At 66.2% G+C, this 132,428-nt stretch overlaps 11 protein-coding genes across 20 annotated transcripts in view; 5 read left to right on the forward strand and 6 right to left on the reverse strand.

Moving 5' to 3' along the window:
- The first annotated feature begins 14,410 nt into the window (after window positions 1-14,410).
- TMUB1 (transmembrane and ubiquitin like domain containing 1) lies at window positions 14,411-15,942 on the forward strand. Its single transcript, XM_039726451.1, has 2 exons — window positions 14,411-14,655; window positions 15,048-15,942. Exons 1-2 carry the CDS (start codon window positions 14,411-14,413, stop codon window positions 15,400-15,402), a joined length of 600 nt encoding a protein of 199 aa, XP_039582385.1. The 3' UTR covers window positions 15,403-15,942.
- Window positions 15,943-16,292: 350 nt separating this feature from the next.
- FASTK (Fas activated serine/threonine kinase) lies at window positions 16,293-25,806 on the forward strand. Its single transcript, XM_039726476.1, has 9 exons — window positions 16,293-16,885; window positions 19,148-19,618; window positions 20,384-20,532; window positions 20,731-20,947; window positions 21,039-21,198; window positions 22,129-22,220; window positions 22,464-23,085; window positions 23,369-23,483; window positions 25,163-25,806. The coding sequence occupies exons 1-9, from the start codon at window positions 16,327-16,329 to the stop codon at window positions 25,247-25,249; spliced, it is 2,472 nt and encodes an 823-aa protein (XP_039582410.1). The 5' UTR covers window positions 16,293-16,326; the 3' UTR covers window positions 25,250-25,806.
- On the reverse strand, window positions 25,513-41,757 carry SLC4A2 (solute carrier family 4 member 2). The gene is made up of 23 exons (XM_039726498.1): window positions 41,641-41,757; window positions 40,935-40,988; window positions 36,751-36,894; window positions 34,318-34,489; window positions 33,958-34,193; window positions 33,703-33,827; window positions 33,366-33,589; window positions 32,471-32,607; window positions 32,213-32,393; window positions 32,001-32,136; window positions 31,683-31,866; window positions 31,492-31,606; window positions 31,227-31,411; window positions 29,986-30,199; window positions 29,667-29,888; window positions 28,881-29,029; window positions 28,551-28,745; window positions 28,235-28,477; window positions 27,931-28,020; window positions 27,504-27,670; window positions 27,171-27,424; window positions 26,739-26,908; window positions 25,513-26,436 (listed from the first exon to the last, which is right to left on the reverse strand). Exons 3-23 carry the CDS (start codon window positions 36,808-36,810, stop codon window positions 25,546-25,548), a joined length of 4,350 nt encoding a protein of 1,449 aa, XP_039582432.1. The 5' UTR covers window positions 36,811-36,894; window positions 40,935-40,988; window positions 41,641-41,757; the 3' UTR covers window positions 25,513-25,545.
- CDK5 (cyclin dependent kinase 5) lies at window positions 41,731-46,774 on the forward strand. Its single transcript, XM_039726496.1, has 12 exons — window positions 41,731-41,841; window positions 41,951-42,039; window positions 42,357-42,424; window positions 42,515-42,575; window positions 42,938-42,994; window positions 43,082-43,177; window positions 43,771-43,845; window positions 44,069-44,165; window positions 44,240-44,309; window positions 45,712-45,772; window positions 45,848-45,928; window positions 46,223-46,774. The coding sequence occupies exons 1-12, from the start codon at window positions 41,805-41,807 to the stop codon at window positions 46,307-46,309; spliced, it is 879 nt and encodes a 292-aa protein (XP_039582430.1). The 5' UTR covers window positions 41,731-41,804; the 3' UTR covers window positions 46,310-46,774.
- A 119-nt stretch (window positions 46,775-46,893) lies between these two features.
- Window positions 46,894-54,270, reverse strand: ASIC3 (acid sensing ion channel subunit 3). Of its 5 annotated transcripts, XM_039726493.1 has the most exons (11): window positions 53,353-54,262; window positions 50,866-51,016; window positions 50,455-50,582; window positions 49,560-49,710; window positions 49,438-49,494; window positions 48,677-48,830; window positions 47,978-48,069; window positions 47,834-47,913; window positions 47,693-47,764; window positions 47,552-47,598; window positions 46,934-47,150 (listed from the first exon to the last, which is right to left on the reverse strand). In XM_039726493.1, exons 1-11 carry the CDS (start codon window positions 53,905-53,907, stop codon window positions 47,072-47,074), a joined length of 1,566 nt encoding a protein of 521 aa, XP_039582427.1. In that variant the 5' UTR covers window positions 53,908-54,262; the 3' UTR covers window positions 46,934-47,071. The 5 variants fall into 5 exon arrangements, 3 of the variants coding, with proteins under 3 accessions (XP_039582428.1, XP_039582426.1, XP_039582427.1); XM_039726494.1 differs by lacking the exon at window positions 47,552-47,598 and having other exon boundaries at window positions 46,894-47,150; window positions 47,994-48,069; window positions 49,560-49,636; window positions 53,353-54,270; XM_039726492.1 differs by lacking the exon at window positions 47,552-47,598 and having other exon boundaries at window positions 46,894-47,150; window positions 53,353-54,267.
- Window positions 54,271-55,369: 1,099 nt separating this feature from the next.
- ABCB8 (ATP binding cassette subfamily B member 8) lies at window positions 55,370-58,797 on the reverse strand (the record flags this gene model as incomplete). Its single annotated transcript, XM_039726452.1, has 7 exons — window positions 55,370-55,539; window positions 55,835-56,085; window positions 56,303-56,450; window positions 56,540-56,673; window positions 56,846-56,940; window positions 57,051-57,210; window positions 58,356-58,797. Coding segments are annotated over 7 exons (1,311 nt in total), but the record flags the coding sequence as incomplete, so codon positions are not given.
- On the forward strand, window positions 58,751-65,649 carry ATG9B (autophagy related 9B). 6 transcript variants are annotated; one of them, XM_039726472.1, is made up of 14 exons: window positions 59,710-60,189; window positions 60,336-60,379; window positions 60,491-60,555; window positions 60,628-60,786; window positions 61,319-61,460; window positions 61,721-62,469; window positions 62,575-62,728; window positions 63,256-63,435; window positions 63,513-63,722; window positions 63,786-63,952; window positions 64,233-64,305; window positions 64,755-64,836; window positions 64,948-65,054; window positions 65,394-65,649. In XM_039726472.1, exons 1-13 carry the CDS (start codon window positions 59,781-59,783, stop codon window positions 65,037-65,039), a joined length of 2,526 nt encoding a protein of 841 aa, XP_039582406.1. In that variant the 5' UTR covers window positions 59,710-59,780; the 3' UTR covers window positions 65,040-65,054; window positions 65,394-65,649. The 6 variants fall into 6 exon arrangements, with proteins under 6 accessions (XP_039582407.1, XP_039582403.1, XP_039582404.1 ...); XM_039726471.1 differs by having other exon boundaries at window positions 59,711-60,189; window positions 64,203-64,305; XM_039726473.1 differs by lacking the exons at window positions 64,755-64,836; window positions 64,948-65,054; window positions 65,394-65,649 and adding an exon at window positions 58,751-59,327 and having other exon boundaries at window positions 60,057-60,189; window positions 64,203-64,670.
- A 347-nt stretch (window positions 65,650-65,996) lies between these two features.
- NOS3 (nitric oxide synthase 3) lies at window positions 65,997-76,777 on the reverse strand. Its single transcript, XM_039726453.1, has 20 exons — window positions 75,675-76,777; window positions 74,763-75,137; window positions 74,081-74,243; window positions 73,573-73,664; window positions 73,359-73,500; window positions 72,986-73,125; window positions 72,408-72,582; window positions 71,806-71,907; window positions 71,277-71,642; window positions 70,931-71,061; window positions 70,730-70,846; window positions 69,633-69,807; window positions 69,177-69,512; window positions 68,566-68,808; window positions 68,072-68,282; window positions 67,733-67,820; window positions 67,557-67,596; window positions 67,100-67,444; window positions 66,307-66,501; window positions 65,997-66,222 (listed from the first exon to the last, which is right to left on the reverse strand). Exons 1-20 carry the CDS (start codon window positions 76,721-76,723, stop codon window positions 66,100-66,102), a joined length of 4,608 nt encoding a protein of 1,535 aa, XP_039582387.1. The 5' UTR covers window positions 76,724-76,777; the 3' UTR covers window positions 65,997-66,099.
- A 2,238-nt stretch (window positions 76,778-79,015) lies between these two features.
- On the forward strand, window positions 79,016-101,420 carry KCNH2 (potassium voltage-gated channel subfamily H member 2). The gene is made up of 14 exons (XM_039726543.1): window positions 79,016-79,047; window positions 80,335-80,565; window positions 83,673-83,837; window positions 84,379-84,834; window positions 85,421-85,635; window positions 91,506-91,931; window positions 93,940-94,318; window positions 96,018-96,217; window positions 97,595-97,847; window positions 98,545-98,738; window positions 99,085-99,184; window positions 99,253-99,498; window positions 100,164-100,341; window positions 100,595-101,420. The coding sequence occupies exons 2-14, from the start codon at window positions 80,436-80,438 to the stop codon at window positions 100,782-100,784; spliced, it is 3,132 nt and encodes a 1,043-aa protein (XP_039582477.1). The 5' UTR covers window positions 79,016-79,047; window positions 80,335-80,435; the 3' UTR covers window positions 100,785-101,420.
- Window positions 101,421-102,668: 1,248 nt separating this feature from the next.
- AOC1 (amine oxidase copper containing 1) lies at window positions 102,669-107,306 on the reverse strand. Its single transcript, XM_039726454.1, is given in 6 exon segments — window positions 102,669-103,203; window positions 103,339-103,471; window positions 104,697-104,904; window positions 105,324-106,012; window positions 106,014-106,793; window positions 107,241-107,306. Coding segments are annotated over 6 exon segments (2,112 nt in total). The 5' UTR covers window positions 107,264-107,306; the 3' UTR covers window positions 102,669-102,924.
- An 18,414-nt stretch (window positions 107,307-125,720) lies between these two features.
- The window catches only part of LOC120510542 (zinc finger protein 865-like), an 11,220-nt gene continuing 4,512 nt past the window's right edge, over window positions 125,721-132,428 (reverse strand). The window contains exons 7-11 of the mRNA XM_039726456.1: window positions 130,374-130,469; window positions 129,891-130,212; window positions 128,481-129,846; window positions 127,876-128,383; window positions 125,721-125,818 (exon numbers count right to left, since the gene is read on the reverse strand). Coding sequence (XP_039582390.1) covers window positions 125,721-125,818; window positions 127,876-128,383; window positions 128,481-129,846; window positions 129,891-130,212; window positions 130,374-130,469 — 2,390 coding nt within the window. The remainder of the gene's footprint in view (window positions 125,819-127,875; window positions 128,384-128,480; window positions 129,847-129,890; window positions 130,213-130,373; window positions 130,470-132,428) is intronic.

The raw sequence follows: 132,428 nt of genomic DNA on the forward strand, positions 1-132,428 counted from the left end.
ACACATGGACAGATGCAAACTGCCCTCTCCCTCTGCATGCCACCAGCTGGGGTGCTCTGGTCTGGAAAGCTATTTCCTTAGAATCTGTGGGAATTCAGAAGCAGCAAGGTTTGGTTGCAATTGGACAGCAGGTCTGAAAGTTGCTGAGGCAGGAGAGGTGAGCAGGCATGCAACAGGTCTTAATCACACAAACCTCCTTCCAGTCAGGAGGCAGCTAAAATTATCTTAATTCTTACCTTTCCTGCCCCAGATGATTTCTTGCACTCACTACATCATTCAGGAAATCCACCTGAACAGGCACCCACGGGACCTGTGCTGCCCAAGCTGCGGGAGGCAGCAGCAGTGAGAGGACAGGTGTCTCTTCCATGAAGGGCACTGCCAGCAGGAACACAACAGACACGGATTCCCAAACCCTGCAGCTGCTGCACGGCGAGATAACGACTTGCAGCAAGGCTTGGAGAACAATTTTAGAAAGAATCCAATGTCAAAGCAGGAAGATGGGATCACAAGGAGAAAAGGCCTCCTCCTGCCGGGAGGGATGCAATAACAGCATCATGGTACTGCTGAGATGCCCATCAAGTTGCCAAGCTCTGATCACAGGCTGGGGCAGCTCCTGCATCCCTCAATTCCCAGCAGCCAGGCTTCTGTGCCAGCCCTTCAGCCCACAGCTGCTCCTCCAGACCATGTGGCCACTGCCTACTGCCCCCACATCCACACCAGCTACAAGGGGATTTTAGCCCCAGGGCTGTACCCCACTGCCACAGCCACCAGAACACCCAGTATTCCTCAGCGTAGGACCATCCCATGTCAGCCAGCCCAGCTGGAAACACAGTTTGGGACGAGATCAGACATCACTGAGGTCTAATTTGGCCACCCAAATTAACCAAGCCCCATCACTAGCTCAGAACAACCAGCCTGGATGCAGCCATGCCTTACATTTCCATCTCAGTGGGACTCCAGAGGAGGTGAGAGCCCAGCAGCGCCCAGCACTGTAAGGTGTCTGTGCAGGAAGTGGTGGTGCTCTGTCAGCTTTGGGAAAGCTCCTGAAAGCGAATGGCAGATGAATGGTTCACAGCCAACTGCACAAAGCTGGCCCAGTCACACTGCTCCCCCAGGCACTCCCAGGCAGGGCCTGGCAGCTCCAGCCCAAGCAGTCAGGAACGCAGGAGGGCTCACCCCAGAGCCCACGGGCAAGGCAGAGGCAGCTCTGAGCACAGGGGCACTGCTGGCCTGCCCTGACAGGGGCCCGGACATCACTGCCTGGAGCAGCAGCCAGCACAGGGCATCCCTAAACTGCACAAGGCTCTGTGCAACCAGGCTGCGAAACTCCTGGGAAATCTGGGGTTTATGTCGAGAAAGAGTTACGTTAGGACTTCCCACAATAGCTGTGTTGGGAAGGCAGAGAGCCACTGAGCACTGACACCGACCCACAGCGAGCACAGGGACACAGAGCGCGTCCCTGGGACAGGCAGAGGCTGCTGGTGCTGCTGCCACGGTCACAGCTGGCACAGGGAGCTCTGCCACCCGCTGCCACAGCTCAGACCAGCGCCAGCCAGGCCCCCGCGGCTCCCCCAGACCTGCCCACCCTGCCCCTCCTCGCCACAAGCATTCACATGCTCACACCACACGCAGCTGAGGGCTGGCTGAACCAAGCCCAGCGCTTGCCTGGCTCCTGCCAGAGCAGCTCCTGATCACAGGCAGGGGGAGGTGGAGCTGCCAAGTGGGAAGAGCTGCACTGTCCCTGCCCGTAGCAACCACGCTTGTATTGGATCAAGGGAACTGAAACTGCAGCCACAGAGACTCCAATTCTCTCCTGATCCCACCTCCCAATCCTGTTCTTCCCCTTCACATCCCAGTTTTCCCCTTTAGCCACAGTACTGAGTTCCTGCCCCCAGAGGACCTGGAACCTTCGCCTTCCCCAGCACAGCACCTTCCATCCTGCTCAGCTCCCAGCCATCAGGACCATCCTCCATCCTTCCTGCTGCAGTTTCACCACCTCTCTCAACTTCATCTATCAGGCATCTATCAGGCATCAAGGAACGGCCTTTTCTCATTCTTCCCCAAGACCATTACAGATTCTCCATCCGTAAGCTCAGAAAGGTGTGAGCTGCACCTAGCAAAGATGCCTCCAGATGACTTGGGCCACAACACAAAACTCAGTAAAAACAGGGGATGTATTTGTTCAAGCGTGCTAAAGGCTCCTTCAGCTGTGCTTTGGCTCTTGCCCATCACTCCTGGGGGTCCAACGTCCCCTGTCACATCAGAATCTGCTGCAGGGCTCCTTCCAGGCAGATCCTCTGGCTTGTGCTGCTCATGCCAGGCACTGGCACCACGAGATGCTGAGCAGGGCCAGCCCTGCCAATGACCTCAGCCAGGCCAGGACACACGCAGTGGTGGAGGAGCCAGGGCTCTCCCTTGCCAGCAGGGAAGCCTTTCCCAGGGCCCCCAGGAGCCTCTCCTGGGAGGGGCCCTGAGACCACAGCACCCCTCACCCAAACAACCAGAGTACAGGGTCAGAACAGGAGCTGCTCCGAGAGCTGGAGCCCTTCTGCCCTGGAGCCAGGCTGGGATGTTCATCTGGAGATGTTCACCTGGAGAGGAGAAGGCTCCAGGGAGACCTCAGAGCTCTTTCCAGTGCCTAAAGAGGCTCCAGGAAAACTGCAGAGGGACTTGGGATAAGGGACTGGAGTGACAGGACAAGGGGGAATGGCTTCTCACAGAGAAGAAGGCAGGGTTAGATGGGATACTGGGAAGGCAATTTTCCTTGTGAGGAAGCCCTGGCACAAGCTGCCCAGAGAAGCTGTGGCTGCCCCATCCCTGGAAGTGTTCAAGGCCAGACTGGATGGCACTTGGAGCATCCTGGTCTAGTGGAAGGTGTGGAATGGCAGGGGGTGGAACAAGATGGTCTGTAACCCAAACCATTCTCTGGTTCTGTGATTTGCCCAACCTCTCATTTTGTGCTCTTTTAACTGCCTTTGCACTTAACTTCCAGCAGATCTGGAGACCACAGTGTCAGAGGAAGCTCGCCCTGAATGCAGGGGTAATGCAGCACGAGGCACACAGCTGCCCAGAACACCCAGCTCCGGCCCTGGAGCAGGGATGTGCCGATGGCTCTGGAGTGTGCAGCTCCCCTACGGCACCCCAGCACCACGGCCTGTGGTTTCCCAGCCCTCGGGAACTCACAGGCATACATAAACAGGGCAGTTTTCTGCAGAGGTCATGGAATTAGCAGGAAAAAGCTGGCTAAGCAGAACGCTCTCCTTCCCAAAGGGTGTAATTTACTCGAGGCTGATTCAGCAGAGCGAAGACATGGTGAGCCCTGAGTGCAGCCTGGCAGTGTGGGGCTCCCCCAGCGAGCAGGGCCCTCATCTTGCTCCAGAAGATCCTGCATCAATGGCAGCTCCTGCCTCAGTTTGCTTGGTGAAGCAGCACATCAGGAGCCAGTTTCAAAAGAGGATGGGAAAGGATGGAGCGTGGAGCTGGAAGACAAGCTGGAACTGAACAGAACGATGATGTTCAGCCAATCTAACTCACGAGAAACAGAGATGGCAAAGTGGCCTCAGTAACTGGTACAAGTGGCTTGAAACAGGAAAATACCCAGTATCAAAGCAGATGTCTAAGAGGGAAATGCAGAAAATACCCAGGATGTTGGAGATGCCAGCTGGGAAAGTCACAGCAATTACTGACAGCAAGACAGGTGACGATGGAGTAAACTCCTGAGGCAGAGGGCCAGGTCTATAGCTCCAACAGAGGCCTTGTTTTTTAAGGCCCAAATCCTGGGATGGGCTATTTACACCAAGTGAGCCAATGGTCCATGCTGGCCTCACCCCAGCCAACAGCCAGGCCTGGGGTGAGGCAGAGCCAGCAGTGGGGCAGCCCCTGCCCACAGAGCAAATGAGGAGCTCACGGACATCTGCTCCCAGCCACCACAGACATTCTGCAGGGCTTCTCGCACCCTGAGCTCCTGCCAGAGCAGCAACAGCTGGAAATTGTAGAGGAGGGCTTTCCCAAACTAACCCTGCTCCTTAAACTGCAGAGAGGAACCCACATGGGTTTAGAGGCAGTGGGAGAGGTGAGGAAGGACAATGAAGGGAAAAAACATGTGCTCCAGGTAAAGCTGACTACAAAGAGATTCCTGGTGCTGCTCCCTGGACACCAAGTCCTCACCATGGCTCAAAGCCTCTCCAAGCTTTTCCAGAGAGCTGAGCTTTAGGTGGGCTGCAAGGCATGTGCACAACCACAAACGTCAGAAGAAAATTCTCATCATCTGGCAAAAGCTCTGCTGAGGGAATCTCACCTACTTCTTATCTCCCTTCTACCTCTCCCTCCTGCCTTCACCACTTCACACGCCCAGAAAACCTGTGTGTAACCACCTCTCCAGTCCCTCATCATGATCTTCCTTGGCTATTCCACCTTGCTGGCACTGTCTGTCCCAGCTGTCCATGGAGCCGTGCTGGCTCCTGCAGCCCATGCTGCTCACAGCCTGTCCTGCATTCCCTCAGGTAACCCCCACACCAGAGACATCGCTCGTCCTCCTCAAACCCACGTTCTGCTCACTGCTCAAAGTTCACTTCTAGGAAAGAAATTGAGCACTGTGCAATTACTGCTCTAATTACAAACTCTATTAACACGGCTCTGTCTGCAGCCTGTCCCAGAGTCACGATGTTGGAGGCCACATTTACTGTCTGCACCAGCCCCAGGTTGGTATCGTTTTGCTTTATGCAGATATGAAATCTTTTATAGAACTCAGCAGCTTGCAGCAGTCTCCACAATTTGGCACAGAAAGCAGCCTGGGATGAGGGAATCGCTTTTTGCAAGCCCCCTGAAAATCTGTCCAAATTTGGTGGTTAGAAACCACCAAAAAACTCCAGGTCCTGCCTGTGATGCAGCTGGTGCTGGCGACCAGCCCAACCCGCTGTCTCCCCCACCCCAGTGCCCCTCAGCCCCCATCGCCTCTGAATAAAGCTCCAGCTCCAGGAGGAGACCAAAACAGAGCAGATTTCCCTTCCATCCCACAGTGGCACCACCGATGCCGACCCACGAGCAGGCGCAGCTGGCTCTCACCCCATCGTGGGCTGCAAACTTCTCAAGGAAGGCTTGTTCCCCAAGCCTGGGGGCTGGCAGGGCTGGGGCTGCAGCAGCCCCCCACACCCACTGCACCCCCTCCTCGGCAGAGCCACACTGCCACAGACCCCCACCCCCGTCCTGTGCAGCTCTGCCAATGCCCCTGGCTCCACTGCTGGCACCCCTGCAGTGACACCCCTGCAGGGACACTGGCAGCCCCGGCCCAGCAGAGGGTGGGCAGCTTGGACCCCCTGCCCCACTGCAGCCTTCAACTTTTCCCCTTCAAAAATGAAGGAATTACCTACAGGAAAGGAATCTGGCAGGAGGACATGAGCAAGTCGTGCAAGACCCAGTGCTCAGGTTTTAGGAAATTGAATTTGGGGTTTCACTGGCAACTTCCGCCATGGATTTTCAGACCACGAACCATTGTTCCAGTCACCAACTCTAATCTTCAGATCAGGAACATCAACAAACAAAACCCTCTTTCAGACATTTCTGTATCAAGCCCCAAACCTGCAGTTTAAAAGGAAATTCCCTTCCAGACCAAGGCACTGCATGGAATGATAACATCTCCAGCAAGGCTCTTCCAGCCGTTAATTAACCCCTGTTAATTCACTCACACACACCACGGGTCACAGGTGTAAACACAGCACATGTTTCACCAGATCAGGCTCCATCCCGGTGCCAGGCAGGTACTAAGGGAATGCAGCCCAGACAAGGAAATCTGTGGGATTCCTGCAGCAAATCCACAGGGAAGGTTCAGAAGAGACAGGATGGCACTGTGGCTCGAGCAGGCAAAGTCCCTGAGGACATGCAGCCCCTGGCACCATGCCACGGCTCTGGACACAGGTGAGCCCTGGGGACACAGTGAGCAGGACACCCTCAGCCCTCACTGTGGGTGACACAGGGTGCTTGGGAAGCCCCTCAGCAGCAGGCAGAGGCCGGTGTGTGTGTTCACACCTTCCCAGCACCAGCAGGAACCACGCAGCACAGGAGTTGCTAAGAGACGCACGCCTCCCACCAGCGTGCCCAGCACCCGCTGCCGGGCTGGGGGCGCGGGACGGGACACGCACCTGCACCCTCCTGGCTCCCTGTCCCTGCAGGGGGACAGGGGCAGGGACACGCACCTGCCTGGCTCTGTGTCCCTGCAGGGGGACAGGGGCAGGGACACGCACCTGCCTGGCTCTGTGTCCCTGCAGGGGGACAGGGGCAGGGACACGCACCTGCACCCTCCTGGCTCCATGTCCCTGCAGGGGGACAGGGGCAGGGACACGCACCTGCCTGGCTCTGTGTCCCTGCAGGGGGACAGGGGCAGGGACACGGTGCCCAGGACATCTCTGCCCCCAGAGGTGACCCTAGGAGCACCTCAGGCACAGCCCTGCCATGTCCCAGCTGGCAGCTCCTCTGTCCCACAGCGCAGGAACCTCACACATTATAAGACCATGTCACCGGTGACCCCGGGGCTCCCACCACAGCTGTCACCAGAGGCACAAACAAGGGAGAGCTGCAGGAGCCCCACGGGAATGGGCACAGCACAGTCCTCCCCCACCAGCCCACTGAGACTCCCCCAGTTGTGCTGGTGGGACCCCAATGGATCAGACTGAGCCACTGCCACGGCGTGTGCCAGCCTGCGCTCCCACCCATCTCCATCAGCCTCAGTCCCCTTCCTCTTCTCCTCCAATTCCATCAACCCAACAGCTTTCTGTGGCTGCAGACACTGAAAGGCCCCTCCAGCATCAGCGCAGGGTTTTACATCCTCCCTGTCTTTACCCCACTGTGTCCTTTGTCTGTACACCATGAGGCAAACAAAACAAATTCTGGGATTTACATTCCCTCTACCCATGCAACCTTTCTTCTTACAGGCCTGACTCTTCTTACAGGCCATCCTCCTTTCCCCAGAAACCCAAAAGGACCAAAGTGGGAAGCAGGCCTCTGGAGAAGCAGCCAGGCTGCTGCTCGCATGCAGCATCACCACAGTGGCCAGCATCCCTACAGCATGGCTACCACCCCCCAAAAGCACCTCGTGTGCCCCTGCAGTGACATTCCCGGCATGAGGCAGCAGGAACAGAGCTGAGCACACTGCCACCAAGCTGGGACAACAAAACCCAGGGCAGGGAAACGGCAGCACGGAGCTGGACCAGGGCTCCTCACACAGACCAGGGCGCCCCAGCCCTGCCTTCCCTGCCGTGGGGCTGCTGCAGAAACCTGGAGGCTTGGGCTCACCCAGGGCAGGGCACCCTGCGGCTGGGGGGCTGCACAGCCCGCCAGCCCTCAGTGGGCCCCAGCACAGCACGATCATCCCCTCCCGTCAGCTCCAGCGCAGCCACTCGCCCATCCTGGCCTGCAGCTGCATCCCAGCCCCCCTGCATGCCAGCCCCGCGGCCCCTCGCCCTCGGCAGCCCCCCAGCTCCAACCAGTCCCCAACCCCATCCCAGGCCCCCAATTCTATTGCAGGCTCCTGGCTCTATTCCAGTTCCCAGTTCCATCCCAGCCCCTCAGCTCCATCGCAGCCCCCCAATTCCATCACAGCCCCCGGCTCCATTACAGACCCACAATTCCATCAGCCCCTCGTATCCATCCCAGTCCCCAATTCCATCCCAGCCTCCCAATTCCATCGCAGCCCCCTGGCTCCATCCCAGCCCCTCAGCTCCATCGCAGCCCCCCAATTCCATCACAGCCCCCGGCTCCATTACAGACCCACAATTCCATCACAGCCCCTCGGATCCATCCCAGCCCCCAATTCCATCCCAGCCTCCCAATTCCATCGCAGCCCCCTGGCTCCATCCCAGCCCCTCAGCTCCATCGCAGCCCCCGGCTCCATTACAGCCCCAAAATTCCATCGCAGCCCCTCGCCTCCATCTCAGTCCCCCAATTCCATCCCAGTCTCCAATTCCATCGCAGCCCCTCGGCTCCATTGCGTTTCCTCAGCTCCTCTGCAGCTCCTCGGCTCCATCCCTCCCCTCGCCGCCGGCTCCCGGCACCCGGGCTGCAGCGTTCTGCATTTCTAATGTTAACGGGCTCCGGCGGCTCCCGCTCCCCGCCGAGCACCAGCCCCCCCGCGGTGCCGGACCGGCCGCGGGGACAAAGGCGGCGGCGCGGCCGGGCCGGCGCGGTGCCGCCGCCGGTGACCGCTCGGTGCCCGCTGCCGGTGCTCACCCTCGATGGAGATGACGTGCTCGCGGATCTGGCTCTGCAGCGCCAGGTCCTCCACGCGCTCGATGAGGTCGTAGATGGCGTAGATGTTGGGGTGCACGGACTCGAAGCGCCCGATTTCGGCGCGGATCGCGGCCGAGTTGGAGAGCCCGAACTGCGGCGGGGGCGGCCCGCCGGGCTGCGGCCCCGAGGGCCCGGGCACGGGCACGGGCACCGGCCCGCCCGGCGCCGCCAGGCTCTGCTGGGGGAGCAGGCACCGGGAGCGGGGGGAGCGGGCACTGGGAGCGGAGGAGCTGGCACCGGGAGCGGGGGGAGCCGGCACCGGGAGCGGAGGCTGTCGCTGCCCGCTCCGCCGCGGCCCCTGCCCGCCCGGCACGGCGGCGGTGGGCACCGGCCCGGCTGCGGGTCCCGGCTCCCGTCCCTCAGCGTCCCACCGCGGCCATCCCGGTCGCCGCTGTTGTGTTGCCCGTGCCCACGCTGCCCCCGGGCCTGGGAACCACCTGTGCCAGCCTGGAGACCCCTGGGCCTGCCTGGGAACCCCCTGTGCCAGCCTGAAAACCCCCTGTGCCAGCCTGGAGACCCCTGGCCCTGTCTGCGAACCCCCCGTGCCAGCCCTGCCCCCGGCTGCCTGCCAGCGGTAATTTATCATTACTCACCCCAGGTGAGGTGTGGAACATGACCTGTCGCACGGAGCCCCTGGTGCCCGCCAGGTGCTGCCTGCTGTGGGGTCCCTCCTGGCAGCCCCTGCCCGCAGAGCCAGCGCTGTCCCCCTGCTCGTTCGCTCAGTGCTGGCTGCTGCTGGCCTCTCTGGAGGCACGATGGTGGAGCTGCCCAGGGGACAGCCTGGTGGCAGTCCGGCCATCTCAGGGCGTGCCTGCTGGGCAGGGGCTGCTTGCACCCCTCCCGCTGTGCCCATCCCTAAATCAGCTTGCGTGGGGTGACCTGGGGCACAGCAAGGCTCTGGTGGGCACAGGGCTGGCAGCACCGTGGGAGCCAGTGCAGCTCGCTGGGGCATCACTGGGGACCAGCTGAAATCTTCCAAATGGCTGAGAAACATTAAAAAACAGGATCATGGGCCCTGGCAGATTAAATAAAAAAGTGGAATTTGGGAGAGGAGAAGGAGCAGAAAGGTGAGCAGCTGAGAGAACCAGGATTGCCATGGATTTCTCCCTCAGTCCCACTGGGACCAGAGTCATGGTGTGCAGCAATGCCCCGGTGCCAGGGGGCTCAGGGGGCAGCGGGGGGCTGGTTCCCACCCTCTGCCCTCTCTGGGTGATGGTGGGAAGCGTTGGAGGAGGAGGAAGAGGACAGCGAGGAGGGAAAGGAGGAGGAGAGATCCCTGGGAAGTTTCTAAATGCCTCCCGGCTCCGGAATCCTCTGTGAGTCGGCAGTGGGTGCTGGGTGTGTGGGTGGGAGCAGCACCTCCCTGCCCTCTCCCCCTCCCTCTTGTGCCCTTCCGGGATTCCTTGAGTGCATCCCAACTGCCTCTGCCACGAGAAGGGGTTATTAGAAAACAACGTTCATGAGGGTTTTTTGAAAGCATTTAGAAAATCTGTATCTGTTACAGCACCGGGCTCCCCTCACCCCCCGTGCTCCCCAAGGCTTCCAAAGGGTTTTGAAAGACCTGTCGGTCACAGCTCTGCTCAGCAGGAGCTTCCCTGACCTGTCTGAGGGGATTACATCCACATGGGCAGTGCAAGGCCGTGCCAGCACCCAACACAGCAGTGCCTGGCTGTGCAAGGGCCTTTCTCCAGCCTGCTTTTTGTTTGGGGCCCTTGGTCCTTGCTCATGGCCTTTCCCATCTTCTTCCATCATCATCAGCAGCAGCATCACCACGATCAGCATCATTATCATCATCCCAGGGTGGTTTGGGTAGGAAGAGACCTCAAAGCCCATCCAGTGCCACCCCCTGCTGCAGACAGGCGCTCCTTCTACCAGGCCAGCTTGCCCCAGCCTTGAATTCTTCCAGGAATAGGGCAGCCACAGCTTCTCTGGGCAGCCTGCACCAGGCCCTCACCACCCTGATAGGGAAGAATTTCTCCCCATTATCCCACTAAATGCTGCCCTCAGTTAGTTATCACATAAACATTTATGAATTGTCTCCATTTCAGCACCTTTGAATGTCCAGACACCCCAGGTGCAGCTGCCTCCACCAGGCCACCCTCTCAGTCAGGGATTCCAGGATGTATCCCTGGTGAGGGGTGGGACAGCATCCCTCATCCCTCATCCTTCCCTCACCCTCACCTGGCTGAAGCAGCAGCCCGGATCAGTCATGGTGGCTTTCCCCTGGCAGGTGGGCTCTGCCCCCTCCTCCTTTGCCTCCTCTTCCTCCTGCCCTGGCAGGGATGTGGCTGCTCGTGCCCCCGCGGTGTTCACAGCCACCCTGAGCTGACAGCTCTCATCTCCTTGTGCCACCAGTGCCCCCAGCCCAGACCCCGCGGGGCACAGGGCACGGCGGATGGGGACGGGGCATCGCCCAGCCCCAGCCTGCCCAGGGGCCCTGGCCCTGCCAGCCCCGGTGGGGCAGGACCCCGGGCAGCACGGGACCAGCGCTGGAGCTGGAGCTGGAGCGCTGCAGAGCAGCAGATGGAGCTGGGGCTCAGCAAAGGCATGGGAACACCCAGGAGAGAAGTTCAATATGCTGAAAAGGCAGGGGCGCGTGGGGACAAGCCGAGGCTTCCAGGAGCAAACATTCCCTCAGGGATGGCCACCACCTGCCTGCTGCAGACACAGGCCACTTGAAGATGTAAACTGCTTTTCAGGATGGATTTCACCCTCAGATCCTGAACTTTCCCTGCTCCATCTGCAGCCCTCCCATCTGACGCTGCAGTTCGTGAGTGCCTCAAACCGGTGCTGCTGCCAAGAGGAGCTGCCACCTCCTCCACTGCCTCCTCCTCCTCCTCCTCCTCTTCCTCCCCCACTTCTCCTGTGGCTGCTCCCACCCCCAGAGCAGCCACCCTGGTACCTGTGGTGCCCATGGCGTGGGATGGAACAGGATGGTGTGAAGGTCCCTTCCCACCCAGACCATTCCGTGACACCGGACAGTGCCGGGCCCACGGGGGCACCAGGAGGGTCCCCACGGCAGACTCACAACATCCCCCCAGGATGTGGGGCTGGGAGCAGCACCCCCAGAGCAGAGCTGAGGGGAGAGACCCAGGGCTGAGCTTCAGTCAAAGTGGGCAGAGAGGGGGGTCCCGGGGGCTCTGCAGGCCTTTCTGGCTTCTCAGGGCCCCGGGACACTGAGGTGCTTGATCACTTCTGCAATAAAAACTGGGCATTTCTTTCTGTGGGGACATCTCTGCTGGGAGAGCTGAGAGCACAGCTGGGGGGCTCTGCTGGGGACCCTGCTCCCCTTCCCAGAGCGAGGGGAGCAGCAAACTCCGTGTGTCTGTGGGAGGCTCGGGCTGCCTGTCCCCCTGTGCTCCCCGGAGCTGTGGCTGCTGTTCCAAAGGCAGCGGTGCATCACGGCATGGCAGCGCTGGTTCAGGCCAGAGAGGTGTTTAATGCCATCAGAGAGGTGTTTAATGCCGTGACAGGGCTGTTCTCGGGCTGGGCTCAGCCAGCAGCTCTCCCGGAATAGCTGCAGCTCTAATCTGGCTCTGCAGCACGGCTGCACCGTTAATCCCCCCGACCCGCAGCACGCGGCTCTCGGTGCCAGCCCAAAATCCGCTGCTGAGCGCTGGGAGCGTCCCGCCGTGCCCTGCCCCGAGGCCTGGCACAGCTCGGGGGGCAGAGAGCACCGGTGTCCCACCCAGAGCTCGCGTCCCCTCGCCGTGCCCAGGACACAGCACGGCTGCTGGCCCCGTGGGGTGACACTGTCTGTGTCCCTTGTGTGACCCCCGCGATGCCACTGCCACCTCAACCCCGGGGGTTTGGTGACACCTGGACCTGTGCCACGGCAGGTGTCTGCCTGCACACTGACGGGCCCGGGAGCCTCCTCTGGGACGGGCACTGGGTCCCATCAGCGCTGCTCCGCACGAGCCAGGGTCACCACGGTGACATCCCTGTCTGGGGAGTGTCCCAGTGTCCCCAGGGCCCCTGTGGGGCAGAGCCCCTCTGTGACCCCCCTCTGGTCACAGCCCCGGAGCAGCTGGACTGTCCCAGTGCGTGGGCTCTGGGAAAGGAGGCTGAAAGGGGAACGGGGTGGGTTAAACCCCCTGGGCTCTGTGGCACAACAATCCCAGCAGGGTCTGTGGGAGAGGAGGGGGCTCAGTGCAGTCACGGGGGAGAAACACTGAGGAAAGGTGAAATGGGGACTAAAGAGCAGCCAGGAGGAGGGGACCGTGAACCCTGGCAGAAACACAATGGGACAGCCCTCTCGTGAAAATATTCTCCCCAACATCCAACCTAAACCTCCTCTGGCACAACTTGGGGCTGTTTCCTCCTGTCCTGTCCCTGTGAGCACAGCCCGACCCCCCGGCTGTCCCCTCCTGGCAGGAGCTGTGCAGAGCCACAAGGTGACCCCTGAGCCCCTTTTTCTCCAGGCTGAGCCCCTTCCCAGCTCCCCCAGCCCCTCCTGGGGCTCCAGACCCTTCCCAGCTCCATTCCCTGGGCGCTCCAGCCCCTCAGGGTCTGCCTTGGCAGCCCAGGGACCAGGCACAGCCGGGTTCCCCCGTGCCCAGGAGGGCAGAGCTGCAGGAAGGGGCTGGGACACCTCTGGGTGTCACTGCCGGGGTCCCTGCCCTGCTGACCCCTGGGACCACCCCAGCGCTGCCTGCAGAGCCCGGGCAGGGCAGCTCCAGGACTGGCTGCAGTTCACATCACCCGTCCTTCAGGAGGGCACTGAGAGTGCAGGGCACCCAGAGCAGCCCCGGGCACGGCACGCCGGCACGCCTGGCTCCTCAGCAGCAGGATTAGGGAGCACAGGCTGCTCAGCTTTCCTGGAAACAGGGTGACTGGTGGCACTGGGGAAGTGCTGTCAGGGAATATTAAACAGCTCGAGGCTGGGAGGATGGAAACGCCTCACTCTCTGCGAGCTGCAGCCAGACAAATCCACAGTGACAGCCAGACACCGGATTTATCGGGGAGGGGATGAACCGCTGGATAAACCTCAAATCTGAGCAGACACAGCCCCTCCAGAGTGGATCCGGGCTCGTTCCAGCCTCGGGGAGGGATAAATCCCGGCGCCGTGCCCGCGGGATCAGTGTAAAGGTGCTGCTGTGTGCCGTCGCTGCTGTGACAGCCGGGCTGGGCTGGGCTGGGCTCCTCGGCAGCCCCGGCACGCACGGGCTCCACCCTGCCCCACCTGCAGCCCCCCATCCCCAGGGGCAGCACCCACCCAGAACCCCGGCACGGCAACCAGGAATTCCCTCCCGGGACGGACGGCACAGCCCCAGCACGCTGATGCCTCCTGCTTCTATCCTGATTTCATCCTGATTTTTTACCCAGGAAAAATAAAATGGAGGAGAAAATCCTCCTGATCTCACCCCAGGAAGTGTCAGTGAGGGACCCACGGAGGGGACACCCTGGGGACAGGGGACATTGCTGCCAGAATTTCCCCCCCACCCACAATTGTCCTTTATGGGAGAGTCAGTTTGTTCCCACCTCCCCCATCCCCGTTGCTGTATTTCCATGGTTGGACCTCTTCACCTAAAAGTAAGAATTTTTGACATAAAACTAATAACTTTTCACTTAAAATTAAGAATCTTTCAGTTAAATGGAACAATTTCTAGCCTAAAGTTAAGACATTTTCACCTAAAATTAACAATTTTTAATCTAAAATTAAGAATTTTTCACCTAATATAAAAGATTTTAATCAGAGCCTGCAGGTGGCTTTGGGCACTCCTGGGGATTCACAGAATCACTGAGGGCAGAAGACTCCCAGAGCTGCCCGAGCCCCCCCACCCTCAGCACTGCCCACGTCCCCAAGGGACACATCCGCAGGAATTTGAACCTGGCAGTATCCAGAGGATCTGGGGGTGACTGCAGCCATACTGGGGGGACTGCTAGCAACTGGACCTACACTGGGGACCAATGGCATCATACTGGGGTTAACTGGGTTCATGGGAATTACGCTAGGAGCAACTGAAACCATTCTGGGATCGTGCTTGGAGCAGCAGGGCCCACGCTGGGGTAAAACTGACCACACTGGCAGTGTCTGGGAGCATGCTGCAGGTTACTAGGATGACTCCGGGAGTGTCCAGGAGGGGCTGGGATCACGCCGGGAGCGCCCGTGCACCGGGAGTAACCGGGAATGCACGGGGCGTGCCCGGCCCGGCCCGGGACTACAACTCCCGGCGTGCTCCGCGCGGCGGCCACGCCCCGCTGTGGCTCCTGCAGCCAGGACTACGAGTCCCATCGCCCCCCGCGCCCGGCCGGAAGCGGCGCGATGGCGGCCCGAGCCCGGCCCGGTGCGGCCGCGGCCCCGGTTCCCCGCGGCCCCGACACCGAGCGCCTGGCGCGGGTGCGCCCCGGGGACACCGTCGGGGCGCTCAAGAGGTGAGGCTGCGGCCCGCAGCACCTGCCGGGGGACAGCGCTCTCCCGGACAAGTGGCCCGTGCCCCGGTGGCCGTGCCCCGGTGGCCGCGGCGGCAGGGGACCCCTGGGGAGGCCGGTGGGCACGCACACGCACACGCACAGTCGGGTGCGAGGGCAGGGCAGGGCGGCAGGGTCCCGGCGGGTGCGGTGGCAGGGCGCACAGAGGGGACTGTCCCTGCAGTGACAGCCGGGGCGGGCACAGGTGAGCGGGCAGGGTGGCACACTCATGGCAGGTGACGCGTGGGGTGGCTGATGGGGACACAGGCTCGGGTGGGTGAGAGGGCAGGGCGGGCGCAGGAGCTGGTCAGGGCCTGTCCCCTCAGCAGTGTCACCGCTGTCCCTGTCTCCTGCAGGACCTACTTCCCGGGCCAGGAGCAGCAGGTGCGCTTGATCTACCAGGGGCAGCTGCTGCGCGACGACAGCCAGAGCCTGGCGGGGCTGCACCTGGGCCACCTGAGCGTGCTGCACTGCCACCTGTCCCCGGCCAGCGCGGCGCCCGCGGCCCCGGGCAGCCCCGGCCCCCGCGGCCCCGCGCCCGCCGCGCTGGGCGTGGGCAGCCTGGCGCTGCCGCTCTTCGTGCTGCTGCTGGCCCTGCTCTGGTACCTGCAGCTGCAGCACCGGCACGTCTTCACCGCCACCGCCACCACCTGCCTGGCCGGCCTCACGCTGCTCGTCACCTTCGTGGCCTTCGCCATGTACCGCAGATAGCGCGGCCCGGAGCCGCCCGGGGACACCGGGACCCGGAGCCGCGCCCGGACACCGAGAGCCCGCCCGCCCGCCCGGGCCGTGCGGGGCTCTGCGTTCAGCCCGCTGGGCACACCGGGGCACTGCCCGGCGCCTGAAGGGGGGCTGGCCCCGGACTGTGCCCCCAGAGCCCCGAGCAGCGCCCGCCCGGCCCTGTCTGCACACAGCGGCTGTGGCGGCTCAGCTGCCTCGGGGGTGCCGGTGCCCCGTGCCTGCATGGAGCATCCCCCGGTGCGGGCCTGCCCGAGCTGCTCTCCGTGCCCCGGGAGCTTCTCCTCGCGGGAATGCGGCCTGGCTGCTCCCGCTGCCTGCCCAGGGACATGAGCCCCGGGGTGCCGAGGGTCCCGGTGCCGGCGGGACGCGCTCCTGAGGTCCGTGTGCCGGGGGCGGATTTCCGCCCCGAGGCGGTCCCGGTGCCGGCTGCGCTCCCCGGGGTTCCGATGCTGTGTTGGGGGTGCCGCCCCGCGCCGCCGTTCCGATTAAAGCGGACAGACTGTGACCGGCCGTGGCGTCCCGGCTGTGCTGCGCCGCGGGGCGGGGCGGGGCCGTGTGACCGGGAACCGGGAGGGGCGGGGCCCCGGGAGGGCGGGGCTCCGGGAGGGGCGGGGCCCCGGGAGGGGCGGGGCCCCGGGAGGGGCGGGGCCCGGCACCTCCCGCCACGCGCTCCGCAGCGCCGCAGCGCGCCTGCGCCGGTGGCACCGCCCCGCTCTCAGCGGAGCTCTCGCTCATTGGCGGAGGCGCGGCGCTGATTTGCATGCAGCGCGCGCCGGCCCCGCCCCGGAAGTGCCGCGCGCGGGGCGGGGCCGCAGGAAGATGGCGGCGGGGCTGCGCTCCCGGGCCGTGCCCGTGTCCCGGCGGCGCTGAGCGGCGGCGGGCGCCGCCCCCGCCATGCTGTGCCCGCTGCTGTGCCCATGGCTCCGCGCTCTGACCCGGGCGGGCCCGCGGGGCCCGGCTGCCCGTGAGCGCCGCGGTGCCGCGATGTTCCCCGCCTGCTGCTGCGCCGGCAAGGCCAGGCCGCGGCTGCTGCTGCCCCTGGACCCCTACGGCCATGGGCTGCTGCCCGCCGTGCCCCCCGACGGCGGCCGGGGCCGGGCCCACGGCAAGAGGAAGAGCTGGAACTTCATCCACGAGAAGATGAGCTACGACACCTTCTTCACCATGAAGCGGCTGATCGAGCGCTCGCGCAGCGTGGGCGAGGTGCTGCGCTGGGTCACGCAGAACCCGGGCAAGGTGTCGGCGAGTCACTACCCCATCGCGCTGCACAAGCTGGGCCAGCTCCTGCAGCAGCAGCCGGGGCCGCCCGCGGGCGCCGGGGACGGGCGCGGGCCCGCGGGGCAGGTGCTGGAGCAGCCCGAGTTCCACGTGCTCTGCCAGGCCATCGTCAGCGGCTGCGCCAAGTTCGACAACTTCAGCATCGTCAACTGCCTGTACGCCGCGGCCGCGCTGGGTGAGCCCCGGGTGACGCGGGGAGCGCGGCGCTGCCTCGGGCATTTCTGCAGCCGTGGCCTTGTGACAGACAGCTGTGACCAGGGGGCTCTGGGCAGGGGGGCTCAGCTCAGCAGGGACGCTCTGCCCTGCCAGGGCAGGAGGCCGAGTGTCCCTGGCTGACCTGGGGGTCGATGCTGGGCAGCCCTGCTTGGCAGGGTGTGTGTCACCCACTCCTGGGCCGTGTCTAGTTGCAGCTTGAGTTCCAAGCCCTGAAAACCAGGAAACATCTGAGCGCTGATGGGGGACACCCTGGGTGTGGCTGCACTCTTGGAGGGCACAAGCCCTGTGTCACCGGGCGTTGCTGTGTGCGAGAGAGGGTTTGGGGTGCTTGGGTTCCTGTGCAGCTGCCTTGGGGGGCTGCTGAGCTGGGAACGCTGCATCCCCAGGGGCTGCATCCCCAGGGGCTGTGTCCCAGGGAGGGCTGCATCCCAGAGCCTCCTCCTCCTGTGGGCTGGGGTTGTCCTGGGAATGCTGCATCCCCAGGGAATGCTGTGTCCCAGGGAGGGCTGCATCCCAGAGCCTCCTCCTCCTGTGGGCTGGGGTGATCCTGTAAGTTCTCCTGCTGCAAGCAGGGGGATGGGGTTGACATCCAAAGAGGAGTGCACAGCAGGGCAGCAGTGGACAGTGGGGCAGTAGGGGAATCTTCCCCTCTGTCCCACTCAGGTGAGGCCCTACCTGCAGTGCTGCTTCCAGCTCTGAAGCCCAACAGCAGAACGACATGGAGAGAGCCCAGAGGAGGCCACGGAGGTGCTCTGAGAGCTGGAGAGGGACTTTGGACAAGGGCCTGGAGGGACAGGACAAGGGGGAATGGTTTCCCACGGCCAGAGGGCAGGGTTAGATGGGATATTGGGAAGGAATTCTTCCCTGGGAGGGTCGGGAGGCCCTGGCACAAGTTGCTCAGAGAAGCTGTTGCTGTCCCATCCCTGGAAGTGTTCGAGGCCAGGCTGGAGCAGCCCGGTCTAGTGGAAGGTGTCCCTGGTCACGGCAGGGGGTTGTAACTGGATGATCCTTAAGGTCCCTTCCAACCCAAACAATTCCAGGATTCCACGCTCTGGCGGGTGCCTGCGCTCCTTCCCGTGGCTCCCCCATCCTGTGCCTGTTCCCGTTCCCCGCAGCCGTGCCGGGCCGGGCTCGGTGGAGCCGCCGGGCCGGGGCTGGCGCGGTAACCCGAGCCCCAGCCGGGGCAGGGGCGGCGCTGCCCGCAGCCCGGGCCGGCGGCGCCGGTGTTTGTTGACACGGAGCCGGAGCTGCCCTGGCCAGGCTCCCCGTGCTGGGCCCCCCACAGCTCTGCTGTGCCCCCCACTTCGTTCTGCCCCCTTGTCCCTCATTAACACAAACTCCAGCTTTCTTTTGAGGCCTTTTGACGGAACAAAGCGGCTGCTCAGACCAATTCTGCGCGTTCCCCCAGCTGAGTTCTGATTAACAGTAACCCGCAGTGACTCGGCCTGTGCCCGCCCAAATCCTGGGGTGATGGGGAGCTCCAGGCCCCCCCAGTGCTCTCTGCCTCTGCTGAGGAGATCCCTCCTGACAGCCAAGGCACTGAGCCTGTGCCCAGGCCTGGATAACACGTCCTGAGCTGCAGGGAAGTGTTTCCCTGGGAGCCAGGTCGCACAAGCTAAAGCTGAGCTGGGAAACAGGAGAAGGTCAGAAAAGCCAAAGGATTAGTCCCTGCTGGAACAAACAGGGTTTAGTTTGGTCACATGGGATGTCACAGTTGTTTTCCAACCACAACTTTTTTTAATGAACTTTTTGACGTGAGTTTTTTGAGTGCCCAGAGCCCCTGGAAGTGCTCCAGGCCAGGTTGGAGCAACCTGGTCTAGTGGAAGTGTTCCTGCCCATGGCAGGGGAGTGGAACTGGATGGGATTTAAGGTTCCTTCCAACCCAAAACAGTCTGAGATTTTGGGATTCTATGGATTACTTGTCTTTGAGACGTTTGAGACTTAGGAAATGACCCTTGCTAGTGCGGGTGAGCTGCAGGGCTCCCACCCCAGTGGGACGGGTGGGAATGGCCCCACAGCCCCACGCAGTGTTTCCCGTGGTGCGGATGCTCTGCTGCTCTCGGTGCTTTGCCTTCCCCTCCCTTCCCGTTCTCAGCTCGGTCACTGACCCAGCACATCCATCCCGTCACGGCAGTGGCCGCCTGCCCGAGCTCCGAGGTGGTTGTGCCGTGGAGCTGAGCCGTGCCCGGGGCTGAGCCGTGCCTGTGCCCGTCCCCCGCAGGGCTGCCCGGCGAGTCTCCGCTCGTGCGGGTGCTGGAGGACGAGTCCCGCAGCCGCCTGGGCCGCTTCAACCAGAAGGACGTGTCGATGGTGTTCAGCAGCGTGATGCGGCTGCACCCCTCCAGCCCCCACCCGCTGGTGGAGTCGTGCCTCAGCAGCCTGGAGCGGCACCTGGAGAAGGAGCGGCACCCGCAGACCCTCTTCCTGCTGCTCTCCTACTACCGGCTGCGGGCGCAGGCGCTGCAGGGCCACGCCACCTCCGACCAGCAGCTCATCAACAACCGCAAGATCCTGCGCCTGGTGCGGCACACGCTGGGCCAGGTCAGCGCCATGAGGGAGCACGAGCTGGCGCTGCTGGACGAGATGCTGGCCCTGTGTGCCCAGGAGGCCAACAACAAGGCCCTGGAGGCCATCTTCAGCTCCCAGCTCTTCTACGAGAACCGGCAGGAGCGCTTCATTCGCAGCATGGCAGGTGAGGGGTGCCCGGGGGGATCCAGCGTTGCCACCAGCACTGGGGGTGCAGGGCTCTGGTCAGGCAGAGGACATGGGGGCCTCTGGCCGGGTGGGGGGCAGCCTCGCAGATGCCTTCCCTGGCCCTGGACATGTTTGGGTGGTGCAGCCTCAGCTGGGACCATGCTGAGCCCCAGAAGTGGAGCAGAAGGACGAGGTGTCATGGCCACCCTTGTCACTGACAGCTGGGCCCTTTGACAGAATGGGAGCCCCCCATTCCTCTGGGCACTGGGAGGGATCAGGAGCCCCCCATTCTTTCTGGGACTGTTTTCCCACAGTGCCTTGGGGTTGGGCACAGTGGAGTTTTGGTGGGATTTTGCAGAAGGCCCCATCTGTGCACATTCCAGCTGTGCTCCATCTGTGCCTTCTGGCTGTGTATGACAGCAGTCTGCCTCAGCCTCTCACCTGACCCACACCTGAGGGTTTTTAGGAGCCGCCTGGCTTTTGAGGTTTTTGGGACTGGCCCTCCTGTCCGGTCCTGTCCTCCCACCCCACCTGGCCAGGCTGTGGTGGCTGCAGAGCAGCTGGGGTGTAGTCTGCCTCAGCCTCTCACCTGACCCATACCTGAGGATTTTTAGCTGCCTGACTTTTGAGGTTTTTGGGACTGGCCCTCCTGTCCGGTCCTGTCCTCCCACCCCACCTGGCCAGGCTGTGGTGGCTGCAGAGCAGCTGGGGTGGGGACAGAGCTGGCCCCTGTGACAGCCTCCCCGCTGTGTTGGCTCGGCAGAGTGGCTGCCCCGGAAGGCAGAGAACCTCACCCCCTACACCATGGCCCTCATCGCCAAGTACGTGGCACGGCACCGGCTGCGCGAGCCACGGCTGCTCGACACCATCGCCAACTTCCTGCTGAAGCGCGGCGAGCAGCTCGACAGCAAGGTGAGCGCTCCCTCCACCTGTGGGCACACCTGGGCATGGGAGCCGTGGCCCCTCTCCATCATGAGGGGCATTCCAGGGGACCAGGGGCTGTGCCCCACTCCCGGCAGGTTCTGAGCCTCCGTCTTTTCATGGCACTGGGCAGGTGGCCCTGACCTGTCCCTTGTCCCAGCCTGGCCCCACACGCCTCTCTTGCCACAGGTGATCCAGAAGTTGGTGTTTCCCTTCAGCCGGATGAACTACCGCCCCTCCAACCACGGCGAGCTCTTCCCCAAGCTGGAGGCCATCTTGGAGCAGAAGGCCGGCAGCTCCCCACTGGCCACCGTCAACATCCTCATGTCCATGTTCCAGCTCAGCCACTTCCCGCAGACCGTCCTGCACCAGGTCTTCTCCCCGGGCTTCATCACCAACGTTATGAGTACGTGGGGCGGCTCCGGGGCGCTCGCGGCCGGCAGAGCCGCGGCGGGGCGGGGTGCCCGCGGCGGCGGCTCCACGTGCGCTCCCCGCAGGCAGCCCCTACGCGCTGATCGTGCGCCGGTACCTGTCGCTGCTGGACGCGGCCGTGGAGCTGGAGTTCCGCGAGTACAGCGGCCCCCGCCTCGACCCGCGCTACCGCGTGCTCATGTTCGAGCACGCCCTGACCGCCGACGAGGCCAACAGAAAGTACAGGTGAGGGGGCCAGGGCGGGCACCCGCTGCTGTCCCTCGCGGGGACGGGGCCTGTCACCTGCTCTGGCGGGATCCCACAGGCTGCCGGGATGAGGGGCCCTATGGCTGCTCCAGGTCTGTGGGGTAGCACTCTAGAATCGCGGAGTCATTTAGAATTGCAGAGTTGTTTGGGTTGGGAAAGCCTCGGAGACCTCACTGGAGAAGAGGTGATATCCCTACAGGGAGCACTGGTTTGGAAAGGCCTCCAAGTCCAGCCAGAGTTACCAACAGTGCGGGGCAGAAGCTGGGTGCAGAGGCTCCTTTCCCAAGGCATTCTCACAGTCAGTGCCCTCTCTCTGCCACTCCAGCCTCACCACAGCCCAAGCATTCTGGGGGATACCACCTGCTGGAAGCCGGATGTACAGGAGGTCAGGAGACCATTGTACAGGTGAAGGCTTTCAGATTGACAGTGAGGAGAGCAAAACATCAGATTATGCAAATGCATTCTGCACATCATATTTCCCCAACAGGACCTGGGCAGAGGAGGAGGAAGGGTGCTTGCATGAAGGGATTGCACATCTGGATGAAGATGTCATAACAATCTGGGTCACCTAGCCCCTGAGCCCACCTGTCCCCAGCACTGCTAAGGCCACCACTGACCATGTCCCCAAGTGCCACATCCATGTGGCTGAGAGATGGGGACTCCCCCCTGCCCTGGGCAGTGGTGCCAGGGCTAGCCAGCCCTATTGGTGTCCCAATGTTGTGAGGAGCTTTTGTGCAAAAGGAACTGGAGCCCATCCCCTCTTGACTCCCAACAGCAGAGCCCAAAACTCCAGGCCTGTGCATCCCACTCCTGGGGGTTCCCGTCTCCACGTTGATGTACTCAGCACCAACAGTGCCGGGGGGACATGCCAGCCCCTGCAGTGCCCCCCTGATTGTCCCCTCCTTGCAGCTACAAGGGGCTGGTGGCCGAGGCGCTGCGACAGCTGGTGGGGGAGGAATGCTACCGGCAGGATGAGGTGCTGCCTCCTGGCTACTGCACAGGTAACCCGGGCTGTGGGCTGCCAGGTGGCATCTGAGGTGGGAGGTCGTGTGGGGCAGAATGAGCTCTGGCTGCTTTGTCACTGCCTTCCCCGTGACACTGCCTTTGGGACAAAGCTCCCTGAGCCCTCCCGCTGCACAAGAGGGGTTCTTCTCTGTCTGTTTGCTGGCTCAGAGTCCCAGCTGGGGCACAGAGTCCCCAATCCTTGTCCCATCAGTTGCTGATCCCCGTTCTCTCTCCCGCAGACTTCCTGCTGTGGATCAACCGCTCGGGCACAGTGCTGCCTCTCTCACGGGTTCCAGCAGCTTCCAGGGCACCCCCAGCCACGTCCCCCGTCGCCATGTCCCTGCGCTCCAGCGTGCTCGCCCTCACCTCGGATTTGCAGGACTTTGCCCCGTTTGCTGCAGAGCCGCCCAGCAGCCCCCCGGGCCCGCGGGAGAGCGGCCGGGCTGGGCGGTTCCTGCCGGCGCTCTGCCCGGCCCCGGGGGGGCCCTGCTTCCAGCCCCCCTCGGACTATTACTGCGGGCTGAGCAAGGAGCCGTCCCTGGCCAGCCCGGGCAGCTCCACGCTCAGCAGCCCCTCCGAGTGCCTCTCGGCGCCGCCGCCCGGCACCCCCGACTGCTCGCCCCGCACCTCCACCACCTCGCTCTTCCAGTTCCCCATCGGCAAAATCCTGGAGGAGGAGGAGGAGGCCACCGGCTGCCCTGGCCAAGAGCACGGCTGCTTCCAGGGGGAGCAGCCCCAGGAGCAGCCCGAGGAGCGCAGCCCCCCGGGCAGCGAGGACGCCGGCCCCCCGCCCTCGCCGTGCCGGCCCAGCCCCAAGCGGGGCCCGGGCGAGGGGCCGCAGGGAGCCGAGGAGATCCAGAGGTACGGCAGGGCCACACGCTATGCCCCTGGTCCCTTCCAGCAGGACAGCCAGCCTGGCGCTGCCCTGGCCTCCTGCTCGCTGGGACAGCCCTGGCCCTTCCTGCCCAGTGCCACGGGGCACCCGCAGAGCCACGTCCCCGCTGTGCTGGGGTGCTGGACACAGCTGTCCCTGCCACCAGCAGGGTCTGGGCTCAGCTGGGCTGCTGCTCCTCAGCTGCCACGGTGCTGGGGAGCAGGGTCCGTGGCGTGGGGTGACACTGCGCTCCTGCTGTCCCCTGTGCAGGGTGGTGCTGTCGGTCAATGACAAGTGGCACTACTGCCAGAACTCCGACATCCTGGTGGGCTCCCGGGCCATGAGGGACCGGCACCTGCGGCTGCTGGGATACTGTCTGGTGCAGGTGAGTGGGGCTGCCCCTCGGGGCCAGGGGACGCGCTGGGTGAGGGGCTCGGAGCTGGCATCCCCCTGGAAGGATGGGCTGGGGCCTGGCATCCCCAGTGTAAACACTCCTGTCCCTGTGAGAGGAAGCAGGGATGACTCATCCTCATGTCTCCTCGCCCTCCCCCACCCCATGCAGGACTTTTTCCATGCAGCTGGTGGGTGACACCAGCCCTGATGGAAAGCAGAGACAAGGACAGTGTGTCCTGTGAGCTAAGACCCGACCTGAGTGAGGGGAAGGGGAAGGGGAGGGTGCTCAGCCCAGGCTGGCAGACACAGCACAGTGGCAGCATCGGGTGTGGGGCCTCGGGGTGGAATCAGGTGGGGGGGACACACGTGGGTCCACATGTGCTGACCTGTGATCCCGTGTGCCAGGGGCGCAGGAGGGAGGTTGGTTCTCCTTTTGTGCCAGAGCTCTGCCCGCCCTGGTTCCAGCCCCAGCTGTTCCCTGCCGAGTGCTGGGGCTGGGAGAACCCTCAGGTGTGCAAACTCCAGGTGTTGGTTTAGGATGTGCAGCTCCACGTGCTTCTCTGTGGGTGGTTTCAGCCTGAGGATGAGTCTTCCTGAGGAAAATGGCACTGGCAATGAGCCCTCTGTCCTGTTCACTCTTGCACTGCAGAGAGGACCAGGATTGCAGCTGTGCCTCCACCATGCCGTCCCACAGCCATTCCCAAACAGTTTCACTCCCTGCTGCCACCAGGCTGTGCCAGCCGCAGCTCCCTCCTCATTCTGGAGCTCAGCAGCCCAGAGCCCCGTGTTTGTGCAGAGCCCCAGGGTCCTGTGACTGCTGAGGAGTCACCTGGGAGCTGCCCAGCAGTGTAGTGGGCCGGGAGCAGGGCCAGCTCTCTCTTGAGCTGGTGTTTGGGCTGGGCTGGCCAGGGCTGTCCCTCCTGCAGCAGGCACAGCAGGGACCCAGCTGAAGGGACTTCATTGCCAGCCCCGCCATGGGCAGCAGCGCCTTTAACTATCCCAGTGCTCCAAACCCTGCCCAGCCTGGCTTGGACAGGGGCAGCCAGCTGCTCTGGGCACCCTGTGCCAGGGTCTCCCGCCCTCCCAGCCAGGAATTCCTTCCCAATATCCATTCCTCCCTGCCCTGTGCCAGTGGGAAGCCGTTCCCCATGGTTTTGTCCCTCCAGGCTCTTGACCTAGTCCCTCTCCCAACTCTCTTGGAGCCCCTTTAGGCACTGGAAGGGGCTCTAAAGGGTCTCCCCAGAGCCTTCTTTTTCCTGGTGAACACCCCCAGCTCTCACCTGTGGGTTGAGGGGCTCCAGCCATCACCACCTTTATTGCTCCCCTGTGCTGCCCGTGGCTGGAGCGTGGGTCCCAGTGACCTCAGTCCTGCTCTGGGTGCTGCTGGTGCCCTCAGGGCTGTGGGACTCACAGAGTTCCCAGGCCCCCCAGTCCCCTGTCACCTTTCATGGAGGGTGCTGACAGGGGCTCCAGGGTGGCGTGAGGCTCGAGGTTCCTCCCTCTGTGCCTGCAGCACCTGTCCAGGGCTGAGTTCCTTCTCCAGGGGGGGATCTGTGTCCTGGTTCCTCCACCACACAGACGGCTGGGTGGGGCTGGGGGCTGGAGGTACGGGGGTACAGCTGGGGCCAGACATGCTGTCACCGCTCTGACATCGTCCCTGTCCCCTCACAGCTGCCCTACACGGAGCTGGAGAAGGTGAGTGGCATCGAGGAGGCCAAGCACTACCTGCGGCAGAAGCTGAGGGAGCTGCGCTTCTGAGGGACGGATGCGGGGGGTGTGGGGGGCCAGGTGGGTGCTGCCAGCCCCTTCCCCTGTGCAGGGGGATACGGAGCTGCCCCCCATCCCGGGGGGTCGGGGGATATGGAGATGCTCCCCGTTGGGGAGCCAGGCTGTGGGGCCAGGCTGTGGGCACCTGCTCCTGCTGTGGGGCTGGGGGAGTGTGAGATTATTTATTGCCGTTATGGGGGGCCGGGGTGTGACTTGAGGGGTGCCGGGGGGTGGGGGGAGTTACTGGGGAAGGTCCCTCATGGCCCCCCTGCCCCGGCTCTGCCACTTCAGCCCGGTGTGTTGCTGCTGTGGGGCCTGGCCTGGGCTTCCCTGGGCACGGGGGGCAATCCCTGTGTCCCCAGCACGGCTGCTGGGCCGGGGCGCTGGGCCTGGCCCCTCCGGGGGCGCAGGGTCCCGGGGGGCTGCAGGGATGGTGAGCAGGGCCGGGAGCGGGCGTGCACATGGGGCTGTTCCCGGGCCTGGGCCTGGATGAGGGGGGTGTTAGGGAAGGGGGAACTTTCCAATAAAACTGGTGAAAAGTGTGCAAAGTCCGGTCTCTTTATTAGTTGAAGGCAGCGGGGGGGCCCCAGCCCCCAGCCCGGTAGCCCCCCAGGGACTGCTCGGAGCAGGCCTCCCCTGGCAGGGGGACCCAGCACCTCTGCCCCGAGCCCCGCGCTCGGAATAAAGCTGTTTATTGCCTTTGAATTGCCTGTTCCATAAACCCCGGGGCTCCAGCCGGCGCCTGAGGGTGGGGCGGGAGCCGAGGGGCCGGGAGGCCGAGGCCCGGGGGGCTCTGTCCCGGGACACTCTGGCCCGGGATACCCTGTCCGGGGGCCCTGTCCCGGGGGGCGGGCAGCAGGGGTCCGAGGGGCTGAGCCTGGGGCCGGCGTCTCTTCGGCGGTGCCCTGCAGGGCCCGGGGAGCGCAGGCCCCGGCCCGTCCCAGGCTCGGCCGCTGCCCCCGGGGCCCTGCCGCCCCGCGGGGCCCGGCGGCGCAGCCACTTACACACTTCATTTCCCGGTCGGTGAAGATGCGGCTGAGCAGGCACATGCGGAGCGGCACCGTGAGGATGAGGATGAAGGGGAAGGCGAGGGAGGCCACGGTGGACATGACGGCCCAGAGCACGGCCAGGCAGGCCAGCTGCAGCCCGGTGAACAGGTGCATGCGCAGCGTGCGCACCTGGGCACGCGGCTGTCAGGGCTGGCCTGGGCGAGGAGCCGTCCCTGGCCAGCCCGGGCAGCTCCAGGACACACAGGGTGTCCCCCCGTGTCCCCCTCCCAGCGCGGGCACAGCTTGGGTACCCACACCCCCAGACACAGCCCCCCGAGTCCATACTGTGTCCTCCTCTGCCCCCTAAACAAGGCTCTGCCACAGCCTGTGCTGCAGACACCGCAGTGCTCCCACACAAGGGTACCCCAGCCTGGCTGCTGTCCCCGACACGGGTCCTGCCCCTAAGGATCCTCCCCAGGCCCCCTCCCCACCTTTTTGACGTAGGTGACGTCAGGGTGGTGCTTGGGGGGCATCAGCAGCAGCTGCAGGCGCTCGTAGAACTGGATGCCATTGAGGGAGGTGACGCCCATGTAGAGGAAGATGCCGAAGAGCACGGCCAGAGGGATCTGCCGCAGCAGGTCCCCGATGACGATGGACAGCCCTGGGCCGCAGCAGAGTCAGCCTGGGGAGGGGGCTCCGCACAGCCCTCCAGCCCACCTCCCCCTGCCCACATAACCCCCTCACACGGGCAGGGTCCCCATCCCTGTGTCCACTGGGGACAGCGTGGCCACACCAATTTGGCTGGGGCTCAGGGTGCCCCAGCCCCATTCCCCACGCTGCCCCCTCCCCACCGCAGCCCCCAGGGCTCCTCAGCCCCCTCCCCATGGCACTGCAGTCCCCCAGCACCCGAGGGCCAGACCTACCGACCAGCACGGCCACCAGCAGCCCGGTGACCCGCTGCTCCTTCACCTCCTGGATCTTGGGCTTGTCCCCAGGTGCCACGGCCTTGCTCATGACGGTGAGGGCGTTGGCGTGGGTGACGGAGCGCACGGTGGCTGCGGCGAGCCAGGGCAGCCCGAAGAGCGCGAAGAAGCCGCCCATGGCCACGATGAGCAGGAGGTCGAGGTGGAAGCCGGAGCCCTTCTGCAGCATCCGCTCCTTCTTGCTGATGATCAGCCTGGAAGCCAGGGCACAGTTGGCACAGCACGGCCTCCCCTGCCCCACCAGTGCCCCCTGCCCGCCCCCACTGCACTCACGTGGTGATCTGGGTCTCCATGAAGATGAGGATGAAGACAAGGATGGCGGGGAGGCCGCTGGCCACCATCATCCACACGGGGAAGGCACTCTGCACACCCAGGGGGTTGATCACCCAACCCCGCTTGTCTGGGGCTGTCACCGAGAACCCACTGGGCACACTCAGCTTCTGCAGGGGGAGGGGGAGACAAATGCTGAGAGGGCACGGGCTGTGCCCCATAAAGTGAGGGGGGCTGTGGAGGCACCAGGACCCCCAGCAGCCAGACTCAGAGGCAGAGACAAGGTCAGATGCTGGCAGCGAGCAGGTGCAGCCCTGCTGGGAGCAGGAGCTGCTGACCCGCAGCCAGGACACTGGGATGGGGCACAGGCATCCCTAGCAGGGTGTGGGATTAGGTGTCCTGCCCAGGCAGTGGATGGGTGGCAGCTCACCTGTGTGTAGGTGTCCTGGATGCTGTAGTCCACCAGCACCATCACCAGGATGGCGATGGGCACCCCAAAGTCCCCGATGAGCCTCCGGATCTGGGGGAACACCAGTGCCAGTCTGGCCACAGCCCTCTTGGTTCACCCCAGCCCCCAGGCTCACCCCAGCCCCCCAGGCTTTCCCAGCCCCACGGTCTCACAGCCGTCCCCACTCACCCGTCCCGGGTTGGTTCACCCCAGCCCCCAGGCTCACCCCAGCCCCCCAGTCCCCAGGCTCTCCCAGCCCCACGGTCTCACAGCCGTCCCCACGCACCCGTCCCGGGAAGAAGCGGCTGTTCTTGAACTTGCGCAGGAAGAAGGCGATGAAGAAGGTGCCAGCCATGAGCACGAGTGAGAGCAGCGCCGTGTTGGGCTGTCCCGTGACCTTGGTGACCCCGCGGGCAGCCGGGCTGGTGGCCAGGGCTGTGGCGTTGGCCACGGCCACGCTGCCGTTGCCCCAGGCCTCGGCCGAGGTGTTGGTGCTCAGGCAGCCGTGCAGGGGGTGCTCTTGGAAGATCTGGAGCGGGAGGATGGGATGCTCAGCCCCATCCTGCCTGCCCCAGCCCCCCTGGCTCACCCCCACAGCTCACCTTGGCCAGCTTGGAAAAGGTCTCATAGATGAAGATGAGGGAGATGAGAAAGGCAAAGATCTCCTGGGTGAAGCGGGAGACGAAGCGCACCAGGAAGCTGCCCTCAAAGGCCACCATGACCAGCACGATGAGGATGAGCCAAAAGCCGATCCAGACACGCCCCACCAGGTACTCCAGCTCGTTGGACGTGCAGAACTGCCCAGCCGTGCAGACAGACGGACGGACAGACGGGTGTCAGGACGGTCACGGGGTGGGCAGAGCCCTGGCAGCAGGGCTGTGGGGCTGGGTGGGGGTGTCCCCCAGCCCCCAGGGCAGACCCCAGCAGCTCACCGTGAAGAAGGCTTCCTCGAAGACCAGCAGCGGCCCCGAGAAGCCGATGACGAGCAGGGGCTGAGCACCCAGCAGGCAGAAGAGGACGCCCTGCAGCGACGTGGAGATGATCAGCTCCGACACCCCGATCAGGTCCTGCGTCTTCTCCCCTGCGGCAGCACAGGCTCAGGCACACATCGGGATGGGCCTGGGTCACAGCCCTGCCTGCAGCACACGCAGCGGGCAGCACCAGCCTGCCTGCAGCCCCTGCAGCAGCACCAGCCTGACTGCAGCCCCTGCAGCCACACCAGCACTGCCTGCAGGCCCTGCAGCTGCACCACACTGCCTGCAGCTCCTGCAGCAGCACCAGCCTGCCTGCAGCCCCCGCAGCTGCACCAGCCTGCCTGCAGCCCCTGCAGCAGCACCAGCCTGCGGCCCCGAGAAGCCGATGACGAGCAGGGGCTGAGCACCCAGCAGGCAGAAGAGGACGCCCTGCAGCGACGTGGAGATGATCAGCTCCGACACCCCGATCAGGTCCTGCGTCTTCTCCCCTGCGGCAGCACAGGCTCAGGCACACATCGGGATGGGCCTGGGTCACAGCCCTGCCTGCAGCACACGCAGCGGGCAGCACCAGCCTGCCTGCAGCCCCTGCAGCAGCACCAGCACTGCCTGCAGCCCCTGCAGCTGCACCAGCCTGCCTGCAGGCCCTGCAGCAGCACCAGCCTGACTGCAGCCCCTGCAGCCACACCAGCACTGCCTGCAGCCCCTGCAGCTGCACCAGCCCCGCAGGCTCCACACCCCACTCACCCAGCAGCCCCCCGAAGGTGATGGCAGGCGACAGCGCGGCGAAGTAGATGAAGATGACGGCAGCAATGCACTGGGGGTCCAGCGCGTCACGGAAGTCGCTCAGGTAGTGGGGGTACCTCCGCCGCACGTCCCGGATCAGCCCCCCGAAGGGGCGGCCCGTGCGCCTCAGGGGGTCGTCGTCCTCCTCGGCCTCGTCCTCCACCACCTTCAGCTTCAGCAGAGCTGGGGGCGAGCGGATGCACAGACAGACGGACGGACAGACAGTGAGACCCCGACAGCTGGGACACCCCAAACCCTGCCCTGGCCCCAGCCCTGGCACCTTTCTCCTCAGGGGACTTGGGCTCCAGCAGCAGCCTTCGCTCCTGCTCCATCCTCTTCTTCAGCATCTCGCGCTGGAAGTGGGCGACGCTGCGCAGCAGCTCCTCGCCCTGCACCTCGGACGGCGGCAGCACCACGCTGCAGTCCAGGAACTCGTTGATGGCATTCAGAAGGTCGTGACGGTCGTCAGCCAGGTAGGCAGCCTCGTGGAATTGCTGGGGGGCCATGGCAGGGTCGGTGCCCACACCACAGCTCCATGGCTCCTGAGAGCTCGGTGTGGCACAGCCCCAAACCCACAGCCCTGGGATGGCCCCGTCCTGGCAGGGCCCTGAGCCCCTGGCCCTGGCACCGCCCTGGTCCCCACCCAATATGGCCACGAGACCCCAACATGGCAAGGCCCAACTGCTATCCTGGCATGGCCCCAAGCTCCCCAGCCCCAACAGGACTCCAAGCCCTCACCCTGGCATTTCTCACCCTGGCATAACCTGGGCCCTCCAGCCCATCCCATCTGAGTCCTGAGCTGCTGGCCCCATCACAGCCCCAAACCCTCAGTCCAGTGCTGTCTCAAGACCAAAGTCCCAGCACAACCCTGAGCCCCCAGCCGTGGCACAAAAGCCCTGAGCTCCCTGCCCAGCACAGCCTCGAGCCCCCGCCCCAGCAGAGCCCTGAACCCCCATCCTGGTACAGCCCCAACCCCCTCAACCGGGCACAGCCCGAGCCCCGCCGGGCAGGGTGGCAGGGTCAGTGCCCACAACCACAGCTCCATGGCTCCTGAGAGCCTGGTGTGGCACAGCCCCAAACCCACAGCCTTGGGATGGCCCCGTCCTGGCAGGGCCCTGAGCCCCTGGCCCTGGCACCGCCCTGGTCCCCACCCAATATGGCCACGAGACCCCAGCATGGCAAGGCCCAACTGCTATCCTGGCATGGCCCCAAGCTCCCCAGCCCCAACAGGACTCCAAGCCCTCACCCTGGCATTTCTCACCCTGGCATAACCTGGGCCCTCCAGCCCATCCCATCTGAGTCCTGAGCTGCTGGCCCCATCACAGCCCCAAACTCCCAATCCAGTGCTGTCTCAAGACCAAAGTCCCAGCACAACCCTGAGCCCCCAGCCGTGGCACAAAAGCCCTGAGCTCCCTGCCCAGCACAGCCTCGAGCCCCCGCCCCAGCAGAGCCCTGAACCCCCATCCTGGTACAGCCCCAACCCCCTCAACCGGGCACAGCCCGAGCCCCGCCGGGCAGGACCTTGTCGGACATGAGGGTGGAGATGGAGCGCCCAATCTCGTGGTAGTCCATGTGGGTGCTGCTGGGGCCCAGCAGCACGAAGAGGAACCGCACAGGCACGGGCACCTCCAGCACCGCGTCCAGCTCCACGGCCTCCTGCAGCCTCACAAAGGCCATGGTGGGCTGGTCCAGGAACTCCACACAGCCTGGGGGGCACAGGGGCACAGGGTCACCGGGGTGCCTGGCACGCGCTGCCCACACCCCCGGCCTGCCCACCCCTCCATACCCACGAGCACCACTGTGGCCTCAGCGTTGTCCGGGATCTTCTCCAGCAGCTTCAGCTCGTGCTTTGACTTGGAGCGAGTGATGCCGGCGGGGGGTGTGGGCGTGAGGACCTCCCTCTGTGGGGACAGAGTGGGGGACGGGGGTCAGGGCCCTTCCCCAGGGCTTGGGCAGGGCTGGGGCCGTGGCACCCACCTCCCGCTCCACGTCGATGCGCGTGTCGTGCTCGCCGGCGTGGCCAGCGATGAGGGGCTCGGTGACGGCTGGCTCGCTGCCCTCGGCCACGTGGTTGGTGCTGTGGTGGTGCACGAGCAGGGAGCCCAGGCTGCCCGCCGAGATGTTCCGCGGGAAGGAGAACTCCTTCTCGTCGCTCGGGTGGCTGCGGGACAGGGCCAGGGCTGTCGTGCTGGCCCAGCGGCACAGCCAGCGCCAGGATCCCAGGGACAGCCTCAGCCCCACAGCTCAGGGAGCACAGCCCGGGGAAAAGGGGCTGTGTTTGTGCCCCCTGCCCACCTGTGCTTGAGCAGCAGCGCCCGCAGCACGTTGGCACGGTCCTCAGCCCGGATCTGGTCCGTGATGACCATCTGCTCCACCACCTGGTGAGCCACCCCTGGCAGCGTCTTTTGGTCCAGGTCCAGGAGCACGGCCCCTGCACAACAGAGGGGGTGCTGAGCAGGGACAGGACCCCCCCTCAGGGCCCCACGGGGTGGTCTCCACCTCCCTACCATGGGCCAGGGTCTTGCGGAGCTCCAGGAGGCTGCGGAAGGAGAGGGAGGCCACGTGTGGCTTGCCCCAGCGGTCTGTCTCCTCCTCCACGTCCTCCTCAAACTTGATCCAGCGCGCCGTCTCCTTCCACTGCAGCTCCTGGTTCTTGTCCACCACCAGCTCGTTCAGCTCCACAAACACCTGCAGCACAGCCGGGTCAGTGCTGTGACCCCAGGCCTGTCCCTGCCCGTCCCTGCTGTCCCTGCCAGGAGCCACACCTCGTGGGGCTGCCGGTCCTGCTTGCGCTGCCGCGTGCTGGGCTCCTTGTGGTCCTTGCTGACGTGCACCACCTGTGCCTTGGCGCTCTTCCGCACCAGGTGCCGGCGCACGCCCGGCACGTCCTCGAAGCGGTGACCTGGGGGGGTCAGCAGTGGGGTGGCCCTGCCTCTCACACCCAGCGCAGGGGACACTGCGCCCTGCCACGGGCGGCGTGGAGCTGTGCGAGGTATCCTGCCAGGGATGGCTCAGGGCACAGCCATCATCCCACTGCTGGGGGCAAGTGCTGCAGCTCTGGGGGTCACTTGGTCACCGCCCGCAATGCCACTAATCCAGGTGGCTCCTGGCACCGGGGTCACCTGCTCCCTGTGTGCCCACCCATGGCCACTGGCACATGGGCTCTGCCCTGGCTGTGCTCCATTGGGAGCTCCACAGCATCACCCACCACCCTGAGAGCCCTGGGTGTGAATCCCTGGGGTGCTGAGGGCCCAGGGGAGCACCACCACTGCTACTGCTGGCACTGGCTCCAGCTGCCCTGGGCCCAGCTCCTGCCACATTCCACAGGGACTCAGCCCAGCCCTGGCACCAGGGATGGATCCCCTGTGGTTGTGCCTAGCACTGGGAGCAGGGTCAGTGCCTGCACCCAGCCCAGCTTGGCTGCAGCCACAGGGCAACCTGGCACTGCCAGCCCACTGTCCCAAACCCACCATCCCCAGCACTGCCAGCCCCACCATCCCAAACCCACCATCCCAAACCCAGCAGCCCCAGCACTGCCAGCCCCACCATCCCAGCACTGCCAGCCCACCGTCCCCAGCCCCGCCGCACTGTCCCAGCCCGCTCGCCCGACACAGAGTGGCCAGCAGGGCAGCCCCAGGTGCACGGCCCCCCCTCACTCACTCTTCATGTAGTCCAGGTCGGCCGAGGCCAGGGTCTGTGCCTCCGACTCGTCCGTGGGCATGCTCTGGTAGCGGTCCTGCCCGGCTGCCGTCATGCTGCCGATGCAGCGCCGCTCGTGCAGGTTGTAGCTGCGGTGCCCCGGCTGCGACTTGGGCGCAGGGCGGCCCGGGGACCCGGCCTCGGGGGCTGCCCCCTCCCCCGGAGCCCCCTGCTCTGCATCGGGGCTGCAAGGCAGGAGCCCGGCTCAGCGCCGAGCCCCCTCTGCACCCCAGTGCTGCCCCGGGCTACGGGAGGGGCTGTCCAGAGGATGCTGCACTGCCCAGGAGCCCCCGCTCACCTGCCGGGCTGGGCTTCCTGCGGGGCCGCGCCCGCTCGGGGCTCGGGCGGGGAGCCGGGCGGTGCGGCGGGGGCCGCTGGCTCCTCTGCCTGCCGGTCTGGCACCTCGTCCTCCTGCAGGAAGAACTGCGGGCAGCGGGTGAGCCGGCTGCCGGGGAGCCTGTCTCCCTGGCACGGCAGCACCGGGCCCGCTCCTCTGGTGCCCAGCTGTGCCCGGACAGGGGGCACGGCGCTGCCCCCCCGGCCCTGCCCTCACCTGCACCGCCTCGGCTGGCCCGGGCTGCCGCAGCTCCTCCGCCGAGCGCTCCGTCTCTGTGTCGCACGCGTCATCCTCATCCTCCTCGGCCTCCTCGATGGTGGGGGTCTCTCCGGGGACGGAGGCGCGCCGGGCCTTCTTTTTGCCCTTTTTCGGGACCCCCTTCTTGCGGCGGGCGTCAGAGGGCAGGTGCGTGGAGAGCGGGTGGTGGATGTGGTGGGACGACTGGCGGTGGTCTGGGGGGAGCGGCACTTGGTGCTGTGTTCCCTGCCCATTTCCTGCCAGCTCCCCACTCCCTGCTTGCCCCCTGTGCGCTCCCTGCCCGTGCCCCGCTCCGTGCCCGCCCTTGGCCCCGCTCACACTCGAAGTCCTCCTCGCCGTAGCTGCGCCCGGCCTCCTCGGCGTTGCGGGGGTGAGCGTCGTTCAGGATCTCCTCGAAGCGCTCCACGCCCAGGGCCTTGTTCAGGTCCTTCTCCTCCTCCTCCTCCTGGCCGAAGGCAGGCGAGCCGGCGCCCAGCGCCTCCTGCTCGGGCTGCGGGCGGGAGCGGGGATGAGCGGGCACCCGGCAGCGTGGGCACCGCCGCCAGCCCCGGCGTGCCCGGCACAGCCCCGCCAGACGGGCCCCGAGGGCTGCCTGGGCCCCGACGGCTCCCAGGGGCTGGGCACCCCTGTCCTGGGCTGTACAGCCATGCCCTGGGCTGGGCACCCCTGTCCTGGGCTGTGCACCCCAGACCTGGGCTGTGCACCCCTGCCCTGGGCTGTACAGCCATGCCCTGGGCTGTACAGCCATGCCCTGGGCTGGCACCCCTGCCCTGGGCTGTACAGCCATGCCCTGGGCTGGCACCCCTGCCCTGGGCTGTACAGCCATGCCCTGGGCTGGGCACCCCTGTCCTGGGCTGTGCACCCCAGACCTGGGCTGTGCACCCCTGCCCTGGGCTGTACAGCCATGCCCTGGGCTGGGCACCCCTGTCCTGGGCTGGACAGCCATGCCCTGGGCTGGACACCCCTGTCCTGGGCTGGGCACCCCTGCCCTGGGCTGGGCACCCCCTGCACCATTCCCACCCCACGCACCCCCAGCACGCCCGGCCTCAGTGCTGTGCGCCGGTGTCACCTGCACCCCATGTGCCACCGTAACACCACAGCACCCCAGCTGCAGGCCCTGGGCTGTGCCCCGGGTACCCCATGCCCTGCTCTCCTCCGAACGGGACCCAGCCCCCCAGTGCGGTGCCCCCGACCCCCCGTGCTGTCCCTGCACCCGCAGAGCCCCCGGCTCGGTGCCCCCTGGCCGGGGGGTACCGGGGGGTGCCGGGGGGTACCGGGGGATGCCGGGGGTGCCGGGGAACCGGGGGGCGGCGGCTCCGTCCCGGCCTTGCCAAATATTGACGGAGCCGCCTCGCGCCCGTCTCAAGGTGACGGCGAACGCAGAGGGCACCGGCGGCACCGCGGCACCGGCGGCGGCCCCGGAGCGCCCGGCCCCCCCTCCCGGAATGCACCGACTCGGCCGGGGATGCGCCGGGCCCCCGCCAGCCCCGGCCCCCGAGCGACCGCGGCTCCGGGCCGAGCTCGGACCAACCCCGGAGTGCAGCGAGCCCCCGGCCGCGCTCCATCCCCCGGGGCCGCACGGACCCCCGGTAAATCCCCCAGCCTCGCCCCCCTCAGCCCCCGCGGGGGCTGCACCGCCGAGCCCCCCGCCACGGCCCCACCCAGTGACCCCCGGGGTGGGGGAAAGGGGGTACAGGGGCACCCCAGGCAGCAGGATCTGCCTGCAGGGACACTCCGGGTGTCCCTGCACCCCGAGCGGGCACCCCAGCAGCACTTGTGGGTCCCGGGCTGTGCCATGGCCACCCCACATGAGCCCCAGCCAGGAAGCAGGTTTGGGCACAGGTGCCCCGTGCCTGTCCCCACCGCGCAGTGACCCCTGGCGGGTGACACGGGGGTGACCCAGGTGGTGACCCCGGCACCCCATCACAGCCGGCACACAGAGCCCGGCGGGTTTGGGGCCGTGGGGCCGTGGCCAAAGGGGCAGCGCTGTGATGGCAGCGGTGCCATCAGACCGCGTCCTGCACCTGCATCCCCGCTCCTGCCACATCCCTCCACCATCCCGGGACCCCTTGGATCCCCCGAGCCCCCCAGCCCCTCTGGCCAGGGCCCCATGGTCCCACACCCGCGGGGCTCCACCCTGCACCCCGGCAGCACCCGGCACTCCCCTGGGTGGCACCTGGCGGCACCGTGGCACAGGCGGGCGCGGTGCCCCGGGCCGGCAGCGCAGAGAGAGCCCCCAGAGCCCCCCTGGGCCGCCGCTTACCCGGGAGCCCCGGAGGAACTCCATCAGGATGGGGCCGGTGCCATTCCCGGTCACGTGCGGCGGCGGGGCCGGCCAGCAGCACCGGGCGGCCGCGGCGTGACACCGGCTCAATCATTAACTCGCCCGGGAACCGCCGCCAGGGCAGCGCTGGCAGCGCGGGCACCGCCACGGCCGTGCCACCGGCGGCACTGGCACCGCGCCGGCCCCAAGGGCGCCTGGCACAGCCGGCCCGGCCTGCCCCGGGGCTGCGTGGGGCACTCCCGTGCCACGGCTGGGCCACGGGGCCACACGGCACTGCCCCACACCTGAGCCAGGTGCCCCACGGCCTGCCCCACACCTGGGCCAGGTGCAGTGGGCACTGCCAGCCCCCCCAGCCCTGCACCCCCAGTGCCTCAGGGGGCCGTGCCATGCCACCCGTCCCCCCTGCGGGCACGGTCCGGGGTGCAGCCCCTCGCCCCCGCCCAGGCCCGGCCCGCGGTGGCACTTACGCTCTGGAAGGCCGAGGAGACAATGTGGTGAAGCTCGGAGGACACCTGGGAGTGGGTCATGGCGCTGGCACGGCCCCCGGCACGGCCGGCTTAGCCCTTTTCCTTCTCGCGGGGGCTCAGGGGACGCTCTCGGGGCAGCATAACCTGCGGGCACAGGCGGATCAGCGGTGCCCCCGAGCCGTGCCGCAGCCGGGGCCGGGGCTGCCCCTCCTCGGGCTGCGCGGCTCCGGGCTGGTTTGTCTTGGCCCCCGGCTGGAATGGGAGAGCTGCGGCCAACACAAACGCCGGGAGGGGAGCGGAGTCGGGGCAGCGGGACCCCGGGCAGGCACCCAACCCCGCGGGGTGCAGGCAGGGTGCCAGGCTCGGGGGGCACAGCAGCTCCCGACCCTCCCGAAACCCCACAGCCCTCCCCCATTTCCCCATTTCCCCATTTTCCCGACCCGGCTTCCACCCACGTGTGCCCCTGGGCGGCTCCCGGGCCCCGCGCTGACCCCTCTGGCACCCGCTGCGCGTTTATTGCCACGGGAGGTGCCCCACGTGACGGGGGGACCGCGGAGGGGGGTGACGGATGACTGCGTCTCACATGGGTGGCATCGCCGCCACCGTCACCGCCGGGGTGCCGTGGTGAGGCTCGGGGAGCTGCCCCCGGTGAGCCCCGGGGCTGCGGCTCCGAGCCCCAGCGCAGCCCCGAGTCCCACCTCCTCCCAAAACTCGGTGCTACCCTGCTCCGGCTTCCCCCTAATCCCCGCTGCCGTCCGGGGCCGGAGCCAGCACATCCACATTCCAGCAGGCAGATTATCCGCCCTGCCACGCCGCTCTCCTGGGGCGCCCGCCAAGCCGCCGCCAGCGCTCACCCCCCCAAATCCAGGACGGGACCCTCCCGGGGGGACCTGGGGCTGGGCCACCCCTCGCCGGGAGCCGGGGCGCCGGCGTGGCACGGTGCCGCCGCTGTGGGCACTAAGCAGCTTTTTGGGCTTAATCTCGTGGGCAGCTCGGGATTAGTTTGGGAACACACTGGGATTGTTCTCGGGAACGCCGTGCTTTCACCAAAACACCCAAAAAGGGGGTCCTGGCCCCCCGGCACCGCGGCAGGACGGTGACTCTGGGGACATGTGGCCTCCGGGCGCCAGGGCCGTGACCCCGCTGGAAAGGGTGACGGACAGCTGGGGGGCACGGGGGACACTTCTGCTTTCCGCTGCGCTCGCTGAGTCACGGGCGAGCAGCGGCCGGGAACGGCTCCGGGCTCGTGGAAAGCGGCCAGAACGAGCCTTGATCGGTGCCCTGCGGCCAGCCCCACTCCCGGGACCTCCGGCACCCCGGGACGGGTCCGGAGCAAACAGCCCCGGACAGTCCCAGCGCCGCCGCCTCGCCCCGCAGCCGGGCAGAGGGTCAGGACACACACCACGGGCGACAGGAGCTGCCGGTGCGGGCGCTGGCACTGCCAGCGGCCGCGCCCCGCGGCACAATGGCCCCTTTGGAGGCCGGGCCGCCCCGGTGAGCGGGGCAGGAGCGCCCTGCGGGCTGCCAGCGCCGGGAGTGACCTGCCGCTGCCACGGCCGCTCCCGCGCCGCCGGAGTCACATTCCTGGGACCGGCCCCGGCCTGCCCGAGCTGCTGAGGCGATTAGAGGGCTCGGCCTGGCCCCACACCGCCTCGGGGCTGCCCCAGAGGGCCCACGAGCTGCTGGACCCACCCCTGGGATACACCGGGATACACCTGGACAGCTGTGTCTGGACATTGGGACAACCACATCCACACCTGCACCGGGACAATCACAGCCTGGCAGCCACAACAGGACATCCTGGACAGTCACAGCCAGGACACCCACGTCCTGGGCAGCCAGGTCACACATCCACACCAGGACTACCACGTCCACAGCTCAGAGCCAAAACCCCGTGAGAAGAGACAGGACTGGGCGTGGGGAGCCCCGGGGCACCGAGTGTCCCCTGCCCCCTCCCATGCCAGTGCCCCCACTAGCTGCAGCAGCATGGCTCCTGCCAGAACATCTCCTGCACACACATGTGCCACCCATGATTGTGCCCACGCCGGCATCAAGGCTGGTGGTGACCCCGTAGCACATTCCCCAGCCTTGGCGGTGACACCAGCTGCCCCTTGGTGACAAGGAACAGCACACCGTGTCTGTTGTGGCCTCCCTGCTGGCAGCACCCTCCAGCACGGCGTGTGCCAGGCAGGAGGAACAGCTCAGGCTGTGCCCCTTGCCTGGCAGGCATGTCCGTGGAAAGGGGAAGTCAGGACCCCCCAGTTCCCTGCACCCCGAAGTGGGGGAGCCCCAGTGGGTGCCCCAGCACTCTGCCCACCCCCAAAGACGGGAGGAGCCCCTCTCCCTGCAGCCCCTTGCTCCCTGCCCCCTCTCACCTGGCTGCCCTGGGAGAGCCCTGGGTGTCACTGGCACTCGGAGTGCCCCAGACCCCTCCCAGCAGAAGCACTGGGGACCCTGCAGCCCCTCGTCACCGCGGGACAGAGCCGGGCCAGGCACCACGGGCTGCCACCCCGCAGAGCTTCACACGCGGAAACTCCAGAAACCAACCCCAAAAATGTTCACCGCCCCTGCCCACGACCTCAAAACCGCCGGGTCTGGAGATGAGTCACAGCTCTGCACCCACACGGTGCCACTACCGCTGTCATTGCCGCTGCCACCGACGTGCCAGGGCACCCTCTGCCACCCCTCTGCCACCTCAGGGAGGCCAGGAGCCCCCCACGCAGCACCAGACTGCAGGAGCCTCCTGCCACTGTCCCCATCCCTGCCACTGTCCCCATCCCTGCCACTGTCCCCATCCCTGCCAGTGTCCCCATCCCAGCCCCAGGAGGGGACAGCCACCCCCAGTCCTGCGGGGACCCGCACCAGCACTGACAGCTCGGTCCCTGCAGGGTGGCACACCGTGAGGGGTGCTCTGGCACAGGGACAGCCACAGTGCCACCTGCGGCAGGGCCGGACGCCGCCCACCGCCCCTCGGCTGTCGGAGCCCCCGGGGAGGTGTCGCTGCCGCCGTGCCATCCCCAGTGCCCGCACAGGCTCGCCCCACTCACCCCATCACCGAGCCGGTCAGCCAAGGCTCCCGCCGCTCCCGCGCCCAGGCCGGGCTCCGGTCCGGCGGGAAGCACCGGGAGCCCCGGCCCGGCGGGAAGCACCGGGAGTCCCGGAGCGCGGGCAGCGGCGCCGTGCCCGGAGCTGCCGAGCGCTGCCCGCAGCCTGACGCCGGCTCCGGAGGCGCAGAGCCCGCGGGAGCAGCGGCGGAGCGCGAGCCTTTGTTCGCGGAGCAGCCCCGACAGCGGAGCTCTGCCCGGCCCTTCGCCGGGGCTCCGGGGCGGCCCCGCTCCCGCCCCGCGCGTCTTGGGGACGCAGGGGACACGGCCCCCTCGGCGAGGGCAGGGTCCCACCTCGGCAGGGCTGTGCCCACCCCTTGGCCCGGCGCCCCCGGAATGCCCTCGGCAGGCAGCCCGGGCCCTGCGGCCGCCCGGCCCGGCTAATGACAGCCTGCGCTGCGGGGGCTGGAACGGGGACAGCGCGGGGACAGCTCCCACGGCCCCCTCCCTTCCGCCGCCGGGACAGGGTGGCACCCGAGTCGCCCTCAGCCCTGCCAGGGCACGGGAGGGTCCCCCGGAGCCCTCGGGCAGCCCCATCTCCCGCCCGGGACAGGTGACGGAGCCGGCACGGAGCCCCGAGCCCGCGGGGCGGCGCAGGCGCCGGTGCCAGCGGATCGTTAGAACGATCAAATCCCGCATTTTTGAAGCGGTGCAGCGACCCCGAAGGGCGGGACAGCGGGTTCCCGGTGGAGCCCCTGCCAGGGGCACGGGGCGGGCGCGGAGCCCTCCCGCAGCACCGGGAGCTGCCAGCACAACTGCAGCACCGAGCGGCCGCGGCTCCTGGGGCCGCCCCGAACCGAACGGGGCCCCGCAGCGGCGAGAGGAGCACGGGCAGCGCGGCCCGCACAGCCGCTGCCGGGCGCCCGGGGCAGCGGAGCCCGGCCCCGCGGGGCGGCCCCGGGCTGGAGCCGTGCCCGGCCTTGCTCAACCCGCCGCTTTCGCAAGGGGCACTGCCCGGCCCCTCCGTGCCGGGCGGCAGACGGCGGAGGGCGGCAGGACCCCAGACCCTTCCCGGCGCCCCGGGGCGCGGGGCCGCAGCCGAGTGACGGGACCCCCGGCGGGACCCCCCGCGCCACTCACCTGCCGAGGGCTGCGGGCTCAGGCGCCGCGGGGCAAGCGCATGGAGCGGCCGGGCTGCAAGAGAGCGACGAGCGTGGGCCGGGGTGCCCGCTGCCCCGGGACCCCCGGGAGCCCCGGCACCCCCAGAGCGGGCCCGGCGTCCCCGGGACCCCCGGCACGGAGCTCCAGGGCGGCGGGGGCCGAGGGGCAGCGTCCCGGGCAGCGCCGCTGCCGGCCGGGAGGATGTGCCGGGGTGCCCGGGAGGGTCCGGGGGTCCCGGGGGTCCCGGGGGTCCCGGGGGTCCGGGGCTGGCATCGCTCCCCCGCAGCCGCAGGAGCCGCGGCACCCGGAGCGTGTGCCGGGAGAGCCCGAGTCCCGGGACACGGCACAGCCCCTGAACGCGGCAGGGCCGGGGCAGGAACCGGGGGAAGCAGAGCCGCGGCCGCGCCGGGACCGGGGCTGCCAGGGCGGGGCGGGACGGCACCGGCACCGGGAACAGAACCGGGACCGGGGCTGCCAGGGCGGGCGGGAGAGCAGGGAGCGGAATGGAGGGGCTCGGTGAGAGCAGCGTGCGGGGAGCGGGGACAGCACCGACTGGGACGGGCGGCACCGGGCGGGGAGGGGCACCGGGACGGGACCGGGAGCGGGACCGGGAGGGGACCAGCCGTGTGCGCCCCGCCAGCCTCACCGCCTCCATTCACGATCCCGCTGCCGGTGCCGCTCTTACCGGACAGTCCAGCCGCGCCGGGCGGGTCTGCGCGTCCCCGCGGGGCGGAACGGCGGGAGCGCGCCGGGGCGGGGCGGCAGCGGGCGGGTCCGCACCGCTTCCGGCACCGACCCGGCGCGGGGCCGGTACCGGGGCCGGGCCGGGCCGGGAGCGATCGCGGCGCGATGCAGAAATACGAGAAGCTGGAGAAGATCGGCGAAGGTGCGGCAGGGCCGGAGGCGTACGGAGGGAGCCGGGTGCTGCGGGGCCCGGCGGCGGTGCCGGTACAGGTACCGGGGGCTCTGCCGTGACCCCGTTCCATCCCCCGCAGGCACCTACGGGACCGTGTTCAAGGCCAAGAACCGGGAGACGCACGAGATCGTGGCGCTGAAGCGGGTGCGGCTGGACGACGATGATGAGGTGAGGGGGGCCGGGGCTGCGACCCTCCCGGTACCCCCGGTATCCCGGTACCCCCGGTATCCCGGTACCACCCAGTATCCCGGTACCACTCAGTATCCCGGTGCCCCCGGTGTCCCAGTACCCCCAGTATACCCCGGTACTCCCGGTGCCCCCAGTATCCCGGTACCCCGGTGCCACTGGTACCCCGCTGTCCCGGTACCCTCGGTACCCCCGGTACTCTGGTACCCAGGTACTCCCGGTACACCCCCGGTACCCCTGGTACCCCGGTACTCCCGGTACCCCCGGTACCCCGGCTCCCACGACCCCGTGTCCCGCAGGGTGTGCCCAGCTCGGCGCTGCGGGAGATCTGCCTGCTCAAGGAGCTCAAGCACAAGAACATCGTCAGGTACCGGCGGCACCGGGGGCACCGGGGCCGGGCCCGTGGCCGGGGCTGCTCCTGCCGCTGCCCCGTGGCTCAGCAACCCCTGCCCCGCAGGCTGCACGACGTGCTGCACAGCGACAAGAAGCTGACCCTGGTCTTCGAGTTCTGCGACCAGGTGAGCACCGGGGGCGCGGGGGGCACGGGGACCCTGGAGGGCACGGGGGACCGGGGGGCACAGGGTCCTGGGGACATGGGGAACCGGGGGGCACGGGGACCCTGGAGGGCACGGGGGACCGGGGGGCACAGGGTCCTGGGGACATGGGGAACCGGGGGGCACGGGGACCCTGGAGGGCACGGGGGACCGGGGGGCACAGGGTCCTGGGGACATGGGGAACCGGGGGGCACGGGGACCCTGGAGGGCACGGGGGACCGGGGGGCACAGGGTCCTGGGGACATGGGGAACCGGGGGGCACGGGGACCCTGGGAGGGCACGGGGGTCCTGGGGTCCTCTGAGGGTCTCTGCTCACTTCCCCCCAGGACCTGAAGAAATACTTTGACAGCTGCAACGGGGATCTGGACCCCGAGATCGTCAAGGTGGGTGGGGCGGCCCTGGGGCCGTGGGGCGCTGCGGTGCCCGGGGCTAACGGTGCCCCGGGGCTGACGGAGCCGCCGTGCCCGCAGTCCTTCATGTACCAGCTGCTGAAGGGGCTCGCCTTCTGCCACAGCCGCAACGTGCTGCACCGCGACCTGAAACCGCAGAACCTGCTCATCAACCGGGTGCGCACGGGCAGCGGGGCACGGGCACGGGCAGGGGGCTGGCTGTCCATCCTGGGCACTCACCCCTGCGAGCGGGGCTGTCTGTCTGTCTGTGTGTCTGTCCTGGGCACTCGTACCTGCGAGCGGGGCTGTCTGTCTGTCTGTCCTGGGCACTCACCCCTGCGAGCGGGGCTGTCTGTCTGTGTGTCCTGGGCACTCAGCCCTGCGAGTGGGGCTGGCTGGCTGTCTGTCTGTCCTGGGCAGTCACACCTGCGAGCGGGGCTGTCTGTCTGTCTGTCCTGGGCACTCACCCCTGCGAGTGGGGCTGGCTGGCTGTCTGTCTGTCCTGGGCAGTCACACCTGCGAGCGGGGCTGTCTGTCTGTCTGTGTTCTGGGCAGTCACACCCGCGAGTGGGGCTGGCTGTCTGTCTGTGTGTCTGTCCTGGGCAGTCACACCCGCGAGTGGGGCTGTCTGTCTGTCTGTGTTCCGGGCAGTCCAGCTGCTGTCTGTCCAGCTGCAGCTCCGTCCCTGCCGCGTTCCCAGCGATGGGAAAGGGGTCGCTGTCGCTGGGGCTGCAGTGGGGCCCCCAGGCTGACCCCGTGTGTCCCCCCAGAACGGGGAGCTCAAGCTGGCAGATTTCGGGCTGGCTCGGGCCTTCGGCATCCCCGTGCGCTGCTACTCGGCCGAGGTGAGCTCCTGGGGCTGCTGGGGCTCCTGGGGCTGCTGGGGCTGCCGGGGCTCCTGGGGCTCCTGGGGCTGCTGGGGCTGCTGGAGCAGCTGGGGCTCCTGGGGCTCCTGGGGCTCCTGGGGCTCCTGGGGCTGCTGGGGTACTGCCCTGCCCAGCCGGCTGGGGCTCCCCATCCCCATGCCAATGTCCCCATCCCCATGCCAGTGTCCGTGTCCCTCCCCAGGTGGTCACTCTGTGGTACCGGCCCCCTGACGTTCTCTTCGGGGCCAAGCTCTACTCCACCTCCATTGACATGTGGTCAGCTGGGTGCATCTTTGCGGGTACACGGGGGGCCGGGGCCGTGGGGGGGCCCGGGGGGCTGGGGGCCTGTGGGAACCACCCCCTGTCCCCCCAGAGCTGGCCAACGCGGGGCGGCCCCTCTTCCCGGGCAACGACGTGGACGACCAGCTGAAGAGGATCTTCCGATATCCTTGGGAGTGGGGAAAGGGCTGCCTGGGAATGGGAGCTCAGGGAATGGGGACTGCTGGGAATGGGGAATCCCCTGGGAATTGGAGCTCCGGGAATGGGGAGCCCAAATTAATGGGGATCTCTGGGAATGGAAAATCCCCTGGGAATGGGGACTGCTGGGAATGGGGAATCCCCTGGGAATGGGAAGACCAAAAGAATGGGGACTGCTGGGAATGGGGAGCTCAGGGAATGGGGAGCCTCAGAATGGACTGCCTGGGAATGGGGAGCCCAAAGGAATGGGAACTCCTGGGAATGGGAGCTCAGGGAATGGGGAGCCTCAGAATGGACTGCCTGGGAATGGGGAGCCCAAAGGAATGGGGACTCCTGGGAATGGGAGCTCAGGAATGGGGATTCTTGGGAATGGGGAGCACAGAGAATGGGGAATCTCCTGGGAATGGGGAGCTCAGGGAATGGGGTGCCCAAAGGAATGGGGAATCTCCTGGGAATGGGAGCTCAGGGAATGGGGACTGCTGGGAATGGGGAATCCTCTGGGAATGGGGAGCTCAGGGAATGGGGACTGCTGGGAATGGGGAATCCTCTGGGAATGGGGAGCTCTGGGAATGGGGAGCTCAGGGAATGGGGAGCCCAAAGGAATGGGACTCCTGGGAATGGGGAATCCCTTGGGAATGGGGAGCTCAGGAACAAAGGAATGGGGACTCCTGGGAATGGGAGCTCAGGAATGGGGATTCTTGGGAATGGGGAGCACAGAGAATGGGGAATCTCCTGGGAATGGGGAGCTCAGGGAATGGGGTGCCCAAAGGAATAGGGAATCTCCTGGGAATGTAGAGCTCTGGGAATGGGAAATCCCCTGGGAATGGGGAGCCCAAAGGAATGGGGACTGCTGGGAATGGGGAAACTCTTAAATGGAGAGCCCCTAGCAACAGGGACTTCCCCCCAGAATCAAAGGAATGGGACTCCTGGGAATGGGGAATCCCTTGGGAATGGGGAGCTCAGGAAATGGGGACTGCCTGGAAGTGGGGACCTCCCTGGGAATGGGGAGCCCAAAGGAATGGAGACCTCTGGGAATGGGGAAACTCTTAAATGGAGAGCCCCTAGCAACAGGGACTTCCCCCCAGAATGGGGGATTGGGGAAATCCTGGGAACGGGGACCTCCCTTGGGAATGGGGAGCCCTGCAGAATGGGGACCCCACCCCTGCTGTGTGTGCCAGCCTGCACAGCCCCTGCTTCTGTCCCACCACTGTGTCCCCCACACGTGTCACCCCTGCCCACCCCGTGGGGGCTGTGGCCCCCTGGGGAATGGGGAGCTCTGAGAATGAGGATCCCTTGGAATGGGAACCCCCTCGGCTGGGCAGGGGGCAGGTGCTGGGTGCCCCCGCGGTGGCCCTTGACTGTCCCCACGCTGCTGGGGACCCCCACAGAGGAGCAGTGGCCAGCCATGGCCAAGCTGCCGGACTACAAGGTGAGGGCAGGGGACTCGGGGGGTCAGGGGAATCAGGGGGTCTGGGGGAGCTGGGGCTCACCTGCGTGTCCCCAGCCCTACCCCATGTACCCAGCTACCACTTCCCTGGTCAACGTGGTGCCCAAGCTGAACGCGACTGGCCGGGACCTGCTGCAGGTGAGACCCTGTGCCCCCTGCCCCTGTGCCCCCTGCCCGTGTGCCCCCTGCCCCTGTGCCCCCTGCCCCTGTGCCCCCTGCCCGTGCCCCCCACCCCTGCTGTGTGTGCCAGCCTGCACAGCCCCTGCTTCTGTCCCACCACTGTGTCCCCCACACGTGTCACCCCTGCCCACCCCGTGGGGGCTGTGGCTCCTGGGCGTGGGTGCCCTCCCCCTCGCAGCCCCCTGCCCTCCCGGGGGGCTGTGGGACAGGGAGGGTCCGTGCTGTCCCCCCTGAGCCCCCCGTGTCCCCCAGAACCTGCTCAAGTGCAATCCGGTGCAGCGGATCTCGGCGGAGGAGGCCCTGCAGCACCCCTACTTCACCGACTTCTGCCCCCCCTAGGGCCCCCAGACCCCCCCAGCCGGGTGCCAGCCCGTGCCAGCCCCCTGACCGCAGCCCCCCAGTATTTATTAGGTTCTGCCCCGGCTGCGGGGGGCTGGCACAACCCCCCGGGCCCAGGGGGGGATGAGAGGGCTGGGACTCCCCCCGGGGACACAGGACTCACCCGGGGGCAGGGGGCTTCCCCAGGGCATGGGAGCCCCCAGACACGGGGCCACAGAGCTGGTGGAGGGGCAGGACCCTCCGGGACCAGGCACAGGGACCCAAGGGGGGAATGAACCCCCCAGTCTCCTCTCCCTCCTTCCCCCGAGCCCCCTGTGCCGGGGGTTCTGGGTGTGCCCTGAGCCCCTGTGCTGGGGTCCAGGGGTGCCCCGAGCCCCCTGTGCCGGGGGTCTCAGGGTGCCCCTGCCAGGGCACTGCTGTTCGTGGGTGATGTGTGTTTGGTTTCCCATAAAGAGCTTCCCCCCACTGCTGCCTCCTCCTTCCTGGGGTGTTGGGGACCCCCGCTGCCATGTGACAGACCCCCCCCATCCCCTGAGCCCAGCCCAGCCCTGTGACCCCCCCCGTCCCCCCAAGCCCCCGGGCACAGGCAGCGCATGCAGGGACGTGGGAGCGGGGCCGGGGGGGCCCCTCACCCCCAGCCCCCCTCACCCCCTCAGGGGGCGGGGGAGGCCTGGAGGCCGCCCCGCGGCCCGGGGGTGTCCCCCCAGCCCCCCGGCCGGCGGGGGGGCGGGCTGGGCTCTGCGGGGGGGCCCGGGGGGGACCCTAGAGCCGGGTGACGAGGTAGCAGGTTCGGGGCGACGCCGAGACGGGGCGTGGGGCCGGGCAGGGGGGGCCAGGCGCCCTGCAGGGGGGTGGGGGTCAGCTGCGCCCCGCCTGCTGGGGGGCTCTGCCCCTGCCCCCCCCCAGTGCCCCCCAGGAGCCCTCCACTTGGGCAGGGGACACCTTGCAGCCACCCCGCAGCCGGGCTGGCCCCCGCCGTGTCCCCACGCGGACCCCCCCGTGCCCCACTGCGTCCCAGAGGGCAGGCGGGGGGACCCCAGCCCCGCCGGGGGTGTCGGGGCAGGGGTACCCCGGAACAATGATGAGGATGGGGGATGTCTGCAGGGAATGGGGGGGTCTGCAGAGAATGCGGGGTGTTGGCAGGGAATGCCGGGAATGGCCCCGCACCCCCGAGCTGGCCCTGGGGAGCCCCCCCGGACCCCCGTCTCCCCCCGGGGGTGACAGCCCCACCCCCCCGTGTACCTGGGTGGGCGCGGGGCCGCGGGGCTGCCCGGGACCGCCGGGTGCTCCTGGACGGGCGCACGGAGGGACGAGAGAGCGGTGAGCGGGGGGATGAGTGACCCCTGGGCGGGGGGCTGGGGCGCGGGGGGCGCGGGGGGTTACCAGGGTGCCGCCGTCGCTCCGGGGGCTCCGCTTCTTCTCCTTGTACAGGCTCAGGAGTTTGTCCCGGAACACCTGGGGGGGGGCCGGTCAGAGACCCCGGCCCGGGGAGCCCCGGGCGGGGGGAGGCCGGGGCGGGCTCACCTCGTACAGGTAATCGAAGATCTCCAGGATGGTGAGGAGGCTGGCGCCGATGAAGAGCCCCATCTGCCCCCCGATGTCACCTGCGTGGGAGGGGACGTCAGCGAGGGCACAGCCCGTGTCCCCAGCGCCCGGCCCCGTGCTCACCCAGCAGCCCCGCCACCTCGTACGCCTTCTTCTGCTCGATCATCTCGTAGTTCAGGGCCTCGAAGAAGATGTCCAGGACCAGCACATTGTCCCTGGGGGACACGGGGACGAGGGGGCAGTGTCAGCTCCAGGGGGGGCTGGACTGTGCCATAGGCCAAGGCAGAGGGCGTGCTGGGCCATGCTGTGCCAGGCCGTGCTGAGCCATGCCGTGCTGGGTGCATTCCCTGTTTCTGGGGCAGGTTTGCACAGGGGAGGCCATGCTGTGCCATGCTGTGCCGTGCCATGCTGTCACACTGTGCCATGCCATGTCACGCTGTCATTTGGGGCTGTCACTTGGTGTGTGCTGGGGATGCCGTGCGTGGCTGTGCCGTGCTGCTGTGTCACACTGCCATGCTGTCCCAGTTCATGTCTGCTGGGATGCTGGCCGGGCGCCCTGTCACACTGTCACTGGGGCTGTTGTGTCACACTGCTCGCTGTCCCACTTCATGCCTGCTGGGGATGCTGGCCGGGCGCCCTGTCACACTGTCACTGGGGCTGTTGTGTCACACTGCTCGTGTCACGGGGCCACGCAGTGCCGTGTCACACCGTCGCAGCGTGCCCTCTGCTGCCAGCTGCCATGCTTGGGGCTGTCACGCTGTGCGCCGGCGAGGCGGCGGGTGACAGCGCGGTGGCGGCGGCGGAGGCGGCGGTGTCACTCACGCAATGTACTGCTCCGTCTTGTTGAACTTCTTGGCCAGGTACTTGGCCGAGGCCTTGCTGGGGATCTTCACCATGGAGAGCTCCTTGCCGTAGCGCACCATGGCGCAGGGCGTGCGGCACGCGCAGTACTCGCTGTCCTTCGTCACCAGGAAGTCTGGGGGGGCGTGGGTGGGACGGGGACCCCCAGGACCCCGGCCCGCGGGGGCAGCGGGGCGCTCCGGGGACAGAGCTGGGCGCTGGCGGTGCCCCCCGGGACAAGAGTGCCACGAGCACTGTCGGTGGCACAGGGAGCAGGGAGGGGGCCCGGCCCTGCGCCTCTGGGGACAGCGGTGACCCCCACCCCAGTGAGGGCACAGGGACACCGGAGCACACTCTCAGTGGTGGGGCACAGGGACACCAGGGCCACAGTGTCAGTGGTGGAGACACAGGGACACCAGGGTCATTCTCAGTGGTGGGGGCACAGGGACACCACAGCCACAGTGTCAGTGGTGGGGCACAGGGACACCAGGGCCACAGTGTCAGTGGTGGGGCACAGGGACACCAGAGCCACTCTCAGTGGTGGAGGCACAGGGACACCAGAGCCACACTGTCAGTGGTGGGGCACAGGGACACCAGGGCCACTCTCAGTGGTGGGGGCACAGGGACACCAGGGCCACACTGTCAGTGGTGGGGCACAGGGACACCGGAGCTGCACTCGCAGAAATGGGGGCATGGGGAGGCTCCGGGGTGCCCGGGGCCCTTGGGGGGCACAGGGTACGTACCCAGCGCGGGGTCGGCGCACTCCTTGTACTGCTCCGGGGTGCAGACGTTGGCATTGCCTGCGGGGGAGGCGCGGTTGGTGCCCGGCGGCCGAGCCCCGCGGCGCCCGGCCGGCCCCGCTCACCCGGCATGTGCACCATGCGGCAGTTGCAGTTCTCGGCCAGGTAGCGCGTCTCGCAGTCCAGGCGGCACGCCGTCAGGCTGTAGTTGGTGAAGAAGTCGGACTCGATGGGGGTGGCCTTGCAGTCCCCCCACGGCGGGGGCAGGTACACCAGCTGCCGGGCACCCGCTAAGGAAAACACGGCGTCCTGGGGCCCCGTGCCAGCCCCGATGTCCCCGCGCCTCCCAGCCTGCGGCAGCGCCGTCCCCGGGGCACAGCTCACCCGTGCCCCAGTGCTGCGGGTCCTGCCGCCCAGAGCCCCCCGTCCCCTCCTTTCGGGGCACGGCGCTGCAGCAGTTGTCACCGGTGCCGGGTGCCACAGCGCAGTCTGGCAGGTGGCACTGGCTGGGGCAGGCCGTGCCAGGGCGGGGGCCAGCGCGGACCCCTGGCTTCCCCTCGGTGCGGGCACCGCGCCTGGCGGAGGCCCTGCACCCCCCGCCCGTGGGTGCCAGGGCCATTCCTGGTGCCGCCGCGCTGCTGCCGCCCATGTGCCGGCACACGTGGTGACGCCCACCCGAGGCACCTAAATTTAGGTGTCTGGCTGCGGGGGCCGGGCCGCCACCCCCCGGCGGCTGCTCCGCGGAGCCGGGGGTCGCTGCCGAGCCCTGCCTGCCCGGGCCTGGCGTGGGGCTGCCCCACAGCGTGCGCCGTGCCCTGGCATGGCTGCCAGGGGGTACCCATGGGCACGGCTGGGGTACCCGCGGCTCGGAGTGTCCCCTCAGGGCTGGGGCGACACCAGGCCATCCCGAGCCCTCTGGGGGGCCGTTCTCATCCCTTTGGGTCACCATCCCAAGCCCCGGGAGGGTCCATCCCAATCCCTTGGGGTCTGTGCCCAGCCCCGGGCGCCGTGCCCGGATACCCGCTGCTGCTGGCAGGAGACGAAGGTCTGGAAGCCAGGGGCCACGCCGAAGCCCAGCTGGTCGATGAAGGGCGGCTCGTCCTGGCTGTGGATCTGCACCTTCACCCCCACCTCGAACGAGGTCTCATCTGCAGAGCAGGGGAGGGGGGTCAGGTGCAGGGCAGGGGATCTCACCCGTGTCCCCCTAAAAGGATCTGGGACCCAGTGCTCTCACCCTGTCCCCCAGATGGGCAGGGTCTCACCTGTGTCCCCCCAGCCGGGCAGGGTCTCACCCTGTCCCCCCAGCCGGCAGGGTCTCACCCTGTCCCCCAGATGGGCAGGTCTCACCCTGTCCCCCCAGCCGGCAGGGTCTCACCCTGTCCCCCCAGCCGGCAGGGTCTCACCCTGTCCCCCCAGCCGGCAGGGTCTCACCTGTGTCCCCCCAGACGGGCAGGTACTCCTCCTGCTGCACGTTGAGCATGAGCTCCAGCCCGTTGCCGGAGCCGCCCTGCAGCGTGGTCAGCACCTCGCGGCCCGGCCCCCCCGGGTTGAACGTGTAGCACTTCCCCAGGCGCGTGAAGATCTGCGGGGACACGGGGCACCCGTGGCACGTGGGGACGGGGCGCTCGCTGCCACCGCGGGCACCCCACGTGGACACTCAGTGCCACTGTGGGGACCCTGTGGGGACACAAGGACCCACATGGGGACTGGCAGTGGGGATCCAGTGCCCCACATGAGCCAGGGCAGGATGCCAGTGCCCCAGGGCAGGATCCCAGTGCCCTACAGGACCCAGGATGGGGTCCCCGTGCCCCAGGGCAGGATCCCAGTGCCCTGCAGGACCCAGGATGGGGTCCCCGTGCCCCAGGGCAGGATCCCAGTGCTGCCAGGAGAGGCGAGGGCGTTGGTGGTGCCGGCCTGTGCTGCCGCGGCTCTGCAGGGATATTGGGTTTCCTCGTGGTTCCAGGGAACACGTGGGGACACTTGAGAGGGGAGGACACAAGCCAGAACGGTGATGGGGACCAGGCCACCTTTGTCACAGCGGCGGGGGCCACCATGTCCCCCTCAGGAGCTGAGAGCCTGCCCTGGGCCAGCCCCCCTGGGCCGCCCCCCCAGCAGGAGCCCTGGGGTGACCTTGAGTTCCGGGGATCAGAACCCACAGCCGGGCACCCTGGGGTGGCCCCGAGCCCCCGGAGCGGTCCCGTGGCCTCCAGCTCCTGCCATGCAGTCCCGTGGTGTCCTGGCCCTCTGTGCCGGGTGCCCCACCCGGGGTAATGTCCCACGGGGGGAGCGGAGGGGGCGTTGCCGTGGCAACCAGCTGCTCCCAAAGTGGGGACCCGTTGCCATGGCAATGCAGTGCCCAAGGAGGAAAGGGGGGGCGGGTGTCATGGCAACGGCTGCCCGGCATGGGGATGCTGGGGGGGCATGGGTGGGGACAGCGATGGGGACGTGTCCCCAGCACCGCCAGTCCTCCTGCTCAGGGTCACACGGGGACCCCCAGCCCTGCACCCTGGGGACCCCCAGCCCTGCGCCCCAGCCCGCAGCCCAGCCCTCCTGGTCCCCACACCCATCCACAGGCCCTGGGGGATGCCAGAGGAGACACAGCTCAGCCGCTGGCCCTCGGGCCCCTGCCCATGTGCAGGACCCTCGGGGACGCTGGGCCCAGCTGGGGCGAGGGGCAGGGACACCGTGCCAGAGCTCAGCCGCTGGCCCTCGGGCCTCTGCCCATGTGCAGGAGCCTTGGGGACGCTGGGCAGGGACACCGTGCCAGAGCTCAGCCCCCGGCCTAGGGCACAGCATCCCAAGCCAGGACTAAGACTGGCCGAGCCTGGGCGTTTTGGGGGGTGGAGCCGGGACCTTGCTGCCTAATCAGGCACATGCCACCCACCCGAGTGCTGCCCTGGGGACCCGCAGCCCTGCTGCCACATGTGCCAGCTCTCAAACCCAGGGCTGTCACCACCCAGGGCCATCACCACAGCCTGGCCGGGCTCTGGGAACACTGGCAGAGCAGCTCTGGCCACGGGCACAGGGGGCACAGGGAGCAGGGGGCACAGACCTGTCAAAGCACAGCTCGTCCCTAAGCTGCGTGCTGAATTAATTAGTGCTCCAAGAGCACTAAGGGGCAGCAGCTGCTGGGGACAGCGATGTGGACTGGGCAGAGCTGGCATGGCAGACGTGAGCTGCCCACGCTGCTGCCTGGTGCTGCTGTGGCAGGAGGGGAGTGTCTGTGCTGCCCATGCCGCCATCACTGCCTGTGCCAGTGTCCCTGCCTGTCCTGCCCGTGCCACCGCCCCTGTCCCCCTGCCTGTGCCACTGTCCCTGCCCGTCCTGCCTGTGCCACCAGCCCTGTCTGTGCCACTGTCCCTGCCTGTCACACAAGTGCCACCATCGCTGCCTGTGCCACTGTCCCTGCCCTGCTCTGGGGTGCTGGGAGCAGCAGCAGGGGGTCCCAGCAGGGCTGGCACAGGGACCCCCACCCATGCCAGGCGTGGAAGAGCTGCCCATGGGAGGGAGCCTCTGTGCCAGCAGTCGGGGCAGCGGCTGCTGCTGGCGGTGCCCAGTGGCACCTGAGGCTGGCACGGGGGCTGGGGGCTGCACCTGCGAGCACCTGTACAAGTGACACCCCGTGCAGGAGAGCACCCCACACCTGTGAGCGCCCCTCCATCCCCTGTGAGCATCCCGTGCCCACCAGCACCCCTGCACGCAGCAGAGACCCCCAGGCAGCCCAGGGTGCCCGGCACAGCCCCGCTCCATCCTGGCACGGCTGGCAGCACCCGGGTGGGGACATCCCGGTGAGGGGGGGCTGTCCCCAGCCGGGCGGACAATGAGAGAGGGGCATCGCCTGCCCGGCCCCAGCAGGACCCCCGTGTCCCTGCGCAGCCCCGGCCGCCCGGCGCTCCCCTCCCGGCCCCGGGCACTCACCACGGTGAAGTTGCGGGCGGTGCAGCCGGTGCCGCGGAAGGAGCACTGCAGCAGCATGTCAGCCAGGTCGTGGCCCGTGCGGTTGTAGAACTCGGCCATGCTGAAGGGCTTCGCCTTGAAGTTCTTGAAGTTGGCCTTGTCGCGCAGCGCGGCCAGGACGTGGGGCTCGGCCAGCTGCGGGTTGCTGATCTCGTAGCGCTCGTTGAGCAGCGCCAGCAGCTCGCCCACGTGGTACATGTCGTTGCGGGTGATTTTGGAGAAGCGGAACTCGTTGAGGTTGCAGATGGTGATGGCCGGGAAGGTGAGGTTGCGGGCAGCCACCTCGTCCAGCTTGGTGACGTGCGGGTAGGTGAGGAAGTAGGCGACGCGCTCGGCGCACACGAGCAGCAGCAGCCCCAGCGAGCCCAGGAAAAAGCCGCCCCAGAGCACGCGGCGCAGGGACACGGCCCCGTAGGCGAAGACGTGGCTGATGCCGTGCAGCGAGGAGCTGTGGGCGAACGCCCGCAGGCTGGAGAGCCCCTCGCCCTCGCCGCTGCCCTCCGAGCCCCTCCTCATCCTGTTGCCGCCGGGGCCCCGCGGTGCCCCGCAGCCTCAGCCCATCGCCGCGCCGGGCTCAGGGCGCGGGCAGGGGAGGAGGAGGAGGGTGGGCAGGGGGGAGGAAGGCGGGGGGGGCAGGACCGGCCGCCCGGCCCCCCAGCCCCTTCGCGCTGCCGGTGCCGGTGCCGCGGAGCCGCGGGCAGCGCAGCGCAGCCCCCGTCCCGGCTCCAGCCCCGGCCGCGGCTCCGATCCCGGTCCCGGTTCGAGCTCTGGTCCCGGATCCGGTCCCGATTCCAGGCTCGGTCCCCCCCGATCCCGGTGCCGGCTCCAGTCCCAGCCCCGCTCCCAGCCCCGGTCCCGCTCCCGCCGCGGCGCAGCCGCCGCCGGNNNCGCCCCCGCCCCTCCCGCGGCTCCACCCGCCGCCCCCGCCGGCGGCCGCAGCGGGGAACGGGGGGACCGAGACCCCCGGGGAGGGGGGGCCGGCGGAGAGCGCCCCCGCCCCGGGCAGCTCGGGGTCACCGCGGTGCCCCCTCCCGGGGTCACACGGGGGTCCCTCGCCCCGGGAGGCGATGCGGCGCAGCCTGCAGCCCCGGAGGATGTCGCAGGGTCCCCCCGCGCCGGGGGCGACACAGGGCTCTCCCGGCCAAAGGCTGACCCATGGGACCCCCACCAGGGGGCCATGCAGGGCTAACCCCACCCCGGGGGTCACACAGGGGCGACCCCCCCGGGGGATGACACAAGGGTCCCCTGCCCTGAGGGACAGCACAGGGGACAGTGTCCCCAGTGGCGTTAGGAAAGGGCAACCCCCATTCCAGGGGTCCCGGACCCCGGGGTCATGCAGAGGGTCCCTACCCCAGGAAGATGGATGACACAGGGTCCCTCCGCTCCAGGGTGACAGAGGGGTCCCCGCCCCGGAGGGTGACACAGGCCACCCCCCCGTTCCAGCGGGGGGTCACACGGGGGTCTCCCCACCCCAGAGGTCACCCAGGGGTTCCTCCACTCCGGAGGTGACACACGAGGGCCCTGCCCCGGGGGCAATACCGGGGTCCCCCTCACGGACATCACGCAGGGGCTCCTCCATCCCGGGGGGTGCAGGGGTCCCCCATCCCGCGGTCACGCAGGGTTCACCCCTCCAGTCCCCGGGGTGCTGCAGCGTTTCCTCATCGGGAGTGACAGGGGTGGCACACGGCACGGTGACACACGGGACACCCGAGGGTCACACAGGGAGCGCTCAGCCCAGCAGGGCCACGCAGCTCGGGAGGGGGGCTGTCACCAGGCAGGGGTGACACGGGGGTGACACAGGGGGGACACTGGGGGGACACAGGGGACACCCCCGCCCCGGGGGGCAGCGCGACAGGGGAGGGGGCGGGGCCAGCCCCACGGCCCCGCCCACAAAGTCACACGTCACTCGGCCCGGCCCCGCCTGCCGGTGCCACGGGCGCCCCCTGGCGGCGCGGAGGACCGTCCGCAGCACACAGGTCACACAGCCACCCTCGTGGCCACACAGGCCGCCACAAAGCGCAGCCCGTCCGCCTTGCAGCCCGCTTTATTGGGGACAGCGGGGACCCCTCAGGGCTCCTCCTTAGTCTGCCGTCGGATGAGCTCGGCGTAGAGACCCCCGCGCCGCAGCAGCTCCTCGTGAGTCCCTGCCTGCGGGGACAGCGGGGACAGCCATGGGTGTCACCAGCCATTGGTGTGCCCAGCCATGGGTGTCTCTAGCCATGGGTGTCACCAGCCATGGGTGTCTCCAGCCATGGTGTCCCGGCCCGCAGGTCTCACTTGTGACCAGCCATGGGTGTCACCAGCCACGGGTGTCACCAGCCATGGGTGTCTCCAGCCATGGGTGCCACCAGCCATTGGTGCCACCAGCCATGGGTGTCACCAGCCACGGGTGTCACCAGCCATGGGTGTCTCCAGCCATGGTGTCCCGGCCCGCAGGTCTCACCTCGGCCACGCGGCCCCGGGCCAGCACGGCGATGAGGTGCGCGCCGCGGATGGTGCTGAGGCGGTGCGCGATCAGCAGCACGGTGCGGCCGCGGGCTGCCCGCTCCAGCGCCGCCTGCACCGCCCGCTCCGCCTGCGCGTCCAGCGCGCTCGTGGCCTCGTCCAGGATGAGCACGGCCGGGTCCTTGAGCAGCGCCCGGGCGATGGCGATGCGCTGCTTCTGCCCCCCGGACAGCGCCGTGCCGCGCTCGCCTGCGGGCACCGCGGGGACACCGCGGGGACGCCGTGGGGATGCTGTGCTGCCCCGTCCCAGGGGACCCCCAGCCCGCAGCCCATCCCTCCTGCCCGGAGCCCAGCGCCCTGCGCACAGCTGGACGTCACCGGTGACACAGCGCTGTCCCCGCAGCACCGGGATCGCCTCGGCTGGGCTCCAGGCTGGCCTGACCCCTCCCGGGAGCCCCGGCCATACCCACGATGGTGTCGTAGCCCTGGGGGAAGCTGCGGATGAAGCCGTCAGCGTTGGCGAGCCGGGCGGCCTCGTACACCTCGGCATCGGAGGCTCCCGGCTTCCCGAAGCGGATGTTCTCCATGATGGTTGTGCCAAACAGCACCGGCTCCTGCAGCACGCCCCGGCCTCAGCACCGAGCCAGCCCTGCCCCGCCTCCCTCCCTGCCCTCCCCAGGGACGGCCGGGGGTCCTGCCCCACCTGGCTGATGAAGCCGATGACCTGCCCCCGCAGCCACGAGGGGTCCAGGCCCGCGATGTCGTGCCCGTCCAGGGTGATGGTTCCTGCCGTGGGCTCATAGAACCGCTCCAGCAGCGCTGCCACTGTGGACTTCCCTGCGGAGGAGACCCCTGAGCCCCCTGCTCTGGATCCCCCGGCTCCAGCAGCACTGGGGGTCCCCAGTCCCTGGCATACACTGGGAGCACTGGGGCACAGGAGGATGTGCCCAGGGAGAGGGTGGGAGGTACTGGCACCTGTGCCCAGGGAGAGGGTGGGGAGTTCTGGTACCTCCTCCTGAGGGGCCCACGATGGCCACAGTCTGGCAGGGCGGCAGGGTGAGGCTGAAGTCCTGCAGGACAGGGTAGCCAGGCCGGGTGGGATAGCTGCAGGGAGAGGAGCAGGGGCTGCAGGGCTGTGGGGACACGGTGCCAATGCCCCTGCCCATGGTGGATCAGAGCCATGGGGGGCCAGGCAGGGGCCTGGTGGGGCCCACCTGAAGGAGACGTGGTCGAAGCAGATGTGTCCAAGCAGGGAGTGGGCAGGGATGGTGGCCCCCCCCTGCAGTGGCACGAGGGGCTCCAGTCTCAGCAGCTCCAAGACACGGGCGCCAGCACTCAGACCCCGCACCACCTGTGGGGGGACAGCAGGAGCACCTCATGGCCCCTCAGACCCCACCTCATGGCCCCTCAGACCCCACCTCATGGCCCCTCAGACCCCACCTCATGGCCCCCCAGACCCCCCCTCATGGCCCCCCAGACCCCACCTCACTGGCACTCAGACCCCACCTCATGGCCCCTCAGACCCCACCTCACTGGCACTCAGACCCTGGCATTGGGACAGGGCTGGCACGGCCCTGGGACAGCGGGTGGCCTGGCACAGCACTGGGACAGCACTGCCACAGCACCACGACAGCAGCAGAGGGATGCCACACCATGGCACTGGGACAGCGGGTGGCCTGGCACAGCAGTGGGACAGTGGGTGCCACACCATTGCACAGGGACAGTGGGTGTCACACCATGGCACTGGGACAGCGGGTGCCACACCATGGCACTGGGACAGTGGCTATCTCGTGTCAGCACTGGGATGGTGGCCGTCACACTGTGCCACTGGGACAGCACGTGTCACACAACAGTGGATACCAGGATGGTGGGTGTCACACAATGGCACCAGGATGTCACACCATGGCGTGGGGACAGGTGGTGTCACGTCCCTGCACAGGGACTGTGCCATCACACTGTGGCACTAGGACAGTGACAGGCAGAGATGGCAGGTGCCACACCATGTCAGTGGGACAGTGGCCATCCTGCTGTGGCGGCACTGGGACAGGGCTGGCACGGCACTGGGACAGCGCTGTCACAGCACCACGACAGCAGCAGAGGGGTGCCACACCATTGCACGGGGACAGTGGGTGGCCTGGCACAGGACCGGGACAATGGGGTCACGCCGTGGCACTGGGACAGTGGGTGCCAGACCATGGCACTGGGACAGCGGGTGCCACACCATGGCACTGGGACAGTGGCTATCTCGTGTCAGCACTGGGATGGTGGCCGTCACACTGTGCCACTGGGACAGCACGTGTCACACAACAGTGGATACCAGGATGGTGGGTGTCACACAATGGCACCAGGATGTCACACCATGGCGTGGGGACAGGTGGTGTCACGTCCCTGCACAGGGACTGTGCCATCACACTGTGGCACTAGGACAGTGACAGGCAGAGATGGCAGGTGCCACACCATGTCAGTGGGACAGTGGCCATCCTGCTGTGGCACCGGGACAGTGTGTTACTCCACGGCACAGGTGTGACACAGGGACAGTGGGGACAAGGCCACCCTCTCAGCCCTGCTCACCACAACAGCAGCTGAGAGTGCCAGGAGCTGCGGGCGCAGGAAGGTCCAGAACAGCGGCCAGTCAAAGGGGGTCTCCGGGGGGGTCTCTGGCGGCTCGGGAGCAGCGGGGGGGCCGTTGGGGACAGTGGCCTCCTGGCAGCGCGCAGCCGAGCGCAGCAGCCCCAGCAGCACGCAGCCCGTGCCCGAGCCCGCCAGCAGCAGCCGCCGGGGCGCGCGGGGCACCGGGCGGGCGCGTGCCCTGCCGCCGTGCCCGTGCCCGTGTCCCCGCGTGCGCTCCCGGGGCACTCGCGGGGGCACCGGCGAGCCCCGGCCGTGGTCAGGGGGCACAGCCGTGTGTCGCCACCGGGGCTCGTGTCGCCACCGGGGCTCGGGTCGCCACCGGGGCTCGGGTCACCACGGGGGTGGTGGCACCCTGCCGTGTCCCCGCGGGCTGGTGTCCGTGTCCCCGTGCGGGGTCGCGGGGCTCCCCGTGACACGGGTGACGCTGCGGAAACACACGTGTGTCCCGGCGGGGTCACCGGGGCCACTGCCCGTGCCGCCGTGTCCCCGGGGTGCCACGTGCCCTGGGCTCTGTCCCCGGCCCCGGGGGTGTCCCGGTGCCCGTTCCGGGGATCCCCGGCCCCCCCCGTTTACCCTCTGGGGCTATTTTCGGGCTCCGCGGGTATTTTTGGCCTCCCGATGCGGAGCTGGCTGGGACGGGCCGTGCCGGTGTCACCCGCCGGGACACCCGATCCCGGGCGATGCGGCCGCTGTCCCCGGGGGTGTTGCACAATTGGGGTCGAGTCTCTCTTGCTGCACCAGCCCCGCGCCGTGAGTCAGCCGCGGGCAGGTGGGGCCGGGCGGTGTCACCCGCGGCCACCGGCCCGGCCGGACAGCGGCTGTGGCCACCGCGGGGGACGCTGGTGACGCGCGGCGCGGCGGTAAGGGCACCGTGGGGCTGGACCGGGTGTCCCGCCCTGCTCCAGGGTGGGGGTCCCGTCCTTCCGCAGGGTGTGATGGTCCCACCCAAGAGTTTGGGGTCTCTTCCAAGAGTTTTGGGTCCCGTCCTGCCCTGTGGGGGGTTGTCCCCTGTCCCAAGGTGCGGGGTCCTGCCCTGCCCCAGAGGGGTGGGGGGTCCAGTCCTTCCCCGGGCCGGGGTCCGCAAGGCACTGAGCGGCCACCAGGGCTCAGGAGCTGGTCCTGAGCTGGTCCCGCTCTGGGCTGCTGCCCCCGGCTCGGGGGTGCTGTGTCCGTGGGGAGTGGGGTCTGTGGGGGGTCCATGGGCACACGAGTGCATGGGGAGGGGGCTCTGTGGGGAGGGGGCTCTGTGGGGGGCTGTGATCACAGGGGTCCGTGGGGAGAGGAGTCCCCCCACTCGGGCCGGGCAGCACAGCATGGCCCGGGGACGGCCGGGGGGAGTATTGGGGTCCCTCGGACCTCGCAGGGGGTCCCCCCCGGGGAGCCCTGCAGGGTCACGGCAGGCTCTGGCACCGGCCGGGCCGGTGGGACAGGACGGGCCGGTGGCACCTGCGGTGTCACCTGCCCGCGGCCGGGGCCAGCTCAGGCCGCCCGAATTCGGGGCACGCGGGCGGCGCGGCGGCACCCCGGCGGCATTTCCGGGGCCCCACGCCCGCCCCGCGGCGGCCCCCGGCGCTCACGGTCCCCGGCAGGTGATGGCGGAGCAGCGAGAGGAGGACCGGGACTACCGGGAGTACCGGCGGCTGGAGGATGGGGAGGAGGACTCGCCCCCCGGCGAGGAGGAGGAGGAGCAGCTGCTGCTGCACGTCACCGAAGGACCGACAGGTACTGGGGTCCCGTCTGGGGGGGTCCGGGGTCCCGCGGGCTGTTTGGGGACCCCGGGTGGTGTGTCTGGGTCCGGGGTGGGGCGCGGGATCCCGGGGGGGCGGTACCACATTCCCACCTGATCCCCCCCGTGTTTTTCCCCCCAGACTCGTGGCACCACATTAAGGACCTGGACAGTTTCTTCACCAAGATATCCTGGCACAGCCCCTGGTGGCACTGTGGGGGACATGGGGTGACTCTGGGGGTGGGGGGGGACATGGGGGGGTCCATCACCCCTTCGTAGTCTCCTTAACCCCCCCACATCTACCAGTTCCACCAGAGGAATGGCTTTGCCTGCGTCCTGCTCTCGGACGTGCTCGAGCTGCTGTAAGTGACGCCGTGCTGTCACCGTGCGGTGCCAGGCGGCCGGGGGGTGCCGCTGACCCCCCGTGCCCGCAGGCAGTTCCTGTTCGTGGTCACCTTCAGCACGTTCCTGCTGTGCTGCGTGGACTACGACGTGCTGTTCGCCACGCGCCCGCTCAACCACAGCCACGTCCCCGAGCGCGCCAAGGTGACGCTGCCCGACGCCGTGCTGCCCGCCCCGCAGTGCGCCCGCAGGTGGGCAGGGCAGCGGGGACACTGCGGGGTCTCCTCAGTGCTGCGGGGACACACGGGCTCCCGGCGGCGTGCGTGACGCGCGTGTCCCCAGAGGGTCAGTGGTGGCGGTGGCTACGGCTCCCGCTGCTGCCTGCGTGGCCATGCAGATGTCCCTGTGCCACCAGCGTGGCTTTGCGGGGTCAGGGTGCCGCTGGTGTGGCTCACGGGGTCCTGGTGCTGTGGGTGACGTGTCCCCAGCAGTCCCTGAGACTGCAGATGGCTGTGAGGCAGCTGGTGGCACTGGTGACATCTGTGTTTCTGCAGGCTTCATGGCAGCGGGTGGCTGCTGCCTGGGAAGGGTTTGGTGGCCCTGCTGATACTTGTGTCCCCACCTGTGTCAGCAGGTGGCTTCTGGTTTTGCTGGCACCGGTGTGGCTGTGGGGGGGTCCCAGTGGCACTGGTGACAGCTGTGTTCCCTTAGCAAGCTCTGTGGCACTGGTTGGCAGATGGCCACGGGGGCTTGGTGGCCCTGGTGACACCCGTGTCCCCGCAGGCTCCGTGGCAGCGGGTGGCTGCTGTTCCTGCTGGTGCTGGCGGGCGCAGTCTGGCTGTGCCGCCTGGTCACGGCGCTGCGGCGCCTCGTGGGCTACTGGGAGATCAGGAGCTTCTACATCCGTGCGCTCGGCATCCCCGCGGTGAGGGACGGGGCTGGGCGGGGGCTGCGGGGGCTGGGGTCCGGGCTAGGGGGGCTGGGGTCTGGGCTAGGGGGACTGGGGTCCGGGCTGGGCTGTCAGGTGCCACCAGGGGGCTGGGGTTCAGGCTGGGCTGTCAGGTGCCACCAGGGGGGCTGGGGTTCAGGCTGGGCTGTCAGGTGCCACGCTGAGTGACACCAGCACCGAGCAGCGCCGTGCCGTGCCGCGGGTGCCCAGTGCCGATGGCCGTGCCGTCGCCGCAGGAGGAGCTGTGTAACCACAGCTGGCAGTCGGTGCAGGCCCGGCTGCTGGCCCTGCAGCGGCGCCAGCCCCTGTGCGTGCCGCGCCGGGAGCTGACGGAGCTCGACATCCACCACCGCATCCTGCGCTTCCGCAACTACACCGTGGCCATGGTCAACAAATCCCTGCTGCCCGTGCGCTTCCGCCTGCCGCTGCTGGGCCCCGTGGTCTTCCTGACGCGCGGGCTGCAGTTCAACCTGGAGCTGCTGCTGTTCCGCGGCCCGGCCGCGCTCTTCCAGAACACCTGGAGCCTGCGGCCGCAGGTGAAGCGGGCGGGCGCGCGGCGGGCGCTGGCGCGGGGGCTGGCGCGGGCGGCCGTGCTGCTGGGGGTGGCCAACCTGGCGCTGTGCCCCTGCGTGCTGGGCTGGCGCCTGCTGCTCGCCTTCTTCAGCTACGCCGAGGGGCTGAAGCGGGCGCCGGGCAGCCTGGGCGCGCGCCGCTGGTCGCTCTACGCGCGCCACTACCTGCGCCACTTCAACGAGCTGGGCCACGAGCTGCAGGCGCGGCTGGGCCGCGGCCACGCGCCCGCCACCAAGTACATGGACTCCTTCAGCAGCCCGCTGCTGGCCGTGCTGGCTCGCCACGTCGGCTTCTTCGCCGGCTCCGTGCTGGCCGTGCTCATCGTGCTCACCGTGTACGACGAGGACGTGCTGACGGTGCAGCACATCCTGACGGCCATCACGCTGCTGGGGCTCGTGGTCACCGTGGCCAGGTGGGTGCTGCATTGGTGGCCAGTGGATGGGCCAGACCCTGTGCCGTGCCATGCGGGGCCGGGTGGGCAGCGGGGGCTGAGGTGGGACCCCCCGTGCCCCTGCAGGTCCTTCATCCCGGATGAGCACGCGGTGTGGTGCCCGGAGCAGCTGCTGCAGCGGGTCCTGGCCCACGTCCACTACCTGCCCGAGCACTGGCAGGGCCGCGCCGGCCGCGCCGAGACACGAGCAGAGATGGCACAGCTCTTCCAGTACAAGGCGGTGCGTGCAGCCCGTACTGCCCGAGCCCCCCTCCCCAGGACCCCACTCCCCTGGGACCATCCTCTCCCCCCAGCCCCCCAATCCCAGCACCCCACAGACTGGGGGCCCCCCATGCTGGGATTTCCCAGCCCTGGCACCCCCCACCTCAGCATCCCCAGCCTGGACCCCTCAACACTGGGACCCCCTGCTCCAAGACCCCATTGCCCTGGGACCCCCTGTCCCAATCCCCTGCCCTGAGACCCCCCACCCCCAGGATGCCTCAGAGTGGGGGCTTCCTGTGCCAGGATCCCATAGCCTGGATCCCCCACACTGGGACCCTCCTTCCCCGGGACTCCCCGCTCTCGAGGCACCCCCATCCTGATTTGGAACCCCCCACACAGATCCCTGCCCCCCGGGCAGCCCTGCCCAAGCACTCCCCTCCTCAGGACCTACTGCCCTGATACCCCACCCCGGACATCCCGCCCCAGGGCTCCCGAATGTGGGACCCCTGCCCCGGGACACCCCCTGATCCCGCTGCCCCCGTGCAGGTTTTCATCCTGGAGGAGCTGCTGAGCCCCCTCGTGACCCCCCTGATCCTCATCTTCGCGTTCCCCCCCCGCGCCCTCGACATCGTGGACTTCTTCCGCAACTTCACGGTGGAGGTGGCGGGGGTGGGCGACATCTGCTCCTTCGCGCAGCTGGACGTGCGCCACCACGGCAACCCGCAGGTGGGCACGGCGCGGGGCCGGGGCGCTGCGGGCCGCCGTGCCCTGCCGGCGCGTGCCACGTGTCGCTGTCCCCGCAGTGGCTGTCCGAGGGACACACGGAGGCGCCCCCGGAGCGCCAGGCGGAGCACGGCAAGACGGAGCTGTCGCTGATGCGCTTCGCCCTGAGCAACCCCCGCTGGCGGCCGCCGCCGCCCGCCCGCCGCTTCCTCGGCCACCTGCAGGCGCAGGTGACCCGCGACGCGGCCACCGCGCCCGCGTCCCTGCTGCCCGAGGACTCGGCCCTGGCGGTGAGTGCGGGCCGGGGGGCGCTGCGGGGTGTCGTGCGTGTCCCGCTGACGGTGTCCCCGCAGCCCGAGGCGCTGCTGAGCAGCGTCCTGGCGGCCGGCGGGCTGCTGGCCCGGGGGCAGCCCTGCAGCACGGCCAGCGCCACCGCCAGCCTGCTGGCGTCCCTGCGGACCCCCCTGGGCACCCCGCCCTGCGCAGCCCCCGACAGCCCCGCGGAGCACCCCGAGGACAGGTGGGGACGCGGGCCGTGAGGAGGGGCGACGTGGCGGGGACATGGGGGGCAGGGAGGGAAGGGGTGTCACAGCCAGGAGGGGTGCTGCGGGGGGTGTCACAGCCAGGAGGGGTGTCAGGGAGGGGTGTCACAGCCAGGAGGGGGGCCGCGGCGAGGCTGTCACCGCGTGTCACCCCCCCCCGTGCCCCAAGGCCGGCGCTGAGTGAGTCGCCGGGGCTGTCACCGCGTGTCGCCCCCCCCGTGCCCCAAGGCCGGCGCTGAGTGAGTCGCGGCTGCGCAGCCTGAGCCGCTCGGCGCTGCTGGCCGAGGTGGCCTCCGCCGAGATGAGTCTCCACGCCATCTACCTGCACCAGGTGTGTCACCCGCGCCTCCCGGGGTCCCCCTGCCCGCAGCGCCCCGGGACACGGCTCCCTTGGGCTCCCTGGTGTCTCTCACCAGAGCGTCGCTGTCTGCGTGCTCTGCCTCCTGGCCCTGGTCCCTCGTCCCCGGTGCCATGCCAGGCTGTCCCCACCCTCCCTGCCCCGCTGGGTGACACCCACCCTCTCTTCCCGGCCACTGACCGCAGCTGGTGTCACCCGTGGTGCCCCTTCTGCCCCCATTTGGGGCGGGGGAGTGCCCCGGGCTGAGGGACCCCTGTGCTGCCCGCGGGGGGCTCCGAGTGCCAGGCCGGGGGGCTCTGCTGTGCTGGGGGGCTCCAGCAGCACTGTGGGGGCTCTGGCTGCTCTGGGGGGGCTCTGGCTGCTCTGGGGGGGCTCTGAGCGCCCATCCAGCTCTCTGCTGCCCCCGACCCCTCTGCCCCCAGCTCCACCAGCAGCAGCAGCAGCAGCCACAGGGCCCCGGCCCGCAGCCCGCGGGGGCACCCAAACACCCCTTCGTGACCACAGGTGAGCCCGCGGGCTGTCCCTGGGCTGGGGGGCACTGCCAAAGCCCCCCACCGCGGGGCTGAGCCTGCAGCCGGGGGGCTCTGGAGGTCCTGACCCCCCCGTGCCCCCCAGGCTCGGCTGCCCGCGCCTCGCAGCTGCGGGAGATGCCGCTGGGCGGGTGGGCCGAGGAGGAAGAGGAGGAGGAAGAGGAGACGATGACGTAGCCGGGCCCGGCGCCGGTGGGTGGGGACACGGGGGAGCGGGGACCCCCGGGACTGGGGCATGGAAACCCCCGGGGGTGGGAGATGGAACCCCTCGGGGCTGGGGGACTGGGACCCCCGGGGCTGGGGGACAGGGACTCGGAAGGGACACACTGGGACACGGAGGGGCTGGGGGACACGGGCCCCGGGGCTGGGAACAGGGGCTCCGGGGCTGGGGCTCAGTGGGGGCTGGCTGCCACGTGTGCAGTTTCTGGGGTGCCCAGTGTTGGGGTCCCCAAGTGGCGGGGTCCCCTCCCTGGGGTCCCCGCCCTGGGGTCCCTGCTCGGGGTCCCTGCTGACTCCCCGTTCCCTCTGCAGGGTCCTGGTTGTGCCGAGACCCCCCGGAGGTGCCGGGGGAGCCGCCAGGGGCACAGTGGGGGGCTCGCCGTGCCCACTATGCTGCCAGGGGGGCCCTGTCTGTAGGAGCCCCCTGCTCGGGGCGTCCCTGGTGCCCCCACTATGGTGCAGGGCCAGGGGTGCTGCCAGGGCCCCCCCAGGTGCTGTTTTTGGGGGGCACAGGGCTGGTGCCCCCGTGGTGCCCCGAGCACCAGCTGAAATAAAAGTTTACAGAGGGGCTGTGCCCGCTGGCTGTGCCCGGGGTGAGCTGGGGGTCCTGGGGGGGCGATGCCATGGGTGGGGCCGTGGCAGTTTGGGGTGACCCTGGGGGTCCTGGGCAGGTGGCAGCGGTGGGGCTGGCAGGGGGGGCACTCACCTGCAGCCACACAGGTGGGAGCCACACGACCATGGCTGTGTCCTTGTGCCCCCCATCTCCCACCCGTCAGAGCCACGGGCTGTGTCCTTGTGCCCCCCGTTTCCCACCCCCCGTGTCTGGAGCGTGGCCAGGTGTCCCCAGAGGTGTCACACAGTGCCACCTCCCGTGTCCCCAGTGCCACCGCAGGAGCCGGAGTGTCGGGCCGGGGGTATCAAAACTAAACCTTTACTGGGGGGTGGCGGGACGGGGGCACAGCCGCGGGGAGCCCCTGTCCCCGCTGTCCCCGTGTCCCCGCTGTCCCCGTGTCCCCGCTCAGGGGGCGGGCCCCGCGGGGCGCCGCTCCTGCAGGGAGAAGGACTGGCTGCGGATGCGCAGGGCCACCTCCTGCGTGCGGAACGTCAGCCCGAAGATGTCCTCGTGGTAGCGGTTCTTGTCCTGCGGGACAGCTGTCAGGGCCGGGCCGCCACCCGCGCCGTGCCACAGGTGTGTCCCCGCGGTGTCCCGGCTGCCAGCCCTTACCCTCAGCTCGCTGATGACGTCCCCCGCCTGGCCCAGCGTCATGTCGCCCTCCTGGGCCAGGATGTGCTGCACGGTCTGCAGCACCTCGGTGGCCATGGTGACGTCCCCGCACACGTACATGTGTCCCCCGCGCTGGCAGAGCACCTGGTGCACCTCGGCTGCCAGCTGTGCCCGCAGCACGTCCTGCACGTACGTCTGGGGACACACGGGGACCGCGGCGTGCTGCAGCCACCCACCCAGCGTGTGCGCAGCTCCCCATCCCGCCCCGACCCCCGGGTGCTGTCCCTGTCCTTGGCAGCGTCCCCAGCCCCTCACCTCCAGCGCTGGCCTGGTGTGCCACCTGGCCCCTCCGTTTCCACCCTCACCTCGTCCTTGTCCCCAGCTCCGCGCCCGTCCCCACTGTCCCCACTCCGTCCCCATCCCCACGCCTTGCCCACGGGCTGTCCCCACTCGGGCTGTCCCCACTCGGGCTGTCCTCACTCGGGCTGTCCCCACTCGGGCTGTCCCCACGGGCTGTCCCCATGGGCTGTCCCCACTCGGGCTGTCCCCACGGGCTGTCCCCTCGGGCTGTCCCCACGGGCTGTCCCCGTCCCCACGGGCTGTCCCCATGGGCTGTCCCCACTCGGGCTGTCCCCACTCGGACTGTCCCCAGGGGCTGTCCCCACGGGCTGTCCCCACTCGGGCGGTCCCCACTCGGGCTGTCCCCACGGGCTGTCCCCACTCGGGCTGTCCCCATGGGCTGTCCCCATGGGCTGTCCCCACTCGGGCTGTCCCCCCGGGCCGTCCCCCGCACCTTGGGGCTGCCGGGCTCGCGGGAGAAGGCGGTGAGCACCCGGCTGAGCGCGCCCTGCTGCCGCGCCTGCTCCATCTCCTCGCGGTAGATGTGGTCCAGGGCGGAGGAGCGGCACCCGAACACCAGCACCATGGGGCCCAGGGGGCCGCCTGCAGGGGACAGCGTCCTCGTGTCCCCACAGCCCCGCTCGCCCTGTCCTGCAGCCCCCCAGTCCCCACACCCCCGTGTCCCCAGGCTCCATCCCCTTCCCCGTGTCCCCATATCCCCTTCATCACTGTCACGTCTCTCATCCTCCATCCCAGTGCCACCATGTTCCTGTGCCCATGTCCCCATGTCCCCACAACCCTCCCATCCTCAAGTCCCTGTCCCCACATCCTCCCAGCCACCTGTCCCGCCGTCCCCATCCCATGTCACTATTTCTCCGTCCCCTTCTCCTGGGCCCCCGTGGCCCCTGTACCCTGCCCCAGCCCCCGTGTCCCCATGCCCCCCGGGGTAGGCTGGGATGTGCAGGGAGGGCAGGTAGGGGACAGGGATGCAGGCACGGGGGACAGGGATGGAGGCAGGGGACAGGGAGGGGGGACAGGGGACAGCGAGGGCACGCAGGACACAGGCTGCAGCACAGCGACCCCTTACCCCCGGATGAAGGCTGGCACCGTGTCCCCCGGCTGCAGCCGCGCCAGCCACGTGGAGCAGACGCCGTAGTGCAGGGGACCCTGCCCGTCTGTGGGGACCAGAGGGGACCGGTGGGGGCGGTCCCAAGGCAGCCCCTCACGGAGCCCCCGAGGGGCTGGGCACTCCTCTGTGCCCGGGCAGGGCACCTGAAGGTGCTCTGGGGACACCGGAGGTGTTCTGGAAACCCCGGCGAGGAGCTGAGGTGCCCCGGAGCCCCCGGAGGTGCCCTGGGGGTGCCCCGGAGGTGCCCTGGGGGTGCCCCGGGGGTGCCCCACCGCCCGTGCCCATCCCGCCGCTCACTCTCGCTGTGGTAGGTGACGACGGCCACGGTGAGGTGGATCTCGCCCGGGTGGGCGCCGGGCGCGGAGCTGATGGAGTAGTAGCGGGGCTGGAGCAGCGGGAGCTGGGAGAGCAGCAGCGCGGCGGGCAGAGCCACGGACGGGAACTCGGCCAGCACCTCCGGCAGCGTCGGGCACCGGAACCACTTCCACTCCTCGTAGAGCCGCGCGTCCTGCGGGCACACGGCTGGCACGCCGGGGACCCCGCACGCGGCCCCGGGACCCCCAGGCCTGGCCCAGCCCGGGTGGGGGGCAGCGTCCCGGTGCCCGATGAGGGAGCGGATCAGCGCCCCGGGATCAGGGAGGGGATCAGCAGCCCAGTGTCCGGCTGCAGGGCAGCTGGCATCCCGGCAGCGCAGTGCCGCAGCCAGAGGGGGAGTGGGCACCGCGGTATCCCAGCCCCCAGCACCCCCAGCCCCCCCAGCCCCCCTCCGGGGGTGCCCCCCGCCCCCTGACCTGCGCCAGGCGCTGCAGCCGCTCCCGCTCGGCCGGGTCCCGAGCCAGCGAGCCCAGGAGCTGCAGGAACTGCGGGCTCGGGGGCGCCGCCACGTCCAGGTAGAAGGTGAGAGCCTGGGCCAGGGTGCAGGGGGGCAGCCGCGGCTGCAGCACCCAGCGGGGCCCGGGGCTGGCCCCGCCTGGGGAGGGGATTGTGCCGCTCAGTTCGGCCGTTTCCTTCCCCGAGCCCTTCCACTTTCCTTCCTCCCCCGCCAAGTCCTAACCCCTTTGTCTTCTTCTTCCTCACTCCCTTCACATTCCTTTCCCCAGCCCCTTCCTCTCTCTTCCCCTGCCCCAGCTTCTTCCCTTTCCCCTTCCTCTTTCTCTTCCCAAGCCTCGCCCCCTCCCCATCTTCCCGCGGGACCCCCCTCCTGTCCCTCTCCGGTACCGGTGGAGTCTCCACCACCCCCCTGTGACTGGGCTCCCCCAAGCCCCCCGTGTCCCCCCGTACTGAGGGAGGGACTGGATGGTGATGAGGGGACACGGAGGGACTGGGGAGGAGCAGGGGTTTGGGGTGACATGGAGGGGCTGGGGGCTGGGAGTCATGGGGTGAGGGGAAGGCTGGGGGGAACCAAAGGGTCTTGGGGAGGTCGTGAGGGGCAGGAGGAGTCCCGGGCGGGGCTGGGGACTGACCCCACAGAGCTGTGGGGTGTGAGGGGATCCCACGGGGTGCTCGGGGGGTGCCGTGGGGTGTCCCGGGAGGTTGGCGAGAGGCGGGGGGTGACACGGGGAGTGGGGGGTCCCGCAAGGTTTGGGGGGGTCCCGGGGGGCTCGGTACCGGCCAGAGTCTCGGTGGCCTGCGGCTGCGGCACCAGCCGGTGCCGGTGGCGCTTCCAGCCCTGCGGCGGGGCGAACAGCTCCTCGGCGCCCCCCGCCCCGTCCCCCACGCAGAAGGTCTCGCAGGCAGCCTGGGGGCGCGGGGGGCGGTGGGTGCCAAGCGGGGGGCCCGTGGGTGCCCCCCGCCCGGTACCTGGAGGAGCAGGGGTGCCCAGGGGCAGAGCGGCTCCCGAGGGCCCCCGGCCCCGTACCTGGAACACCTGGCGTGCCCAGGTGCGGAAGGACTCCTCCTGCGCGCACAGCTCGTCGCCCTCGCCCAGGGGCAGCACCCGCTCCCCGCCCAGCTCCTCCAGCCGCGTGTCCACGGCCCGCGCGAACGCACAGAAGTGGGGGTACGCCCGGGACCCCAGCCCGAACACCGCGAACCTGCGCAGGGTGGGGGTGAGGCTCCCCAGGGGTGTGGGGGTGTGCCCGGGACCCCAACCCCAACACCACCAGCCTGGGCGGGGGTGCTCTGGGGGATCCCCAAAGTCAGAGGGGCCTGGCCATTATCAGGCATTACATGGGGGGTCACGGGGGCTCCTGTCCCCACCCACACCCGCAGGGCAGACGGGGCTGCAGCTGCCGGTGCCGGTGTGAGCCCTGTGCCCAGCCCCAGCAGGGCAGCGTGCCCAGGCAAGGAGCCCGTCCCCATCCCTGTTCCCTGGCTGTGCCCATCCCTGTGGTCTGGGCACCACAGCACTCCCGACGTGCCCAGGCCAAGGAGCCCATCCTGTGCCCATCCCCATGGCCATTCCCTGTCCCTGTGACCGTGCCCATCCCCTGCCCATCCCGTGCCCATCCTATGCCCATCCCGTGCCCATCCCCATGGCCATGTCCATCCCGTGCCCATCCCCACGGGTGTCCATCCAGTGCCCATCCCTGTCCCTGTGACCGTGCCCATCCCCATGGCTGTCCTGTGGCTGTGCCCATCCCAGTGCCCATCCCATGCCCATTCCGTGTTCATCCCATGTCCATCCCATGTCCATCCCTGTCCCTGTGACTGTGTCTATCCCATGCCCATCCTGTGCCCATCCTGTGCCCATCCCCATGGCCATGCCCATCCTGTGCCCATCCCGTGCCCATCCCCATGGCAATGTCCATCCCATGTCCATCCCAGTGCCCATCCTGTGTCCATCCCGTGCCCGTCCCAGTGCCCATCCCGTGTCCATCCCCGTGGCCATGTCCATCCCGTGCCCATCCCGTGCCCATTCTGTGCCCATCCCCATGGCCATGTCCATCCCGTGCCCATCCCCACGGCAATGTCCATCCCATGTCCACCCCGTGCCCGTCCCCGTGGCCTCGGTACCGCAGGGCTCCCAAGGTTCCCGCACTGTCGGTGTTGCTCAGCTGCCGCCGCTTCTTCTTCCAGGAGGACACGAGCTGGTCGGACTGGGAGACGCTGTTGAAGCGCAGCTTGTAGCTCCTGGGGGTGTCAGGAGGGTCAGGGGGGTCGGGGGGATCCTGCCCCGGGCCCAACAGGGACCCCCAGGACCCCCGCGGTGCTCACATGGGCGGCTCCGCCTGGGAGGTGCCGGTGTAGGGCGAGGTCATCTCCATCAGGGCCTTGGAGAAGCTCTGTGGGGGCAGAGTGTCACCCCCACACCCCATCCCCACCCCGTCGGAAGAGGGGTCGGGGGTCTGTGGGACCGGACCCACCTAGTCCCAGAATGTGAACTGGGGGTCATGGGGAGCACTGGGGGGCTCGTGGGGGTCTGGGGAGAGCCCCAGCTGGGTGCTGGAGCGTCCCAGGGGATGCTGTGGGGTGTCCCGGGGCAGCTGTGGGGTGATGCCAGGGCAGGGTGGTGCAGAGGGCTGGGGGTGCCACGGGGATCAGTGGTGCCCAGGGCAGGCACAGAAAGTCCTGGGGGGTCCAGGGGGCTCCGTGGCAGCTGACCGAGTGTCTCAGTGCCCTGGGAGGGGGCAGAGGGGCTGGGGAGCCATGGAGCACGGAGGGTCTGTGGGTCCCAGCCCACACCTGGCATCAGGAGGGGCTGTGGGGCAGGGTCTGTGGGGCAGGGTCCCACCTGGTAGCGGAAGGAGGGGCTCAGCTGGTAGTTGACCATCTCCTGGTGGAACACGGGGGTGAGGCTGCCCGAGAGGGGGGGCACGATCCAGGCCCAGTCCGCGGGACACCCCCCCCGCGCCCGCCCCTCGGCCGCCAGGTGCTTCATGAAGGACTCGGTGGCCGCGTGGTGGTCCACGATGGTCACCTGGGCCACCTGCGGGGACAGGGGGCATGGCAGCGTGGGCATGGGGGCGTGCCCGAGGCCCGGCGCTGCGGGGCTCCTGCACTGAGGGTGCCCCGGTACAGGGGTCCCAGCCGTGGGGAGCTCCCGGCAAGGGGGACCCCCGCAGTGTGGGGGTCCCGGCGCGGGGTCCCACCTGGAAGCTGTGCAGCACGGCCACGTTCACCTCCACAGCCGCCCGGTCCTTCCAGAGGGACGAGCTGCTGCCTGTGTCCAGCCCCATGCGCTCGGCCACCTCCTGCGGGGGTCGGCGGGGCACGGTGGGCCGGGGTCAGCCGGGGGGGTCCCCGAGGGGTCCCGGGTGGGGTCCTAGGGGTGTCCTTGGGGTGCCAGAGGGCTCCCGGGGGGAATTCTGGGGGAGGTCCCGGGAGTGACCCAAGCATGGTCCTGGTGGGGGTCTCGGGGGGGTTCTGGATGGGCCTGAAGGGGGTCCCAGCGTGGTCCCAGTGGGGGTCGCTGGGGTGTTCTGGGGGAGCCAGTGTGGGTCCCAAGGGAAATATTGGGGACTACCAGAGGGCTCCCAGGAGGGGTCTTATGCAGCCCCGGGGGTCCCAGCGCGGCCCCGGGGTCCCTGTGCAGTCCCGAGGTCCCTGTGCAGCCCCGGGGGTCCCAGTGCAGCCCCGGGGTCCCAGTGTGATCCCGGGGATCCCAGTACAATCCCGGGGGTCCCAGTGTGATCCCGGGGGTCCCAGTACAATCCCGGGGTCCCGGCGCGGCCCCGCGGGGCCGGGGGCTCACGGGCAGCACGTCGTAGCGGTGGCGGTCGCAGAGGTTGCGGGAGCCGATCTCGGTGCCCATGTACCAGCCGTTGAAGGGCGCCGCGGGGAACTCGAGCCCCCCGATCTCCAGCAGCAGGTTGGCCACGGCCGGCAGGGCGTGCCAGCGCAGCCCCAGCTCCGAGAACCACTCCAGCCTGGGGGCACGGGGGCTGTGAGCGCGCCCGCACGGCCAGCCCGGCCCCACAGCCCCGCCTGGGCAGCCAGCCCGGCCCCACAGCCCCCATCCGCCCGCACCACACCCAGGGAGGGTCAGCACACCCGTGGCTCCGTCAGGGGGATCAGCAGCCCGGCATTCCCGGATCCAGGAGGGGGTCAGCAGCCCAGGATCCCAGCCCGGGAAGGGCTCAACAACCCCCAGCATTCCCGCACCGCCAGGGAGGGGATCAGACCCGCGGCTGCTCCCTGTCCCAGCGCGGTTCCCCAGCCTCCATGCCCCGCTCCTTCCCCTCTCCAGCCCCCCCCGGGGTGACCCCGGGCTCTCCAGCCCCGTCACCGGGCCAGTCCCGGGGCCAGGGGGATGGCGGGGGCCGCACTCACGTGGGGTGCTGCAGCGGCACCTCGAGCACCAGCTCCGGGGGCAGCGGGAACAGCTCGGGGGACTCGTCGGGGCCCTGCAGCAGCAGCGGCAGCACGTCGAAGCGGCCGCCCCCGGGGGTCCAGCCGTGTTGGATGCAGAGCTGGGGGCACAGCGGCACGGGGGCTCCAGGAGGTGCTGAGGGGCGCGGGGATCGGGGGAGATGAAGGGCATGGGGGGGATGGAGGGGAGTGGAGTGGTACGAGGAGGGAGGAGGAAGAGAGGCGGAGCGGGGACGGAGGGCGGCACGGGGGGAGGACTGGGGCGGGGATGGAGAGGGAAGAGAGGAGGGGCAGGAGGCGGCGAGGGGGCCTGGGGGCGCAGGGGTCCCCCCACCTCGGTGATGTCCACATTGGCAGGGTCGCCGCGCACGGAGCCGTCGGGCTGCCGGTAGCCCGCGTAGCGGATCAGCTGCGGGTTCCAGATGCGGAAATCGCCGCGGCCCGGAGCCCGCGGGGGGAAGATGGTGATGGCCGACCTGGGGGGGCCGGGGGGGCCGTCAGGACACCCTGCGGCCGCGGGGCCCGGGGGGCAACGGGGGGATTCTCACCGAATGTTGCCGCGGTTGGTGGCGAACTGGATGTGGGAGCAGAGGAGGCTGAACATCTCCCCCAGCCCCGCGCAGTCCCGGGCGTCAAACACCTGCGGGGACAGGGGTGTGGGGACCCTGCAGGGCAGGCGGGATGGGAGCCCCGGGGCAATCTGCGGCCGGGCCCCTTTGGGACGGGGTCCCCACGGCGCGGGGGTGGCGTGGAGTCTTTGTTGGGGTGGGAGCTCCCTGTGGAGCCGGGGCCCGTGGCACGGGGTGCCGTCAGTCAGGGTCCCCCGGGTCCCCGTGCTGCAGCTGCGAGGCGGGGTCTCTGTGGGGCGGGGGTCACCCCAGGGCACGGGACATGGGGTGAGGGTCCCCGCGGTGTGGGGGTGCTGTTCCCCGGGGGTACCCCTGAGGTGGGGTGGGGCTCCTGTGGGGTGGCTCGGGCTGCCTTTGGGTTTGTCCCCAGCCGTCTGAGGTATGTCCCCGCGGGCTGTGGCGGGTGGGGGTCCCGCGGGGGCCGCACCTGCAGCTTGTTCCACTGGATGCGGCCGACGCAGCGCGCCGCGTTCCGCCAGGCCTGCTTGGCCCCGAAGGCCAGCTCGGGCTCCCGCAGCCGGTACGAGCCCGAGGCCGCGATGTCGGCCGCCACCTCCCGCAGCCGCTGCGTGTGCGCCGGCGAGTTCTCCCTGCAGGGGCACCCTCAGCACCCGCGGACACCGCGACCGCCCCCCGGCACCCCCAGACACCGGCAGGTAGGGGGGCCAAGCAGCGCCAGGGGAGAGGGCTGCTCTGGGGCACGGACGGGGCTGTGGGGTGTGCCAGGGCAGGGATGGGGATCTGGGTGTACTCTGGGGGAGAGGTGGGGGTACGGGGCACCCCAGGGCACGGCAGGAGCTGTGGGGGTACCCTGGCGTGCAGGTGGGGATGTGGAGTGCTCTGGGCAGGGACGGGGCTGGGGGTGCTCTGCGGCAGGGGTGGGTTTTGGGGTGTCCCAGGACAGGGACTGGGATATGGACGTGTTTCTATGGAGGGGTGGGGCTATGGGGTGCCCTGGGGCTGTGGGGTGCCTTGGCTCAGGGGAGGTCCAGGCTGTGGGGTGGAATGGGGCCGCAGGCAGGGCTGGGGATGGGCTGTAAGTGCCCCGGGGTGCCCGGGCAGGGCTGGCGGTGTGCCCGTGCCCGCTGGGGGGTTCCGTCCGCGCTCACCGCCGCAGGGACACGTAGTACTGGGTGATGAAGTCCCGGGCCAGCTCCAGCAGCTCCTCGGGCGGTCGCGTCCCCTCGGGGGTGGGGGCGGCCAGCGGCCGCGGCAGCACCAGCGACCCCAGGCAGCGCAGCCCCGAGCAGGGCAGCTCCTGGGGGGGCACCAGGTGACCCCCGGGAGCGACATTTCCGTCCTTGTATCCCCGCCCACGCCTGGCACCCCACAAACCTGCACCCCAGCCCTGCCCCCTGACTTCAGGCCCCCATCTGCCTCCTGTCCTGCAGCCCCAATCCGCAGCTCCAACCTGCGCCGCCATTCCCCTGCCCGCTTCCCCTCTCCCGTGCCCCCTGCGCGTGCCCCCTGCCCGTGCCCCCTCTCTGAGCTGGGGGGATCAGAGGATGCCGGGACAGGGGGACGGGATGGGGGGCTGAGCCGGGACGCCAGGGAATGGGAGATCAAGATGTGGGGGGCTGAGTCGGAGGGGTCAGGAGTTGAGGGGTCAGGACGGAGGGGGCGCGGGGCGTTCCTCGTGTGAGTGTGAACAATGGCCATGAGTCAGAGCGGGCTCCGCGCCACCGCGGGGGGAGGACACGGGTCCCTTCCGAGCCCCTCCGAGGTGCGGGGTCTCCGCGCCTCCATCCCCACAGGACCCCACAGACCCCTCCCCGTATGTCCCCTATATGTCCCCAGATGCCGCTCGGCCCAGTGGGTCCCGTGGGCTGCGGGGGCCGCGCCGTGGGACAGGAGATACTGTCACGGTGCCACGGGCAGCGGGCACAGGGCTCTGCTGCCGGCGGGCTCCGTGCTCTGTCCCAGTGCCCCCACGAGCCTCCCCGGCGGGGACACCTCCCCGGCGGGGACACTTCCATGGCGGGGACATCTCCATGGCGGGGACACCTCCACAGCCGGGTCACCTCCACGGCGGGGACACGTCTCCGGTGGCCTCGGGCCATGTGCGAGCGTCCCCGCGAGCCAGAAGGGGGTCCCCGAGGAGGCTCGGAGCTGCGGCAGGTGAGTGCCCGTGCCCCGGAGCCCCGTCCGTCCTTTCCGCCCCGTTCCTCCCCATGCCAGCCCGCCCGTCCCACCTGGGCACGCACCTGGGCGGCTCGGTGACAGCGGCGGGGGCGGCGGTGACAGGGGGGTCCTCGGGCGCGGGGCCGCGCGGGCGCGAGCAGAGGCCGAGGCCGGGGCAGGCGCGGGGGGCGCCGGGCAGGACCCCCGGCAGGTTCCCCATCGCGGCCCCTCTGAGCCGGGAGCGGCCGCTTCCCGCTTCCTCCTGCCCGGGGAAATGGTGACGAGGCCGCGACGCCCCCGCCCCGCACACAATGGGCACCGCCACCTCCGCCGCCACCGCCACCGCCACGCGGCGGGGACACAGCGGGGACCCCACGGCGGGGAGTGGCACCCCGGCTGCCCCCGCGCCCTGGCATGTGGGCATGGGGAGGGAGCGATGGCACCCAGAGAGGGGGACACGGCACTCGTGGCGGGGACATGGCTTTGGGGGGACTTGGGAGCACACATGACACCCGGGGGGACACAGCCCTGGGGGAGACAGGGAACTGGGCGGATATGTGGCATGGGGGGCACGCATGGCAGCTGGGGGGGCACATGGCACCTGTGGGGACACAGCACTGAAAAGGACATGGCACCCACGGGGATCGGGGGGACACACGTGGCGCCGGGGGATCATACACATTGCACTGGGGTGCACACGGCACCCTGGGGACACAGCGATGGCACCCAGAGGGAGGACACGGCCCTCACGGGGGACGCACAGCGCTCGGGGGGCCGCGGTGGTGGCAGGGACCCCCATCCTGGCCACAGCACACTGTACCCTCCCCACCTTTTCACGGAGCGATCGGATGCCCCGGGGGGGTCCCGGGCCGCCCCCAGCCCCCCGCCGTGGGGCGGATGTCCTGCGGGACCCCCCCGCTTCCCGCCGCTTCCACCCAGTTCCGGCCATTGACGCGCTGGGCGCTGCCGGGGACCCCGGGTCAGCGCCCCTGGGGGAGCCAGGCGGGGGGTGCACCCCGCGACCCTCCGGGGGGACCCTGGGAACCGCGCGGGGTGGGGTTCACCCCAGTGCCGGCGGGGAGGGTCCTACGGGGACCCCGGAGTGGGGCGGGGGTCGCCACCCGGACCCCACAAACACACCCGGACCCCACAATCCCCGCCCGGCTCGGCTGAGCCCCGCTCGGTCTGCTCTGTCTGGTCACGTTTGGTCGGTGTGGTCAGTCCGGTGGGTCCATTCGTGTCCGGTCGGTCCATTAGGGGGTGGTCGGTCCCGGTCGGTCCATTCAGGTCCGTTCGGGTCCATTCAGGTCCGTTCGGGTCCTTTGGTGGCCGCTGGGAGCCGCTCGCAGCCGGTCGGCGCAGCCGGTCCGGTCGGGTCCGGTCGGGTCCGGTCGGACCCGGTTGGCACACCCAGCCCGGCCGGACCGGCTGGTTCCGTCCGTCTATTGGGGCCGTTCGGGTCCGGTTGGTCCGCCCGGGTCCGATCACGCCGGTCGGTCCCCGCGGTGGCGGCCCCGGGACCGGAGCGTTTTCAGCACCTGGGACAGAGACCGGGAGCATCCGGCCAGCGCCGGGCTCGGGACAGAGCGGGACCGGGCCGGAACGGGCACCGGGACCTGGGGCTGGACCGGGCTCTGACCGGGACTGACACCGGGGCCGGAGGAGAACTGGGGCTGGACTGGGCTGACGTGGGACTGGGATCGGCACTGGGACCAGGACCGTGGCTGGGACTGGGACTGGTCTGGACTGGGATTGGTCTGGACTGGGACAGTGCTGAGACCCAGACTGGACTGGGACAGCACTGAGACCCTGCCTGGACTGGGGCTGGTCTGGACTGGGACAGTGCTGAGACCCTGCCTGGACTGGGACTGGTCTGGACTGGGATTTGGACTGGATGGAGACTGGTACTGGAACCAGACTGGACTGGGACTGGACTGGAAAGGGGACTGGGATTAGGATTTAATTGGGACTGTGACTGGACTGGGATTGGGACAGGGACCACAGCTGGCCAGGACAGGGACTAGATGGGTCTGGGCTGAGACTGGGACAGGACTGGGACGGGACAGGACTGGGATGGGACAGGACTGGGAGGGGACAGGACTGGGACGGGACAGGACTGAGAGTGGGACAGGACTGGGATGGGACAGGACTGAGAGTGGGACAGGACTGGGAGCGGGACAGGAACCAGGACGATGACAGAGACTGGAGCTGGGATTGGCTGCAGATTGGGATTAGGCTGGGATGGGCCTGGCCTGGGGCCGGTACTGAGCTAGCCTGGGCAGAGGGTTGGGCTGGGCTGGCACGGCAGGGCTGGGGCCGGGAGCTCCCCCGGAGCCCAGCTGGGCTGTGCCTGGACGCTGCGTGTCCCACTGTCCCACTGTCCCACTGTCCCTGTGTCCCTGTGTCCCAGTGTCCTGGTGTGCCAGTGTCCCCAAATCCCGATGTCCCCATGTCATGGTGTCCCCCTGTGCTTTACTCTGGTGTCTTGGTGTCTAAACGTACCCATGTCCCTGTGTCCCTGTGTCCCAGTGTCCCAGTGTCCCGATGTCCTGGTAACCCAGTGTCCCCGTGTCCTCATGTCCAGGTGTCTTCATGTTCCGGTGTCTCCATGTCCCCATGTTCCTGTGTTCCCATGTCCTGGTGTCCTTGTGACCCCGAGTCCCTGTGTCCCCATGTCCCTGTGTCCCCATGTCCCCATGTCCTGGTGTCCCCATGCCACCAAGCCCCCGAGCCCTGGTGTCCCCATGTCTCCGTGTCTCCGTGTCCCTTCATGTCCGTGTGCCTCCAAGCCCCGTGTCCCCATGCCCCCATGTCCCCGTGTCGCACCTGTCGGGTGTGCGGCCTGGCTGCCAGGCGGGGCTGTCCCCGGTCTGTCCCCGGTCTGTCCCCGGGCTGTTCCCGGGCTGTCCCCGGTCTGTCCCCGGTCTGTCCCCGGGCTGTTCCCGGGCTGTCCCCGGTCTGTCCCCGGGCTGTCCCCGGTGGGGGGGCGGTGCGGGGCACCCGGCCGCGCCCGCCCGAGCCCAGCCGAACGCGGCCGGGCCGAGCCGAGCCGAGCCCAGCCGAACCCAGCCCAGCCGAACCGCGCCGAACCCCGCCGAGCTCGCCCGAGCTCAGCCGAACCGGGCCGGGCCGAGCCGCCGCAGCCGCACCGAACCGAACCGAAGCGGGCCGAACCGCGCCGCACCGCGCGGGCCGAGCCCGGCTCAGCCCGGCCGTTCCGAACGGCGCCGAGCCGCTTCCTGGACACCATCATCCGCAAGTTCGAGGGGCAGAGTGAGTGGGGGAGCCGGGCCGGGACCTGGGGGGCCCGGGGGGGATCGGGAGACACCGGGGAGCACCGGGGGGAGGGCAGTGAGGGGGCTGTGGCCCTGGGGGGTCTCAGCCCGGCCGTTCCGAACGGCGCCGAGCCGTTCCGACCTGTTCCGGGCGGCGCCGAGCGCGCGGGGCGGGTCCCGGTCCCCCCCGGCCGCTCCGTGACTAAATAAGGCCGATGGCGCGGCGCGCACCGGGCGGCTAGAGCGGGGGGGCTCGGCCCCGCCGCCCCCCGCCGGGGGGGATCGGGAGACACCGGGGAGCACCGGGGGGAGGGCAGTGAGGGGGCTGTGGCCCTGGGGGGGTTGAGGTGACAGGGAGGGACCCTGCTGACCCGGGCGTGCGGCGTCGCCAGCTCCAGGTGGGCTTGGGGTGGCGGGGACAGACCGGCCTGGCGGGGATTGCTGCCCGCCCTGCCCTCCAGCCGCCCCTGCCTCGGGGGTGCCGGGACCGGGCCTTCCCCACCGCCCCCCAGGTGTGGAGCCCCCGCCGCCAGCTCAGGCTGCTGCGGGGCTGGGGGTGCCCTGGCCCGTGCCCCCCGCACTGCCCCGCAGCTGGTCAGGGGTCCTGGCGGAGTGGGGGTCTGGGACGCTCAAAATCTGGGGGTTCCCAGCGCCTCGCTGGGGTCAGGCCCTGGGCATCCCCAGCCTGGAGACAGGGCAGGGGTCTGGGGGGAGCGCTGCCCTGGGTCGGGCTGGGGGTGTCACCTGCTGGGGGACGGGCTGGGGCGGTGGGGGTCCCAGGGTCCCCATGGTAGTGCTGTCCTTAGGGGGTCTCTGCAGTTATGGGGGTCCCCGTGGTGATGAGGGGGTCCCAGAGTCCCTGCTCTTGGGGGGTCCCTGCAGGGCTGGGAGCCCCTGGGTCCCCGTGGCTGTGGGGTCCCTGCTCTTGGGGTGTCCCTGAGGTGCTGGGAGCCCCTGGGTCCCCGTGGTTATGGGGTCCCTGCTCTTTGGGGGTCCCTGAGGTGCTGGGAGCCCCTGGGTCCCCGTGGTTATGGGGTCCCTGCTCTTTGGGGGTCCCTGCGGTGCTGGGAGCCCCTGGGTCCCCTGTGATGGTGGATCCCAGCGGTCCTGGGGTCCCCCCGGTGGGGATGGCACCAGCTGAGGGGTCCCCGGGGAGCGGGCGGGGGGACTCGCGGTGTGTGTGTCCCCGGGGAGCGCAGAGCCGGGGGTCGATGGGTGCAGGGGACCCCGCCGCGGGCTGCCGGGCCGGGGGGCTCCAGCCTGACCCCCGCCCCTGTCCCGCCAGGCCGCAAGTTCATCATCGGGAACGCGCGCGTGGAGAACTGCGCCGTGATCTACTGCAACGAGGGCTTCTGCCGGCTCTGCGGGTACTCGCGGGCCGAGGTGATGCAGCAGCCCAGCACCTGCGAGTTCCTGCACGGCCCGCGCACCCAGCGCCGCGCCGCCGCGCAGATCGCCCAGGCGCTGCTGGGCGCCGAGGAGCGCAAGGTGGAGATCTGCTTCTACCGCAAGGATGGTACGGGCCGGGCCCGCGGGGACAGCGGGCACAGCGGGCACAGCGGGGCTGCCCCTGCCGCCAGGGTGGCACTGCCCCCGGGGCCTGGGGGACAGGGCTGGTGGCAGGAGCTGATGGCTCAGCTGCAGCCCAAGGGACCCTGGCAGCCCCGGGGGACCCTGGCAGCGCTCTCCAACACCGTGGTGGCTCCCAGCAGGGTGCCAGCCTGGCGCTGGTGGCCCCAGATGGGCACCAGCCCCCTGCGAGTCCTCAGCCCCTCCTGGTGCCATGGTGGCCACCACGTGGGGCCAGGGAGCCACCAGGTGTTGTGGGGGGCAGTGATCCCCGCAGGGGGGCTGTGTCACCTGCAGCAGCGACAGGGGAGCGGGTGGGGGGCTGTGTCACCTGCAGCAGGGACAGGGAGCGGGTGGGGGGCTGTGTCACCTGCAGCAGGGACAGGGGAGCGGGTGGGGGGCTGTGTCACCTGCAGCAGGGACAGGGGAGCAGTGGACAGGGCTGTGTCACCTGCAGCAGGGACAGGGGAGCCCACAGGGGGGCTGTGTCACCTGCTGCAGGGACAGGGGAGCACATAGGGGGGCTGTGTCACCTGCAGCAGGGACAGGGGAGCAGTGTGCTGAGCTGGGGTCACAGTGCCACATCCCCGGGGTTGTGTGGAGCACCGGGCAGGTGACACCCCGGTCCCCCTGTCCCCAGAGCCTGGGCCGGGCTGGCTCCCCGCCTTGGCAGTGCTGGTGCTTCCCCTGGCCGTGGCCCCATGCCAGTGCCAGGTGTCCCGGCTGTCACCACAGCTGTCCCGGCTCTGGGCACAGGGCCCCGGTTCCGGTGCTGGAGTAAACAAAGCTGGTGCCAGCTGCCATGCGGAGCCACCGTGGAGCCCGCGAGGTGGGCTGGGGCCACAGGCACCCTGCTGGCCCTGGCACCCTCGCCGTGCCGCGGGGCTGTGCCTGGCACGCCCCGTGCCCCTTGGACTGTGCCGTGCCTGGGCTCCGGGGCACAGCTGGCCACGGGTGCCCCCCTGGAGCCTTGTTGTGCCCCCGTTGGGGTGACACTGATCGGCCTGCTGGGTGCCACAGGGGTGGGGGAAATGGGGCCCTCCTTGGGCCCCCAGAGAGCCCGACACCCCCGGCTGTGCCCCCCGAGCAGCGTGGGGGTCTCGCCCCTTGGCAGCCCTCGCGTGCTGCCAGGGAGAGGTGGGACAGGGGGTCCCAGCAGTGATGAGGGGTCCCAGCCCCTGGGAGCCTCTGTGGGGCCCATGGGGAAGTGTGGTGGGGGCGCTGGGGGTGCTCTGGGAGCCCCACCGGGACAGGGCAGTCCATGGGGACCGGCTGTCCCCTGGGCTGGGGAGGGACCCTGGCCGTGAGGTGGCTCTGGGGGTCCTGGGCCCCTTGGCCAGTGGCTGCTGCGGGGGGTGCCGGCCCTGGGGGCTGCACTGGTGCCACCGTGGGGGTCTCCTGCCCGCCCCAGCCGCCGTGTGAGGGTGCTGGTGGGGGTCACTCACTGCACCGGGCCCCCCAGGCGCCGTGGGGCAGGGACCCTGCTGCGGGTGGCTCCGGCGTGCCCGGTGCTCCCGCTGTCGCTGCCGCTCCCGGGGTGCCCTGGGGACCGTGGTGCGGTGCCCAGCGGTGCCCTGCAGCCCCCGGCCGAGCCCCCCGGTGTGCCGGTGCCGCGTCCTGGCGGCCGGAGCCGCGCTGGAGCCGCCGCCGCTGCTGCAGCCATTTGTCTTGGCGACGGGTTGTTTACGGAGCCGGGGACGCGCGGAGGTCACGCCGCCCGTGGGGCACCTGCGTCCCGCGGGGACACCGAGGGGACCCCGGGCTGCGGGGGGGCGGGGAGGGGGCACCCGCGCCCCCAGTGCTGCTGTGGCCTTTGGGGACCCCCCGTGCGCGGCCCCCGCTGCTGGTGGGGGGTGGGACCTTGTCCCTGTGCCACCTCGGGCTGTGGGGTGCCCTGTGCCACAGGGGTGTCCCCAGCCTGGGGGTGCAGGGGGCTCCTCGCTGCGGGTCCCCGGGCAGTGGGTGCGGTCAGGGGGTGCAGGGATGGGGGAACAGGGATGTCCCCCACTTTGGGGGTCCTGGTGCCCCGTGGCGGTCACGGGGAGCGCTGGGGGTGCTGGGGTGCAGTGAGGGGTGCAGGGATGGGGGAACAGGGATGTCCCCCACTTTGGGGGTCCTGGTGCCCCGTGGCGGTCACGGGGAGCGCTGGGGGTGCAGCGAGGGGGTGCAGGGGGATTTGGGACACAGCTCTGGAGGTCGGCAGTGCACTGAGGGGGCCAAGGGGCGGTCCCCTTGCAGCGGGGTGTCCTGTGTCACTACGGTGCCCCCGTGCCCCCCGGGACAGCCCCCGGCAGCCGGACCCGAGCTGTGCGGGAGCCGCCGTGCCCGCGGGTGGGTGCCGCGGGTCCCCCGGGGGCGCTGGCTCGGCCGGGACCCCGCGGGAGCCCGGGGCCACCGTGTGCCCCGCCGTGCTGGCCCCCGGCCCCGCGCGCGTCGGGGAATCCCCCCGCCGCGGGCACGGGAGCAGGGACGGTGCCAGCTGGCACCCGCCGTGCCAGCCTGCCGGGCCCGGCGCCAGCGGGGGGACACCGGCAGCGGGGACTCGGCGCTCGGCGTCACCCGCGTGTCCCCCCGGCACCACCCGCCCGTGTCCCCGTAGGGCGAGAGTGCCGGAGGGAGCAGGAGCCCCCCCATCCCCCAGAGGGTGCCCCGGGCTGCCCTGAGCACCCCCGGGTCCCCCCGCCCCAGCTGTGGCACCGGATTAACGCCACAGCTGTTAACGAGTTCTGAGCGGCTTAACCCTGCCCGGCACCCCCAGAGCCCCCCCGGCCCCCCCGGCGCCGCTGCCCACGCACAGACCTGCCACGACATGTGGGGGGAGAAAGGGGGCGCCCCGCCCTTCCGTGCCTCAGTTTCCCCCGCGCTGCAGCTGCAGGGTGGCTGCCTGGTGGGGTCCGTGTTGGGGGGCAGGCGGAACGGGGTTCAGCAGGAATGGGGGGCGGCAGGGGGGGCCCCCCAGGATGGGGTGCCCAGCAGGGACAGGGGCAGTGTCTCCAGGGCTGCCCTCCCCGGTGGGGGTGCCACCCCCCGTGTCACTGACCCCCCTCCCCACAGGCAGCTCCTTCCCGTGCCTGGTGGACGTGGTGCCGGTGAAGAACGAGGATGGCACCGTCATCATGTTCATCCTCAACTTCGAGGCCGTGAGGGAGCCTGAGCCCGGGGAGGCCCCGACCCCCAGCACCAACCACTGGGTCACCCCGGCCCCCTGGGGCCCGGCAGGTATGGGGACAGGGACACTGGGTCACACCAGGTGTGGGGACAGGGCCTCAAGGTTACCCCCAGGTGTGGGGACAGGGCCACCGGGTCACCTCCAGGTGTGGGGACAGGGACACTGGGTCACTCCTGCGTATGGTGGGGACAGGGACACTGGGTCCCCCCTGGTGTGGGGACAGGGCCACCGGGTCACCCCAGGTGTGGGGACAGGGACACTGGGTCACTCCTGCGTATGGTGGGGACAGGGACACTGGGTCCCCCCCTCCTCCTGGTTTCCTGCAGGGGAGTGGGCTCAGTGCCCCGGGCTGTGTCAGCCCATGTCCTGCTGGCCCCGTGTCCCACGTGCTGCTTGGGGGCCATGGGGAGAGTGGCAGCACGGTGGGGAGGGGGCTCAGACCCTGCCCCCGGCCCAGCCCAGGCTGCGGCTGATCCCCGTGGCTGCAGCAGCGCGGTGCCGGGCTCTGGGGCTGGCTGCTGCCCTGGGCAGCCCTGCTGAGCCCGGCCCTGCCGAGCCCGGCCCGGCTGAGCCCGGCCCTGCTGTCCCCAGGCCGCAGCCGCTCCCTGCGCCTGAAGCTGCTGGCGCTCACGGGCAGCCGCCAGTCGCTGCCCCCCGAGCCCCCGGAGCCCCCGGACGTGGTGGTCGTGGACCCGGGGGTTGCGGAGCCGCTGGCCGCGGAGCCCGCCGGCGACTCGGGCCCTGAGGACGCGTCCTCGTCGCTGGAGCTCGGCGCCGGGGACCGTGCCGAGGACGAGGCGGCGCTGATGGGGGACCCTGAGCCGCCGGTGCCGCCGTCGCCGCGGGCCGAGCGCCTGGCGCTGGCCTTCGCCAACCACAGCCTGGCCCGGAGCCGCTCCCGGGAGCGCCGGTCCCGGGAGAGCCTCCGCAGCCTCCGCCGCGCCTCGTCCGTCGATGACATCGAGGCCATGAAGGGGGACGGGGACAAGCGCTGCCACAGCCGCCACGCCAGCGCCAGCGCCGGCCTGCAGCGCGGCTCCAGCACCGGTACGGGCCCGGGGACAGCCACCGGGGCTGGGGACACGCCGGGGACCCTGGTGACCCCCATCCCACTGCCCCGCAGCAGGGGCTGGGGACCCCCGCGTCACCCTGGACCCTCCTAGCCCGTCCTGCAGCCCCTGAGCCGAGGGTGGAGTCACCCTGGGAGTCACCCTGGCAGTCACCCCGGGATCACCTCGGGAGTCACCTCGGGAGTCACCCTGGGAGTCACCCTGGGAGTCACCCTGGGATCACCCCTGGAGTCACCTCGGGAGTTACCTCGGGAGTCACCCTGCTGGCCCCAGAGCTCGTTAAACGTATTAAGATAAGGACAATCATTGTAATGACATTAAAGGTAACTGAGAGCAGCTCGGCAGGCTCCTGGGGGTGGTGGCACAGGCTGGGGGTCCGCCCTGCCCTGGGGCTCCACATTCCCTTCACGTGCCGCGGGACCGACCCCTGGGGGCTGTGGGATCCCCAGGAGCCCTGGGAGCGGTGGGAGCCGCCCGGGGGACACAGGGTGCGCGCGGCGGTGAGGGTCGCCCCGCCGGGGGACACCAGGGTGGCGGTGACAGTGTCGGTGTGTCCCCTGCAGGCGCGGTGGCCGCGGTGCGCAGCGCGCTGCTCAACTCCACGTCGGACTCGGACCTGGCGCGGTTCCGGGCCATCGGCCGCATCCCCCAGATCACCCTCAACTTCATGGACCTGCAGCCGGGGGGGCTCCTGGCCCCGCCGCCGGCCCCCCGCCCCATCATCGCCCCCACCAAACTGCGCGACCGCACCCACAACGTCACCGAGAAGGTCACACAGGTGAGACCCGGGCGGGGGGACAGGTCACACAGGTCACACAGGTGACACAGGTGACACAGGTGAGGCCTGGGGCCGTGGAGGGCCCCGGGCTTGGGTGGGAGCTGACTGGGTGATGCTGGAGGTGCAGGAGGTGCCAGAGGTGGCCAAGTGGTGGCAGAGGCTACCAGGGAATGCCGTAGTGGCTGCTGGAGGTGGCCAGGTGACACCAGGTGACAGCAGGTGCCAGAGGTGCAGAGATGGCTGGGCTGACCGTGGCATCCGGACAGTTTCGGTGACGATGTGGCCAGGCTGTGCCAAGATGGCCCAGCAGTGACAACGTGTCCCAGCAGTGACAAGATGTCCAGGCAGTGCTGGAGCTGGCCGAGTGGTGCCAAAGTGCCCGGGTGATGCCAGAAGTGTCCGGGTGGTGCCAAAGTGTCTGGGTGATGCCAGAAGCATCCAGGTGGTGCCAAAGTGCCCGGGTGATGCCAAGGTGGCTCGGTGGTGCTGGGGGGACTGGCCGGGCATCTGACTGTGGTGTTGTGGGGCGGTGGGTGCCGTGCCCGGGGGCAGCCGGGTCCAGGACAGGTCCTGGGGGGCTCCTGGCGGGGTGCAGGGGGCAGACACCCGCTGGTGCCACGGTGCCCCTCCCCGGTCGGTGCCGCCGTGCACCTCTCCCGGTGCCCCTCCCCGGTGCCCCTCTCCGGTGCCGTGCCTGCCGGGTGCCAGGCCCTGGCGGCCGCCGCTAATCCGCGGCCCGTTGTGTAACCGCCATCTGCCGCGGGAGCAGGAGGCGCCGCTTAATTACACCCTGATTTCCCTGCGCTAATGATCCGGGGGGGTCGGGGCTCCGGGCATCCCCGGGGGGCTGTGCGGGTGGGGGACGCGCGGGCTGTCCCGCCCCCGGTGTCCCCGAGCCCGGCCGGGGCTGTCCCCGGGGTCCCCGGCAGCTGGCGGGGGACGGGGCGGCCCCGGCGCATCTGCCCGGCCCCCTGTCCTTGTCCCCACCGCCGCTGTCCCCATCCCCATCGCGCTGTGCCGGTCACATTTCGGGGCTCGCTCCGGGGCTGGGGGCCGCAGGTGCCGCCTGGCAGCGGGGAGGGGGTGGCAGCGGAGCAGCGGGGGGGGCCCCGGTGCCGCGGACCCCCGCGCCCGCCCCGGAGTCCCCGCGGGGCCGCTCCCGGGCGCTCCCGGTCCCTCCTCCGGGGAGTGGCGACGGCTGGAGCCGGGGCGGCTCGGGGGAGGGTCTCCCGCGGGGGTCGGGGTGCCGTTGTGCTTTCCCCGCGCCGGGATGGAGGGGATGGGGCGCGGGGACGGCGGCGGGCGCTGCAGGCGGCTCCGGGGGGCACCGGGGGGCTCTGAGGGTCCCCCCGCGGCACAAACGGGGTCCCGCTGGCACAGGGGACCAGGGGTGTCCCCATGCCGGGATGGGGGGAGGGCGGCGGGCACCGGGGATCGCGGCCGGAGTGTGTGGACGGGTTTGGGGGCCTCGGGATTTTGGGGGGGGGTCTCCCGTCACGGCGGGAACTGGGACCCGCCATTTGTCCTGCCACGCGTGGGGGCTGTCCCCGCGGTGTCCCCACGGAGCAGGGGCTGGCACTGGGGGTCGCAGCAGGCTCTGAGGGGCTGGGGGGGCCCGAGGAGGCCTGGGGGGTCCCCCTGGGGCAGAGGCTCCTGCAGCCCCTCCCGCCCTCAGGGCTGTGGGGTACCGGGGCCGCCCCGTGCCTGGAGGGGGGCACTGGCGGCTGTGGTGGGCGACTCTGGGGGTGCAGGGGGATCTGCAGCCCCCCAGTGCCCTCGGGGGTTGGGGGTGTAACCCCCTCGTGGTCCCCACTGCCCACCTGGTGCCACGGCCGGGCCTGGTTCTGTGTCCTGCTGTGCCATGGTGGCTTGTGGGGTGGCAAGGAGTAACGGCTGGTGGCCTCTGCGGTGTCCCAGGGGGTCCCCGGTGTGTCCCAGGGGGTCCCAGGTGTGTCCCCGGTGGTCCCGGTGTGTCCCAGCTCCTCGTAGCCGTGCCCGTGGCTTTGGGGTGGCTGCGGGTCAGTGCCAGCGTCACCGGGCCGGGGTCGGGCTGGGGCAGGCGCACCGCCCCCAGGGACGTCACCCCGTCCCCCAGGGACGTCACCCCGTCACGGGGCTTGTCCCCCACGGTGCCACGGGTGCCACAGGCAGCGGGTGCCACTGTCGCTGCCCGCCCGGGGCGGCCCGTGTCGCCGTGCCCATGTCGGGGGGTCCCGAGGGGGCTGCGACGCCGCAGCTCAGCGCCGTGAGTACCCGGGGACAGCGTGGGGAGGGGGCGGGGGGGTCCCCAGCCCCGGGGCGTCTCCCGTGTCAGGGTGTCCCCGCGCTGCTCTGGTGTCACCCGGCCGTAGCCGGTGCTGCCCTGTGACACCTGCCAGGGGGCTGGGATGTCACGGGGTCAGCGTCCCTCCGGCTGGGGGTGTCCCCGGGGCTCCCAGCGCCTCGGGGTCCGTGACAAGGGGGGTGGCAGTGTTCAGGCTGGGGAGCTCTGGGGGTCTTAGACCCTGCTGGGGCATTGGGGGGGTGCCAGGGCCTGGAGAGGGCACGTGTGGGGTGCCCAGGGAGGTGTGGGGTGCCTGCCAGGGCTGCTGCTGGGTGCCTGCTGGGGCAGGATTTGGGACTCTGTGGCTGTGGGGCACTCGTTGGGACAGGATTTGGGGCTCTGTGAGTGTGGGGTCCCTGCTGGGGCAGGATCTGGGGCTCTGTGGTCCCTGCTGGGGCAGGATTTGGGGTTCTGCGAGTGTGGGGTCCCTGCTGGGGCAGGATTTGGGGCTGTGTGGCTGAGGGGCACTCGTTGGGACAGAATTTGGGGCTGTATGACTGTCAGGTCCCTGCTGGGCAGGATTTAGAGCTCTGGAGGTGTGGGGTCCCTGCTGGGGCAGGATTTGGGGCTCTGTGGCACTGGGGTCCCAGCCAGAGCCAGGGTGGGGGTCCCTGCGGGGTGCTGGGGGCCGCTGCATCCGAGCTGGGCGAGCCCGGGGGGAGCAGGGGCTCAGTAGGGTCTCGGGGGGCTCAGCAGGGTCTCGGGGGGCTCTGGGGCCCCGGGGGCTCAGCAGGGTCTCGGGGGGCTCTGGGGCCCCGGGGCTGTCGCGCCCCCCTGTCCCGCGCGGTATTTGGGGTGCCCGTGGGCGCGGGTGTCTGGGTCGCGGCAGGTGCGGCGCCGGGTGTCCCGGGGGGCGGGGGGTGGCGGTGTCACCGCAGGTGTCGGGGACGCGTCACCGGGGCGGGACGTGTCGCCGCGTGCTGCCGAACGTGTCACCGGCACCGCCGCCATCTGTGTCACCGTGACTGACGGGTGTCGGGGCGGGGGGTGGCACCGGGCCCGGGGGGTCGGGATGTCGCCGCGGGTCGGCCCCGTCCCGACACACGCGACAGGGGCGGGGTCCCCAACCCCTCTGCAGGGCACCCCCATGGTGCTGGCACGGGGGGCGGGGAGGGGCTGGGGGCTGTCCCCGCGGCCGGGGGACATTTGGGCTGGGGGCTGATCCCAAAATTGGGGGACATTTGGGCCCTCCCAGCCAGCACCGCCGGGGGGGCTCCCGGGGGCTGGGGTCCCCCCCAGGGCCTCCCTGGGGACACCCCCTGGCCCCGCGGGGGCTCTGTGCCCCGGGACCTGCCACCCCCGTGTCCCCGTGTCCCCGTCACCCCCTGGGGCTCGGGGGCTCGGGGTGCGGCCCCCCAGGAGGGGCTGGGGGCGGCCGCGGTGGCCTCGTCCCTCCGCGTGGGGACACGGGTGGCACGGGAATCCCCCGCGTGGGGGTGGCGGCCGTGACGCAGGAGCCGCCGTGTGTCCCCGTGCTGTCACCGCGTGTCACCGCGTGTCCCGGCGCTGTCACCACGCGTGCCAGCGCCGCCGCCGTGTGTCCCCGGGGCTGTGTCACCGCATGTCACCGCGTGTCACCGCGTGTCGCGGTGCCATCACTGCGTGTCCCTGGCGCCGTGTGCCCGTGTCACCGCGTGTCACCGTGCCCAGTGCCATCCCCCCGGGGCTGCTCCCGCTGCTCCACGGGCCCACCGCGGCCCCTGGGGACAGAGGCGACGGGGCCTTGTCCCGGGGGGCGGTGGCAGTGGGGGACATGTCCTGGCTGGGATGGGAGCGCATCCCGGGCTGTGGGCACCGCACGGGCGGGGACATCCCTGGCGTGTCCCTGGCGTGTCGCTGGCGTGTCCCTGGTGTGTCCCTGGCGTGTCCCTGGCGTGTCTCTGGTATGTCCCGGTGTGTCCCCCGCGTGTCCCTGGCACAGTGTGTCCCTGAGCCCTGCTCGGTGCCATGGACAGCTCTCCCCGCACACCTGGGCCAGGTGCGGGTGCCCGGGTGCCCGGGTGCCCTCGGGGTGCCCGGGGGATGCCCGGGGGCTGTGGCATGTCCCACCCCGTGCCGTGCCGCCCGAGGGCACGCACAGCCGCAGCGGTGTCCCCGCGGTGTCCCCGCGGTGTCCCCGCGTGCCGGGGGTCCCGGGGGTCCCGGGGGGCCGGGGGGGCAGCCCGGGCCGTGCCGTGGCAGCCGCAGCGGAGCAGCCTGGGAAAAATTTCCGCCCCAATAATTCCCGTCGGCTCCGGCGGAGCGCGGCTGGCGCGCCGCGCCGGGGTCCCGCTGCCACCCCTGCCCCATGCCCGGGGTCCCGCTCCGCAGCGCCTGCCCGGGGCTCCGCCGCCACGGCACCGGACGGCGGGAGAAGGTACCGGCGCCCTTCCCGCCCCCGGGGATGGCGGGGGTGCCGCGAGGGTGGGGGGCTCTGTGCCCCCCGAAACCCGCCGGGGCTGTGGGGGGCTCGGGCCGCGTCCTCGGCACTGTTCGGGGGGGTGGGGGCTTACATAAAGCTCTGGCTGTGCATGACGGGGACACCCCGGCCCCCCCGGGCCCCTCGGGGCTGGGGCCGATGGGGTGGGGGCGTGCCCGTCCCCTCCCGTGGGGCAGCAGCGGATGGAGCCCCACGACGGGCCTGGAGCGGCAAGGGGACCCCGGGGGTGCGGGGGTCACCGAGACCCCCCAGGGCAGAAGGGAGGCGGTGACCCCTGTGGGGCACAGGAGGGGGGCCGGGGTCACCCCCTTCCCTCTCCCCCCTGCCGTGGGGCTGGGGGGCTGATGGACCCCGTGGCACCCCCAGGCACCCCCGAGCATCATCCAGACCCCGCCAAGACCCCGGGGTTGTGCCCGGGACGTGCAGGAGTTCTGCACAGGGACTGGCACCTGGGGAGGGGTCTGTGCCCGCCAGACGGAAATGCCGGGGGGGGCCGTGCCCCCCGAGGGGGGCAGCCACGGCTGGGGGCACGGAGCTGGGCACGGAAAAGGGCACAGAGCTGGGGGCACGGAGCTGGGCACAGAGCTGGGCACGGAGCTGGGCCCAGGCAGCATCGTGTTTGTGGCTGTTTGGGGTGGGAGCTGCCCTGGCAGTATTTGTGGGGCAGGAGGGGGTTGTGGGGCAGCTCTGGGGAGTGAAGGGGCTTTGTCCCCCCTGTGCCCCCCTGGCACCCCTGGTCACACGTGGTGGTGTCCCTGCACCCCTCGTGGCCTGTGCTGGGGTCCCTCTGCCCCCCCCAGTCACAGAACTTTGCTTTTGGGAAGGGCCTTGAGGACCACGAGCTCCAGGGATGAGCCAGGTCCCCACCTGTCCCCAGGCTGGGCTCCGAGCCCTGCAGCAGCACTGCCCCCCCGCAGCCCCCCAGTGCCCTCCCTTGCCCTTTGGGGGTCCCACCTCACCCCGGAGTGTCACAGCCCTGCTGAGGCTGTAAAGGTCCCCCAGAATGACCCACCCGGGCCAAGACCCCCAGCCCAGGCCTCAGGCACGCACTGGTCGGGGTTTGGGGTGGGAGGGGCTGCCCTGTGGGTGTTGGGGTGCAGGCCCGACCCCCTGTCCCCCCCGTCCCAGGTGCTGTCCCTGGGTGCTGACGTACTCCCCGAGTACAAGCTGCAGGCGCCGCGCATCCACCGATGGACCATCCTGCACTACAGCCCCTTCAAGGCCGTGTGGGACTGGCTCATCCTGCTGCTGGTCATCTACACGGCCATCTTCACGCCCTACTCGGCCGCCTTCCTGCTCAGCGACTCGGAGGAGGCGCAGCGCCACCAGTGCGGCTACTCCTGCAGCCCGCTCAACGTGGTGGACCTCATCGTGGACATCATGTTCATCATCGACATCCTCATCAACTTCCGCACCACCTACGTCAACTCCAACGAGGAGGTGGTCAGCCACCCCGCCAAGATCGCCATCCACTACTTCAAGGGCTGGTTCCTCATCGACATGGTGGCCGCCATCCCCTTCGACCTGCTCATCTTCGGCTCCGGCTCCGAGGAGGTGACAGGGGGACACTGCTCTGGGGGTGCCAGCCGTGCCCCCGGTGCTGGGGTGGATGTGGGGTGCTGCTCTGGGGTGCCAGCCGTGCCCCCGGTGCTGGGGCGGATGTTGGGTGGGTGCTGGGTGCTGCTCTGGGGGTGCCAGCCGTGCCCCCAGTGCTGGGGTGGATGTTGGGTGGGTGGTGGGTGCTCGGGGACACTGCTCTGGGGGTGCCAGCCGCGCCCCCAGTGCTGGGGTGGCTGTGGGGTGCTGGGTGCTGCTCCTGGGGAGTGCCTGGGGGTCCCCCACGCACCCACCAGTGCCCCCCTGAACCCCCCCCAGACCAGCTTTGCTCTGGGTGGGACATGGGGACACCCAGGCTGCTGTGGGGAGAGGGGCAGGGGCTCATGGCACCCCCTGCCCTGCCGGATGTTGGGTGGGTGCTGGGTGCTGCTCTGGGGGTGCCAGCCGTGCCCCCAGTGCTGGGGTGGATGTTGGGTGGGTGGTGGGTGCTGCTCTGGGGTGCCAGCCGCGCCCCCGGTGCTGGGGTGGATGTGGGGTGGGTGCTGCTCCTGGGGAGTGCCTGGGGGTCCCCCACGCACCCACCAGTGCCCCCCTGAACCCCCCCCAGACCAGCTTTGCTCTGGGTGGGACATGGGGACACCCAGGCTGCTGTGGGGAGAGGGGCAGGGGCTCATGGCACCCCCTGCCCTGCCAGGGCTCTGTGGGAGCTCTCTGGCTCTGCTGTCCCGGTGACCTCCCTGTGCTCCCTCCCCACACACCTGCACCCTGGGGGGCTCCTGGGGCAGGGGGAGCCCCCAGAACGGAGGGGCCTGGCTGGGGGCAGGGACCCCCCACCCCTTTGGGGTTCTGAGGGTCTCTTCACTGTCACCCCCTCCTGTTTCCTGTCCCCCAGACCACGACACTGCTGGGGCTGCTGGTGTGGGGAGAGAACATGGAACCCCCTCTCTGTTCTGCGGGTCCCTGGGGTGTTCCCAGCCCTGTAACCCTTTCTGTGCTGTTGCCCAGATCATCGGGCTGCTGATGAGGGGGCGAGAGCATGGACCCCCCCTCTCCCCTGTGTGGGTCCCCAGGGTATCCCCACACCTGTAACCCTTTCCATGCCGTTCCCCACACCACTGATGTGGGGTGAGAGCATGGAGCCCCCCACTCTGTTCTGCGGGTCCCTGGGGTGTTCCCACCCCTGTAACCCTTTCTGTGCCGTTCCCCAGACCATTGGGCTGGTGTGGGGCGAGAGCATGGACCCTCCCTCTCTGTTCTGTGTATCCCCGGGGTATCCCCACCCCTGTAACCCTTTCCCTGCCATTTCCCAGACCATTGGGCTGATGTGAAGAGAGAGGATGGAGCCTCCCTTCCCCTGTGTGTGTCCCTGGGGTGTCCTTACCCCTGTAACCCTTTCCGTGCCGTTCCCAGACTGTGACACTCATTGGGCTGCTGGTGTGGGGAGAGAGGATGGAGCCCCCCTCTCCCCTCTGTGTGTCCCTGGGGTATCACCACCCCTGTAACCCCTTCCCTGCCGCCCCAGACCACGACGCTGATCGGGCTGATGTGGGGAGGGAGCATGGAACCCCCTCTCTGAGACTGTGACACTCATCGGGCTGCTGATGAGGGGGCAAGAGCATGGACCCCCCTCTCCATTCTGTGGGTCCCATAGGTGTCCCCAGCCCTGTAACCCCCTCCCTGCCGTCCCAGACCACGACGCTGATCGGGCTGATGTGGGGAGGGAGCATGGAACCCCCTCTCTGTTCTGTGGGTCCCCGGGGTGTCCCCAGCCCCGTAACCCTTTCTGTGCCGTTCCCCAGACCATTGGGCTGGTGTGGGGGGAGAGGATGGAGCCCCTCTCCATTCTGTGGGTCCCCGGGGTGTCCCCAGCCCCGTAACCCTTTCCGTGCCATTCCCAGACCACCACGCTGATCGGGCTGATGTGGGGGGAGAGGATGGAGCCCCTCTCTGTTCTGCGGGTCCCCGGGGTGTCCCCAGCCCCATGACCCTTTCCCTGCCACCCCAGACCACCACGCTGATCGGGCTGCTGAAGACGGCGCGGCTGCTGCGGCTGGTGCGCGTGGCGCGGAAGCTGGACCGCTACTCGGAGTACGGCGCGGCCGTGCTCTTCCTGCTCATGTGCACCTTCGCCCTGATCGCCCACTGGCTGGCCTGCATCTGGTACGCCATCGGCAACGTGGAGGGGCAGCGCACGGGCTGGCTGCACGCGCTGGGACAGCAGATCGGCAAGCCCCTCAACGGCAGCTTCGGGCCCTCCATCAAGGACAAGTACGTCACCGCGCTCTACTTCACCTTCAGCAGCCTCACCAGCGTGGGCTTCGGCAACGTGTCCCCCAACACCAACTCCGAGAAGATCTTCTCCATCTGCGTCATGCTCATCGGATGTGAGTGCCCGCCTGAGGGCTGGGAGCGTGCCCGCACACCTGGGGGTGTCTGAGAGTGTGAGTGTGTGAGTGTGTGTGAGTGTGTGTGCCCACACACCTGGGGGTGTGTGAGAGTGTGTGAGTGTGTGTGCCTGCACACCTGGGGGTGTGTGTGAGTGTGAGTGTGTGAGTGAGAGTGTGAGTGTGAGTGTGTGCCTGCACACCTGGGGGTGTGTGAGAGTGTGTGAGTGTGTGTGCCTGCACCCCTGGGGGTGTCTGAGAGTGTGAGTGTGTGAGTGTGTGTGAGTGTGTGTGCCCACACACCTGGGGGTGTGTGAGAGTGTGTGAGTGTGTGTGCCTGCACACCTGGGGGTGTGTGTGAGTGTGAGTGTGTGAGTGTGTGTGAGTGTGTGAGTGTGTGCCTGCACACCTGGGGGTGTGTGAGAGTGTGTGAGTGTGTGCCTGCACACCTGGGGGTGTGTGAGTGTGTGAGTGTGTGTGTGAGTGTGTGTGTGTGTGAGTGTGTGTGAGTGTGTGTGCCTGCACACCTGGGGGTGTCTGAGAGTGTGTGCTTGCACACCTGGGAGTGTGAGAGCAGTGAGAGTGTGTGAGTGTGTGAGCATGTGCCTGCACAGCTGTGTGTGTGTGAGCACCTGCGTGTGCAGCCAGGTGTGTGTGAGAATGTGTGAGTGTGTGCCTGCACACTTGAGTGTGCAGAGCTGTGTGTGTGAGTGTGCAGAGCTGTGTGTGTGTATCCTCACACCCCTGTGAGTGTGCCCTGCCCTGTTTGACCCCTCCCCGGATGCTCTGGGTTCGGGTCCCCCCTGGGCTGTCCTCAGGTGGCACAGGGGGTGGCAGGTGGCTCTGCCGGGGGACAGGAGGCTCTGCAGAGATCCATGGGCTGGGGACACCTGTCCCCACAGCAGCCCCACGGAACATTCCAGGCTGGGCAGAGGGGCTGCACACCTGGGACAGTCCCTGGGGTGCTGTGACAGCGGCTGGGGGAGCCCAGGGGTGCCCAGGTGGTTGTGGATGTGGGACTTGGGGACATGGTGGCCTTGGCAGTGCTGGGGTGGGTGGGCTCAGGCGTCTGAGGATTCCCCTGGTGACTCTTGGCACCAGCGTGAGGATGACGCCCCTCCATGACGATGGGGACCTGCGTGCAGTGGGGACCCTCACGATTATGGGGTCTGGTGACAGTGGGAGCCCGTGTGGTGATGGGGACCGCTGTGACAAGGGGGCACTCTGGTGATGGGGACAATCCTGTGCTGATGGGGACAGTCCTGTGCTGATGGGACCCCCATGACAAGGGGCACTCTGGTGATGGGGACACTCCAGTGATGATGGGGACACTCCCATGGTGATGGGAGCTCCTGTGGTGATGGGACCCCCGTGACAAGGGGTGCTCTGGTGGTGGACACCCCCCTGTGATGGTGGGGACCCCCGTGACAAAGGGGACCCCATGACAATGGGCCCCTCCACCGTGATGGGTACCCCGCACTGCAGCCCTGGCAGCCGTGGGGGTTTGGGGGGTTTGGGGGGGTTTGGGGGTGCAGAGCCCCCCGAGATGCCCCCCAGCACCGATGCAGGGCAGCCTCCTTGGGAGCCCCCGGCCACCCCCGTGCTCGGGGACACGGGGACCCCGCAGGCCGGGCCGGGGGGCGGCAGTGCAGGTTGGGGGGCTCGGGGGGGCAGAGCCGGCCTGACGCTGCCCCCCCAGCGCTGATGTACGCCAGCATCTTCGGGAACGTGTCGGCCATCATCCAGCGGCTGTACTCGGGCACGGCGCGCTACCACACGCAGATGCTGCGCGTGCGCGAGTTCATCCGCTTCCACCAGATCCCCAACCCGCTGCGCCAGCGCCTCGAGGAGTACTTCCAGCACGCCTGGTCCTACACCAACGGCATCGACATGAACGCGGTGAGCGCCCTGAGACACCCCAAAAACACCCCTGGGACCCCTAAACCCCCCAGCCCTCAGCCCCCCTCCTCAGGGAGCACTTCCAGCACGCCTGGTCCTACACCAACGGCATCGACATGAACGCGGTGAGCGCCCTGAGACACCCCAAAAACACCCCTGGGACCCCTAAACCCCACCCTGGCCCTCAGTTCCCTTCCAGCACGCCTGGTCCTACACCAACGGCATCGACATGAACGCGGTGAGCGCCCTGAGAAACCCCAAACAAACCCCAAACACCCCTGGGACCCCTAAACCCCCCAGCCCTCAGCCCCCCTCCTCAGGGAGCACTTCCAGCACGCCTGGTCCTACACCAACAGCATTGACATGAATGCCCAAAAACACCCCAAAACACCCCAAACCCCTGTGGGACCCCTAAACCCCCCAGCCCTCAGCCCCCCTTCCAGCACGCCTGGTCCTACACCAACGGCATCGACATGAACGCGGTGAGCACCCTGGGAAACCCCAAAAACACCCCTGGGACCCCTAAAACCCACCCTGGCCCTCAGTCCCCTTCCAGCACGCCTGGTCCTACACCAACGGCATCGACATGAACGCGGTGAGCGCCCTGAGAAACCCCAAACAAACCCCAAACACCCCTGGGACCCCTAAACCCCCCAGCCCTCAAACGCGGTGAGAGCCCAAAAACACCCCAAACACTCCTGGGACCCCTAAACCCCCCCATGGTACTCAGCCCCCCTCCACACGACTGGTCCTACACCAACGGCATCGACATGAACGCGGTGAGATCCCAAAAATACCCCAAATCTCCCCTGGGACCCCTAAACCCCCATGGCCTCAGCCCCTCTTCCAGCATGCCTGGTCCTACACCAACATGAACGCAGTGAGACACCCAAAAAGCTCCAAAAACCCCCAAAACCCCCCACGAGACCCCCAAACCTACCTGGCCCTCAGCCCTCCCCTCCTGAGGGGGCACTTCCAGCACGCCTGGTCCTGCACCAGCAGCAGCAGTGTGATCATGGTGAGACCCCAAAAAAAACCCCAAAAACCCCCACGGGACCCCCAAACCCCCCAGCCCTGAGCCCCCCTCCTGAGGGGGCACTTCCAGCACGCCTGGTCCTGCACCAGCAGCAGCAGTGTGATCATGGTGAGACCCCAAAAAAAAGCCCAAAAACACCCCAAACCCCCACGGGACCCCCAAACCCACCTGGCCCTGAGCCCCCCTCCTGAGGGGGCACTTCCAGCACGCCTGGTCCTGCACCAGCAGCATCAGAGTGACCACAGCGAAACCCTCTGGGACCCCTAAACCCTGGCACGCCCCCGACCCCTGGCAGCCCCGAGGCCCCCGGTGACCCCCGGTGACCCCCCGGTCGCCCCCAGGTGCTGAAGGGGTTCCCCGAGTGCCTGCAGGCCGACATCTGCCTGCACCTGAACCGCAGCCTGCTGCAGAACTGCGCCCCGTTCCGCGGCGCCACCAAGGGCTGCCTGCGGGCGCTGGCCATGAAGTTCAAGACCACCCACGCCCCCCCGGGGGACACGCTGGTGCACGCCGGGGACGTGCTCACCGCGCTCTACTTCATCTCCCGCGGCTCCATCGAGATCCTGCGCGGCGACGTCGTGGTCGCCATCCTGGGTGAGCCCCCACGAGCGGCCCGGGGGTCCCGCAGTGCCCCCAGGGTGGCACCCCATCGTCCTGGAGACCCCCGCGGTGCTCCTCGGGTGACGCCCCAGCTGCCTGCCGAGGGATCCCCCCCACCCCGGGACCCCCCCCCCCCGGGGGAGAGCCCTGGGTGTCCCCAGGGTGGCACCCCATCGTCCTGGAGACCCCCGCGGTGCTCCTCGGGTGACGCCCCAGCTGCCTGCCGAGGGATCCCCCCCATCCCGGGACCCCCCAGTGCTGGGGGAGAGCCCATCCTGACCCCCGCCTTTTGGGGACCCCCAGTCCTGTGCACGACCCCAGTGCCCCCCCGGTGACACCCAGGCACGCCAAGCGACTCCCGCCCCTCCCGCATCCCCCCAGCTTTGGGGTCACCGTGAGTCCCTGGGGTCTCCCCAGCCCTGTCACAGCCGAGGTCCCGAGGTGCCCCCTCCCTCCCTCTTTGGGGTCACCGTGAGTGCCCCGGGGGTCCCCCCAGCCCTGTCACAGCCGAGGTCCCCGAGGTGCCCCTCCCTCCCTCTTTGGGGTCACCGTGAGTCCCTGGGGTCCCCCCAGCCCTGTCACAGCCGAGTGCCCGAGGTGCCCCTCTCTCCCTCCCTCCCTGGCGGTGTCCCCCCGCTCCCCCGGTCCCGGGCACACCTCGGGGAGCCGCGCTGAGCCCCCGTGTCCCCAGGGAAGAACGACACCTTCGGGGAGCCGCTGCACCTGCACGCCCGGCCCGGGAAGTCGCGGGCGGACGTGCGGGCTCTCACCTACTGCGACCTGCACAAGATCCTGCGCGAGGACCTGCTCGAGGTGCTCGACATGTACCCCGAGTTCTCCGACCGCTTCTGGGGCACCCTGGAGATCACCTTCAACCTGCGCGACGTGAGCGGGGGCCCGGGGGGTGGGCTCCCGAACGGGGGGGCCCGGCGAGCCGGGGGTCCTGGAAAAGGGGTGGTCCCGAACAAACAGGGGGGTCAGAGCCAGCCGAGGGGGTCCTGAGCAAACTGGGAGTCTTGGGGAAGTTGGGGGGGCTCGGAGCAGGTGGTTGGGGGGGTCCGAGCAGGTTATGGGGTCCTGAGCAGGCTGGGGGGTTCTGTGCAGTTTTGGGTGGGGGTCCTGAGCAAGGGAGGGGGCGCTGAGCAAATTGCGAGGGGCTGAGAGCTCTGGGGGGTCCCGAGGAGGCGGGAGGGGCCCGGCAGCCCCCGACGGTGCCCCCGTGTCCCCGCAGACCAACATGATCCCCGGCTCCCCGGGCAGCGACGAGCTGGACGCGGGCTTCTCCCGGCTCCGGCGCCGCAAGCTCTCCTTCCGCCGGCGCCCCGAGAAAGGTGGGTGGGGGCGGGACCCCCGGGGGACCCCAGGGTGCCGCGGCGCTGACCCCGCTCTGTCCCTGCAGACGCCGCCAGTCCCGGGGAGTCCCGGGCGCTGCGGGGGGACGGCGGGGGGGGCCAGGCCCCCGGAGCCCCCCGAGGCCCGGCCGAGTGGGACCCCCCCAGCCCGTCCAGCTGCGCCTCCAGCGACGAGGAGGAGCCCCCCGCGCCCCCGCCCGGGGCCACGGCGCTGTCCCCGTTCCGCAGCGCGGCCCCGGCTCCCCCCGAGCCCGAGGAGCGAGAGGGCAGCGACATGTGCAACCCGCTCTCAGGTGGGCCGGGGGCTCGGCGTGGGCGCGGCCCCCTCCTCCTCTCCTCACCGGGGCTCAGAGCACCCCAGGGTGCCGCGGCGCTGACCCCGCTCTGTCCCTGCAGACGCCGCCAGTCCCGGGGAGTCCCGGGCGCTGCGGGGGGACGGCGGGGGGGGCCAGGCCCCCGGAGCCCCCCGAGGCCCGGCCGAGTGGGACCCCCCCAGCCCGTCCAGCTGCGCCTCCAGCGACGAGGAGGAGCCCCCCGCGCCCCCGCCCGGGGCCACGGCGCTGTCCCCGTTCCGCAGCGCGGCCCCGGCTCCCCCCGAGCCCGAGGAGCGAGAGGGCAGCGACATGTGCAACCCGCTCTCAGGTGGGCCGGGGGCTCGGCGTGGGCGCGGCCCCCTCCTCCTCTCCTCACCGGGGCTCAGAGGGCACCCCAAAGCCTGGCGCTGCTGTCCCCAGCCCTGCCCCACCCCATTCCCTGACCCGCGCCCGGCACTGCCCCCTGTGCCCCCTGAGCTGGGCTTGGGGAGCCCCCCATTCCTTCCCTCCCCCCTCGGGGTCCTGCAGCCCCCCCAGAACTGCAGCACACCCTGCTCCCCAGCCCCTGACCCCCCTCACGCTGCCCCAAAACTCCCCCCTCATTTCACCGCCCCAAAAACCCACCCGCCTCCCTCCTTTCCCAGGCGCCTTCTCGGGGGTCTCCAACATCTTCAGCTTTTGGGGTGACACCCGGGGCCGCCAGTACCAGGAGCTCCCCCGCTGTTCCCACGGGCCGCCCCCAAACCCCCCCCCGACCCTGACCCGCCGCCAGCGCTCCGACCTGGAATCCCGCTTGGATCTGCTCCAAAAGCAGCTCAACAGGTAAACCCGGGGGGCCGGGTGCGACCCGGGGGGGCTTCACCCCCTGGGACCCCCCCCCACTGCCAAAGGGCTCTGGGGAGCCCTGAGCAGGAAAAGAGGGAAGGGGAGAGCCCGAGGCCAAGCTGAGCCCCCCGAGCCTCCTGAGAGGGGTGGGACAGGGGGTGCCGGGGGTCCTGGGGCAGGGAGGGCGGGCTGGGGGTCCTAGGGCAGAGAGGGGTGGGACAGGGGGTATCACGGCCCCGCTGCCCCGCAGGCTGGAGTCGCGGCTGAGCACGGACATCTCGTCCATCGTGCAGCTGCTGCAGCGGCAGGTGCTGGTGCCCCCCGCCTACAGCGCCGTGAGCTCCCCGCACCAGCCCCCCCCGGGGCCGCTGCCCCCCGCCGCGGGGACCCCCCCGGGGACCCCCCCGCTCCAGAGACACTGCTCCGACCCCGGCAGCTAATGGGAGCGCCGGGGCGCGGCGGGACCCCCGGAGCCACGGGACCCCCGACCCCGGAACGCGGGACCCCCGCAGCCCTCGGACCCCAGGACGTGGGACCCCTGGAGTCCTCAGGCCCCGAGAGGCGGGACCCCCAAAGCCCAGGACGGGGGAGCCCCGGCCCCGGAGTGTGGGAGCCCCGGACCCCGGGGCCCGCAGCCCGGGACGCAGCAGGCGGGACCCCCGGAGCCACAGGACCCCCGGCTCCGCACCCTGCGACCCCCGGCCCCGCAGTGTGGGACCCCCAGAGTCCTCGGAGCCCCGCACCCCGGCACCCGGGACCCCCGGAGCCGCAGGACCCCCGTCCCCAGCATGTGGGACCCCCAAAGCCCAGGACAGGGGACACCCTGGGACCCCTGACCCCGCAAGTGGGGACACAGAGCCCCCAGCCCCGGGCCCCGGCTGCCCCGTGGGCGCTGCCCTGGGTGCTGCCGGGGGTCTCGGGGCCGCCGGGACCCCCGGTGTCCCGCTGGGGCCCCCTGCCCCGGACTGTCAGACTGTGCTGCTCTTCCTCCTCCTCCTCCTCCTCCTCCTCCTGCCCGAGCCCCGGGGCGGCGGGGGGTGCACAGGTGTGCACACGTGTGTGTGTGTGCACAGGTGTGTGTGTGTACAGGTGTGTGTGTGCACAGCTGTGACTGTGCACAGGTGTGTGTGTGCACGGGTGTGCACAGGCGTGCACAAGTGTGTGTCTGCACAGGTGTGTGTGTGCACAGGTGTGTGTGTGCACAGGTGTGTGTGTGCACAGGTGTGCACAGGTGTGTGTGCACAGGTGTGTGTGTGCACAGGTGTGCACAGGTGTGTGTGCACAGGTGTGCACAGGTGTGTGTGTGCACAGGTGTGCACAGGTGTGTGTGCACAGGCGTGCACAGGTGTGTGTGTGCACAGGCATGCACAGGCGTGCACAGGTGTGCACAGGTGTGTGTGCACAGGCGTGCACAGGTGTGTGTGTGCACAGGCATGCACAGGCATGCACAGGTGTGTCCCCGGCTCCTCTCCCAGGACGTCACGTGTGTGTCGGGGGGTCCCACTGCGCTGGGACACGCGTGCTGCCCCCCGTGTGTGTGTGTGTGTGTCCCCGCCGTGTCCCCGCCGTGTCCCCAGCCAGGACCCCCAGTGGCGCGTGGGGCCCGGTGGGTCCGTGTGTGCCCCCCGTGTGCCCCGGGACCCCCGGCTGAGGGAGGGCCGGGACCCTGCGTGTGCCCCTCCCCGTGCCCGAGCCCCCCGCACAGCCGGTGACACGCGGCAGTGTCACCCCGCGCACAGGGAGGGGACGCCGGCTCGAGGGGCTGCCGCTGCCCCGTCGCGTGTGCTGTGTTTGTCCCGTGTCACCCCTGCATGTCACCCCGCGTAGGCGCCCCCAATAAACCAGACAGAGACCCCGCTCTGCGTGTCACCACCTGGAGCTGGCGGGGAGGGACAACGGCCTCGGATGTCACCGTGGTTAAACCTTGTGGCACCGGGGACTGGCTGGGGCATCCTGGTGGCCGCAGCATGGGCAGAGACACGGGGACAGAGGAGGTGGCATCGCCTTTACTGAGCCCAGCACACGGCATCATGTGACGTGTCCCTGTGACACTGGGGTCCCGTGTGGTGGCAGAAGGGGTGGCATCACCTTTACTGAACCCCCCGTGTGTCACAGTGTGACGTGAGCCATGCCACGGTGTCCTGGTGGCACCAGTGTCCTCGTGGTGCCAGTGCCAGCAGCGGAGCTGACACTGCCTTTCCTGGCACATGGCACTGTGTGGCACTGTGTGACACTGTGCGGTGTCCCACAGCCAGCGTCCTGGTGGCACCAGTGACCCACATGGTTGGCATGGCACAGGGTGGCACACCGCGGTGTCACTGTGGAAGGGTTGGCATGGCAGGTGGCACAGGGTGGCACACCGCGGTGTCACTGGGGTCCCACACGGTGCCGGGCCAGAGGAGGGGACAGCGCCCGTGCTGGCCTGGCACGTGGCAGCGTGTGACACGGTGTGACGCGTCCCACGCCCGGTGCCCCGGTGTCCCCGTGCTGCCGGGCTCAGGGAGGCGACAGCGGCTCTGCAGCACCTGTCCCGCGGCCGCTGTCCCCGTGTCCCCGTGGTGTCCCCGTGGTGTCCCCGTGTCACACCTGGCGGTAGGTGCCGTTGTAGCTGAAGGGCTCGGGGTGCGCGCAGGGCGCGGCGCTGGCCGGGGCCCAGCGCAGGATCTGCAGGCGGGAGCAGGCCGGGGGGTCCAGGGGCCGCACGACCACCGGCGCGCGCGACGCCACCGACGGGTCCTCGCTGAAGAAGTTGAAGGGGCGCAGGAAGAAGCCCACGGCGTTGCCGGGGGTGGCCGTGTTGGGGATGTCCTCGGCGTGGGGCACGTGCAGGAAGCCCACGGTCACCCAGGCCACCAGGTCCTGGGGGGACACGCCACGGTGTCAGTGGCACCACGGTCCCCCCGCGGGAGCTGGGGCGACCCCAGAGATGGCCCCCCACTCGGGGATGAACCCCCCGGCCCCTCAGCAGCCAGCCCCGTGTCCCCCCCGTGTCACCTGGTCCTCGATGGTCTCGTTGTCGCGGATGAAGCTCTCGAAGGTGACCGGCGGGTCCCAGGGGTTGTTCTGGCTGTAGATGCTGCTGCTGCTGGGCTCGTTCTCGTGGCGCCGTGTCACGGCCAGGTGGTACCTGCCACAGGTGAGGGGTGGGTGGGCCTGGGGCGGGGGGTCCTGTCCCAGCCCTGCCCTGCTCCCCGACTGTGCCACCCATGGCCCAGTCACGTCAGGGGGACACAGGGCTGGTGAGGGGTGCGGGGGTCCCCAGCTTTGTGTGCTCTTCAGCTCCTGAGGGGATCCCCAAGTCCAGGGGAATTCCCCAGGTCCCCTGAGGCACTCCCCAGTTCTGAGGGGTTTCCCTTGGAGGATCCCCGGATCTTGAGGGGGTCCCCATTTCCAGGGCTTCCTCATCTCCCAAGGTGTTTCACAGCTCCCGGACACTCTTCAGCTTCCAGGAATTCCCCATTTCCAACAGCCCCTCAGCCCCGGGGTGTCCCAACTCCGGGGGCTGCTCCAGCTCTGACAGCCCCCGAGGTGTCCCCGCTCCAGCGGCAGCGCGGCCTCGCGCTCCCGCCGCCGCGGCTCCCGGTGCAGCCGGGGCTGCACCACGCGCGCCCCCGCGCTCCAGGGGTTGGAGATGTTCTCGAAGCGAATGTCCATCGTCTCGAAGCTGTTCCCGGAGCCTGCGGGGACCGCGGGTGGGTGAGGGGACACGGCGGCACAGCCCCACCCCAGTGTGAGGGTGGGACACCGCAGGGAGCCGCCATGGGCGTGGGCTGGCACCTCATGGAGACGCCAACGTGGAGGGCTGAGATGCCACCCCCATGGAACCGACAGCCCCCCGAGGTGTCCCAAACTCCCAGGGCTGCTCCAGCTGTGACAGCCCCCCGAGGTGTCCCAAACTCTCAGGGGTGCTCCACCTGTGACAGCCCCCCGAGGTGTCCCAAACTCCCAGGGCTGCTCCAGCTGTGACAGCCCCCCGGGGTGTCCCAAACTCCCCTGGCTGCTCCAGCTGTGACAGCCCCCCGAGGTGTCCCAAACCCCCAGGGGTGCTCCAGCTGTGACAGCCCCCCGGGGTGTCCCAAACTCCCAGGGGTGCTCCAGCTGTGACAGCCCCCCGAGGTGTCCCAAACTCCGGGCTGCTCCCAGGGGGTTTCCCCAGCTCCAGGGGAGCTCCCATCTCTGGAGGTTCCCCCAGTCCCAAGGACCCGCTCCAGGGCAGGGTGGGGATGTGCCAGCTGGGCGAGGTGCCACCCCAGGAACGCGTGAGCAGGGCAGTGCCGCCGTGCCCCGCAGGTGCCACACCTGGTGGCGCTGGAGTCCCCGTGCAGCCCCGTCCCCAGGCCCCCGGTGCCCACCTGGCCCAGGTGACGCCGCGCTCCTCGCGCCAGCCGCGGGGCAGCACGGGCCCGGCGTGCGAGCTGAGCTGCAGGCGGAAGGCGCGGCGGTGGCCCCAGCGGTTCGGCCGGCGCGGGTTGGAGAAGAGCAGGTAGCGCGGCGCGGGCCGCTCCAGCGATGCCACCCCCATGGAAGACTGTGACCCCACAATCAAGCCATCATGGTGGGCTGGGGCCCAGTTTGGTACACCAGCATGGAGAGGAGGGCCTTTGAGGAGATGCCACCATGGAGAGCTGGGACACCTTGAGGGTGCCACCAAGGTGGGCTGGGAACACCTTGGAGATGCTACCATGGATGTAGCCTGGGAAATATCACCCACAGGGGGCTGGGACCCTGCAGAGATGCCATAGAGGGCTGGAGCCCCAGATGTCACCGGGGCTGGGAGATCCCACCACCACGGGCAGATGTGACCCTGCAGAGATGCCACCACGGAGGGGATCATCACCTGAGGGTGCGGGTGACACCCAGGTGATACCACCCTTCCAGAAACAAGGCACCTCACCCCCAGGAGCCCCCCATGGGTCCAGCCTCTCTCCCAGCACCCTCCCCACGGCCAGGGGGTGTCGGGAGCCGTCAGGGCCCTTCACCTGCGACGTCCAGGTCCACCTTGTAGTGCACCAGGTGGGTGTGGATGTTGCCCAGCAGGTGGCTGTGCACGCGGCTGCCGTAGCGCCGGCCCTCCGGCGTGTAGAAGGTGGCGTGGATGTAGCCGGTGGCGTGCACCTTGGTCTCCAGGACGCCGTTGGGGTAGAGCAGGAAGTCCCAGATGTAGTCGTAGTTGTAGACGGTGGAGGTGGTCCTGAGCACCAGCGCCCGTCCCTCCAGCCCCGCGTAGAAGTGGAAGCCGCCCTGGAAGTCGCTGTCGAAGTGGCGGCGCAGGGGCACGCCCGTGGGCAGCTCGAAGACGCAGAGGGCGTTGCGGAAGCGCACGGGGCCGTCGGCGTCCAGCAGGTGGTGGGCGTCCAGGAAGGCGGCGGTCTCGGGGCAGTCCACGCCGCGCGCCAGCTCGTAACTGGAGGCGCCCATGGCCCAGCCGGCGTCCATGTACTTGGTCTGCATGGCGGCCGGCGAGTGGCCGCCGTAGAAGGCGATGGCCTCCTGCACGCTCAGCTCGTAGGCCACGCGCTCGCCGCCGAAGCGCACGTCGAAGAGCTGCAGGCCGGCCGAGGAGCGCAGCCGGAAGGCCAGGCTCCAGCCGCCGTACTCCAGCCGGTTGCCGCGCAGCCGGTAGCGCCGGCCCTGCGGCTCGCACACCTTGGCGCCGTGCGCCTCGGCGGGGCAGGCGGGCCAGGGGCAGCGCGCCCCGCGCGTGGCTCTCGGCCAGCTCCCGCACGCTGCCGAAGTAGCGCCCGTTGTACCAGAGCCGGCGCACGGCCCAGCGCCGCGGCTCGGGGTCGCCGTGGTCCAGCAGCACCTCCAGCCCCGTGGGGTGCAGGAAGAAGCCCTCCACGAAGCGCTGGATGATCAGCCAGGTGCGGCGCTCGCCGGGGCCCAGCCCGCGCGGCGCGATGTCGGAGAAGGTGAGGCAGCGCTCGGAGCAGTTCTGGAAGCCGAAGCCGGTGGCCTCGAGCAGCAGCGGCTCCAGCGGCGCCAGGGCGGCCACCAGCGCCTCGTGCAGCAGCTCGTACTCCAGCCGCGTCATCGGCCGCGCCCAGAAGGGCACGGCCCGGCCGCCCTTGAAGGCCAGGGCCCGGTAGGAGCTGGGGCGCGGCAGGGGCCCCACGGCCAGCTCGGTGACGTTGGGCTCCGCTTGCGCCCCGAAGAAGACGACGGCCCGAGCCTCGCGCCGCGGGCGCGCCCCGCCGTGCTCCAGGAAGCGCAGCGCCCCGCGCTTCTTGGGGGGCAGCAGCTCCACCAGGAACAGCGAGTTCTTGGCCAGGGGGCCCCCCCGGCTCGGGGACAGCCCCAGCTCCGGCCGCTCCATCAGGAAGGTCCGCACGGCCCGCAGCTCTGCCGGGGACAGGTCGGCGAAGATGGACGCGGGGTCCGGGGGCTCGGCCGAGCAGGCCGCGGTCACCAGCAGGGCCAGCGCCCAGGGGAGCCCCAGCTGCCACATCCTGGGGGACACGGGCACGGGGGTCAGCCCCGAGAGGGGACGGGCACAGCTGAGCGCCCCCCGCTGCAGCGCTGCCACCACCCCAGCAAAGCTGGGGCAGCCACGGGCTGACCCCCAGGGACAGCGGGGGGACCAAGGCAGGACCCCCAGCACTACTGGAACCACCACGGGGGGGAGCAGAGCACCCCGAACAAACAGGCGGGCCGGGGGTGACCCCAGGGGAAGCGGGGACACCATGGGGTGACCCCCAAAAAACTGGAGACACCATGGGGCGACCCCCAAAAAACTGTATGACCCCCAAAAGCCTCCCCCCAGCCCCTCAGCACCCCCAAACCCCCCTCTCAGAGCAGCTGTTGGACCCCAGCCCAGCGCTGAATCCCGGGTGGGCCTGGGGAGCCCCCGAGTGGCCCCCCCTCCCCGCAGGGAGCCCCCCACGCCCCCCACTCACCCGCGCCGGCTCTGCCGCCCCATCCGAGCAGCGCTGCCGGTCTGTGCCCGGCCCTGGGGCGCTGACCCCCCCCGGGGCACTGACCCCCCGTCCCCGCCGGGCTGCCCCCCCGCACCCCCAGTCCGCACCTTCGCTCTCTCCGCCGCATCGCGCCCACGCGGGGGGCGGGGGAGGGACCCCCGGCACCGACCCCCGGTACCGAGCCCCTTTACCGACCCCCGGCGCCCACCCCCGGTGCCCACCCCGCCCCCCGCGGGTTAATGATCACCCGGGGGGGGCACGGAGGCGCCGGGGCCGCCCGGTCGTTGTCCCCCCCCGCGCTGGGGGGGCTCCGAGCGATCGAATTCCGGGGATGGGGCGGGAGAGGAGCCGGGAGATCCCGCGGGAGCCGCGGCCGCCGGAGCTGCGGGTGCGGGGCGGGCTGGGGGCGCTCCGGACCCTCCCGGAGCCCCTCGGGTTCCGAGCAGCGCCCCCGACTCGCCCCCCCTCCCCAAAATCCAGGCGGAAAGGGACCTGGAGCCCTCCGTCCCACGGCTGCATCCCGTTGCCATGGCAACGCGTCCCTGCCCCTCCCGTTGCCGTGGGAACGGGGCGCCGACCCCCAGAATCCCCACGGAAGGGGGTCTTTGACCCCCCCCCAAACTCCACGGCTGCATCCCGTTGCCATGGCAACGCACCCACGGCCCCGCCCCCCTCCCGATATCCCGGGGATAAAGGGGTTAAAAACCCCAAAAAGCGAAAATCGGGGTAAAAAGGCACAAAAGAGGGCGGCAGCGCTTCACCAAACGCAGACCCTCGGGGGTTTAAATCAAAATAAAGTGGGACGAGAGGCTTCCAAAGGCCGGGAGGTTTACAAAGGAACGAAACCCCGGGAAAAGCCTTTGGAAAGCCCCAAAAACGCGATCCGTGTTTTCAACCCCCCCGAGTGCCAGGGGAGGTCTGGACAGCCAAAAAACCCCCAGCATAGGGAATTTGAACCGCAAAGAACGGGATAAGTGGTTTTAGACTGCCCTGGAAAAAACTCCACGGCTGCATCCCGTTGCCATGGCAACGCACCCACGGCCCCGCCCCCCTCCCGATATCCCGGGGATAAAGGGGTTAAAAACCCCAAAAAGCGAAAATCGGGGTAAAAAGGCACAAAAGAGGGCGGCAGCGCTTCACCAAACGCAGACCCTCGGGGGTTTAAATCAAAATAAAGTGGGACGAGAGGCTTCCAAAGGCCGGGAGGTTTACAAAGGAACGAAACCCCGGGAAAAGCCTTTGGAAAGCCCCAAAAACGCGATCCGTGTTTTCAACCCCCCCGAGTGCCAGGGGAGGTCTGGACAGCCAAAAAACCCCCAGCATAGGGAATTTGAACCGCAAAGAACGGGATAAGTGGTTTTAGACTGCCCTGGAAATGGGCACGGGGCTGTGAAACCCAAAACTGGCATGAGCGGCTTTAAATCGCAAAAAAATCCCAATAAAAGTTATTTTAAATGGGAAAAAAGAAGATAAGTGATTTTAAACTGCCCTGGAAATGGGGCACGGGGCTGTGAAAGCCCAAAACTGGGATGAGCGGCTTTAAATCGCCAAAAATGTCCCCAAATAAGTAATTTTTAAATGGGGGAAAATAAGTGATTTCAAAATGCCCCCGGAAAAGGGATAAGGTTTTTAAACCTCCAAAATTGTGGTGAGTGGTTTTAAAAGGAAAAAAATAAAATAGAAAGAAAGAAAAAAGGTAAGTGGGTTTTGAAGCAGAAAAAAGTGGATAAGAGGTTTCCAAAGACCACAAAAAATGGCCTGAGTGGTGTCAAAAGCCCCAAAACCCAGGATAAGTGGATCTTAAAGTCCCAAAAAAGAGGACAAGTGGTTTGAGAAGCCATTAAAAAAAAAACCACTAGGAAAAGTCATTTTTAAATCCAAAAAAGGGGGATAAAATGTTTTAAAGCCTTGAAATAATCCTATAAGTGGTTTTAAAAGCATGGAGGGGGGGAACCAATACAGGGTAAATATTTTTTAAAGCCAAAAGAATAAAGTGACAAGTGTTTAAAATAAAAGAGAGAGAGAGACAGAGAGAGAAGAGGTAGTTGGTTTAATAAACAAAAAAATCGAGATAAGTGGTTTTAAAGCCAAAAAAATCCTAGGATATATTAACCATAAAACAAATCAAAAAAGGAAAGTTGGTTTTGAAAGCCTCAAAAACGGGAAAAGTGATTTTAAAAGTTAAGGGGAAAATATAAATTGTTTTAAAAGGAAAAGAAACCTTCAAGGTAGGCAATTTTAAAAGCCAAGAAATGTAAAACCTCCAAAATGGTGATGTCTTCTCAAAAGGCCCCCAAAACTGGGGAAAGGGGAGGAGAGGAGAAAGGAAAAAAAGAGAAAGGAAAGAAAAAGAGAAAGGAAAGAAAAGGAGAAAAAAGAGAAAGGAAAGTAAATGAGAAAGAAAATAAAAAGAGAAAGGAAAGTAAAAGAGAAAAAGAGAAAGTAAAATTGCTTTTAAAGCCAAAAAAAGAGGAAGGTGTGGTTTAAAGCCCCGCAGAATGGGCTTAAGTGGTTTAACACACATCCTCCCCCCCAAAAAAGGGAAGAAATAATTTTAAAAGCCAAAAAGTGAATTCAAAGCCACAAAACTGGGAAGGGAGGTTTGAAAAGGCCCCAGAAGTGGGGAAAGGGCCCCCAAGGCTCAGGGTCAGTAATTTCCAAAGCCAAACCCGAGGGACAGCTGCTTCTGAGGGCTCCCCAAAAACGGAATCATTGGTTTGAAAAGCAAAAAACCTGAACAGTGGGTATGAACAGTTTCAAAAGTCTCCAAAAAACCCAGAATAAGTGGCTTTAAAGGAAAATAAAAAGGGCAAAGTGGTTCAAAGGGCTTTAAAAGCTCTGGAAATGGAGGGGAGTTTTTAAAAGCAAAAACCCAGTGTCAGTAACATAAAAAGCAAAAATCTGGGCTGAGTTGTTTTAAAAGGCCTCCAAAAACGGGATGAGCAGTTCTGAAACCCTGAAATCTGGGCGAAGTGTTTGAAGGGCCTCAGAAATGGGATAAGAGCGTTTAAAGCCCCTCAAAAAGGAGGATAAGTCATTTTGAAAGCTAAAAAATGGAGAAGTGGTTTTAAAGCCTCCAGCTTGGGATAACTGAGTTTAAAACTCCCCAGAAATGGGATGAGTGATGTTAAAAGAAAAACAAAAAACTGCATAGGTCCTTAAGTGGCTTTTGAAATATCAGAAAACAGGATTTGTGGTTTTAAAGGCAAAAAAGAACCAAACCAAACCCAACCCAGCACCACTCAAAAAAATCCAAAAGCTCGCCAGGATAAATCATTTTTAAAGCCAAAAAAAAATGGGATAAATGGTTTTAAAGCCCCTAAAATTATGGGATAGGTGATAAAAGCCAACATTATCAAAAACAACCAAACAAACAAACCCAAAACAAGACAAGAACCCTGGGAAACGTATTGTCAAAGGCCAGAAGCATGGGACAAGTGATTTCAAAAGTGAAAAAAATGATAAGCTGTTTGAAAAACAGCAACAAAAAAAACTGAGATAAGTTTTAAGCCAAAAAACCCTGGGATTAATAATTTATTTTTTAAAAAAAAAGTGTTTTACAGCCCAAAAATGGGATCAGTGGTTTTAGGAGGAAACCTGCCAGGACCTGTCCTCAGTTCCTGGGGGTCTGTGGGGGTGACCAGACATGGAAAAGAGAAAAGAGACAGAAACAGGAACAACAGCAGGGCAATCCACAGCGATCAATCGATCCCCAATGACAGATTGATCCCACAGTGATCAATAACGGTCCAATAACAGATTGATCCCACGGCAATCAATCGATCCCCAATGACAGATTGATCCCACAGTGATCAATAACGGTCCAATAACAGATTGATCCCACGGCAATCAATCAATCCCCAATAACAGATTGATCCTCCCTGGAGCTAATCCCGGGGTTGGAGTTTTTGGGAAGTTCCGATGTGCAATGAACCATTCCTTTCATTAACCATTTCCTTCATTAGCCATTCCTTTCATTAACCATTTAATTCATTAACCATTCCTTTCATTAACCATTTGTTTCACTAATCATTCCTTTCATTAACCATTTCTTTCATTAACCATTCCATTAACCATTTATTCTGTTAAGCATTTCATTAACCATTTCATGAATTATTTCCTTCATTAACCATTTCTTTGATTAACCACTCCTCTCATTAACCCTTTCATTAACCACTCCTCTCATTAACCACTCCTCTCATTAACCATTCCATTAACCATTTCTGTCATTAACCATTCCATTAACCATTTCTGTCATTAACCATTCCATTAACCATTTCTGTCATTAAGCTGTCGTTAACCCTTTCAGTGAGCGTGTCTCTCATTAACCCTTTCATTCCCCTCGGCTGCCCCTCCTCTGCTCTGTCCCAGCCCCTCCCGGCAGTGCCACCCCGGGGGCAGTGGCAGGTCCAGCCCAGCGGGATGGGACAGCGGCAGTTCAGCTCCAGCCTGTCCTGCTTTAGGGCAAATGTGGGAGAAACCCTCCAAAAGGGGCCCCCAGAAAGGAAACCCACACGCCCCCCCCACAAGGGGTTTGGGAAGGATTTCCTCGGAGAGAAGTGGGAAAATCCTGTTTGTTTAACAGGCAAAGCACCCCCAGCACCCAAAATGAACAACAGCGGATGACAGCTCTCATCGGCCGCTCTGAAGGAAGGACAAATTCAGAAAGGCTGAATTTGGGTGGAGAAATTCAGAAAGACTCTCTTTTATGGGGTCGCTCTGTTATCAATCCCTCAGCACTGGGGATGGCTGCAGCCCAGAGCACCCCGGTGGCCACAGGTTGTGATGCTTGTGTCCCATCGTGTGTTCTGTCACTGCTGGATATTCCCACAGTATCCATGGTGTGTTCTGATAATTCTGGATATTCCCACAGTGTCCCACCGTGTTCTGTCACTGCTGGATATTCCCACAGTGTCCCACCGTGTGTTCTGTCACTGCTGGATATTCCCACAGTGTCCCACCGTGTGTTCTGTCAGTGCTGGATATTCCCACAGTGTCCCACCGTGTGTTCTGTCAGTGCTGGATATTCCCACAGTGTCCCACCGTGTGTTCTCTTTGTGCTGGATATTCCCACAGTGTCCCACCGTGTGTTCTGATAATCCTGGATATTCCCACAGTGTCCCACCGTGTGTTCTGTCACTGCTGGATATTCCCACAGTGTCCCACTGTGTGTTCTGTCAGTGCTGGATATTCCCACAGTGTCCCACCGTGTGTTCTGTCAGTGCTGGATATTCCCACAGTGTCCCACCGTGTGTTCTCTTTGTGCTGGATATTCCCACAGTGTCCCACCGTGTTCTGTCAGTGCTGGTTATCATGTTCTGTGCCTTCAGGACTGGCTCTGAAGAGCAGGGTTTGCTTGGGTTTGTTCTCAGCCTGCTCCCCATGGCTGGCAGGACAGACAGACGGTGCAGTACATAGTGCGGCTTTGGCTTTTTGCTTTGCTTTTTGCTTTTTGCTGTGCTCCTGCTTTGCTCTTGATTTTTGCTTCTGCTCGTTAGTCAGTTTGGCTAAGCAGCCCAGATTTTCCCTGGACTCTTTTTCCCTTCCCTTTTTGGAACCACTCGCACCTGCTCCGGACTGGGAGCTGGGGAACACCGAGAGTTTGCATCCTGTGGCTGCAGCAGCCATCCCCAGCGCCGCAGGGAGCGACAGCAGAGGCACCACTGCCAGGAGAGACTTTCTGAATTTGTCATCCTCTTCAGATCCGTGAAAGAGTGTTGTCATCTGGTGTTGTTCCTTTGTGTGCTGGGGATGCTTTGCCTGTTAAATTAGCAGGTTCTCCCCACTTCTTTGAGAGGAAATCCTTCTGAGCAGGCAGCGGGGAGGGGCCGTGTGGGTTTGCTTTCCGGGGCATCCCCTTTTGGAGGTTTTCTCTAAAATTTGCCCTAATCCAGGACGATGTGGAGGAGTGTTGCTTTTAGAGGAGTCAGTGTAGTCTCTGATAACAACTCTGTGCTTCTCCTTCTCCCTGCCTTCACTCTCAGAAGCAGCCTTGAAGGCACAGAATAGAATATCCAGCATTAACAGGACACCCAGCTGGGGATGTGTGGCATTCATGTTTTCTGGAAAAATCCCTTCACCCAGGATTTTTTTCCTGAGAAGCCTCAGAGAAAAAGGAAAACAATATTATCTGATTTGCTTCTCCTGTGTTTTGCTGCTTTGGAATGTGGTTGGACATTTTTTACCAACAGGTGATTGTTTCATTGGTTTCATGTGAATTGTTTGGACTCTTTGGCCAATCAGTGCCAAGCTGTGTCGGGACTCTGGAGAGAGTCACAATTTTTTATTATCTTTTTATTATCTTTGTAGCCTTCTGTCTGTATTCTTTAGTATAGTTTAGTTTAGTATTCTTCAATATAATAACTGCTCAGACCTTCCACACGTACACATTTCCTTCTCCATCTTTCCCTGCTCAGACCTTTGACATGGGGTTTCCTGCTGTCAGGATGACCCCAAGAGTCCTTTTTTCCCAGCCCAGTGGTTGAAGAAAGAGTCGGGATTCCTCGCCTCTGGTTCACAAGGTTGTTTATTGTCTCTGATCTAGAACATTCTTTTTCAGACCCGCAGAGTTCTGTAGGTCTGTCAAGGGCACGCTGCCTGCCCCTGGGCTGGTGTCCACATTTTATACTGTGAGTTACCTGTACTTTATTTATCATTATTTTCCAATACCTATCACTATGTTAGACTGTCTACTTCTATCCTAAACTGTTTTCCTGGGATTTGGAATAAAAATCAGGAATACAAACCAGGGGTGGGAACACAACACTTTGCTCCCGGTGAAACGGCGATCTGGAGGTAAAAGTATCAGCGAGAAGAAGACTCAGCCCTAAAACCCCCCATTTTATTGGGATTTGGAGGAGAATTCAGGAGTACAAACCAGGCTGCCAAGGGGTGGGACGGGACACCTCGCTCCTGGTGGATCTGGGGGTAAAAATAACGGAGAGAAGGAAAGGATTTCCAGGCCAGGAAATAACAGAGGGAAATAAAGGATTTCCAGGCCAGGAAATAACAGAGAAGGAAGGGATTTCCAGGCCAGGAAATCACAGAGGGAAGGAAAGTATGTCCAGGCCAGGAAATCACAGAGAAGGAAGGGATTTCCAGGCCAGGAAATCACAGAGGGACACAAAGGGTCTCCAGGCCAGGACAGGGCTGGGCAGTGCCGGGGGCACAGGGAGGGCTCCAGCCGCCCCGGGGGCTCTGCCATGGGGGGCACACAGCGCCCGGCCTGGCGGGGCTGGGCAGGCCCTGGTGCCAGGCTGCCAGGCCTGCCATACCTGTGCTGGGAGCAGCGCCCACCAGAACACTGATAATGCATAAATACCGTTTGTGAATGTACACATCCATTTATAAATACAGAAATGCCATTGATAAATATATAAATACCGTTTATAAATATATGCATCCATTTGTAGATAGAGAAATGCCATTTATAAATATATACATCGATTTATAAATATATAAATACTGTTTATATACATCCATTTATAAATATAGAAATGCCATTTATAAATAAAAAATCCATTTATAAATATATAAATACAGTTTATATACATCCATTTATAATTATAGAAATCCCATTCATAAATATATAAATGTCATTTACAAATAGACAAGTCCCATTTATAAATATATATATCCACTTATAAATATATAAATGCCATTTACAAGTATATACATCTATTTATAAATATATAAATACTATTTATGAACATATGCATCCATTTATATGTATAGAAATCTCATTTATAAATCTATAAATACTATTTATAAATACATAAATCTATAAATACAAAAATATAAAAATACATATAAATATAAGTGTATATATATATAAAAATATATAAATGGGTCTATATATACATCAATACAAATATATAAACATACAAATATAAAAATAGACATAAATATATCAATAAAATTATGTTAATTAATATGATATATAAATATATAAATACACAAATATATAAATATATAATAACATTATGTTGCCTTATATGGAATATGAATATATAAATATATATAGAAATATATAGGATCATACATGTATTTTATATAGATATATACATTTATACAAATATCTAAATATACAAATATATAAAGAGACATAAATATATTAATAATTATGTTAAGTGGTATGATATATAAATATATAAACGTACATATAGAAAAATAAACAGGATCTTAAATATATTTAAATAGATAAATGATTTATATATAGATATAGATATCTATATAAATATATAATAAAATATGTTAAGTTATATGAAATAGAAATACAGAAATATAGAAATGTAGAAATACATAAATACATAAAATTATGTGAAGCAATATGAAACATATATATATATATATCCATTTTTATACTGGGGAGTGATTGTGATTAACATCTTCCACCTGTTATTTCCTGTCTGTGTAATAAATAACTCATTTACAAACAGACCTGATTCACCCTCCCTAGAGTGAGGGATCCCCTAAAAATGCACAGCAGGTATTAAACACGGTTAAATATACACACTAAAATACACGTTAAATACACGTATTAAACATGGTTAAATATACACACTAAAATACACGTTAAATACACGTATTAAACACGGTTAAACATAGTTATCACAATACACGTCAAATGCCTGTATTAAACACAGTTAAACACGTATTAAAATGCACATTAAATACATATATTAAACACAGTTAAACATATGTCAAATATATGTATTAAAATACATGTTAAATACAAGTATTAAACACAGTTAAACATAGGTTAATACATGTATTAAACACAGTTAAACACGTTTTAAAATGCACATTAAATACATGTATTAAACATGGTTAAACATGTATTAAAATACATGTTAAACACAAGTATTAAACACAATTAAACATAGGTTAAATACACATATTAAACACATTTATACGTATTAAAATACACATTAAATACACATTTTAAGCATGGTTAAACATATGTATTAAAATAAACATTAAATACACGTATTAAACACAGTTAAATATGCATATTAAAATAAATGTTAACTACACATATTAAATACAGTTAAACATAGGTTAAATACACATATTAAAATACACATTAAATACACATATTAAACATGGTTAAACATGTATTAAAATACATGTGAAATACAGATATTAAACACAGTTAAACATACGTTAAATACACGTATTAAACACGTTTATACATATTAAAATACACATTAAATACATGTATTAAACATGGTTAAACATGTATTAAAATACACGTTAAATACACATATTAAACACAGTTAAACATAGGTTAAACACACATATTAAAATACACATTAAATACACATATTAAGCACGGTTAAACATATGCATTAAAATAAACATTAAGTACACGTATTAAACACAGTTAAATATACATATTAAAATACACGTTAAATACACATATTAAACACAGTTAAACATAAGTTAAATACACATATTAAACATGTTTATACATATTAAAATACCACGGTTAAGGGGATCAGGGGGTGAAGGGTCAGGGGGTGAGGGATCAGGGGGTGTGAGGGGTTATGGGGATGTGGGGGATTCAGGGGAGTGAGGAATCTGGGGAGATGTGAGAGGTTCAGGGGTGTGAGGGGCTCAGGGGGATGTGAGGAATTTGGGGGGTTTGAGGGTCTCAGGGGGTGAGAGGTTCAGGAGCTCTGAGGGGTTCAGGGGTGTGAGAGATTCAGCGGGGCGAGGGGATCAGGGGGATGTGAGGAATTCAATCAATCGATCCCCAATAACTGATTGATCCTCCCTGGAGCTAATCCCGGGGTTGGATTTTTTGGGAAGTTCCGATGTGCAATGAACCATTTAATTCATTAACCATTCCTTTATTAGCCATTTCCTTCATTAACCAATCCTTTCATTAACCATTTGTTTCACTAATCATTCCTTTCATTAACCGTTTAATTCATTAACCATTTTCAGGGTGTCAGGGAGGTGTGGGGGTCTCAGGGTGCAGGGGGTTCAGGGCTGTGAGGGGCTCAGGGAGCTGAAATGTTCCCCAGCTCTGTGCCTGTGGGATGTGGGTCCAACATGTAAATTTTAGTGTACAAAAGTTCTCACACAAAACACAAAACCCGTTCATACAAGACCTAAAAAAACCTTTTCATACAAGACCTATAAAACACCTTTTCGTTTAAGATATGCACGTTGTTACTTCAGGCCTACGCTCTCCACAGGCCGGAGGTCACGGTTCTGATTTACTTTTGACACAAAACAAAAGCTGTGGTTTTACTGTCGTTGAGGTTATAAATAAAATTAATTCCTTTCCAAACCCAGTTGTTGCTTTTCCTGCCCTGTTTTTATTTCTGAGGGCCACTGCCCATCCCATTCCCTCACAATCCCGCTGCGGGGCTGGAGCTGCGCCCCACTTTGGCAAGGTGAGGGGCAGAGCAGAGCTGTAATTACCACTAGGAAATGCAAATACAGGGTTTTATTTCACCCCACTCCCCTCTGAGGGCACGCGGCAGGAAACCCAGCTGCGCCTCGCACTGCTCAGGGGGAGTGAAGCGTTCCAGAAGCGGGGACAGGGCTGGAGAGTGCCAAAGGGCTTTGCTGCATCCATCCACCCCCCTTGGGTGCTCTCTTCTGTTCAATCATTCCCTTCACTCGTTAATCTCACTAAAAATAACCCAAATCATCATCAATTCCAATTCTTCTGGGCAGGGCTGGGTTAACACGGGTTTGCAGGTCCCCAGTATGCACCATTCCCACACCAGCTCACAGTTTGCCCGGATTTTCTGATTTCTCATTGATTGAAACAAAAGCATGAACCCACAAGTTAAACTTTTTCTCACGTTATTCTCTCTTTTCCAGTAAAAAGGCAAAATGAAATCAGCAAAAAACAAACTAACAACACATAAAATGGTTTGGTTTACACAATTTTGTAAATATTTGGATTCCCAACAAGTTGCTCTGGGTGAAAACACAAACAAATCACCAAAATCAATAAACTGAAAATACAAGCGATGATGGGGGAGGTTAAAAGTCCCATCGGTTTCTGTTCCTGTAAAAGGAAAAGTGAAAGTTCAACTTGCTGCAGAGAGATCATTATAAAAGAAAAAAAAGAAAAAAAAACCCCAAAAACAAAACAATAAAAAAATTAAAAAAAAAAAAAGGAACAATCCCCAGGGCGTTGGTTCAGTTCCGCTGCTAAACCACACAAGTCACTAAAAGCACTAAAAGCCGTGATCTCATCTGGCTCTGGCTTTTCTCATCGAAACCCTGGCAGCCGCCCCACTCCAGTTCCTGAATTCCATTTTCTGTGCGTCTGAATTCCATTTCCTGTGCCCTGAATCCCATTTCCTGTGCCCCTGAATTCCATTTTCTCTGTCCCTGAATTCCATTTCCTCTGCCCCTGAATTCCATTTTCTGAACCCCTGAATTCCATTTCCTGTGCCCCTGATTTCCATTTCCTGTGCCCCTGATTTCCATTTCCCGTGCCCCTGATTTCCATTTCCTGTGCCCCAGATTTCCATTTCCCGTGCCGGGAGCGCCGGCATTCCCAGCAAAGAGAGCCACCCAAGGCTGCCTGGATTTGGGAACCTCTGCTGGGCACGGCCGCACTGCGCGGTCCCCGGGGTGAGAGCCCCGGTGCAAATGTTCAGGGTTTAATGATTCGTGATTCATGTTCAGTGGTCCATGTCCCATGTTCCATGTTCCATGTTTCAGGGCCAATGTTCCATGTTCAGTGTTCCATGTTCCATGTTCAATGTTCAATTTTCAGTGTTCAATGTTCCATGTTCCATGCTCTGTGTTTCATGCTCCATGTTCAATGGTCCATGTCCCATGTTCCATGTTCAGTGTTCCATGTTCCATGTTCAATGTTCAATTTTCAGTGTTCAATGTTCCATGTTCCATGCTCTGTGTTTCATGCTCCATGTTCAATGGTCCATGTTCAATGTTCCATGTTCAGTGCTCCATGTTTCATGGCCCATGTTCCATGCTCTATGTTTCATGGCCCATGTTCCATGTTCAGTGTCCCATGTTCCACGTTCCACGTTCCATCCCGCAGCCGCAGGAATTTGGGTTTGTGCTGTAACAACCCCAGAGCTGTGACACCCCAGGCGTGGGGAGGGGGCCCTTGGCGTGGGGAGGGGGCCCTGGGCTGCTTCCAGTGCTGAGATCGGCTCAGCCGGGGGCCGGGAATGACCTGAGAGAGAGAGCAGGAATGACCTGAGAGAGAGAGCAGGAATGACCTGGGGGAGCTGGGAATGACCTGGGGGAGCTGGGGGTGACCTGGGAATGACCTGGGGGAGGCAGGAATGACCTGGGGGAGAGAGCAGGAATGACCTGGGGGAGGCAGGAATGACCTGGGGGAGAGAGCAGGAATGAACTGGGGGAGCTGGGAGGGGGTGACCTGAGCGGTCCAGGAATGACCTGAGAGATCTGGGAATGCCTGAGGGATCCAGGAATGAATGACCTGGGGGATCCAGGAAGGAATGCCCCGAGGGAGCAGCAGTGACCCTTAGGAGTGTCTCGGATAACGTTTGCTCCGGGCATTTTAACTCTCTGCTGTGCACCCACCACCCCGCTGCACTAGAGCTGACTGGATTTCGATTCAGGGCCAGATTTTATTGCCCCCGTGGCATTGGTTTGTTACCAAAAATGGGTAAAATAAAACTCCTTCACAGCAGCACAGCCTTAAACAGCAGGAATTCTTCATCTGGCTGGATGCACGGGGGTTTCTCCTCCCGAGCACTGTGTGTGCTGAGCACAGAGGAGCTCCTGTTTAGATCCCATCTCTCACACACAGAGTCACTGATTTTCCTGGAATCAACAGCCCCAAGGATCTGCTGATGACCAAGCATCTCACAAGACTTAGGAGAGCCAGTCCCAGTGCAATTAAATATTAATTTCAGCAGCAATTCTGAGCCTCACCTTGCCAGTGGGACATGGGGAGCTCCTGGCTGTCCCCAACACCCAAACGTGCCAGTCCCTCCTGCCTGGGCAGTTCTGCAAAGCCAGTCTGCCAACAATCCCCGGGAATTCCCTGTTCTGTGCCAATAACCCCAGGGATTCCCTGTTCCACCAGCCCTGCAGGGGCCCTCTGCCTTCCTTGGGATTATTTGGGAACAAATCACATTTTGGATGTCCCTCCTGCCTGGGCAGTTCTGCAAAGCCAGTCTGCCAACAATCCCCGGGAATTCCCTGTTCTGTGCCAATAACCCCAGGGAATTCCCTGTTCTGTGCCAATAACCCCAGGGAATTCCCTGTTCTGTGCCAATACCCCAGGGATTCCCTGTTCCACCAGCCCTGCAGGGGCCCTCTGCCTTCCTTGGGATTATTTGTGCCAACAATCCCCGGGAATTCCCTGTTCTGTGCCAATAACCCCAGGGATTCCCTGTTCCACCAGCCCTGCAGGGGCCCTCTGCCTTCCTTGGGATTATTTGGGAACAAATCACATTTTTCAGTGACTGATCTCCTAATTCCTGCTGCCTTTGTGCTCACTGTGTTCCTTTGCAAGGGCATCAGCGCATTCCCCGTTTCCCGATGTGTCTTTCCCGGGTTTCAGTTCTGTTACTCATTAACTCTGCAGCCCCCTGCCCACAGCAGGTTACCAATCCCCTGCTGGGGTTTTCGGGGGCTCCCAGCCATGGGCTGGCTGTGCTGACACGGATGTTTGGGGTTACCCCAGCACATCCCTGCAGCCTCTGAGCTGCTCTGTTAGCTCTGGATCCCTGGAATTACCGGGGCTCTCCCACCTGCTGGAGCTGCAGACATTTCTCCTGCCCTTGCAGACATTTCTCCTGCCCTTGCAGACATTTCTGCTGCCCTCGCAGGGTTTTGGGCAGCTCTCCCTTGTGCTCCCAGAAGCCTGGCCGGGTCAAGAGGGGCTCCCCAAAGCCCCAGGCTGCCCTGTGCCGAGGGGCAGCTGGCACTGCAGCGCCCTGCTGTGCCCTGCTCCCGTTCCCATCCAGCTGTGCCAGCTGTGGCATGCGGGGTTTCTGTGTTGAGATGACCCCGAGGTGTTAGAAAGTCTCTTTTCTCCCAGCCCCGCGACAGAACAAGCTGAGATTCGTCGGTTCTGCTTCTCAAGGGCGTTTATTTTCCTTATCTGTTACATTCTTTCTCTGACCTGCTGAGATCGGCCCTGCAGCTCTGGCTGTGCACAGCGCCTGCCCGTGGGGCGGTGCTAACATTTTATATAAAAACTGCCTGTACTTTATTGACAATGATTTTCCAATACCCACCACGTATGTTACAGTCTCTCTATTCTAAACCAACCCAAAAGTGTCACCATCACAGCAGAAGGTGGAGGACAAGAGGGACAGGACATGCCCAGATTCCTCCCTCTTGCCTCCTGAGCCCCCATTCTAAACCCCCAAAATTCTACTTTTTCACCCTGTGACAAATTAACTGTCATTCTGCTCAAACCCTTGGGCTTGTAAATCCTCCCACAGAGCTGGTGATTTTCTCCATGGGCTAAAATCGAAGGCAGCAGCTGGCACTGCAGCGCCCTGCTGTGCCCTGCTCCCGTTCCCATCCAGCTGTGCCAGCTGTGGCATGCGGGGTTTCTGTGTTGAGATGACCCCGAGGTGTTAGAAAGTCTCTTTTCTCCCAGCCCCCCGACAGAACAAGCTGAGATTCGTCGGTTCTGCTTCTCAAGGGCGTTTATTTTCCTTATCTGTTACATTCTTTCTCTGACCTGCTGAGATCGGCCCTGCAGCTCTGGCTGTGCACAGCGCCTGCCCGTGGGGCGGTGCTAACATTTTATATAAAAACTGCCTGTACTTTATTGACAATGATTTTCCAATACCCACCACGTATGTTACAGTCTCTCTATTCTAAACCAACCCAAAAGTGTCACCATCACAGCAGAAGGTGGAGGACAAGAGGGACAGGACATGCCCAGATTCCTCCCTCTTGCCTCCTGAGCCCCCATTCTAAACCCCCAAAATTCTACTTTTTCACCCTGTGACAAATTAACTGTCATTCTGCTCAAACCCTTGGGCTTGTAAATCCTCCCACAGAGCTGGTGATTTTCTCCATGGGCTAAAATCGAAGGCAGGCTGCAGGAGTGCCTGGGATGGTTCTATAAAAACATTAGACTGGTTTTTAGATCTATTTTTATCAATATAAAAGATATCATATACAGTATGTAATATATAATATATAATATATAATATATAATATATAATATATAATATATAATATATAATATATAATATATCATATATCATATATGATATATGATATATCATATATCATATATCATATATCATATATCATATATCATATATCATATATCATATATCATATATCATATAGTATATGGTATATATAAATATATATTTTATAATATATAAATAAATATATAATTTAATGTATCTTTTTATTTATTATATATAATCTATATTATTATATATAATATATACTATATACTATAATACAAAAATCTATTGTAATATATAAATAAATACGTTATAATATATATTTTATATATTATATATTAGTATATAGTATATAGTATATATATTATATTATACATACTATATATAACATATAGTGGAGCCCTCCAGGGCAGCCAGAGGAACGTGCTGGGCTCTGACAGTGGCACAGAGCAGCTTTGGTGCTCCTGACCCCAACCCCACAGCTCGCCCTGCGCTGGCTCACCCCTCACTCACCGGCCCAGCGCTGCAAGTTGGGATTGTCCCCTCCAAGGCAGAGCTGCCCAGCCCGCTGGGTCCGAGTACCGCAGGAACAGCGCCTCGGAGGGAGCACTGTGTCCCTGCCACGCGGCCAGGGTGCCAGCTGCAGGCTGCAGGAGTGCCTGGGACTGTTCTAGAAAAACATTAGACTCGTTTTTAGATCTATTTTTATCTATATATAATATACAATATACAGTATGTAATATATAATATATAAATATTATATTATACATACTATATATAACATATAATATATAGTATATATAATATACTATATATACTATATGCTATATTATATATTATATTATACATACTACATATAATTGATAATATATATTATATATATATAATATAGAACTGTTTTGTATATATTTTTACCCTTAAATCTGCTCCCCACTGTGCCTTTGAGCTGCCAGCCCTGCCGGGCAGTGTCTGACCCACACTCCTTCCATAACCCACGTTCCAAAGGTGCTCTGAGCTCTTCCAAAGCCTCCCCTGCCTCCCCCTCGGGACGCTGGAATGAGGTGTTTGCCCCCCGGCTGGCACCCTGCCCCGCTGGCGTTCCCTGCAGCCCCTGGCGTTCCTTCTGCCTCTTTTGGCCCCTGAGCACACAAATCTCACTGCCTTTCGGCCCAGGTGTTGGATTTTGCATTCCCCACCCCAGAATGACCTTCGAGCCCCCGATTTTCCAAGCAGATCTCTGCCCGGGCAGGGGCTGGGCGCTGGGGCGTGCAGAGCTTGGCGCGTCCCCGCTGTTTTCCTGACTCCAGTGGCCAGGTTGGATCCAGGGCCTGTTCCCTTGCTGCCTGCCCCCCAGGCAGCTCCCGCTCAGCCCTGCCGCAGTTCAGCACCCAGGAAGCTGCTCCCCATCCACCACAAATGTTCCTTTTCCTTCCCCTGAGCTGCAGCCGGGGCTCCGCTGGGGATGAGTCCCGGGGTCCGCATCAGGGGATTCTCCCTCTCCATCTGGGGAGCCGATGGCTGGAGAGCGGGTCTGGGGCTCCTGGCTGGGGACACCCCTTGTCCAGTGTCCCCTCCCGTCACAGGTGCAGCCACCCCTTGTTACAGCGCTCCTCCACTGCTCCCCAGTGAGGGCATCCTCCCCCAGCTCCCCAGGGCTTCCTTGGCATCCTGGGGGAATTCTCTCCAGAATCCTCCTTTCACAGCATGGGCCGCTTCCCACTCACACCCTGTGCCATTCCCAACCCATTCCTGGGCAGGAGCAATCCAAAATGTGCCATTCCAAACCCTGTGCCATTCCCAACCCATTCCTGGGTGGGATCATCCCAAAATGTGCCATTCCAAACCCATTCCTGGGCAGGAGCAATCCAAAATGTGCCATTCCCAACCCATTCCCAGCTGGGATCATCCCAAAATGTGCCATTCCAAACCCATTCCCGGCTGGGATCATCCCAAAATGTGCCATTCCCAACCCATTCCTGGGTGGGATCATCCCAAAATGTGCCATTCCAAACCCATTCCCAGACAGGATCATTCCAAAATGTGCCATTCCAAACCCATTCCCGGGTGGGATCATTCCAAAATGTGCCATTCCCATTCCCATTCCCGGGCAGGAGCTCCCAGAAGGGCCCCGAGCCCTCAGGGACCCTTGAACCCTGCCCTGGAAGCTTTTGCTGCCCCTCCAGCTCCGAAGGGGGGATGCCCTGCTCCTCCCAGGGCTCCTGCTCCCGTTTCCTGCAGTCTGGGATCTCAGCTGCTCCCCCAAAATCCCTCAAGGTCCTGAGATCCCTCGGATCCGCTGAAATCCAGGAGCAGGTCCCAGCCAGGTGCCAGAACTGCCAGAAATGGGTAAAACCGAAACCCCTTAGGAAAACCCAGGGGAGCAGAATTCCTGCTTCTTTGCGCCCCCCGGCCTTCAGGAGTTCTGCTCCCTGATTTTTGGCAGCACAGCTGCTGTTTCCCAAAGCTGGGACTGCCTTGGCAAAGCTGCTGCGGGGGCAGAGGCGCCGAGTGACCCCCGAGGATCCGGGAAAGGAGGGAATGTCCTGGGACCTGCTCCCCCCCGGGCAGCCTGGGGGTCCCGGGTGCCAGAGCCCCCCCGGGCCCGCAGGAGCCACGTCCAGCCTCTCCCTCCCTGCGGGGCCCAGCTCCAGCATGGAATTCCCACATTTTCTGGCACTGAGGAGATCCGGCCCCAGCTCCAGGATGGAATTCCCACATTTTTTGGCACTGAGGAGATCCAGCCCTGTTCCAGGAATGGAATTCCCATATTTTCTGGTGCTAAGGAGATCCAGCCCTGTTCCAGGAATGGAATTCCACATTTTCTGGTGCTAAGAAGATCCAGCCCCATTCCAGGAGTGGAATTCCATATTTTTTTGGCACTAAGCAGATCCAGCCCCGTTCCAGGAGTGGAATTCCCATATTTTTGGCACTAAGGAGATCCAGCCCCAGCTCCAGGATGGAATTCCCACATTTTCTGGCACTGAGGAGATCCAGCCCCAGCTCCAGGAGTGGAATTCTATATTTTTTTGGCACTAAGGAGATCCAGCCCTGTTCCAGGAATGGAATTCCCATATTTTTTGGCACTAAGCAGATCCAGCCCCAGCTCCAGGAGTGGAATTCCATATTTTTTTGGCACTAAGGAGATCTAGCCCCGTTCCAGGAACAGAATTCCATATTTTCTGGCACTGAGGAGATCCGGCCCCAGCTCCAGGATGGAATTCCCACATTTTCTGGCACTGAGGAGATCCGGCCCCAGCTCCAGGATGGAATTCCCACATTTTCTGGCACGGAGCAGATCCAGCCCCACGAGCTCACGTCCTTAGGGCACCTCAGCGTCCCCGCCCCCCGCGCGCTCCCGGCTCCGCTCTAATTTCAGGAATTTAATTGGGAGAACGGCTCCCGGCCTCGTGATCCTGTCTGAAAGGGGAAAGTGGAACAGGAAAATTGGGGGATGTTCCCGGGGCCGGCGCGGCGCCTCCCGCCCCGATCCGCGGCTCCTCCACGTGCGCCCCGGGCACGTTGAGCGGGGACAGCCCAAAAACGGCACCGGCGCCGTCACAGCCGGGGGTGGCACCGAGGTGACAGGGTGACACCGCCGGGCCGCCAACGGAGCGCTGGCAGCGGCCCCAGGCGGGGTTTGGGAACGTTTGGGGAATATTCCTCCTGGAAAGGGCCGCCCAGCCCTGCGGGTCCAACGCCGCGTGGATGTGGCACCGGGGACGGCGGCGGCGGTGGCCCTGGGGACGGGCGGCCATCGGGGGTCCCATCCCGGTTTCCCCAGCGCGTCCCCCCCTCGCTGTGCGGAGCCTGTCCCCATTCCCGCGGCAACGCCACCATCCGTCCCCTCGGTGACACCGGGGGACATTCCCAGCGCTGCCCGGGGACGGGGGCAGCGCCCGGGGCTCCCCGCAGGGACCGGGGGCAGCTCTGGGGCTGCGGGAGCCCCCCGGGGATGGGGACCCCCCACCCCGAGCCTCATTTGCATTTTTTACTCATTTGCACATTAACTCCGATTTTTGGTGATTGTTTATTTAGGGGAGGGGGACACCGGGGGGACACGTGGTGGCTCCTGCTGTCACAAGAGCCGTGTCATGGTTCTGTCACGACAAAGAGCCCAGAGGAGCGCCCTTCCTCCTCATTAAAGGGAATAAATAGAATGGAAATAAATAGAATTAAATGGAATAGGAAGAACGTAATGGAGCAGGAGAACTGGACTAAGCAGAAGATAACAACTGGAACAACTTAAATAGAATAAAATGAAACAGAAAGGATAATGAATGACATAGAAAAAAAAATAAAATAAATAGATTTAAAGGAACTTCTGGCTTTGAATACGAACACGGGCAGGGCACTGGTGGGACCGGGAAATGTCCCTGAGGGACATTCCAGGACCCAAAGGTACTTCAGAATCTGAAGAGAACACGGAGAATCATCCCAGAGGGATTTTCCAAGGTCCGAAGCCACTTCGAGGCCCCAGGGGACACAGAGAAGCATCCTCGGGGTATTTCCCAGGGTCTGGGGGAACTGGGAAGCACTGGAGGACATTCCGAGGTCCAACGGGACACGGGAAGCGTCCTGGAGACTTTCCGAGGTGCGAAAGGCACATGGAGCAACGTCCCAGAGGGACTTCCCAGGGTCCAGGGGACATGGGGAACATTCCGGATACTTTAAACCCAAAGGGAACCGGAGACACATCCTGGAGGGACTGCCCGAGGTCTGAAGGGACACGGAGAAGTCCCTGGGTTCCAGAAGCCTCCAGGTGGCCCCGGGGGAGGCCGCGGCACCGGCGAGGTCACATCCAGGAGCACCGGGAGACCCCGGCTAGCACCGCTCCCCCGCCGGGAGCTCCCTGTCCCCGAGGGGCTCCCCCGCCCCGAGCAGGGCCCTGGGCTCCAGGGGGGCCCTGTCCCCAGGCACGGCCCCATCCCTGCGGGGCTGCCTCTCCTGGAGCAGGTCCCCATGCCCACGGGGGTCCCTGTCCCTGTCCCTGAGTGAGTCCCCATCCCCATAGGGCTCCCTATTCTTATCCCTGTCCCTGAACGAGTCCCCATGCCCACGGGGGTCCCTGTCTCTGCCCCTGAGTGGGACCCCGTCCCCACGGGGGTCCCTGTCCCTGTCCCTGAGTGAGTCTCTGTCCCCACAAGGCTCCCTATTCTTATCCCTTTCCCTGAGCGAGTCCCCATGCCCATCCCTATCCCTGAGCGAGTCCTCGTTCCCACGGGGGTCCCTATCCCTGTCCCTGAGCGGGTTCCTGTCGCTGTCCCCATCCCCGCGGGGGTCCCTGTCCCCACGGGGGTCCCTGCCCCTCTCCCTGTCCCTGTCCCCGTGGGGTTCCCTGTCCCCGTCCCTGTCCCTATCCCTGTCCCCACAGGGTTCCCTGTCCCTATCCCTGTCCCCGCAGGGTTCCCTGTCCCTGTCGCTGTCCCCGCAGGGTTCCCTGTCCCTGTCCCCGCGGGGTTCCCCGTCCCTGTCGCCGTCCCCGTCCCGGTCCCCGCGGGGCGGGCCGTGCCGCCGTGTCCCGCGGTGGCAGCAGAGGCCGCGGCGGGCTCCGGGGAAGGGGCGGCGGCCCGAGTGCGCCCGGCGGTGCAGCCAGAGGTGCCCGCGGTGCGGGAACACGCGCCCGCACTCGGGGCACGGGTGGGCGCGGTGGCTGCGCAGGTGCAGCTCCAGGCTCTCCCTCCAGCTGAAGCGGCTCCCGCAGCTGCCGCACACGAAGGGCCGCTCCTCGGCCGGCCCCGCCGCGCCCCGCTGCTCCCGGTGGTCCCGCTGCTCCCGGTGGGTGGCACCCCCAGCCCGTGGCACCCCGGTCCCCGTGGCACCCCCAGCCCCAGGGCCCCGTCCCTCACCCAGGCTGGCCACCAGCTCGTAGGTGTCGCCCATGACCTCCCGGTGCAGCGCCCGCTGCCAGGGCGCCAGCAGCGCCCACTCCTCGGGGGAGAAGTGCACGGCCACCTCCTCGAATGTCACCTCGGGGGACACCCCCTGGCAGGGACAGCGGGCGCTCAGGGGGGCCCGGGGGGGTCCCCCAGCCCTCGGCAGGGCCCCCGGCCCCCGCCCCGGCGGCCGCCGCGCCCCGAGCCCCGCCCGTGCCGAGCCCCCCGGTACCGGTGTCCGCTCGCAGATCCCCTCGCCAGGCTCCCAGCAGCGCGGGGGGCTCGGGGCCCTTGCCCAGCGGGTCCCCGGCGGCGCAGGGCGCGGGCAGGCCAGCGCCGTGGGTGCGGCGGTGCCGCAGCAGGTGAGCCTTCTGGCTGAAGCCCTTGCCGCAGTCGGCGCAGCGGAAGGGCCGCTCCCCGGTGTGCGTCCGCAGGTGCACGGCCAGGTTCACCTTCTGCCGGAAGCGCTTCCCGCACTCGGCGCACGCGTGGGGCCGCTCGGCGCAGCCGTGGGGACACTCGGAGCACGCGTGGGGACACTCGGAGCACGCGTGGGGCTGCTCGGCGCAGCCGTGGGGCCGCTCGCAGGGGTGAGGATGCTCGGCACAGGTGTGAGGACGCTCAGCACAGGCGTGAGGACGCTCAGCACAGGCGTGAGGACGCTCAGCACAGGTGTGAGGATGCTCGGCACAGGCGTGAGGACGCTCGGCGCAGCCGTGGGGACACTCGGCGCATCCATGGGGCTGCTCACACGTGTGGGGCCGCTTGCTGCAGGCGTGGGGCTGCTCGCAGGGGTGGGGACACTCGGCGCAGGCGTGCGGCCGCTCGGCGCAGGGCTGTGGCTGCCCGCAGGCGTGGGGCCGCTCACAGGCGTGGGGATGCTCCGCACAGGCGTGGGGGTGCTCCGTACACCCGTGGGGGTGCTCGGCGCAGGCGCGGCGCTGCTCGGCGCAGGTGTGGAGCCGCTCGGCGCAGCCGTGGGGACGCTCGGCACAAGCGTGGGGACGCTCGGCGCAGCCGTGGGGACACTTGGCACAGGTGTGCAGCTGCTCGGCACAGCCGTGCGGCCGCTCGCCGCCGTGGCCCGGCCGGAGCCCCCCGTGCTCGGCGCAGGCCTCCCCGCAGAGCGCGCAGGGAAAGGGGCTCCCGGCGGGGTCCAGGGCGCCGGGGGCCTGGCCGGGGGTCCCGGTGTGCACCCGCTGGTGCACCCGCAGGGACAGTTTGCTCTTGAAGCGCTTGGGGCACTCGAGGCAGGTGAAGGGCTGGCGGCCCAGGTGCGTCTTCTGGTGTGCCAGCAGGTTGGGCTTCTGCGCGAAGCGCTTCCCGCACTGGGCGCAGGCGAAGGGGCGCTCGCCCGTGTGCACCCGGTAGTGCGTCACCAGGTTGCCCTTCTGGTTGAAGCGGCGGCCGCAGACGCCGCAGGTGAAGGGCCGCTCACCTGTGTGGATGCGCTGGTGGGTGGCCAGGTTGGTTTTGAGGCTGAAGCGCTTGCCGCAGGTGTCGCAGCGGAAGGGGCCGCGCCCGCCGGGGCTGTGCCCGTGCCGCGGCGGCCGCTCGCACTGCGCCAGGCCCCGCCATCCCGGTGGTGCCGGGGCCCCGCGGGCCGCGGGCGGTGCGTGTCGCGGTGCCGCAGCAGGTCCCCGCGCAGGCAGAAGCCGCGGCCGCACTCGGCGCAGCCGTGCCGGGCGCGGTTCCCCCGCCGCAGCTTCTTGTGCCCCAGCAGGCTGCGGCGGTGCCGGAAGGACCTGCCGCAGGTGCCGCACAGGTACGGCCGGCCCGCCGCCGCCTCGGGCCCCGGCAGCGGCCCCGGCACCGGCCGGGGGACGAGCCCGGTGCGGTCCTGCCGCTCGGGGTCACGGCCGCCGGAGCGGGGCACAGCGGAGCCCGGGTCACGGCGTCCTCCGGTGTCGTCCTTGCTGTCAGAGCCGCTCCAGGCACCTGCTGGGGACACAGCGTCACCGTGGGACAGTCCCGGCCCCAGGACCACCGCTGCGACCCCGTGGGGACCCCCAGCCCAGCCCAGCCCAGGGGGTGACACACAGGGCAGCTCCTCGTCCCCCGGCCCCCAGGGGTCCCCGCGGGTGTCCCCGGTCACTCACAGCTGTCGCTGGTGTCGCTATCTCCGCTGTGCCCCCCAGCGCAGGGAACCCCCCCGTGCGACTCCTCCTTCATGGGGGGGAGCTTGGAGCTGGGGTCTGTGGGGGAGAGAGGACCCCCAGTGCCCCCGGGAGGGTCAGGGTCACCGGGACCCTCACCAGGCCGGGCCGTGCGGGGCCGGGGTGCCCGGGACTGTTATTGCCCACAGCCGGGACCTGCCCGAGCCCGCCCTGCATGCACGCAGAGACGGGCTGAGCCCTAAGGGGCCACGGGCTGCAGAGCCCGCTCGGCCTCCGGACCCCCAGCTCGGCCCCCGGACCCCCAGCTCGGCCTCGGGACCCCAGCTCGGCCTCGGGACCCCCGCCGTGCACCCAGACCCCCGGCTGAGCCTCAGACCCCCAGCCAACCCCCCAAGCCCGGCTCAGCCTCCAGACCCCCAGCTCAGCCTTCAACTGTGTCCCCAGTCCCGTGGCACCCCCAGCCCTGGGCACCCCAAGCTCCGTGACACCCCCAGCCCGTGGCACCCCCCGCCCCGGGCACCCCCAGCCCGGGGCACCGGGGCCCGGGCGAGGGGCGGCTCTGCCGGTCCGTGCCGGGATCCGGCTCCCTCCCCTCCCGGCGCGGCCGCGATCCCGCCCCGCTCGCCCCCCCGGCAGCGTCACCCACCCCCCAACAGGGGGGACACGGCCCCGCCCGAGGAGCCGGCCTGGTGACCCCCGGCCCCAAGGGTCCCACACCGGCCCGGGACAGGGACAGCCCCCCACCCCTGTGCCCAGACTGCCAGAACACACCCGGGTGGCACCGGCTGTCCCCTGGCCGGTGGCACGGTGTCTGTGTCCCAGTCTGTCCCCCCAGTTACAGCCCCAGCGTGAGACGCCCCCCAATCTGTCCCCAGGGAGCACCGGGGGCGCTGGTGCCACCCCCGAGGATGTGACAGTGACCCTGGGGTCGGCCCGGTGGCCACCCTAATGCTGAGCTCTCACCTGGTGTCCAGGTGGGGTTCGGTGGTGGCAGAGCACATCGGAAGGCTGGCACTGCCACTGGCACTGTCCTGGCACATGGGGTCCCAGCCTTTCCCAGGGCTCAGGCCAGCACTGGCACTGCCACTGTCCTGGTGGCCCCTCGGCCATGGGGTCCCAGCCTTTCCCAGGGCTCAGGCCAGTGCTGAGGCTGCAGAGAACCCCCTGTGTCCCCCCACCCCAGTCCCAGACAGAGCACCTGGAGCCCCAGAGCCATCAGAAGCTTTTATTTTAAATAACCTCAAAAAATAGAATTGCAGAGAGCAGAGCTGGGGAGGGGGCTGGAGCGGGACCCCTGCCCAGCCGGGGCTCGGGGGTGGCTGTCCCGGTGTCGGTCCCGGTGGAGGATCCCATTCCCTTCGGGATGAAGCAGTGGCAGCTCCCCGCGGTGTCTGTGGCCACAGCTCTGCCCCAGACCTCTGTCACACCGGGGGGACAGCGAGAGGCCACACAAACCCAGCAAAGCCCCCCGTGCCACTGGAGCCCCCCACCACCACCACAACTCCAGCTGCAGCCCCGCAGCATCACCCATCCCAAATCCGGAGTATTGAGTCCCAAAGCGCGCAGTTACCCAGAGCAAGCAGAAGCACAAGCTGCCCCCCATCCCCCCGGCTCCGGAGGCTCTCCGGCCCCTCTGGAAGCAGAGCTGAGCCCTTCCAGGCCCTTCTCCTGGCTGTCCTCCAGCGTGCTCCCAACTCCCCCGCGCGGAGCTGCGCCGGCCCCGGTCAGCCCGCGGCAGGGCGGGCCCAGCACGCCCACCCCAGCGTGTCCTTGGGGAAGAATTGCAGAGAGCAGAGCTGGGGAGGGGGCTGGAGCGGAACCCCTGCCCAGCCGGGGCTCCGGGGTGGCTGTCCCGGTGTCGGTCCCGGTGGAGGATCCCATTCCCTTCGGGATGAAGCAGTGGCAGCTCCCCGCGGTGTCTGTGGCCACGGTTCTGCCCCAGACCTCTGTCACACCGGGGGGACAGCGAGAGGCCACACAAACCCAGCAAAGCCCCCCGTGCCACTGGAGCCCCCCACCACCACCACCACAACTCCA

This window comes from Passer montanus, unplaced genomic scaffold (genome assembly GCF_014805655.1).
Source record: "Passer montanus isolate IOZ18808 unplaced genomic scaffold, ASM1480565v1 scaffold59, whole genome shotgun sequence".
Classification (NCBI taxonomy): Eukaryota; Metazoa; Chordata; class Aves; order Passeriformes; family Passeridae; genus Passer; species Passer montanus.

Excerpts from the sequence above, each read along its gene's own strand:
- SLC4A2 (XM_039726498.1), bottom strand. The coding sequence starts at position 36,810 with ATGACCCACTCCCAGGTGTCCTCCGAGCTTCACCACATTGTCTCCTCG. Across the intron at positions 29,889-29,985 it reads CAAGTCCCCTGAGGAGAAAG|CTCTGCTGAAGCTGAAGGTG; the intron begins GTGCCAGGGCTG and ends GCTCGCCCCCAG. Across the intron at positions 27,425-27,503 it reads ATGGAGACCCAGATCACCAC|GCTGATCATCAGCAAGAAGG; the intron begins GTGAGTGCAGTG and ends CCTGGCTTCCAG.
- TMUB1 (XM_039726451.1), top strand. The coding sequence starts at position 14,411 with ATGCACGGGGCGTGCCCGGCCCGGCCCGGGACTACAACTCCCGGCGTG. Across the intron at positions 14,656-15,047 it reads ACCGTCGGGGCGCTCAAGAG|GACCTACTTCCCGGGCCAGG; the intron begins GTGAGGCTGCGG and ends TGTCTCCTGCAG.
- ASIC3 (XM_039726492.1), bottom strand. The coding sequence starts at position 53,907 with ATGAGGAGGGGCTCGGAGGGCAGCGGCGAGGGCGAGGGGCTCTCCAGC. Across the intron at positions 50,583-50,865 it reads GCCCGTCTGGGGGGACACAG|ATGAGACCTCGTTCGAGGTG; the intron begins GTGAGACCCTGC and ends CCTGCTCTGCAG. Across the intron at positions 47,151-47,692 it reads GGAGCGACGGCGGCACCCTG|GGCGCCTGGCCCCCCCTGCC; the intron begins GTAACCCCCCGC and ends ACCCCCCTGCAG.
- CDK5 (XM_039726496.1), top strand. The coding sequence starts at position 41,805 with ATGCAGAAATACGAGAAGCTGGAGAAGATCGGCGAAG. Across the intron at positions 42,995-43,081 it reads TGGACCCCGAGATCGTCAAG|TCCTTCATGTACCAGCTGCT; the intron begins GTGGGTGGGGCG and ends CCGTGCCCGCAG. Across the intron at positions 45,773-45,847 it reads CCAAGCTGCCGGACTACAAG|CCCTACCCCATGTACCCAGC; the intron begins GTGAGGGCAGGG and ends GCGTGTCCCCAG.
- KCNH2 (XM_039726543.1), top strand. The coding sequence starts at position 80,436 with ATGCAGCAGCCCAGCACCTGCGAGTTCCTGCACGGCCCGCGCACCCAG. Across the intron at positions 84,835-85,420 it reads GCAGCGCGGCTCCAGCACCG|GCGCGGTGGCCGCGGTGCGC; the intron begins GTACGGGCCCGG and ends TGTCCCCTGCAG. Across the intron at positions 97,848-98,544 it reads CGTCGTGGTCGCCATCCTGG|GGAAGAACGACACCTTCGGG; the intron begins GTGAGCCCCCAC and ends CCGTGTCCCCAG.
- NOS3 (XM_039726453.1), bottom strand. The coding sequence starts at position 76,723 with ATGGCCGGAACTGGGTGGAAGCGGCGGGAAGCGGGGGGGTCCCGCAGG. Across the intron at positions 71,643-71,805 it reads CCGTGCTGCACAGCTTCCAG|GTGGCCCAGGTGACCATCGT; the intron begins GTGGGACCCCGC and ends CTGTCCCCGCAG. Across the intron at positions 67,821-68,071 it reads CGTCACCTACCACAGCGAGA|ACGGGCAGGGTCCCCTGCAC; the intron begins GTGAGCGGCGGG and ends TGGTCCCCACAG.
- FASTK (XM_039726476.1), top strand. The coding sequence starts at position 16,327 with ATGCTGTGCCCGCTGCTGTGCCCATGGCTCCGCGCTCTGACCCGGGCG. Across the intron at positions 20,948-21,038 it reads CTTCATCACCAACGTTATGA|GCAGCCCCTACGCGCTGATC; the intron begins GTACGTGGGGCG and ends CGCTCCCCGCAG. Across the intron at positions 22,221-22,463 it reads GCCTCCTGGCTACTGCACAG|ACTTCCTGCTGTGGATCAAC; the intron begins GTAACCCGGGCT and ends TCTCTCCCGCAG.
- ATG9B (XM_039726468.1), top strand. The coding sequence starts at position 59,781 with ATGGCCCGGGGACGGCCGGGGGGAGTATTGGGGTCCCTCGGACCTCGC. Across the intron at positions 60,190-60,335 it reads CGTCACCGAAGGACCGACAG|ACTCGTGGCACCACATTAAG; the intron begins GTACTGGGGTCC and ends TTTTCCCCCCAG. Across the intron at positions 63,436-63,512 it reads GCCACCACGGCAACCCGCAG|TGGCTGTCCGAGGGACACAC; the intron begins GTGGGCACGGCG and ends CTGTCCCCGCAG.